Below are 144,179 nucleotides of genomic sequence, written 5' to 3'. Positions count from 1 at the left end.
TCCTGACCGCGGCGCCCATCTCATCCTATGTCCAGGACCCCCGGTGTCTCCGAGATGCCAGAAGAGAAGCACTTTAAGCGTCTGCCCTGCCCTCTTCACTGCTAGCCGCGTCGCCCATCTTATCCAAATCCAGGCCCCAGGTGTCTCTTCGAGATGCCTGAATAGAAGCAGTTTTGAGCGTCTGCCCTGCCCTCTTCACTCCTGACCACGGTGCCAAACTTATCCTAAATCCAGGACAAAATGTGTCTCCTGGGATGCCTCAAGAGAAGCAGTATTGAGTGTCTGCCCTGCCCTCTTCATTCCTGACCGCAGGACCCATCTCTTCCTAAATCCAGGACCCCAGGTTTCTTACGCGATGCCTGAAGAGAAGCAGTTTTAAGCGTCTGCCCTGCCCTCTTCACTCCTTACCCCAGCGCCCATCTCATCCTAAATCGAGAAACCCAGGTGTCTCCCGAGTTGCTTGAAGAGAAGCAGTTTTGAGCGTCAGCCTTGCCCTCTTCACTCCTGACGTCGGCGCCCATTTCATCATAAATCCAGAACCCCAGGTGTCTCCCGAGATGTCTGAAGAGAAGCAGATTAGATGTCTGCCCTCCCCTCTTCATTCCTGACTGCAGCGCCCATTTCATCCTAAATCCAGGACCCCAGGTGTCTCCCGATATGCCTGAAAAGAAGCAGTTTTGAGCGTCTGCCCTGCTCTTTTAACTCCTGACAATGGCGCCAATCTCATCCTAAATCCAGGACCCCATGTGTCTCCCGAGATGCCTGAAGAGAAGCAGTTTTTAGCGTCTGCCCTGCCCTCTTCATTCCTGACAGTGGCGCCCATCTCATGCTAAATCCAGGACCACAGATGTCTCCCGAGATGCCTGAAGATAAGCAGTTTTGAGCGTCTGCCCTGCTCTCTTCATTCCTGACTGCGGCGCCCATTTTATCCTCAATCCAGGACCACAGAGGTCTCCTGAGATTCCTGAAGAGAAGCAGTTTTGAGCATCTGCCCTGCCCTCTTCACTCCTGACCGCGGCGCCCATGTCATCCTAAATCCAGGACACCAGGTATCTCCCGATATGCCTGAAGAGAAATAGTTTTGAGCGTCAGCCCTGCCCTCTTCACTCCTGACCGCGTCGCCCATCTCATCCTAAATCCAGGACCCCAGGCTTCTCCCGAGATGCCTGAAGAGAAGCAGTTTTAAGCGTCTGCTCTGCCCTTTTCACTGCTGGCCGCGTCGCACATCTTATCCAAATCCAGGCCCCAGGTGTCTCCTCAGATGCCTGAAGAGAAGCAGTTTTGAGCCTCTGCCCTACCCTCTTCATTCCTGACTGCGGCGCCCATCTCATCTTAAATCCAGGACCCAGATGTCTCCCGATATGCCTGAAGAGAAGCAGTTTTGAGCGTCTGCCCTGCCCTCTTCACTCCTAACCGCCTCGCCCATCTCATCCTAAATCCAGGACCCCAGGTGTCTCTTTTGACATGCCTGAATAGAAGCAGTTTTGAGCGTCTGCCCTGCCCTCTTCACTCCTGACCGCCTCGCCCATCGCATCCTAAATCCAGGACCCCAGGTGTCTCTTTTGAGATGCCTGAATAGAAGCAGTTTTGAGCGTCTGCCCTGCCCTCTTCACTATTGGCTGCAATGCCCATGTCATCCTATGTCCAGGCCCCAGTTGTCTCCCGAGATGCCTGAAATGAAGCAGTTTTGAGCGTCTACCCTGCCCTCTTCACTCATGACCGCGTTGCCCATCTCATCCTAAATCCAGGACAAAATGTGTATCCTGGGATGCCGGAAGGGAAGGCATTTGAGCGTCTGCCCTGCCCTCTTCACTCCTGACTCCAGCGCCCATCTCATCCTAAATCCGGAAACGCAGGTGTCTCCCGAGTTGCTTGAAGAGAAGCAGTTTTCAGCGTCTGCCCTGGACTCTTCACTCTTGAACGGGTCGCCTATGTCTTCCTAAATCCAGGACACCAAGTGTCTCCTTAGATGCCTGAAGAGTAGCAGTTTGATCGTCTGCCATACTTCACTACTGACCGCAGCACCCATCTCAACCTATATCCAGGACACCAGGTGTCTCCCGATATGCCTGAGGAGAAGCAGTATTGAGCGTCTGCCTTGGCTCTTCGCTCCTAACCATGGCGCCCATCTCATACTAATTCCAGGACCACAGGTTTCTTCCGCGATGCCTGAAGAGTAGCAGTTTTGAGCGTGTGCCCTGCCCTCTTCACTCCTGACCACTGCGCTCATCTCATCCTAAATCCAGGACCCCAGGTGTCTGCCGAAATGTCTGAAGAGAAATATTTTTGAGTGTCGGCCCTGCCCTCTTCACCCCTGACCACGGCGCCCATCTCATCCTACGTCCAGGACCCCAGGTGTCTCCTGAGATGCCTGAACAGAAGCAGTTTTGAGTGTCGGCCCTGCCCTCTACACTCCTGACCGCGGCTCCAATCTCATCCTAAGTCCAAGACCCCAGGTATCTTCCGAGGTCCCTGAAGAGAAGAAGTTTTGAGCGTCTACCCTGCCCTCTTCATTCTTGGCCACGTCGCCCATCCCATCCTATATCCAGTTCCCCAGGTGTCTCCTGAGATGCCTGAAGAGAAGCAGTTTTGTGCGGTTGCCCTGCCCTCTTCACTCCTGAATGCGGTGCCCATCTCATCCTAAATCCAGGACCCTAGGTGTCTCCTGAAATGCATGACGAGAAGCAGTTTTGAGTGTCGGCCCTGCCCTCTTCACTCCTGATCGCGGCGCCCATCTCATCCTAAGTCCAGGACCCCAGGTGTCTCCCGAGATCCCTGAAGAGAAGCAGTTTTGAGCGTCTGCCTTAACTTCTTCACTCCTGACCATGGCGCCCATCTCATCCTGAATCCAGGACCCCTGGTTTCTCCCGGGATGCCTAAAGAGAAGCAGTTTTGAGAATTCTGCCCTACCCTCTACACTCCTGACCGCGGCGACCATCAAATCCTAAATCCAGTACCCCAGGTGTATCCTGGGATTCATGAAGAGAAGCAGTTTTGAGCGGTTGCCCTGACCTCTTCACTTCTGAACGCGGTGCCCATCTCATCCTAAATCTAGGATCCCAGGTGTCTTCCAAGATGCCTGAAGGTAAGCAGTTTTGAGCATCTGCCCTGCCCTCTTCAGTCCTGACCGCGGCGCCCATCTCATCCTAAATCCAGGACTCCTGGTGTCTCGCGACATGCCTGAAGAGAAGCAGTTTTGAGTGTCTGCCCTGCCCTCTTCACTCCTGACCTTGTCGCCCAACTCATCCTTAATCCAGGACCCCAGGCTTCTCCCGAGTTGCCTGAAGAGAGGCAATTTTGGTCGTCTGCCCTGCCCTCTTCACTCCTGACCGCTGGGCCCATCTTATCCAAATCCAGGCTCCAGGTGTCTCCAGGGATGCCTGAAGAGAAGCAGTTTTGAGCGGTTGCCCTACCCTCTTCAATGCTGACAGTGGCACCACACTCATCCTAAATCCAGGACCACAGGTGTCTCCCGAGATGCCTAAAAAGAAGCAGTTTTGAGCGTCAGCCCTGCCCTCTTCACTCCTGACCACGTCGCCCATCTCATCCTAAATCCAGGACCCCAGGTTTCTCCCGAGATGTCTCAAGAGAAGCAGTTTAGATGTCTGCCCTCCCCTCTTCACTCCTGACCGCAGCGCCCATCTCATCCTAAATCCAGGACCCCAGGTGTCTCCCGAGATGCCTGAAGAGAAGCAATTTTAAGCGTCTGCCCTGCCCACTTCACTGCTGGCCGCGTCGCCCATCTTATCCAAATCCAGGTCCCAGGTGTCTCCCGAGATGCCTGAAGAGAAGCAGTTTTGAGCGTCTACCATACTTCACTACTGACCACAGCACCTATCTCATCCTAAATCCAGGACCCCATGTGTCTCCCGAGATGCCTGAAGAGAAGCAGTTTTCAGCGTCTGCCCTGCCCTCTTCAATCCTCACCACGGCGCCCATCTCATCCTAAATCCAGGACCCCAGATGTCTCCCGATATGACTGAAGAGAAGCAGTTTTGAGTGTCTTCCCTGCCCTCTTCACTCCTGACCGCGTCGCCCATCTCATCCTAAGTCCAGAACCCCTGGTGTCTCCCGAGATGCCTGAAGAGAAGCAGTTTAAAGCGTCTGCCCTGCCCACTTCACTCCTGACCGTGACGCCCATCTCATCCTAATTCCAGGACCCAGGGTTTCTCCTGAGATGCCTTAAGAGAAGCAATTTTGACCCTAGGCACTGTCCTCTTCACTCCTGACCACGGCACCCAACTCATCCTAAATCCAGGACCCCAGGTGTGTCCAGAGATGCCTGAAGAGAAGAAGTTTTAAGCGTCTACCCTGCCCACTTCACTGCTGGCCGCGTCGCCCATCTTCTCCAAATCCAGGCCCCAGATGTTTCTTGATATGCCTGAAGAGAAGCAGTTTTGAGCGTCTGCCCTGCCCTCTTCATTTCTGACTGCGGCGCCCATCTCATCCTAAATCCAGGACCCCAGATGTCTCCCGATATGCCTGAAGAGAAGCAGTTTTGAGCATCTGCCCTGCCCTCTTCGCTCCTGACCACGTTTCCCATCTCATCCTAAATCCAGGACAAAATGTGTCTCCTGGGATGCCGGAAGGGAAGCAGTTTTGAGCGTCTGCCCTCCCCTCTTCACTCCTGACTCCAGCGCCCATCTCATTCTAAATCCGGAAACGCAGGTGTCTCCCGAGTTGCTTGAAGAGAAGCAGTTTTCAGCATCTGGCCTGGACTCTTCACTCTTGAACGGGTTGCCTATGTCTTCCTAAATCCAGGACACCAGGTGTCTCCTTAGATGCCTGAAGAGTAGCAGTTTGAGCGTCTGCCATACTTCTCTACTGACCGCAGCACCCATCTCATCCTATATCCAGGACACCAGGTGTCTCCCGATATGCCTGAGGAGAAGCAGTATTGAGCGTCTGCCTTGCCTCTTCGCTCCTAACCATGGCGCCCATCTCATACTAAATCCAGGACCACACGTTTCTTCCGCGATGCCTGAAGAGTAGCAGTTTTGAGCGTGTGCCCTGCCCTCTTCACTCCTGACCACGGCGCTCATCTCATCCTAAATCCAGGACCCCAGGTGTCTGCCGAAATGTCTGAAGAGAAATATTTTTGAGTGTCGGCCCTGCCCTCTTCACCCCTGACCGCGGCGCCCATCTCATCCTACGTCCAGGACCCCAGGTGTCTCCTGAGTTGCCTGAATAGAAGCAGTTTTGAGTGTCGGCCCTGCCCTCTTCACTCCTGACTGTGGCGCCCATCTCATCCTAAGTCCAAGACCCCAGGTATCTCCCGAGATCCCTGAAGAGAAGCAGTTTTGAGCGTCTACCCTGCCCTCTTCATTCCTGGCCACGTCGCCCATCCCATCCTACATCCAGGACCCCAGGTGTCTCCTGGGATGCCTGAAGAGAAGCAGTTTTGAGCGGTTGCCCTGCCCTCTTCACTCCTGACCGCATTGCCCATCTCATCCTAAATCCAGGACAAAAGGTGTATCCTGGGATGCTTGAAGGGAAGCAGTTTTGAGCGTCTGCCCAGCCCTCTTCACTCCTGACTCCAGCGACCATCTCATCCTAAATCCAGAAACGCAGATGTCTCCCAGTTGCTTGAAGAGAAGCAGTTTTGATCGTCTGCCCTGTTCTCTTCACTCTTGAACGGGACGCCCATGTCTTCCTAAATCCAGGACACCAGGTGTCTCCTGAGATGCCTGAAGAGAAGCAGTTTTGACTGTCTACCATACTTCACTACTAACCGCAGCACCCATCTCATCCTAAATCCAGGACACCAGGTGTCTCCCGATATGCCTGAGGAGAAGCAGTATTGAGCATCTGCCTTGCCGCTTTGCTCCTAACCATGGCGCCCATCTCATACTAAATCCAGGACCACAGGTTTCTTCCGCGTTGCCTGAAGAGTAGCAGTTTTGAGCGTGTGCCCTGCCCTCTTCACTCCTGACCACGGCGCTCATCTCATCCTAAATCCAGGACCCCAGGTGTCTGCCGAAATGTCTGAAGAGTAATATTTTTGAGTGTCGGCCCTGCCCTCTTCACCCCTGACCGCGGCGCCCATCTCATCCTACGTCCAGGACCCCAGGTGTCTCCTGAGTTGCCTGAACAGAAGCAGTTTTGAGTGTCGGCCCTGCCCTCTTCACTCCTGACCGCGGCGCCCATCTCATCCTACGTCCAAGACCCCAGGTATCTCCCGAGATCCCTGAAGAGAAGCAGTTTTGAGCGTCTACCCTGCCCTCTTCATTCCTGGCCACGTCGCCCATCCCATCCTACATCCAGGACCCCAGGTGTCTCCTGGGATGCCTGAAGAGAAGCAGTTTTGAGCGGTTGCCCTGCCCTCTTCACTCCTGACCGCATTGCCCATCTCATCCTATATCCAGGACAAAAGGTGTCTCCTGGGATGCCGGAAGGGAAACAGTTTTGAGCGTCTGCCCAGCCCTCTTCACTCCTGACTCCAGCGACCATCTCATCCTAAATCCAGAAACGCAGATGTCTCCCAGTTGCTTGAAGAGAAGCAGTTTTGATCGTCTGCCCTGTTCTCTTCACTCTTGAACGGGACGCCCATGTCTTCCTAAATCCAGGACACCAGGTGTCTCCTGAGATGCCTGAAGAGAAGCAGTTTTGACCGTCTACAATACTTCACTACTAACCGCAGCACCCATCTCATCCTAAATCCAGGACACCAGGTGTCTCCCGATATGCCTGAGGAGAAGCAGTATTGAGCGTCTGCCTTGCCTCTTCACTGCTAAGCATGGCGCCCATCTCATCCTAAATCCAGGACCACAGGTTTCTTCCGCGATGCCTGAAGAGTAGCAGTTTTGAGTGTGTGCCCTGCCCTCTTCACTCCTGACCATGGCGCTCATCTCATCCTAAATCCAGGACCCGAGGTGTCTGCCGAGATGTCTGAAGAGAAGCAGTTTTGAGTGTCGGTCCTGCCCTCTTCACTCTTGACCACGGCGCCCATCTCATCCTAAGTCCAGGATACCAGGTGTCTCCTGAGATGCCTGAAGAGAAGCAGTTTTGAGTGTCGGCCCTGCCCTTTTCACTCCTGACCGCGGCGCCCATCTCAGCCTAAGTGCAGGACCCCGGTATCTCCCGAGATCCCTGAAGAGAAGCAATTTTGAGCGTGTGCCCTAAACTATTCACTGCTGACTGCGGCGCCGATCTCATCCTGAATCCAGGAACACAGGTTTCTCCCGGGATGCCTGAAGAGTAGCAGTTTTGAGCGTCTACCCTGCACTCTTCATTCCTGGCCGCGTCGCTCATCTCATCCTGAATCCAGGACCCGAGGTTTCTCCCGGGATGCCTGAAGAGAAACAGTTTTGAGAATTCTGCCCTGCCCTCTACACTCCTTACCGTGGTGACCATCTAATCCTAAATCCGGGACCCTAGGTGTCTCCCGTGATGCCTGAAGCAAAGCAGTTTTGAGCGTCTACCCTGTCCTTTTCACTCCTGAACGCGGCGCCACTCTCATCCAAAATCCTGGATCCCAGTTGTCTCCCTACATGCCTGAAGAGAACCAGTTTTGAGCGTCTGCCCTGCCCTCTTCACTCCTGACCCCAGCGCCCATCTCATCCTAAATACAGAAACCCAGGTGTCTCCCGAGTTTCTTGAAGAGAAGCAATTTTGAGCGTCTGCCCTGTACTCTTCACTCTTGAACGGGTCGCCCATGTCTTCCTAAATCCAGGACACCTGGTGTCTCCTGAGATGCCTGAAGAGAAGCAGTTTTGAGTGTCTGCCATACTTCACTACTGACCGCAGCATCCATCTCATCCTAAATCCAGGACCCCAGGTGTCTCCCGATATGCCTGAGGAGCAGTTTTGAGCGTCCACCCCGCCCTCTTCACTCCTGACCGCGTTGCCCATCTCATCCTAAATCCAGGACAAAAGGTGTCTCCTGCGATGCCGGAAGGGAAGCAGTTTTGAGCGTCTGCTGTGCCTCTTCACTCCTAAGCATGGCGCCCATCTTATCGTAAATCCAGGACCACAGGTTTCTCCTGCGATGCCTGAAGAGTAGCAGTTTTGAGCATGTGCCCTTCCCTCTTCACTCCTGACCACGGCGCTCATCTCATCCTAAATCCAGGACCCCTGGTGTCTCCTGAGATGCCTGAAGAGAAGCAGTTTAAAGCTTCTGCCCTGCCCACTTCACTCCTGACCGTGGCGCCCATCTCGTCCTAAATCCAGGACCGCAGGTTTCTCCTAAGATGCCTTAAGAGAAAAAGTTTTGACCCTCTGCCTTGCCCTCTTCACTCCTGACCACGGCGCCCAACTCATCCTAAATCCAGTACCCCAGGTGTCTCCCGAGATGCCTGAACAGAAGCAGTTTTTAGCGTCTACCCTACCCTCTTCACTGCTAGACACGTCGCCCATCTTATCCAAATCCAGGCCCCAGGTGTCTCCCGAGATGCCTGAAGAGAAGAATTTTTCGGCGTCTACCCTTCCCTCTTCACTCCTGACCTCGTTGCCCATCTCAACCTAAATCCAGGACAAAAGGTGTCTCTTGGGATGCCGGAAGAGAAGCAGTTTTGAGCGTCTGCCCTGCCCTCTTCACACCTGACTCCAGCGCCCATCTCATCCTAAATCCAGAAACCCAGGTGTCTCCCTAGTTGCTTGAAGAGAAGCAGTTTTGAGCGTCTGCCCTGTACTCTTCACTCTTGAACGGGTCGCCCATGTCTTCCTAAATCCAGGACACCAGTTGTCTCCTGAGATGCCTGAAGAGAAGCAGTTTTGAGTGTCTGCCATACATCACTACTGACCGCAGCACCCATCTTATCCTAAATCCAGGACCCCAGGTGTCTGCCGAGATGCCTGAACAGAAGCAGTTTTGAGTGTCGGCCCTGCCCTCTTCACTCCTGACCGCGGCGCCCATCTCATTCTAAGTCCAGGACCCCAGGTGTCTCCCGAGATCCCTGAAGAGAAGCAATTTTGAGCGTCTGCCCTACCCTCTTCACTGCTGACTGCGGCACCCATCTCATCCTGAATCCAGGAACACAGGTTTCTTCCGGGATGCCTGAAGAGAAGCAGTTTTGAGCGTCTACCCTGCCCTCTTCATTCCTGCCGTCGCCCATCTCATCCTACATCCCGGACCACAGGTGTCTCCTGGGATGCCTGAAGAGAAGGGGTTTTGAGCGGTTGCCCTGCCCTCTTCACTCCTGAACGCGGTGCCCATCTCATCCTAAATCCAGGACCATAGGTGTCTCCTCAGATGCCTGACGAGAAGCAGTTTTGAGTGTCCGCCCTGCCCTCTTCGCTCCTGACCGCGGCGCCAATCTCATCCTAAGTCCAGGACACCAGGTGTCTCCTGAGATGCCTGAAGAGAAGCAGTTTTGAGTGTCGGCCCTGCCCTCTTCACTCCTGACCGCGGCGCCCATCTCATCCTATGTCCAGGACCCCCGGTGTCTCCGAGATGCCAGAAGAGAAGCACTTTAAGCGTCTGCCCTGCCCTCTTCACTGCTAGCCGCGTCGCCCATCTTATCCAAATCCAGGCCCCAGGTGTCTCTTCGAGATGCCTGAATAGAAGCAGTTTTGAGCGTCTGCCCTGCCCTCTTCACTCCTGACCACGGTGCCAAACTTATCCTAAATCCAGGACAAAATGTGTCTCCTGGGATGCCTCAAGAGAAGCAGTATTGAGTGTCTGCCCTGCCCTCTTCATTCCTGACCGCAGGACCCATCTCTTCCTAAATCCAGGACCCCAGGTTTCTTACGCGATGCCTGAAGAGAAGCAGTTTTAAGCGTCTGCCCTGCCCTCTTCACTCCTTACCCCAGCGCCCATCTCATCCTAAATCGAGAAACCCAGGTGTCTCCCGAGTTGCTTGAAGAGAAGCAGTTTTGAGCGTCAGCCTTGCCCTCTTCACTCCTGACGTCGGCGCCCATTTCATCATAAATCCAGAACCCCAGGTGTCTCCCGAGATGTCTGAAGAGAAGCAGATTAGATGTCTGCCCTCCCCTCTTCATTCCTGACTGCAGCGCCCATTTCATCCTAAATCCAGGACCCCAGGTGTCTCCCGATATGCCTGAAAAGAAGCAGTTTTGAGCGTCTGCCCTGCTCTTTTCACTCCTGACAATGGCGCCAATCTCATCCTAAATCCAGGACCCCATGTGTCTCCCGAGATGCCTGAAGAGAAGCAGTTTTTAGCGTCTGCCCTGCCCTCTTCATTCCTGACAGTGGCGCCCATCTCATGCTAAATCCAGGACCACAGATGTCTCCCGAGATGCCTGAAGATAAGCAGTTTTGAGCGTCTGCCCTGCTCTCTTCATTCCTGACTGCGGCGCCCATTTTATCCTCAATCCAGGACCACAGAGGTCTCCTGAGATTCCTGAAGAGAAGCAGTTTTGAGCATCTGCCCTGCCCTCTTCACTCCTGACCGCGGCGCCCATGTCATCCTAAATCCAGGACACCAGGTATCTCCCGATATGCCTGAAGAGAAATAGTTTTGAGCGTCAGCCCTGCCCTCTTCACTCCTGACCGCGTCGCCCATCTCATCCTAAATCCAGGACCCCAGGCTTCTCCCGAGATGCCTGAAGAGAAGCAGTTTTAAGCGTCTGCTCTGCCCTTTTCACTGCTGGCCGCGTCGCACATCTTATCCAAATCCAGGCCCCAGGTGTCTCCTCAGATGCCTGAAGAGAAGCAGTTTTGAGCCTCTGCCCTACCCTCTTCATTCCTGACTGCGGCGCCCATCTCATCTTAAATCCAGGACCCAGATGTCTCCCGATATGCCTGAAGAGAAGCAGTTTTGAGCGTCTGCCCTGCCCTCTTCACTCCTAACCGCCTCGCCCATCTCATCCTAAATCCAGGACCCCAGGTGTCTCTTTTGACATGCCTGAATAGAAGCAGTTTTGAGCGTCTGCCCTGCCCTCTTCACTCCTGACCGCCTCGCCCATCGCATCCTAAATCCAGGACCCCAGGTGTCTCTTTTGAGATGCCTGAATAGAAGCAGTTTTGAGCGTCTGCCCTGCCCTCTTCACTATTGGCTGCAATGCCCATGTCATCCTATGTCCAGGCCCCAGTTGTCTCCCGAGATGCCTGAAATGAAGCAGTTTTGAGCGTCTACCCTGCCCTCTTCACTCATGACCGCGTTGCCCATCTCATCCTAAATCCAGGACAAAATGTGTATCCTGGGATGCCGGAAGGGAAGGCATTTGAGCGTCTGCCCTGCCCTCTTCACTCCTGACTCCAGCGCCCATCTCATCCTAAATCCGGAAACGCAGGTGTCTCCCGAGTTGCTTGAAGAGAAGCAGTTTTCAGCGTCTGCCCTGGACTCTTCACTCTTGAACGGGTCGCCTATGTCTTCCTAAATCCAGGACACCAAGTGTCTCCTTAGATGCCTGAAGAGTAGCAGTTTGATCGTCTGCCATACTTCACTACTGACCGCAGCACCCATCTCAACCTATATCCAGGACACCAGGTGTCTCCCGATATGCCTGAGGAGAAGCAGTATTGAGCGTCTGCCTTGGCTCTTCGCTCCTAACCATGGCGCCCATCTCATACTAATTCCAGGACCACAGGTTTCTTCCGCGATGCCTGAAGAGTAGCAGTTTTGAGCGTGTGCCCTGCCCTCTTCACTCCTGACCACTGCGCTCATCTCATCCTAAATCCAGGACCCCAGGTGTCTGCCGAAATGTCTGAAGAGAAATATTTTTGAGTGTCGGCCCTGCCCTCTTCACCCCTGACCACGGCGCCCATCTCATCCTACGTCCAGGACCCCAGGTGTCTCCTGAGATGCCTGAACAGAAGCAGTTTTGAGTGTCGGCCCTGCCCTCTACACTCCTGACCGCGGCTCCAATCTCATCCTAAGTCCAAGACCCCAGGTATCTTCCGAGGTCCCTGAAGAGAAGAAGTTTTGAGCGTCTACCCTGCCCTCTTCATTCTTGGCCACGTCGCCCATCCCATCCTATATCCAGTTCCCCAGGTGTCTCCTGAGATGCCTGAAGAGAAGCAGTTTTGTGCGGTTGCCCTGCCCTCTTCACTCCTGAATGCGGTGCCCATCTCATCCTAAATCCAGGACCCTAGGTGTCTCCTGAAATGCATGACGAGAAGCAGTTTTGAGTGTCGGCCCTGCCCTCTTCACTCCTGATCGCGGCGCCCATCTCATCCTAAGTCCAGGACCCCAGGTGTCTCCCGAGATCCCTGAAGAGAAGCAGTTTTGAGCGTCTGCCTTAACTTCTTCACTCCTGACCATGGCGCCCATCTCATCCTGAATCCAGGACCCCTGGTTTCTCCCGGGATGCCTAAAGAGAAGCAGTTTTGAGAATTCTGCCCTACCCTCTACACTCCTGACCGCGGCGACCATCAAATCCTAAATCCAGTACCCCAGGTGTATCCTGGGATTCATGAAGAGAAGCAGTTTTGAGCGGTTGCCCTGACCTCTTCACTTCTGAACGCGGTGCCCATCTCATCCTAAATCTAGGATCCCAGGTGTCTTCCAAGATGCCTGAAGGTAAGCAGTTTTGAGCATCTGCCCTGCCCTCTTCAGTCCTGACCGCGGCGCCCATCTCATCCTAAATCCAGGACTCCTGGTGTCTCGCGACATGCCTGAAGAGAAGCAGTTTTGAGTGTCTGCCCTGCCCTCTTCACTCCTGACCTTGTCGCCCAACTCATCCTTAATCCAGGACCCCAGGCTTCTCCCGAGTTGCCTGAAGAGAGGCAATTTTGGTCGTCTGCCCTGCCCTCTTCACTCCTGACCGCTGGGCCCATCTTATCCAAATCCAGGCTCCAGGTGTCTCCAGGGATGCCTGAAGAGAAGCAGTTTTGAGCGGTTGCCCTACCCTCTTCAATGCTGACAGTGGCACCACACTCATCCTAAATCCAGGACCACAGGTGTCTCCCGAGATGCCTAAAAAGAAGCAGTTTTGAGCGTCAGCCCTGCCCTCTTCACTCCTGACCACGTCGCCCATCTCATCCTAAATCCAGGACCCCAGGTTTCTCCCGAGATGTCTCAAGAGAAGCAGTTTAGATGTCTGCCCTCCCCTCTTCACTCCTGACCGCAGCGCCCATCTCATCCTAAATCCAGGACCCCAGGTGTCTCCCGAGATGCCTGAAGAGAAGCAATTTTAAGCGTCTGCCCTGCCCACTTCACTGCTGGCCGCGTCGCCCATCTTATCCAAATCCAGGTCCCAGGTGTCTCCCGAGATGCCTGAAGAGAAGCAGTTTTGAGCGTCTACCATACTTCACTACTGACCACAGCACCTATCTCATCCTAAATCCAGGACCCCATGTGTCTCCCGAGATGCCTGAAGAGAAGCAGTTTTCAGCGTCTGCCCTGCCCTCTTCAATCCTCACCACGGCGCCCATCTCATCCTAAATCCAGGACCCCAGATGTCTCCCGATATGACTGAAGAGAAGCAGTTTTGAGTGTCTTCCCTGCCCTCTTCACTCCTGACCGCGTCGCCCATCTCATCCTAAGTCCAGAACCCCTGGTGTCTCCCGAGATGCCTGAAGAGAAGCAGTTTAAAGCGTCTGCCCTGCCCACTTCACTCCTGACCGTGACGCCCATCTCATCCTAATTCCAGGACCCAGGGTTTCTCCTGAGATGCCTTAAGAGAAGCAATTTTGACCCTAGGCACTGTCCTCTTCACTCCTGACCACGGCACCCAACTCATCCTAAATCCAGGACCCCAGGTGTGTCCAGAGATGCCTGAAGAGAAGAAGTTTTAAGCGTCTACCCTGCCCACTTCACTGCTGGCCGCGTCGCCCATCTTCTCCAAATCCAGGCCCCAGATGTTTCTTGATATGCCTGAAGAGAAGCAGTTTTGAGCGTCTGCCCTGCCCTCTTCATTTCTGACTGCGGCGCCCATCTCATCCTAAATCCAGGACCCCAGATGTCTCCCGATATGCCTGAAGAGAAGCAGTTTTGAGCATCTGCCCTGCCCTCTTCGCTCCTGACCACGTTTCCCATCTCATCCTAAATCCAGGACAAAATGTGTCTCCTGGGATGCCGGAAGGGAAGCAGTTTTGAGCGTCTGCCCTCCCCTCTTCACTCCTGACTCCAGCGCCCATCTCATTCTAAATCCGGAAACGCAGGTGTCTCCCGAGTTGCTTGAAGAGAAGCAGTTTTCAGCATCTGGCCTGGACTCTTCACTCTTGAACGGGTTGCCTATGTCTTCCTAAATCCAGGACACCAGGTGTCTCCTTAGATGCCTGAAGAGTAGCAGTTTGAGCGTCTGCCATACTTCTCTACTGACCGCAGCACCCATCTCATCCTATATCCAGGACACCAGGTGTCTCCCGATATGCCTGAGGAGAAGCAGTATTGAGCGTCTGCCTTGCCTCTTCGCTCCTAACCATGGCGCCCATCTCATACTAAATCCAGGACCACACGTTTCTTCCGCGATGCCTGAAGAGTAGCAGTTTTGAGCGTGTGCCCTGCCCTCTTCACTCCTGACCACGGCGCTCATCTCATCCTAAATCCAGGACCCCAGGTGTCTGCCGAAATGTCTGAAGAGAAATATTTTTGAGTGTCGGCCCTGCCCTCTTCACCCCTGACCGCGGCGCCCATCTCATCCTACGTCCAGGACCCCAGGTGTCTCCTGAGTTGCCTGAATAGAAGCAGTTTTGAGTGTCGGCCCTGCCCTCTTCACTCCTGACTGTGGCGCCCATCTCATCCTAAGTCCAAGACCCCAGGTATCTCCCGAGATCCCTGAAGAGAAGCAGTTTTGAGCGTCTACCCTGCCCTCTTCATTCCTGGCCACGTCGCCCATCCCATCCTACATCCAGGACCCCAGGTGTCTCCTGGGATGCCTGAAGAGAAGCAGTTTTGAGCGGTTGCCCTGCCCTCTTCACTCCTGACCGCATTGCCCATCTCATCCTAAATCCAGGACAAAAGGTGTATCCTGGGATGCTTGAAGGGAAGCAGTTTTGAGCGTCTGCCCAGCCCTCTTCACTCCTGACTCCAGCGACCATCTCATCCTAAATCCAGAAACGCAGATGTCTCCCAGTTGCTTGAAGAGAAGCAGTTTTGATCGTCTGCCCTGTTCTCTTCACTCTTGAACGGGACGCCCATGTCTTCCTAAATCCAGGACACCAGGTGTCTCCTGAGATGCCTGAAGAGAAGCAGTTTTGACTGTCTACCATACTTCACTACTAACCGCAGCACCCATCTCATCCTAAATCCAGGACACCAGGTGTCTCCCGATATGCCTGAGGAGAAGCAGTATTGAGCATCTGCCTTGCCGCTTTGCTCCTAACCATGGCGCCCATCTCATACTAAATCCAGGACCACAGGTTTCTTCCGCGTTGCCTGAAGAGTAGCAGTTTTGAGCGTGTGCCCTGCCCTCTTCACTCCTGACCACGGCGCTCATCTCATCCTAAATCCAGGACCCCAGGTGTCTGCCGAAATGTCTGAAGAGTAATATTTTTGAGTGTCGGCCCTGCCCTCTTCACCCCTGACCGCGGCGCCCATCTCATCCTACGTCCAGGACCCCAGGTGTCTCCTGAGTTGCCTGAACAGAAGCAGTTTTGAGTGTCGGCCCTGCCCTCTTCACTCCTGACCGCGGCGCCCATCTCATCCTACGTCCAAGACCCCAGGTATCTCCCGAGATCCCTGAAGAGAAGCAGTTTTGAGCGTCTACCCTGCCCTCTTCATTCCTGGCCACGTCGCCCATCCCATCCTACATCCAGGACCCCAGGTGTCTCCTGGGATGCCTGAAGAGAAGCAGTTTTGAGCGGTTGCCCTGCCCTCTTCACTCCTGACCGCATTGCCCATCTCATCCTATATCCAGGACAAAAGGTGTCTCCTGGGATGCCGGAAGGGAAACAGTTTTGAGCGTCTGCCCAGCCCTCTTCACTCCTGACTCCAGCGACCATCTCATCCTAAATCCAGAAACGCAGATGTCTCCCAGTTGCTTGAAGAGAAGCAGTTTTGATCGTCTGCCCTGTTCTCTTCACTCTTGAACGGGACGCCCATGTCTTCCTAAATCCAGGACACCAGGTGTCTCCTGAGATGCCTGAAGAGAAGCAGTTTTGACCGTCTACAATACTTCACTACTAACCGCAGCACCCATCTCATCCTAAATCCAGGACACCAGGTGTCTCCCGATATGCCTGAGGAGAAGCAGTATTGAGCGTCTGCCTTGCCTCTTCACTGCTAAGCATGGCGCCCATCTCATCCTAAATCCAGGACCACAGGTTTCTTCCGCGATGCCTGAAGAGTAGCAGTTTTGAGTGTGTGCCCTGCCCTCTTCACTCCTGACCATGGCGCTCATCTCATCCTAAATCCAGGACCCGAGGTGTCTGCCGAGATGTCTGAAGAGAAGCAGTTTTGAGTGTCGGTCCTGCCCTCTTCACTCTTGACCACGGCGCCCATCTCATCCTAAGTCCAGGATACCAGGTGTCTCCTGAGATGCCTGAAGAGAAGCAGTTTTGAGTGTCGGCCCTGCCCTTTTCACTCCTGACCGCGGCGCCCATCTCAGCCTAAGTGCAGGACCCCGGTATCTCCCGAGATCCCTGAAGAGAAGCAATTTTGAGCGTGTGCCCTAAACTATTCACTGCTGACTGCGGCGCCGATCTCATCCTGAATCCAGGAACACAGGTTTCTCCCGGGATGCCTGAAGAGTAGCAGTTTTGAGCGTCTACCCTGCACTCTTCATTCCTGGCCGCGTCGCTCATCTCATCCTGAATCCAGGACCCGAGGTTTCTCCCGGGATGCCTGAAGAGAAACAGTTTTGAGAATTCTGCCCTGCCCTCTACACTCCTTACCGTGGTGACCATCTAATCCTAAATCCGGGACCCTAGGTGTCTCCCGTGATGCCTGAAGCAAAGCAGTTTTGAGCGTCTACCCTGTCCTTTTCACTCCTGAACGCGGCGCCACTCTCATCCAAAATCCTGGATCCCAGTTGTCTCCCTACATGCCTGAAGAGAACCAGTTTTGAGCGTCTGCCCTGCCCTCTTCACTCCTGACCCCAGCGCCCATCTCATCCTAAATACAGAAACCCAGGTGTCTCCCGAGTTTCTTGAAGAGAAGCAATTTTGAGCGTCTGCCCTGTACTCTTCACTCTTGAACGGGTCGCCCATGTCTTCCTAAATCCAGGACACCTGGTGTCTCCTGAGATGCCTGAAGAGAAGCAGTTTTGAGTGTCTGCCATACTTCACTACTGACCGCAGCATCCATCTCATCCTAAATCCAGGACCCCAGGTGTCTCCCGATATGCCTGAGGAGCAGTTTTGAGCGTCCACCCCGCCCTCTTCACTCCTGACCGCGTTGCCCATCTCATCCTAAATCCAGGACAAAAGGTGTCTCCTGCGATGCCGGAAGGGAAGCAGTTTTGAGCGTCTGCTGTGCCTCTTCACTCCTAAGCATGGCGCCCATCTTATCGTAAATCCAGGACCACAGGTTTCTCCTGCGATGCCTGAAGAGTAGCAGTTTTGAGCATGTGCCCTTCCCTCTTCACTCCTGACCACGGCGCTCATCTCATCCTAAATCCAGGACCCCTGGTGTCTCCTGAGATGCCTGAAGAGAAGCAGTTTAAAGCTTCTGCCCTGCCCACTTCACTCCTGACCGTGGCGCCCATCTCGTCCTAAATCCAGGACCGCAGGTTTCTCCTAAGATGCCTTAAGAGAAAAAGTTTTGACCCTCTGCCTTGCCCTCTTCACTCCTGACCACGGCGCCCAACTCATCCTAAATCCAGTACCCCAGGTGTCTCCCGAGATGCCTGAACAGAAGCAGTTTTTAGCGTCTACCCTACCCTCTTCACTGCTAGACACGTCGCCCATCTTATCCAAATCCAGGCCCCAGGTGTCTCCCGAGATGCCTGAAGAGAAGAATTTTTCGGCGTCTACCCTTCCCTCTTCACTCCTGACCTCGTTGCCCATCTCAACCTAAATCCAGGACAAAAGGTGTCTCTTGGGATGCCGGAAGAGAAGCAGTTTTGAGCGTCTGCCCTGCCCTCTTCACACCTGACTCCAGCGCCCATCTCATCCTAAATCCAGAAACCCAGGTGTCTCCCTAGTTGCTTGAAGAGAAGCAGTTTTGAGCGTCTGCCCTGTACTCTTCACTCTTGAACGGGTCGCCCATGTCTTCCTAAATCCAGGACACCAGTTGTCTCCTGAGATGCCTGAAGAGAAGCAGTTTTGAGTGTCTGCCATACATCACTACTGACCGCAGCACCCATCTTATCCTAAATCCAGGACCCCAGGTGTCTGCCGAGATGCCTGAACAGAAGCAGTTTTGAGTGTCGGCCCTGCCCTCTTCACTCCTGACCGCGGCGCCCATCTCATTCTAAGTCCAGGACCCCAGGTGTCTCCCGAGATCCCTGAAGAGAAGCAATTTTGAGCGTCTGCCCTACCCTCTTCACTGCTGACTGCGGCACCCATCTCATCCTGAATCCAGGAACACAGGTTTCTTCCGGGATGCCTGAAGAGAAGCAGTTTTGAGCGTCTACCCTGCCCTCTTCATTCCTGCCGTCGCCCATCTCATCCTACATCCCGGACCACAGGTGTCTCCTGGGATGCCTGAAGAGAAGGGGTTTTGAGCGGTTGCCCTGCCCTCTTCACTCCTGAACGCGGTGCCCATCTCATCCTAAATCCAGGACCATAGGTGTCTCCTCAGATGCCTGACGAGAAGCAGTTTTGAGTGTCCGCCCTGCCCTCTTCACTCCTGACCGCGGCGCCCATCTCATCCTAAGTCCAGGACCACATGTGTTTCCCGAGATCCCTGAAGAGAAGCAGTTATGAGCGTCTGCCCTAACCTCTTCACTCCTGACTGCGGCGCCCATCTCATCTTGAATCCAGGACCCCAGGTTTCTCCTGGGATGCCTGAAGAGAAGCAGTTTTAAGCCTCTGCCCTGCCCTCTTTACTCCTGACGGCGGCGCCCATCTCATCCTAAATCCAGGACCCCAGGTGTCTGTCGAGATGCCTGAAGAGAAGCAGTTTTGAGCGTCTTCCCTGTCCTTTTCACTCCGAAACGTGGCGCCGATCTCATCCAAAATCCAGGATCCCAGTGTCTCCCGAGATGCCTGAAGAGAAGCAGTTTAGATGTCTGCCCTCCCCTCTTCACTCCTGACTGCAGCGCCCATCTCATCCTAAATCCAAGACCCCAGGTGTCTCCCGATATGCCCAAAGAGAAACAGTTTTGAGCGTCTGCCCTGCCCTCTTCACTCCTGACCCCAGCGCCCATCTCATCCTAAATCCAGAAACCCAGGTGTCTCGTGAGTTGCTTGAAGAGAAGCAGTTTTGATCGTCTGCCCTGTACTCTTCACTCTTGAACGGGTCGCCAATGTCTACCTTTATCCAGGACACCAGGTGTCTCCTGAGATGCCTGAAGAGAAGCAGTTTTGAGCGTCTGCCATACTTCACTACTGACCGCAGCACCCATCTCATCCTAAATACAGGACGCCAGGTGTCTCCCGATATGCCTGAGGAGAAGCAATTTTGAGCGTCTGCCCTGCCCTCTTCATTTCTGACCACGTAGCCCATCTCATCCTAAATCCAGGACGCCTGATGTCTCACGAGATGCCTGAAGAGCAGCAGTATTGAGCGTCTGCCGTGCCTCTTGACTCCTGACCATGGCGCCCATCTCATCCTAAATCTAGGACAACAGGTTTCTTTCGCGATGCCTGAACAGCAGCAGTTTTGAGCGTGTGCCCTGCCCTCTTCACTCCTGACCACGGCACCCATCTCATCCTAAATCCAGGAACCCAGGTCTCCCGGGTTGCTTGAAGAGAAGCAGTTTTGAGAATTCTGCCCTGCCCTCTAATCTCCAGACCACGGCGCCATCTCATCCTGAATCCAGGACGCCAGGTGTCTCCCGAGAAGTCTGAAGAGAAGCAGTTTAGATGTCTGCCCTCCCCTCTTCACTCCTGACTGCAGCGCCCATCTCATCCTAAATCCAAGACCCCAGGTGTCTCCCGATATGCCCAAAGAGAAGCAGTTTTGAGCGTGTGCCCTGCCCTCTTCACTCCTGACCATGGCGCCCATCTCATCCTAAATCCAGGACTCCAGGTGTCTCCCGAGATGCCTGCAGAGAAGCAGTTTTGAGCGTCTGCCCTGCCCTCTTCAATCCTCACCACGGCGCCCATCTCATCCTAAATCCAGGACCCCAGATGTCTCCCGATATGCCTGAAGAGAAGCACTTTTTTTTTAATTTTTTATTTATTTATTGAATCACTGTGGGAAAGGTTACAAAGGTTTCAGGTTTATGTCTCAGTCATGCAAATATCAAACACATTTCCCTTTACCAATACTTATTTTTTTACCATGAAGAACCCCAATAAAGCCCCACCCCCCACCCCTCCCCGTCCCTGTGAGGCAGATGAATTCTAGTTAACACTCTATCTGCTTTGATTAGATTCATTGTTTCAATAAAAGATTCACCACTATTATTTAGAGTTTACCCCCCCCCCCAAATCAGACATGCTGAAAAAGCATTGTGAAGTGATTTGCTTTCTACGGCTGGGTTCAAGAATTAAATGTTGGTTTTGGATTTCTGCTCTTTTACCTATTGACCCTGGAAGTATTTCTACTGAAAGTCAGATAGTTAAGAAATTGGTTTCTGTGTTCTGGAGTCCTGGTCGTGCTGGAGAGCCGCTCGCGGGGGGCAACCGGTGGCCTCGGTAGGGCGTGAAGGGCGGAGCGAAACACCCCCCTTCCCATGAGGTTTTAGTCGCCCCCACACTCCCGGCTCATACCTGCTGTCCACAAGGCTCCCATGTGGCCGCCATCTTTCTTTCCAGAGAGGAGAGGGCGAATGGGGCAACACCCTTTCCCCTCCGGCAGACTTGATGGCCTGGATCAATGCATAGTCCGTTCACTTTTCTGCTCCAAGCTGCTGGGTTCTGCATTAAGTCCTTGTGCTTCTGGGGCCGTGGCCGTGCTGGAGAGCCGCTCGCGGGGCGCAACTGGTGACCTCGGTAGGGCGTGAAGGACGGACCAGAACGCCCCCCTTCCCATGAGGTTTCAGTCGCCCCCACACCCCCGGATCATACCTGCTGTCCACAAGGCTCCCATGTGGCCGCCATCTTTCTTTCCAGAGGGAGGAGGGCGGAAGGGAGCAACAACCTTTCCCCTCTGGGCAGAAATGATTGCCTGGATTAATGCATAGTCCTTTCACTTTTCTGCTCCAAGCTGCTGGGTTCTGCATTAGGTCATTGTGCTTCTGGGGCTGTGGCCGTGCTGGAGAGCCGCTCGTGTGGGGCAACTGGTGGCCTCGGTAGGGCGTGAAGGGCGGACCGAAACGCCCCCCTTCCCATGAAGTTTTAGTCGCCCCCACACTCCCGGCTCATACCTGCTGTCCACAAGGCTCCCATGTGGCCGCCATCTTTCTTTCCAGAGAGGAGAGGGCGAATGGGGCAACACCCTTTCCCCTCCGGCAGACTTGATGGCCTGGATCAATGCATAGTCCGTTCACTTTTCTGCTCAAAGCTGCTGGGTTCTGCATTAAGCCCTTGTGCTTCTGGGGCTGTGGCCGTGCTGGAGAGCCACTCGTGGGGGGCAACTGGTGACCTCGGTAGGGCATGAAGGACGGACCGGAACACCCCCTTCCCATGAGTTTTAGTCGCCCCCACACTCCCGGATCATACCTGCTGTCCACAAGGCTCCCATGTGGCCGCCATCTTTCTTTCCAGAGAGGAGAGGGCGAATGGGGCAACACCCTTTCCCCTCCGGCAGACTTGATGGCCTGGATCAATGCATAGTCCGTTCACTTTTCTGCTCCAAGCTGCTGGGTTCTGCATTAAGTCCTTGTGCTTCTGGGGCCGTGGCTGTGCTGGAGAGCCGCTCGTGGGGGGCAACTGGTGACCTCGGTAGGGCGTGAAGGACGGACCAGAACGCCCCCCTTCCCATGAGGTTTTAGTCGCCCCCACACCCCCGGCTCATACCTGCTGTCCACAAGGCCCCCATGTGGCCGCCATCTTTCTTTCCAGAGAGGAGAGGGCGAATGGGGCAACACCCTTTCCCCTCCGGCAGACTTGATGGGCTGGATCAACGCATAGTCCATTAACTTTTCTGCTCCAAGCTGATGGGTTCTACATTAAGTCCTTGTGCTTCTGGGGCCGTGGCCGTGCTGGAGAGCCGCTCGTGAGGGGTGACTGGTGACCTCGGTAGGGCGTGAAGGACGGACTGGAACGCCCCCCTTCCCATGAGGTTTTAGTCGCCCCCACACCCCCGGCTCATACCTGCTGTCCACAAGGCTCCCATGTGGCCGCCATCTTTCTTTCCAGAGGGAGGAGGGCGGAAGGGAGCAACACCCTTTCCCCTCTGGGCAGAAATGATTGCCTGGATTAACGCATAGTCCTTTCACTTTTCTGCTCCAAGCTGCTGGGTTCTGCATTAGGTCATTGTGCTTCTGGGGCTGTGGCCGTGCTGGAGAATCGCTCGTGGGGGGCAACTGGTGACCTCGGTAGGGTGAGAAGGATGGACCGGAACGCCCCCCTTCCCATGAGGTTTTAGTCGCCCCCACACCCCCAGCTCATACCTGCTGTCCACAAGGCTCCCATGCGGCCGCCATCCTTCTTTCCAGAGAAGAGAGGGTGAATGGGGCAACACCCTTTCCCCTCTGGCAGACTTGATGGCCTGGATTAACGAATAGTCCTTTCACTTTTCTGCTCCAAGCTGCCGGGTTCTGCATTAAGTCCTTGTGCTTCTGGGACTGTGGCCGTGCTGGGGAGCCGCTCGTGGGGGGCAACTGGTGACCTTGGTAGGGCGTGAAGGACGGACCAGAACGCCCCTCTTCCCATGAGGTTTTAGTCGCCCCCACACCCCCGGCTCATACCTGCTGTCCACAAGGCTCCCATGTGGCCGCCATCTTTCTTTCCAGAGGGAGGAGGGCGGAAGGGAGCAACACCCTTTCCCCTCTGGGCAGAAATGATTGCCTGGATTAACGCATAGTCCTTTCACTTTTCTGCTCCAAGCTGCTGGGTTCTGCATTAAGCCCTTGTGCTTCTGGGGCTGTGGCCGTGCTGGAGAGCCGCTCGTGGGGGGCAACTGGTGACCTTGGTAGGGCGTGAAGGACGGACCGGAACGCCCCCCTTCCCATGAGGTTTTAGTCGCCCCCACACCCCCGGCTCATACCTGCTGTCCACATGGCTCCCATGCGGCCGCCATCCTTCTTTCCAGAGAAGAGAGGGCGAATGGGGCAACACCCTTTCCCCTCCGGCAGACTTGATGGCCTGGATTAACGCATAGTCCTTTTACTTTTCTGCTCCAAGCTGCCGGGTTCGGCATTAAGTCCTTGTGCTTCTGGGACTGTGGCCGTGCTGGGGAGCCGCTCGTGGGGGGCAACTGTTGACCTCGGTAGGGCGTAAAGGACGGACCGGAATGCCCCCCTTCTCGTGAAGTTTTAGTCGCCCCCCACACCTCCGGCTCATACCTGCTGTCCACAAGGCTCCCATGCGGCCGCCATCCTTCTTTCCAGAGAAGAAAGGGCAAATGGGGCAACACCCTTTCCCCTCTGGGCAGAAATGATAGCCTGGGTTAACTCATCGTTTGTTCACTTTTCTGCTCTAAGCTGCTGGGTTCTGCATTAAGTCCTTGTGTTTCTGGGGCTGTGGCCGTGCTCCAAACTTAACTCTGACTTTCAGGGAGAAAGATTGGGTGGTTTACTTCTCATTGATCACTTTGTATACAGAGAGATGTTGGTTTTGAGAAAAAGTCTTCGTTCCCGCATACTCGAGCTGTGTTTGTAGAGGATTCTGGTCACCAGGGTTCCATCTGGGGGAGGCAGGATGCGGCGCCTACTCCATCTGGAACTTGCCGGTGCTCTCGGCTCTTTTTGGAACCTGTTTTTTCTTTTTTCTTTCCCTCCGGGATCCCGCACCCTCCATGTGTTCCTTCTCTTATTCTGAACGCTTCAAAGATGGCGCTGGGGGGCGGGCTGTGGGCGTGACTTCCGGAATCACTTTTGAGCGTCTTCCCTGCCCTCTTCACTCCTGACCGCGTCGCCCATCTCATCCTAAGTCCAGAACTCCTGGTGTCTCCCGAGATGCCTGAAGAGTAGCAGTTTAAAGCGTCTGCCCTGCCCACTTAGCTCCTGACCGTGGCGCCCATCTCATCCTAAATCCAGGACCCCACGTTTCTCCTGAGATGCTTTAAGAGAAGCAGTTTTGACCCTCTGCCCTGCCCTCTTCACTCCTGACCACGGCGCCCAACTCATCCTAAATCCAGGATCCCAGGTGTCTCCCGAGATGCCTGAAGAGAAGCAGTTTTAAGTGTCTACCCTGCTCTCTTCACTGCTAGCCGCGTCGCCCATCTTATCCAAATCCAGGCCCCAGGTGTCTCCCGAGATGCCTGAAGAGAAGCAGTTTTGAGCATCTACCCTGCCCTCTTCACTCCTGACCGCGTTGCCCATCTCATCCTCAATCCAGGACAAAAGGTGTCTCCTGGGATGCCGGAAGAGAAGCAGTTTTGAGCGTCTGCCCTGCCCTCTTCACTCCTGACTCCAGCGCCCATCTCATCCTAAATCCAGAAACTCAGGTGTCTCCCTACTAGCTTGAAGAGAAGCAGTTTTGAGCGTCTGCCCTGTACTGTTAACTCTTGAACGTGTCACCCATGTCTTCCTAAATCCAGGACACCAGGTGTCTCCTGAGATGACTGAAGAGAAGCAGTTTTGAGCGTCTGTCATACTTCACTACTGACCGCAGTACCCATCTCATCCTAAATCCAGGAACCCAGGTGTCTCCCGATATGCCTGAGGAGAAGCAGTATTGAGCGTCTGCCATGCCTCTTCACTCCTGACCATGGCGCCCATCTCATCCTAAATCCAGGACCACAGTTTTCTTCTGCGATGCCTGAAGAGTAGCAGTTTTGAGCGTGTGCCTTTCCCTCTTCACTCCTGACCACGGCGCCCACCTCATCCTAAATCCAGGACCCCAGGAGTCTGCCGAGATGCCTGAACAGAAGCAGTTTTGAGTGTCGGCCTTGCCCACTTCACTCCTGACAGCGGCGCCCATCTCATTCTGAGTCCAGTACCACAGGTGTCTCCCGAGATCCATGAAGAGAAGCAATTTTGAGAGTATGCCCTACCCTCTTCACTGCTGACTGTGGCGCCCATCTCATCCTGAATCCAGGAACCCAGGTTTCTCCCGGGATGCCTGAAGAGAAGCAGTTTTGAGCGTCTACCCTGCCCTCTTCATTCCTGGCCGCGTCGCCCATCTCATCCTACATCCAGGACCCCAGGTGTCTCCTGTGATGCCTGAAGAGAAGCAGTTTTGAGCGCTTGCCCTGCCCTCTTCACTCCTGAACGCGATGCCCATCTCATCCTAAATCCAGGACCCTAGGTGTCACCTGAGATGCCTGACGAGAAGTAGTTTTGAGCATCTGCCATGCTTCACTACTGACCGCAGCACCCATGTCATCCTAAATCCAGTATCCCAGGTGTCTCCTGATATGCCTGAGGAGAAGCAGTTTTGAGCATCTGCCCTGCCCTCTTCACTCCTGACCACGTAGCCCATCTCATCCTAAATCCAGGACCCCAGATGTCTCCCGAGATGCCTGAAGAGAAGCACTATTGTGCGTCTGCCGTGCCTCTTCACTCCTGTACATGGCGCCCATCTCATCCTAAATCCAGGACCCCAGGTTTCTTCCGCGATGCCTGAAGAGAAGCAGTTTTGAGCGTGTGCCCTGCCCTCTTCACTCCTGACCGCGGCGCCCATCTCATCCTAAGGCCAGGACCCCATGAGTCTCCCGAGATCCCTGAAGAGAAGCAGTTTTGAGCGTCTGCCCTGCCCTCTTCACCCCTGACCACGTAGCCCATCTCATCCTAAATCCAGGACCCCAGATGTCTCCCGAGATGCCTGAAGAGAAGCACTATTGTGCGTCTGCCGTGCCTCTTCACATCTGTACATGGCGCCCATCTCATCCTAAATCCAGGACCCCAGGTTTCTTCCGCGATGCCTGAAGAGAAGCAGTTTTGAGCGTGTGCCCTGCCCTCTTCACTCCTGACCGCGGCGCCCATCTCATCCTAAGGCCAGGACCCCATGAGTCTCCCGAGATCCCTGAAGAGAAGCAGTTTTGAGCGTCTGCCCTAACCTCTTCACTTCTGACTGCGGCGCCCATCTCATCCTGAATCCAGGACCCCAGGTTTCTCCCGGGATGCATGAAGAGAAGCAGTTTTGAGAATTCTGCCCTGCCCTCTACACTCCTGACCGCGGCGACTATCTAATCCTAAATCCAGTACCCTAGGTGTCTCCGGAGATGCCTGAAGAGAAGCAGTTTTGAGCGTCTGCCCCGCCGTCTTCATTCCTGACCGTGGGGAACATCTCGTCCTAAATCCAGGAACCCAGATGTCTCCCGATATGCCTGAAGAGAAGCAGTTTTGAGCGTCGGCCCTGCCCTCTTCACTCCTGACTGCGTCGCACATCTCATCCTAAATCCAGGACCCAGATGTTACCCGATATGCCTGAAGAGAAGCAGTTTTGAGCATCTACCCTGTCCTTTTCACTCCTGAACTTGGCGCCGATCTCATCCAAAATCCAGGATCCCAGGTGTCTCCCGAGATGCCTGAAGAGAAGCAGTTTTGAGCGTCTTCCCTGCCCTCTTCACTCCTGAGCAGGGCACCCCTCGAATCCTAAAACCAGGACCATATGTGTCTCCCGATATGCCTGAAGAGAAGCAGTTTTGAGGCTCTGCCCTGCCCTCTACACTCCTGACCATGGCGTCCATCTCATCCTAAATAAGGGAACCCAGGTGTCTCCCGAGATGCCTGAAGACAAGCAGTTTAGATGTCTGCCCTCCCCTCTTCACTCCTGACTGCAGTGCCCAACTCATCCTAAATTCAGGACCCCAGTTTTCTCCCGATATGCCTGAAGAGAAGCAATTTTGAGCGTCTGCCCTGCCCTCTTCACTCCTGAACACGGCGCCCAACTCGTCCTACATCCAGGACCCCAGGTGTCTCCCGACATGCCTGAAGAGAAGCAGTTTTGAGCGTCTGCCCTACCCTCTTCACTCCTGACTGCGGCGCCCATCTCATCCTAAATCCAGGACCCAGGTTTCTCCCGATATGCCTGACGAGAAGCAATTTTGAGCGTCTGCCCCGCCCTCTTCACTCCTGACCAAGGCGCTCAACTCATCCTACATCCAGGACCCCAGGTGTCTCCAGAGATGCCTGAAGAGAAGCAGTTATGAGCGTCTGCCCTGCCCTCTTTACTCCTTACCACGGCACCCAACTCATCCTAAGTCCAGAATCCCAGTTGTCTCCCGAGATGCCTGAAGGTAAGCAGTTTTGAGCATCTGGCCTGCCCTCTTCACTCCTGACCACGGCGCCCATCTTATCCTAAATCCAGGACTCCTGGTGTCTCCCGAAATGCCTGAAGTGAACCAGTTTTGAGTGTCTGCCCTGCCCCCTTCACTCCTAACCACGGTGCCCATCTCATCCAAAATCCAGGAAAACAAGTGTCTCCCGAGATGCCTGAAGAGAAGCAGTTTTGAGCGTCTACCCTCCCCTCTTCACTCCTGACCGCTGGGTCCATCTCTTCCTAAATCCAGGACCCCATGTGTCTTCCGATATCCCTGAAGAGAAATAGTTTTGAGCATCTGCCCTGCCCTCTTTACTCCTGACCGCGGCGCCCATCTCATCCTAAATCAGGGACCCCAGGTGTCTCCCGAGATGCCTGAAGAGAAGCAGTTTTGAGCGGCTGCCCTGCCCTGTTCTCTCCGGACCGTGGCGCCCATTTCATCCTAAATCCAGGACCCAGATGTTACCCGAAATGCCTGAAAAGAAGCAGTTTTGAGCGTATGCCCTGCCCTCTTCACCCCTGACAACGGCACGCCTCTAATCCTAAATCCAGGATCACAGGTGTCTCCCGAGATGCCTAAAAAGAAGCAGTTTTGACGTCAGCCGTGCCCTCTTCACTCCTGACCATGGCGCCCATTTCATCATAAATCCAGGACCCCAGGTGTCCCCCATAGATGCATGAAGAGAAGCAGTTTAGAGTGTCTGCCCTGCCCTATTCACTCCTGACCATGGCGCCCATCTCATCCTAAATCCAGGACCCCAGGGGTCTCCCGATATGCCTGAAGAGAAGCAGTTTTGAGCGTCTGTCCTGCCCTCTTCAATCCTCACAATGGCGCCCATCTCATCCTAAATCCAGGAACCCAGGTGTCTCCTGAGATGCCTGAAGAGAAGAATTTTTGAGTGTCTTCCCTGCCCTCTTCACTCCTGAGTGTGTCGCCCATCTCATCCTAAATCCAGAATCCCTGGTGTCTCCCGAGACGCCTGAAGAGAAGCAGTTTAAAGCGTCTGCCCTGCCCACTTCGCTCCTGACCGTGGCGCCCATCTCATCCTAAATCCAGGACCCCAGGTTTCTCCTGAGGTGCCTTAAAAGAAGCAGTTTTGACCCTCTGCCCTGACCTCTTCACTCCTGACCACGGCGCCCAACTCATCCTAAATCCAGGACCCCAGGTGTCCCCCATAGATGCATGAAGAGAAGCAGTTTTAAGCGTCTGCCCTGCCATCTTCACTGCTAGCCGCGTCGCCCATCTTATTCAAATCCAGGCCCCCGGTGTCTCCCGAGATGCCTGAAGAGAAGCAGTTATGAGCGTCTGCCCTTCCGTCTTCATTCCTGACCGCGGCGACCATCACGTCCTAAACCCAGGACAACAGATGTCTCACGATATGCCTGAAGAGAAGCACTTTTGAGCGCCGGCCCCAACCTCTTCACTCCTGACCACATCGCCCATCTCATCCTAAATCCAGGACCCCAGGTGTCTGCCGAGATGTCTGAAGAGAATCAGTTTTGAGCCTCTGTTTGCCCTCTTCACTCCTGACCAAGGTGCCCATCTCAACCTAAATCCAGGACACTACATGTCTCCCGATATGCCTGAGGAGAAGCAGTTTTGTGCCTCTGCCCTGCCCTCTTCACTTCTGAACGTGGCGTCCATCACATCCTAAGTCCAGGACACCAGGTGTCTCCTGAGATGTATGAAAGGAAAGCAGTTTTGAGCATCTGGCCTGCCCTCTTCACTCCTGACCACGGCGCCCATCTCTTCCTAAATCCAGGACACCTGGTGTCTCCCGACATGCCTGAAGAGAAGCAGTTTTGAGTGTCTGCCCTGCCCTCTTCACTCCTGACCGCGGCGCCAATCTCATCCTAAGTCCAGGAGACCAGGTGTCTCCTGAGATGCCTGAAGAGAAGCAGTTTTGAGTGTCGGCCCTGCCCTCTTCACTCCTGACCACGGCGCCCATCTCATCCTAAGTCCAGGACCCCAGGTGTCTCCGGAGATGCCAGAAGAGAAGCAGTTTAAGCGTCTGCCCTGCCCTCTTCACTGCTAGCCGCGTCGCCAATCTTATCCAAATCCAGGCCCCAGGTGTCTCTTTCGAGATGCCTGAATAGAAGCAGTTTTGAGCGTCTGCCCTGCCCTCTTCACTCCTGACCACGGCGCCAAACTTATCCTAAATCCAGGACAAAATGTGTCTCCTGGGATGCCTGAAGAGAAGCAGTATTGAGTGTTTGCCCTGCCATCTTCATTCCTGACCGCAGGACCCATCTCTTCCTAAATCCAGGACCCCAGATTTCTTACGCGATGCCTGAAGAGAAGCAGTTTTGAGCGTCTGCCCTGCCCTCTTCACTCCTTACCCCAGCGCCCATCTCATCCTAAATCCAGAAACCCAGGTGTCTCCCGAGTTGCTTGAAGAGAAGCAGTTTTGAGCGTCAGCCTTGCCCTCTTCACTCCTGACGTCGGCGCCCATTTCATCATAAATCCAGAACCCCAGGTGTCTCCCGAGATGTCTGAAGAGAAGCAGTTTAGATGTCTGCCCTCCCCTCTTCATTCCTGACTGCAGCGCCCATCTCATCCTAAATCCAGGACCCCAGGTATCTCCCGATATGCCTGAAGAGAAGCAGTTTTGAGCGTCTGCCCTGCTCTTTTCACTCCTGACAATGGCGCCAATCTCATCCTAAATCCAGGACCCCATGTGTCTCCCGAGATGCCTGAAGAGAAGCAGTTTTTAGCGTCTGCCCTGCCCTCTTCATTCCTGACAGTGGCGCCCATCTCATGCTAAATCCAGGACCACAGATTTCTCCCGAGATGCCTGAAGATAAGGAGTTTTGAGCGTCTGCCCTGCTCTCTTCATTCCTGACTGCGGCGCCCATTTTATCCTCAATCCACGACCACAGAGGTCTCCTGAGATTCCTGAAGAGAAGCAGTTTTGAGCGTCTGCCCTGCCCTCTTCACTCCTCACTGCGGCGCCCATGTCATCCTAAATCTAGGACACCAGGTATCTCCCGATATGCCTGAAGAGAAATAGTTTTGAGCGTCAGCCCTGCCCTCTTCACTCCTGACCGCGTCGCCCATCTCATCCTAAATCCAGGACCCCAGGCTTCTCCCGAGATGCCTGAAGAGAAGCAGTTTTAAGCGTCTGCTCTGCCCTTTTCACTGCTGGCCGCGTCGCACATCTTATCCAAATCCAGGCCCCAGGTGTCTCCTCAGATGCCTGAAGAGAAGCAGTTTTGAGCCTCTGCCCTACCCTCTTCATTCCTGACTGCGGCGCCCATCTCATCTTAAATCCAGGACCCAGATGTCTCCCGATATGCCTGAAGAGAAGCAGTTTTGAGCGTCTGCCCTGCCCTCTTCACTCCTGACCGCCTCGCCCATCTCATCCTAAATCTCTGACCCCAGGTGTCTCCGGAGATGCCTGAAGAGAAGCAGTTTTGAGCGTCTGCCCTGCCCTCTTCACTGCTGGCCGCTTCGCCCATCTCATCATAAGTCCAGGTCCCAGGTGTCTACGGCGATGCCTAAAGAGAAGCAATTTTGAGCCCTCTTCATTCCTGACAGCGGCGCCCATCTCATCCTAAATCCAGGACCACAGATGTCTCCGGAGATGCCTGAAGATAAGCAGTTTTGAGAGTCTGCCCTGCCCTCTTCATTCCTGACTGCGGCGCCCATCTTATCCTAAATGCAGGACCCCAGATGTCTCCTGAGATGCCTGAAGAGAAGCAGTTTTGAGCGTCTGCCCTGCCCTCTTCACTCCTGACCGCGGCACCCATGTCATCCTAAATCCAGGACACCAGGTGTCTCCCGAGATGCGTGAAGATAAGCAATTTTGAGAGTCTGCCCTACCCTCTTCACTCCTGACCGCATCGCCCATCTCATCCTAAATCCAGGACACCAGGTGTCTCCCGATATGCCTGAGGAGAAGCAGTTTTGAGCATCTGCCCTGCCCTCTTCACTCCTGACCAAGGCGCCAATGTCATCCTAAATATAGGACCCCAGTTGTCTCTTGGGATTCCTGAAGAGAAGCAGTTTTGTGCTGTTGCCCTGACCTCTTCACTCCTGACCGCGGCGCCCATCTCATCCTAAATCCAGGACTCCTGGTGTCTCCCGAGATGCCTGAAGAGGAGCAGTTTTGAGTGTCTGCCCTGCCTTCTTCACTCCTGACCGCGTCGCCCATCGCATCCTAAATCCAGGACCCCAGACTTCTCCCGAGATGCCTGTAAAGAGGCAGTTTTGGGCGTCTGCCCTGCCCTCTTCACTCTTGACCACGGTGCCCATCTCATCCAAAATCAGGGACCCCGGGGGTCTCACGAGATGCCTGAAGAGAAGCAGTTTTGTGGGTCTGCCCCGCCCTCTTCACTCCTGACCGTGGCACCCATTTCAATCTAAATCCAGGACTCAGATGTTACCCGAGATGCCTGTAGAGAAGCAATTTTGAGCGTGTGCCCTCCCCTCTTCACTCCTGACCGCTGTGCCCATCTCATCCTAAATCCAGGAGCACAGGTGTCTCCCAACATGCCTGAAGAGAAATAGTTTTGAGCGTCTGCCCTGCCCTCTTCACTGCTGGCCGCTTCGCCCATCTCATCATAAGTCCAGGTCCCAGGTGTCTACGGCGATGCCTAAAGAGAAGCAATTTTGAGCCCTCTTCATTCCTGACAGCGGCGCCCATCTCATCCTAAATCCAGGACCACAGATGTCTCCGGAGATGCCTGAAGATAAGCAGTTTTGAGAGTCTGCCCTGCCCTCTTCATTCCTGACTGCGGCGCCCATCTTATCCTAAATGCAGGACCCCAGATGTCTCCTGAGATGCCTGAAGAGAAGCAGTTTTGAGCGTCTGCCCTGCCCTCTTCACTCCTGACCGCGGCACCCATGTCATCCTAAATCCAGGACACCAGGTGTCTCCCGAGATGCGTGAAGATAAGCAATTTTGAGAGTCTGCCCTACCCTCTTCACTCCTGACCGCATCGCCCATCTCATCCTAAATCCAGGACACCAGGTGTCTCCCGATATGCCTGAGGAGAAGCAGTTTTGAGCATCTGCCCTGCCCTCTTCACTCCTGACCAAGGCGCCAATGTCATCCTAAATATAGGACCCCAGTTGTCTCTTGGGATTCCTGAAGAGAAGCAGTTTTGTGCTGTTGCCCTGACCTCTTCACTCCTGACCGCGGCGCCCATCTCATCCTAAATCCAGGACTCCTGGTGTCTCCCGAGATGCCTGAAGAGGAGCAGTTTTGAGTGTCTGCCCTGCCTTCTTCACTCCTGACCGCGTCGCCCATCGCATCCTAAATCCAGGACCCCAGACTTCTCCCGAGATGCCTGTAAAGAGGCAGTTTTGGGCGTCTGCCCTGCCCTCTTCACTCTTGACCACGGTGCCCATCTCATCCAAAATCAGGGACCCCGGGGGTCTCACGAGATGCCTGAAGAGAAGCAGTTTTGTGGGTCTGCCCCGCCCTCTTCACTCCTGACCGTGGCACCCATTTCAATCTAAATCCAGGACTCAGATGTTACCCGAGATGCCTGTAGAGAAGCAATTTTGAGCGTGTGCCCTCCCCTCTTCACTCCTGACCGCTGTGCCCATCTCATCCTAAATCCAGGAGCACAGGTGTCTCCCAACATGCCTGAAGAGAAATAGTTTTGAGCGTCTGCCCTGCCCTCTTTACTCCTGACCGCGGCGCCCATCTCATCCTAAATCAGGGACCCCAGGTGTCTCACGAGATGCCTGAAGAGAAGCAGTTTTGTGCATCTGCCCCGCCCTCTTCACTCCTGACCGTGGCGCCCATTTCAATCTAAATCCAGGACCCAGATGTTACCCAATATGCCTGAAGAGAAGCAGTTTTGAGTGTCTGCCCTGCCCTCTTCACTCCTGACCACGGCACCCCTCTCATCCTAAATCTAAGACCACAGGTGTCTGCGAGATGCCTAAAAAAAAGCAGTTTTGAGCATCAGCCCTATCCTCTTCACTCCTGACGACGGCACCCATTTCACCATAAATCCAGGACACCAGGTTTCTCCCGAGCTCTCTGAAGAGAAGCAGTTTAGATGTCTGCCCCGCCCTCTTCACTCCTGACCGTGGCGCCCATTTCATCATAAATCCAGGACCCCAGGTGTCCCCCGAGATTTCTGAAGAGAAGCAGTTTAGATGTCTGCCCTCCCCTCTTCACTCCTGACTGCAGCGCCCATCTCATCCTAAATCCAGGACCACAGGTGTCTCCCGATATGCCTAAAGAGAAGCACTTTTGAGCGTCTTCCCTGCCCTCTTCACTCCTGACCGCGTCGCCCATCTCATCCTAAGTCCAGAACCACTGGTGTCTCCCGAGATGCCTGAAGAGAAGCAGTTTAAAGCGACTGCCTGCCCACTTCGCTCCTGACCGTGACGCCCATCTCATCCTAATTACAGGACCCAGGGTTTCTCCTGAGATGCCTTAAGAGAAGCAATTTTGACCCTCGGCCCTGCCCTCTTCACTCCTGACCACGGCACCCAACTCATCCTAAATCCAGGACCCCAGGAGTGTCCAGAGATGCCTGAAGAGAAGCAGTTTTAAGCATCTGCCCTGCCCACTTCACTGCTGGCCGCGTCGCCCATCTCATCCTAAATCCAGGACCCAAGGTATCTCCCTAGATCCCTGAAGAGAAGCAATTTTGTGCGTCTGCCCTACCCTCTTCACTGCTGACTGCGGCGCCCATCTCATCCTGAATCCAGGAACCCAGGTTTCTCCCAGGTTGCCTGAAGAGAAGCAGTTTTGAGTGTCTACCATGCCCTCTTCATTCCTGGCCGCGTTGCCCATCTCATCCTACATCCAGGACCCCAGGTGTCTCCTGGGATGCCTGAAGAGAAGTAGTTTTGAGCGGTTGCCGTGCCCTCATCACTCCTGAACGCGGTGCCAATCTCATCCTAAATCCAGGACCCTATGAGTCTCCTGAGATGCCTGACGAGAAGCAGTTTTGAGCGTCTGCCCTAACATCTTCACTCCTGACTGCGGCGGCCATCTCATCCTGAATTCAGGACCTCAGGTTTCTCCCGGGTTGCCTGAAGAGAAGCAGTTTTGAGAATTCTGCCCTGCCCTCTACACTCCTGACCTCGGCGCCCATCTAATCCTAATCCAGGACCCTAGGGGTCTCCCGCCTCTTCACTCTTGACCATGGCGCCCATCTCATCCTAAGTCCAGTAACCAAGGTTTCTTACGCGATGCCTGAAGAGAAGCATTTTTGAGCGTCTGCCCTGCCCTCTTCATTCATGACCGCAAGGCCCATCTCATCGTAAATCCAGGACCCCAGATGTCTCCCGATATGCCTGAAGAGAAGCATTTTTGAGCGTCTGCCCTGCCCTCTTCATTCCTGACCTCGTCGCCCATCTCATCCTAAATCCATTACCCCAGGTGTCTCCCGATATGCCTGAAGAGAAGCAGTTTTGAGCGTCTGCCCTGCCCTCTTCACTGCTGGCCGCGTCGCCCATGTCATCCGAAGTCCAGGCCCCAGGTGTCCCCCGAGATGCCTGAAGGGATGCAGTTCTGAGCGTCTGCCCTGCCCTCCTCATTCCTGACCGTGGCGCCCATCTCATCCTAAACCCAGGACCCCAGATGTCTCCCAATATGCCTGAGGAGAAGCAGTTTTGAGCGTCTTCCCTGCCCTCTTCACTCCTGACCGTGTCGCCCATCTCATCCTAAGTCCAGGACCCCAGGTGTCTCCCGAGATATCTGAAGAGACGCAGTTTTAAGCGTCTGCCGTGCCCTCTTCACTCCTGACCGCGGCGCCCTCTCATCCTAAATCCAGGACCACAGGTTTCTCCTGAGATGCCTGAAGAAAGCAGTTTTGAGCGTCTGCCCTGCCCTCTTCACTGCTGGCCGCGTCGCCCATCTCATCCTAAGTCCAGGCCCCAGGTGTCTCCCGAGATGCCTGAATAGAGCTGGTTTTGAGCATCTGCCCTACCCTCTTCATTCCTGACCGAGGCACCCATCTCATCCTAAATCCAGGAAGACAGATATCTCCCGAGATGACTGAAGAGAAGCAGTATTGAGCGTCTGACGTGCCTCTTCACTCCTGACCATGGCGCCCATCTCATCCTAAATCCAGGACCCTAGGTGTCTCCTGAGATGCCTGACGAGAAGCAGTTTTGAGCGTGTGCCCTGCCCTCTTCACTCCTAACCACGGCGCCCATCTCATCCTAAATCCAGGACCCCAGGTATCTCCCGAGATCCCTGAAGAGAAGCAATTTTGAGCGTCTACCCTACCCTCTTCACTGTTGACTGCGGCGCCCATCTCATCCTGAATCCAGGAACCCAGGTTTCTCCCAGGTTGCCTGAAGAGAAGCAGTTTTGAGCGTCTACCCTGCCCTCTTCATTCCTGGCCATGTCGCCCATCTCATCCTACATCCAGGACACCAGGTGTCTCCTGTGATGCCTGAAGAGAAGTAGTTTTGAGCGGTTGCCCTGCCCTCTTCACTCCTGAACGCGGTGCCCATCTCATCCTAAATCCAGGAACCTCGGTGTCTCCAGAGATGCCTGACGAGAAGCAGTTTTGAGCGTCTGCCCTAACCTCTTCACTCCTGACTGCGGCGCCCATCTCCTCCTGAATCCAGGACCCCAGTTTTCTCCCGGGATGCCTGAAGAGAAGCAGTATTGAGCGTCTGCCCTGCCCTCTTCATTCCTGACCGTGGGGCCCATCTCATCCTAAATCCAGGACCCCAGGTTTCTTACGCGATGCCTGACGAGAGGCAGTTTGAGCGTCTGCCCTGCCCTCTTCACTTCTGACCACGGCGCCCATCTCATCCTAAATCCAGGACCACAGATGTCTCCCGATATGCCTGAAGAGAAGCAGTTTTGAGCGTTTGCCGTGCCTCTTCACTCGTGAACATGGCGCCCGTCTCATCCTAAGTCCAGGACCCCAGGTGACTCCCGAGATGCCTGAAGAGAAGCAGTTTTAAGCGTCTGACATGCCATCTTCATTACTGACCGCGGCGCCGATCTCATCCAAAATCCAGGCCCAGTTCTCTCCCGAGATGCCTGAATAGAAGCAGTTTTAAGCGTGTGCCCTGCCCTCTTCACTCCTGACCACGGCGCCCAACTCATCCTTAATCCAGGACCACAGGTGTCTCCCGAGATGCCTGAAGAGAAGCAGTTTTGAGCGTCTGCCCTGTCCTCTTCACTGCTGGCCGCGTCGCCAATCTCATCCTAAGTCCAGGCCCCAGGTGTCTCCCGAGATGCCTAAAGAGAACTAGTTTTGAGCGTCTGCCCTACCCTCTTCATTCCTGACCGCGGAGCCCATCTCATCCTAAATCCCGGACCACAGATATCTCCCGAGATGCCTGAATATAAGCAATTTTGAGAGTCTACCCTGCCACTTCACTCCTGACCGCGTCGCCCATCTCATCCTAAATCCAGGACCCCAGGTGTCTCCCGAGATGCCTGAATAGAAGCAGTTTTAAGTGTGGGCCCTGCCCTTTTCACTCCTGACCACGGCGCCCAACTTTTCCTAAATCCAGGACCCCAGGTGTCTCCCGAGATGCCTGAAGAGAAGCAGTTTTGAGCGTCTACCCTGCCCTCTTCATTCCTGACCACGTAGCCCATCTCATCCTAAATCCAGGACGCCAGATGTCTCCCGAGATGCCTGAAGAGAAGCAGTATTGAGCGTCTGCCGTGCCTCTTCACTACTGACCACAGCGCCCATCTCTTCCTAAATACAGGACCACAGGTTTCTTCCATGATGCCTGAAGAGTAGCAGTTTTGAGCGTGTGCCCTGCCCTCTTCACTCCTGACCACGGCGCCCATCTCATCCTAAACCCAGGACCCCAGGTGTCTGCCGAGATGTCTGAAGAGAAGCAGTTTTGAGTGTCGGCCCTGCCTTCTTCACTCCGGACCACGGCGCCCATCTCATCCTAAGTCCAGGACCCCAGGTGTCTCCTGAGATGCATGAAGAAAAGCAGTTTTGAGCGTCTGCCCTACCCTCTTCACTGCTGACTGTGGCGCCCATCTCACCCTGAATCCAGGAACCCAGGTTTCTCCCGGGATGCCTGAAGAGAAGCAATTTTGAGCGTCTACCCTGCCCTCTTCATTCCTGGCTGTGTCGCCCATCTCATCCTACATCCAGTACCCCAGGTGTCTCCTGGGATGCCTGAAGAGAAGCATTTTTGAGCGGTTGCCCTGCCCTCTTCACTCCTGAACGCGGTGCGCATCTCTTCCTAAGTCCAGTACCCTAGGTGTCTCCTGAGATGCCTGACGAGAAGCAATTTTGAGTGTCGGCCCTGCCTACTTCACTCCTGACTGCGGCGCCCATCTCATCCTAAGTCCAGGACCCCATGAGTTTCCCGAGATCCCTGAAGAGAAGCAGTTTTGAGCGTCTGCCCTAACCTCTTCACTCCTGACTGCAGCGGCCATCTCATCCTGAATCCAGGACCCCAGGTTTCTTCCGCGATGCCTGAAGAGAAGCAGTTTTCAGAATTCTGCCCTGCCCTCTACACTCCAGACCGCGGTGCCCATCTAATCCTAAATCCAGGACCACTGGAGTCTCCTGAGATGCCTAAAAAGAAGCAGTTTTGAGCATCAGCCCTGCCCTCTTCACTCTTGATGGCGGCGCCCATTTCATCATAAATCCAGGACCCCAGGTGTCCCCCGAGATTTCTGAAGAGAAGCAGTTTAGATGTCTGCCCTCCCCTCTTCACTCCTGACTGCAGCGCCCATCTCATCCTAAATCCAGGACCACAGGTGTCTCCCGATATGCCTAAAGAGAAGCACTTTTGAGCGTCTTCCCTGCCCTCTTCACTCCTGACCGCGTCGCCCATCTCATCCTAAGTCCAGAACCACTGGTGTCTTCCGAGATGCCTGAAGAGAAGCAGTTTAAAGTGTCTGCCCGGCCTACTTCACTCCTGACTGTGGCGCCGATCTCATCCTAAATCCAGGACCCCAGGTTTCTCATGAGATGCGTTAAGATAACCAGTTTTGACCCTCTGCCCTGCCCTCTTCACTCCTGACCACGGCGCCCAACTCATCCTAAATCCAGGAGCCCAGGAGTCTCCCGAGATGCCTGAAGAGAAGCAGTTTTAAGCGTCCTCCCTGCCATCTTCACTGCTAGCCGCGTTGCCCATCTTATCCAAATCCAGGCTCCAGGTTTCTCCTGAGATGCCTGAAGAGAAGCAGTTTTGAGCGTCTGCCCTGCCCTCTTCATTCCTGACGGCGGCGCCCATCTCATCCTAAATCCAGGACCCCAAATGTCTTCCGATATGCCTGAAGAGAAGCAGTTTTGAGCGTCTACCCTGCCCTCTTCACTCCTGACCGTGTCGCCCATCTCATCCTAAATCCAGGACCCCAGGTGTCTCTTTCGAGATGCCTGAATTGAAGCAGTTTTGGGCATCTGCCCTGCCCTCTTCACACCTGACCACGGCTCCCAACTTATCCTAAATCCAGTACCCCAGGTGTCTCCCGAGATTCCTGAAGAGAAGCAGTTTTGAGCGTCTACCCTGCCCTCTTCAATCCTGACCGCGTTGCTCATCTCATCCTAAATCCAGGACAAAAGTTGTCTCCTGGGATGCTGGAAGAGAAGCAATTTTGAGCGTCTGCCCTGCCCTCTTCACTCCTGACTCCAGCACGCATCTCCTCCTAAATCCAGAAACACAGGTGTCTCCCGAGTTGCTTGAAGAGAAGCAGTTATGTGCGTCTGCCCTGTACTCTTCACTCTTGAACGGGTCGCCCATGTCTTCCTAAATCCAGGACACCAGGTGTCTCCTGAGATGCCTGAAGAGAAGCAGTTTTGAGCGTCTGCCATACTTCACTACTGACCGCAGCACCCATCTCATCCTAAATCCAGGACCCCAGGTGTCTCCCGATATGCCTGAGGAGAAGCAGTATTGAGCGTCTGCATTGCCTCTTCACTCCTGACCATGGCGCCCATCTCATCCTATATCCAGGACCACAGTTTTCTTCCGCGATGCCTGAAGAGTAGCAGTTTTGAGCGTGTCCATTTCCCTCTTAACTCCTGACCACGGCGCACATCTCATCCTAAATTCAGGACCCCAGGTGTCTGCCGATGTGTCTGCAGAGAAGCAGTTTTGAGTGTCGGCCCTGCCCTCTTCACGCCTGACCGCGGCGCCCATCTCATCCTAAGTCCAGGACCCCAGGTGTCTCCTTAGATGCCTGAACAGAAGCAGTTTTGAGTGTCGGCCCTGCCCTCTTCACTCCTGACCGCGGCGCCCATCTCATCCTAAGTCTAGGACCACAGGTGTTTCCCGAGATCCCTGAAGAGAAGAAATTTTGAGCGTCTGCCCTACCCTCTTCACTGCTGACTGCGGCGCCCAACTCATCCTGAATCCAGGAAACCAAGGTTTCTCCCGGGATGCCTGAAGAGAAGCAGTTTTGAGCGTCTACCCTGCACTCTTCATCCCTGGCCGCGTCGCCCATCTCATCCTACATCCAGGACCCCAGGTGTCTCCTGGGATACCTGAAGAGAAGCAGTTTTGAGCGGTTGCCCTGGCCTCTTCACTCCTGAACGCGGTGCCCATCGCATTCTAAATCCAGGACCCTAGGTGTCTCCTGAGATGCCTGACGAGAAGCAGTTTTGTGTGTCGGCCCTGCCCTATTCACTCCTGACCGCGGTACCCTTCTCATCCTAAGTCCAGGACCCCATGAGTCTCCCGAGATCCCTGAAGAGAAGCAGTTTTGAGCGTCTGCCCTAACCTCTTCACTCCTGACTGCGGCGCCCATCTCATCCTGAATCCAGGACACCAGGTTTCTCCCGGGATGCTTGAAGAGAAGCAGTTTTGAGAATTCTGACTTCACTCTACACTACTGACCGCGGCGACCCTCTTATCCTAAATCCAGGACCCTTGGTGTCTCCCGGGATGCCTGAAGAGAAGCAGTTTTGAGCGTCTACCCTGTCCTTTTCACTCCGAAACGCGGCGCAGATCTCATCCAAAATCCAGGATCCCAGGTGTCTCCCGAGATGCCTGAAGAGAAGCTGTTTTGAGCGTCAGCCCTGCCCTCTTCACTCCTGACCACGGCGCCCATCTCATCCTAAATCCAGGACCACATGTGTTTCCCGAGATCCCTGAAGAGAGGCAGTATTGAGCGTCTGCCCTGCCCTCTTCACTTCTGACCACGGCGCCCATCTCATCCAAAATCCAGGATCCCAGGTGTCTCCCAAGATGCCTGAAGAGAAGCAGTTTTGAGCGTCTTCCCTGCCCTCTTCATTCCTGACCGCGGGGCCCATCTCATCCTAAATCCACAACCTCATGTTTCTTACGCGATGCCTGAAGAGAGGCAGTCTTGAGCGTCTGCCCTGCCCTATTCACTCCTGACCCCACCGCCCATCTCATTCTAAATCCAGAAACCCAGGTGTCTCCCGAGTTACTTGAAGAGAAGCAGTTTTGAGCATTTGCCCTGTACTCTTCACTCTTGAACGGGTCGACCATGTCTTCCTAAATCCAGGAAACCAGGTGTCTCCTGAGATGCCTGAAGAGAAGCAGTTTTGAGTTTCTGCCATACTTCACTATTGACTGCAGCACCCATCTCATCCTAAGTCCAGGACCCCAGGTGTCTCCCGAGATATCTGAAGAGACGCAGTTTTAAGCGTCTGCCGTGCCCCCTTCACTCCTGACCGCGTCTCCCATCACATCCTAAGTCCAGGCCCCAGGTGTCTCCCGAGATGCCTGAAGAGAAGCAATATTGAACGTCTGCCGTGCCTCTTCACTCCTGACCATGGCGCCCATCTCATCCTAAATCCAGGACCACAGGTTTCTTCCGCGATTCCTGAAGAGCAGCAGTTTTGAGCATGTGCCCTGCCCTCTTCTCTCCTGACCACGGCGCCCATCTCATCCTAAATCCAGGACCCCTGGTATCTCCCGAGATCCCTGAAGAGAAGCAATTTTGAGCGTCTGCCCTACCCTCTTCACTGCTGACTGCGGCGCCCATCTCATCCTGAATCCTGGAACCCAGGTTTCTCCCAGGTTGCCTGAAGAGAAGCAGTTTTGAGCGTCTACCCTGCCCTCTTCATTCCTGGCCATGTCGCCCATCTCATCCTACATCCAAGACCCCAGGTGTCTCCTGGGATGCCTCAAGAGAAGTAGTTTTGAGCGGTTGCCCTGCCCTCTTCACTCCTGAACGCGGTGCCCATCTCATCCTAAATCCAGGACCCTAGGTGTCTCCTGAGATGCCTGACGAGAAGCAGTTTTGAGCGTCTGCCCTAACCTCTTCACTACTGACTGCGGCGCGCATCTCATCCTGAATCCAGGACCCAAGTTTTCTCCCAGGATGCCTGAAGAGAAGCAGTTTGAGCGTCTGCCCTGCCCTCTTCACTTCTGACCACGGCGCCCATCTCATCCTATATCCAGGACCACAGATGTCTCCCGATATGCCTGAAGAGAAGCAGTTTTGAGCGTCTGCCGTGCCTCTTCACTCCTGACCATGGGGCCCATCTCATCCTAAATCCAGGAATCCAGGTTTCTTACGCGATGCCTGAAGAGAAGCAGTTTTGAGCGTCTACCCTGCCCTCTTCATTCCTGAACACGGGGACCATCTCATCGTAAATCCAGGACCCCAGATGTCTCCCGATATGCCTGAAGAGAAGCAGTTTTGAGCGTCTGCCCTGCCCTCTTCACTCCTGACCGCGTCGCCCATCTCATGCTAAGTCCAGGACCTCATGTGTCTCCCGATATATCTGAAGAGAAGCAGTTTTAAGCTTCTACCGTGTCCTCTTCATTCCTGACCGCGGCGCCCATCTAATCCTAAATCCAGGACCCTAGGTGTCTCCCGAGGTGCCTGAAGATAAGCAGTTTTGAGCGTCTACCCTGTCCTGTTCAATCCTGAACGCGGCGCCGATCTCATCCAAAATCCAAGCCCCAGGTCTCTCCCGAGATGCCTGAATAGAAGCAGTTTTAAGCGTCTGCCCTGCCCTCTTCACTCCTGACCACGGCGCCCAACTCATCCTAAATCCAGGACCCCAGGTGTCTCCCGAGATACCTGAAGAGAAGCAGTTTTGAGCATCTGCCCTGCTCTCTTCACTGCTGGCCGCGTCCCCCATCTCATCCTAAGTCCAGGCCCCAGGTGTCTCCTGAGATGCCTGAGGAGAACTGGTTTTGAGCGTCCGCCCTACCCTCTTCATTCCTGACCGCGGCGCCCATCTCATCCTAAATCCAGGATCACAGATGTCTCCCAAGTTGCCTGAAGATAAGCAATTTTGAGAGTCTGCCCTGCCTCTTCACTCCTGACCCCGTCGCCCATGTCATCCTAAATCCAGGACCCCAGGTGTCTCCCGAGATTCTTGAATAGAAGCAGTGTTAAGCGTCTGCCCTGCCCTTTTCACTCCTGACCACGGCACCCAAATTTTCCTCAATCCAGGACCCCAGGTGTCTCCCGAGATGCCTGAAGAGAAGCAGTTTTGAGCTTCTGCCCTGCCCTCTTTACTGCTGGCCGTGTCGCCAATGTAATCCTAAGTCCAGGCCCCAGGTGTCTCCCGAGATGCTTGACGGGATGCAGTTTTGAGCGTCTGCCCTGCCCTCGTCATTCCTGACCGAGGCGCCCATCTCATCCTAAATCCAGGACTCCAGATGTATCCCGATATGCCTGAAAAGAAACAGTTTTGAGCGTCTGCCCTGCCCTATTCACTCCTGACCGCGTTCCCATCTCATCCTAAATCCAGGACCCCAGGTGTCCCTTTCGAGATGCCTGAATAGAAGCAGTTTTAAACGTCTGCACTGCCCTCTTCACTCATGACCACTGCGCCCAATTTATCCTAAATCCAGGACCCCAGGTGTCTCCAGAGATGCCTGAAGAGAAGCATTTTTGAGCGGTTGCCCTGCCCTCTTCACTCCTGAACGCGGTGCCCATCTCATCCTAAATCCAGGACCCTAGGTGTCTCCTGAGATGCCTGACGAGAAGCACTTTTGAGTGTCGGCCTTGCACTCTTCACTCCTGACCGCGGCGCCCAACGCATCCTAAGTCCAGGACCCCATTAGTCTCCCGAGATCCCTGAAGAGAAGCAGTTTTGTGCGTCTTCCCTAACCTCTTCACTCCTGACTGCAGCGCCCATCTCATCCTGAATCCAGGACCCCAGGTTTCTCCCGGGATGCCTGAAGAGAAGCAGTTTTGAGAATTCTGCCCTGCCCTCTACACTCCTGACCGCGGCGACCATCTAATCCTAAATCCAGGACCCTAGGTGTCTCCCGAGATGCCTGAAGAGAAGCAGTTTTGAGCGTCTACCCTGTCCTTTTCACTCCTGAACGCGGCGCCGATCTCTTCCAAAATCCAGGATCCCAGGTGTCTCCCGAGATGCCTGAAGAGAAGCAGTTTTGAGCGTCTGCCCTGCTCTCTTCATTCCTGACAGCGGGGCCCATCTCATCCTAAATCCAGGACCCCAGGTTTCTTACGCGATTCCTGAAGAGAAGCAGTTTGGAGCGTCTGCCCTGCCCTCTTCACTCCTGACCCCAGCGCCCATCTCATCCTAAATCCAGAAACCCAGGTGTCTCCCGAGTTGCTTGAAGAGAAGCAGTTTTGAGCGTCTGCCCTGTACTCTTCACTCTTGAACGGGTCGCCAATGTCTTCCTTAATCCAGGATACCAGGTGTCTCCTGAGATGCCTGAAGAGACGCAGTTTTGAGCGTCTGCCATATTTCACTACTGACCGCAGCACCCATCTCATCCTAAATCCAGGACCCCAGGTGTCTCACGATATGCTGTAGGAGAAGCAATTTTGTGCGTCTGCCCTGCCCTCTTCACTCCTGACCACGTAGCCCATCTCATCCTAAATCCTGGACGCCAGATGTCTCCCGAGATGCCTGAAGAGAAGCAGTACTGAGCGTCTGCCGTGCCTCTTCACTCCTGACCATGGCGCCCATCTCATCCTAAATCCAGGACCAGAGGTTTCTTCCGCGATGCCTGAAGAGCAGCAGTTTTGAGCGTGTGCCCTGCCCTCTTCACTCCTGACCGCGGCGCCCATCTCATCCTAAGTCCAGGACCCCAGGTGTCTCCTGAGATACCTGAAGAGAAGCAGTTTTGAGTGTCGGCCCTGCCCTCTTCACTCCTGACCGCAGCGCCCATCTCATCCTAAGTCCAGGACCCCAGTTATCCCCGAGATCCCTGAAGAGAAGCAATTTTGAGCGTATGCCCTACCCTCTTCACTGCTGACTGCGGCGCCCTTCTCATCATGAATCCAGGAACCCAGGTTCCTCCCGGGATGCCTGAAGAGAAGCAGTTTTGAGAATTCTGCCCTGGCCTCTAAACTCCTGAGCGCGGCGCCCATCTAATCCTAAATCCAGGACCTTAGGTGTCTCCCGAGATGCCTGAAGAAGAAACAGTTTTGAGAGTCTACAGTGTCCTTTTCACTCCTGAACGCGGCGCCGATCTCATCCAAAACCCAGGATCCCAGTTGTCTCCCGAGATGCCTGAAGAGAAGCAGTTTTGAGCGTCTGCCCTGCCCTCTTCACTGCTGGCCGCGTCGCCCATCTCATCCTAAGTCAAGGCCCCAGTTGTCTCCCGTGATGCCTGAAGAGAACTGCTTTTGAGCGTCTGCCCTGCCCTCTTCATTCCTGACAGCGGCGCCCAACTCATCCTAAATCCAGGACCCCATATGTCTCCCGATATGCCTGAAGAGAAGCAGTTTTGAGCGTCTGCCCTGCCATCATCAGGCCTTACCGCGTCGCCCATCTCATCCTAAATTCAGGACCCCAGGTGTCTCTTTCGAGATGCCTGAATAGAGGCAGTTTTGAGCGTCTGCCCTGCCCTCTTCACTCCTCACCACGGCTCCCAACTTGTCCTAAATCCAGGATCCCAGGTGTCTCCCGAGATTCCTGAAGTGAAGCAGTTTTGAGCGTCTACCCTGCCCTCTTCACTCCTGACCGCGTTGCTGATCTCATCCTAAATCCAGGACAAAAGTTGTCTCCTGGGATGCCAGAAGAGAAGCAATTTTGAGCGTCTACCCTGCCCTCTTCACTCCTGACTCCAGCGTGCATCTCATCCTAAATCCAGAAACCCAGGTGTCTCCCGAGTTGCTTGAAGGGAAGCACTTTTGAGCATCTGCCCTGTACTCTTCACTCTTGAACGGGTCGCCCATGTCTTCCTAAATCCAGAAAACCAGGTGTCTCCTGAGATGCTGAAGAGAAGCAGTTTTGAGTGTCTGCCATACTTCACTACTGACCGCAGCACCCATCTCATCCTAAATCCAGGACCCCAGGTTTCTCCCGATATGCCTGAGGAGAAGCAATTTTGAGCGTCTGCACTGCCCTCTTCACTTTTGACCACGTAGCCCATCTCATCCTAAATCCAGGACACCCGATTTCTCCCGAGATGCCTAAAGAGAAGCAGTATTGAGCGTCTGCCGTGCCTCTTCACCCCTGACCATTGCGCCTATCTCATCCTAAATCCAGGACCACAGGTTTCTTCCGCGATGCCTGAAGAGCAGCAGTTTTGAGCGTGTGTCCTGCCCTCTTCACTCCTGACCACGGCGCCCATCTCATCCTAAATCCAGGACCCCAGGTATGTCCCGAGATCTCTGAAGAGAAGCAATTTTGAGCGTCTGCCCTACCCTCTTCACTGCTGACTGTGGCGCCCATCTCATCCTGAATCCAGGAACGCAGGTGTCTCCCGGGTTGCCTGAAGAGAAGCAGTTTTGAGCGTCTACCCTGCCGTCTTCATTCCTGGCCGTGTCGCCCATCTCATCCTACATCCAGGACCCCAGGTGTCTCCTGGGATGCCTGAAGAGAAGTAGTTGTGAGCGGTTGCCGAGCCCTCTTCACTCCTGAACGAGGTGCCCATCTCATCCTAAATCCAGGACCCTAGGTGTCTCCTGAGATGCCTGACGAGAAGCAGTTTTGAGCGTCTGCCCTAACCTCTTCACTCCTGACTTCGGCGCCCATCTCATCCTGAATCCAGGACCCCAGGTTTCTCCCGGGTTGCCTGAAGAGAAACAGTTTTGAGAATTCTGCCCTGCCCTCTACACTCCTGAGCGCGGCGCCCATCTAATCCTAAATCCAGGACCTTATGTGTCTCCCGAGATGCCTGAAGAAGAAGCAGTTTTGAGAGTCTACAGTGTCCTTTTCACTCCTGAACGTGGCGCCGATCTCAGCCAAAATCCAGGATCCCAGGTGTCTACCGAAATGCCTGAAGAAAAGCAGTTTTGAACGTCAGCCCTGCCCTCTTCACTCCTGACCACGGCGCCCATCTCATCCTAAATCCAGGACCACAGATGTTCGCCCGAGATGCCTGAAGAGGAGCAGTATTGAGCGTCTGCCCTGCCCTCTTCATTCCTGACCGCGGGGATCATCTCATCCTCAATCCAGGACCCCAGGTTTCTTACGCTATGCCTGAAGAGAAACAGTTTTGAGCGTCTGCCCTGCCCTCTTCACTTCTGACCACGGCGCCCATCTCATCCTTAATCCAAGACCACAGATGTCTCCCGAGATGCCTGAAGAGAAGCAGATTTGAGCGTCTGCCGTGCCTCTTTACTCCTGACCATGGCGCCCATCTCATCCTAAATCCAAGAACCCAGGTTTCTTATGCGATGCCTGAAGAGAAGCCGTTTTGAGTGTCTGCCCTGCCCTCTTCATTCCTGACCGCGGCGCCCATCTCATCCTAAATCCAGGACCACAGATGTCTGCCGAGATGCCTGAAGATAAGCAATTTTGCGAGTCTGCCCTACCCTCTTCACTGCTGACTGCAGCGCCCATCTCATCCTAAATCCAGGACCCCAGATGTCTCCCGAGATGCCTGAATAGAAGCAGTTTTAAGCGTGTGCCCTGCCCTCTCCACTCCTGACCACGGCGCCCAACTCATCCTAAACCCAGGACCCCAGGTGTCTCCCGAGATGCCTGAAGAGAAACAGTTTTAAGCGTCTGCCCTGCCCTCTTCACTGCTAGCCGCGTCGCCCATCTTATCCAAATCCAGGCTCCAGGTGTCTCCCGAGATGCCTGAAGAGAAGCAGTTTTGAGCATCTGCCCTGCTCTCTTCATTCCTGACCGCGGCGCCCATCTCATCCTAAATCCAGGACCCCATATGTCTCCCGATATGCCTGAAGAGAAGCAGTTTTGAGCGTCTGCCCTGCCCTCTTCACGTCTGACCGTGTTGCCCATCTCATCCTAAATCCAGGACCCCAGGTGTCTCTTTCGAGATGCCTGAAAAGAAGCAGTTTTGATCGTCTAGCCTGCCCTCTTCTCTCCTGACCACGGCTCCCAACTTATCCTAAATCCAGGACCCCAGGTGTCTCCCGAGATTCCTGAAGAGAAGCAGTTTTGAGCGTCTACCCTGCCCTCTTCACTCCTGACCGCGTTGCTCATCTCATCCTAAATCCAGGACAAAAGTTGTCTCCTGGGATGCCGGAAGAGAAACAATTTTGAGCGTCTGCCCTGCCCTCTTCACTCCTGACTCCAGCGCACTTTTCTTCCTAAATCCAGAAACCCAGGTGTCTCCCGAGTTGCTTGAAGGGAAGCACTTTTGAGCGTCTGCCCTGTACTCTTCACTCTTGAACGGGTCGCCCATGTCTTCCTAAATCCAGGACACCAGGTGTCTCCTGAGATGCCTGAAGAGAAGCAGTTTTGAGCGTCTGCCATACTTCACTACTGACCGCAGCACCCATCTCATCCTAAATCCAGGACCCCAGGTGTCTCCCGATATTCCTGAGAAGCAGTATTGAGCGTCTGCCATGCCTCTTCACTCCTGACCATGGCGCCCATCTCATCCTAAATCCAGGACCACAGGTTTCTTCTGCGATGCCTGAAGAGTAGCAGTTTTGAGCGTGTGCCTTTCCCTCTTCACTCCTGACGATGGCACTCATCTCATCCTAAATCCAGGACCCCAAGTGTCTGCCGAGATGCCTGAACAGAAGCATTTTTGAGTGTCGGCCCCGCCCTCTTCACTCCTGGCCGCGGCGCCATCTCATTCTAAGTCCAGGACCCCAGGTGTCTCCTGAGATCCCTGAAGAGAAGAAATTTTGAGCGTCTGCCCTACCCTCTTTACTGCTGATTGCGGCGCCCATCTCGTCCTGAATCCAGGAACCCAGGTCTCTCCCGGGATGCCTGAAGAGAAGCAGTTTTGAGCGTCTACCCTGCACTCTTCATTCCTGGCTGCATCGCCCATCTCATTCTACATCCAGGACCCCAGGTGTCTCCTGGGATGCCTGAAGAGAAGCATTTTTGAGCGGTTGCCCTGCCCTCTTCATTCCTGAACGCGGTGCCCATCTCATCCTAAATCCAGGACCCCAGGTGTCTGCCGAGACGTCTGAGGAGAAGCAGTTTTGAGTGTCGGCCCTGCACTGTTCACTCCTGACCGCCGCGCCCATCTCATCCTAAGTCCAGCATCCCAGGTATCTCCCGAGATCCCTGAAGAGAAGCAATTTTGAGCGTCTGCCCTACCCTATTCACTGCTGACTGCGGCGTCCATCTCATCCTGAATCCAGGACCCCAAGTTTCTCCCGGGTTGCCTGAAGAGAAGCAGTTTTGAGAATTCTGCCCTGGCCTCTACACTCCTGAGCGCAGCGCCCATCTAATCCTAAATCCAGGACCTTAGGTGTCTCCCGAGATGCCTGAAGAAGAAGCAGTTTTGAGAGTCTACAGTGTCCTTTTCACTCCTGTACGCGGCGCCGATCTCATCCAAAATCCAGATAAGCAATTTTGCGAGTCTGCCCTACCCTCTTCACTGCTGACTGCAACGCCCATCTCACCCTAAATCCAGGACCCCAGGTTTCTCCCGAGATGCCTGAATAGAAGCAGTTTTAAGCGTATGCCCTGACCTCTTCACTCCTGACCACGGCGCCCAACTCATCCTAAACCCAGGACCCAAGGTGTCTGCCGAGATGTCTGAAGAGAAGCAGTTTTGAGTGTCGGCCCTGCCCTCTTCACTCCGGACCACGGCGCCCATCTCATCCTAAGTCCAGGACTCCAGGTGTCTCCTGAGATGCATGAAGAGAAGCAGTTTTGAGCGTCTGCCCTACCCTCTTCACTGCTGACTGCGGCGCCCATCTCATCCTGAATCCAGGAACCCAGTTTTCTCCCGGGATGCCTGAAGAGAAGCAGTTTTGAGCGTCTACCCTGCCCTCTTCATTCCTGGCTGCGTCGCCAATCACATCCTATATCAAGGACCGCATGTGTCTCCAGAGATGCCTGAAGAGAAGCATTTTTGAGTGGCTGCCCTGCCCTCTTCACTCCTGAACGCGGTGCACATCTCTTCCTAAATCCAGGACCCTAGGTGTCTCCTGAGATGCCTGACGAGAAGCAGTTTTGAGTGTCGGCCCTGCCCTCTTCACTCCTGACCACGGCACCCATCTCATCCTAAGTCCAGGACCCCATGAGTCTCCCGAGATCCCTGAAGAGAAGCAGTTTTGAGCGTCTGCCCTAACCTCTTCACTCCTGACTGCGGCGCCCATCTCATCCTGAATCCAGGACGCCAGGTTTCTCCCGGGATGCCTGAAGAGAAGCAGTTTTGAGAATTCTGCCCTGCCCTCTACACTCCAGACCGCGGCGTTCATCTACTCCTAAATCCAGGACCACTGGTGTCTTCTGAGATGCCTAAAAAGAAGCAGTTTTGAGCGTCAGCCCTGCCCTCTTCACTCCTGACGACGGCGCCCATTTCATCATAAATCCAGGACCCCAGGTGTGTCCCGAGATTTCTGAAGAGAAGCAGTTTAGATGTCTGCCCTCCCCTCTTCACTCCTGACTACAGCGCCCATCTCATCCTAAATCTAGGACCCCAAGTGTCTCCCGAGATGCCTGCAGAGAAGCAGTTTTGAGCGTCTGCCCTGCCCACTTCACTTCTGACTTTTGCGCCCATCTCATCCTAAATCCAGGACCCCAGGTATCTCCCGAGATCCCGGAAGGGAAGCAATTTTGAGCGTCTGCTCTACACGTTACACTGCTGACTGTGGCGCCCATCTCATCCTGAATCCAGGAACCCAGGATTCTCCATGGTTGCCTGAAGAGAAGCAGTTTTGAGCGTCTACCCTGCCCTCTTCATTCCTGGCCGCGTCGCCCATCTCATCCTACATCCAGGACCCCAGGTGTCTCCTGGGATGCCTGAAGAGAAGTAGTTGTGAGCGGTTACCGTGCCCTCTATACTCCTGAACGAGGTGCCCATCTCATCCTAAATCCAGGTCCCTAGGTGTCTCCTGAGATGCCTGACGAGAAGCAGTTTTGAGCATCTGCCCTAACCTCTTCACTCCTGACTGCGGCGCCCATCTCATCCTGAATCCAGGACCCCAGTTTTCTCCCGGGATGCCTGAAGAGAAGCAGTTTTGAGAATTCTGCCCTGCCCTCTACACTCCTGACCGCAGCGCCCATCTAATCCTAAATCCAGGACCCTAGGTGTCTCCAGAGATGCCTGAAGAGAAGCAGTTTTGAGCGTCTAACCTGTCCTTTTCACTCCTGAACGCGGTGCTGATCTCATCCAAAATCCAGGATCCCAGGTGTCTCCTGAGATGCCTGAAGAGAAGCAGTATTGAGCGTCTGCCCTAACCTCATCACTCCTGACTGCGGGGCCCATCTCATCCTAAATCCAGGACCCCAGGTGTCTCCCGAGATGCCTGAAGAGAAGCAGTTTTAAGCGTCTGCCCTGCTGTCTTCACTGCTAGCCTTGTCGCCCATCTTATCCAAATCCAGGCTCCAAGTGTCTCCTGAGATGCCTGAAGAGAAGCAGTATTGAGCGTCTCCCCTGCCCTCTTCATTCCTGACCGCGGCGCCCATCTAATCCTAAATCCAGGACCCCAGGTATCTTACGCGATGCCTGAAGAGAAGTAGTTTTGAGCGTCTGCCCTGCCCTATTCACATCTGACCACGGCGCCTATCTCATCCTAAGTCCAGGAACCCAGGTTTCTTACGCGATGCTTGAAGGGAAGCAGTTTTGAACGTCTGCTCTGCCTTCTTCATTCCTGACAGCGGGGCCCATCTCATCATAAATCCAGGAACCCAGATATCTCCAGATATGGCTGAAGAGAAGCGGTTTTGAGCGTCTTCCCTGCCCTCTTCACTCCTGACCACGTCGCCCATCTCATCCTAAATCCAGGACCCCAGGTGTCTCCCGAGATGCCTGAAGAGAAGCAGTTTTGAGCGTCTGCCCTGCCCTCTTCACTGCTGGCCGCGTCGCCCATGTCATCCGAAGTCCAGTCCCCAGGTGTCTCCCGAGATGCGTGAAGGGATGCAGTTCTGAGCGTCTTCCCTGCCCTCTTCAGTCCTGACCCCGTCGCCCATCTCATCCTAAGTCCAGGATCCCAGGTGTCTCCTGTGATATCTGAAGAGAAGCAGTTTTAAGCATCTGCCGTGCCCTCTTCACTCCTGACCACGGCGCCCATCTCATCGTAAACCCAGGACCACAGGTTTCTCCAGAGATGCCTGAAGAGAAGCAGTTTTGACCGTCTGCCATGCCCTCTTCGCTCCTGCCCACGGCGGCCAACTCATCCTAAATCCAGCACCCAGGGTGTCTTCCTAGATGCCTGAAGAGAAGCAGTTTTGAGCGTCTGCCCTGCCCTCTTCACTGCTGGCCGCGTCGCCTATCTCATCCTAAGTCCAGGCCCCAGGTGTCTCCCGAGTTGCCTGAAGAGAACTAGTTTTGAGCGTCTGCCCTGCCCTCTTCATTCCTGACCGCGGCGCCCATCTCATACTAAATCCAGTACCACATATGTCTCCCAAGATGCCTGAAGATAAGCAATTTTGAGAATCTGCCCTGCCTCTTCACTCCTGACCGCGTCGCCCATCTCATCCTAAATCCAGTACCCCAGGTGTCTCCCGATATGCCTGAAGAGAAGCAGTTTTGAGCGTCTGCTCTGCCCTCTTCACTGCTGGCCGCGTCGCCCACGTCATCCTAAGTCCAGGCCACAGGTGTCCCCCGAGATGCCTGAAGAGAAGCAGTATTGAGCGTCTGCCGTGCCTCTTCACTCCTGACCATGGCGTCCATCTCATCCTAAATCCAGGACCCCAGGTTTCTCCCGCGATGCCTGAAGAGAAGCAGTTTTGAGCGTGTGCCCTGCCCTCTTCTCTCCTGACCGCGGCGCCCATCTCATCCTAAGTCCAGGACCAAGTTGTCTCCTGAGCTGCCTGAAGAGAAGCAGTTTTCAGTGTCGTCCCTGCCCTCTTAACTCCTGACCTCGGCGCCCATCACATCCTATGTCCAGGACCCCAGGTGTCTCCCGAGATCCCTGAAGAGAAGCAATTTTGAGCGTCTGCCCTACCCTCTTAACTGCTGACTGCGGCGCCCATCTCATCCTGAATCTAGGACCCCAGGATTCTCCCGGGATGCCAGAAGAGAAGCAGTTTTGAGCGTCTACACTGCCCTCTTCACTCCTGAACACGGCGCCCATCTCATCCTAATTCCAGGACCCAAGCTGTCTCCTGAGTTTTCTGCGGAGAAGCAATTTGGAGCGTCTAACCTGCCCTCCTCACTGCTGGCTGCATCGCCCATCTCATCCTACATCCAGGACCACAATGTCTCCTGGGATGCCTGGAGAGAAGCAGTTTTGAACGGTTGCTCTGACCTCTTCACTTCTGAAGGCGGCGCCCATCTCATCCTAAATCTAGGATACCAGGTGTCTCCCGAGATGCCTGAAGGTAAGCAGTTTTGAGCATCTGCCCTGCCCTCTTCACTCCTGACCGCGGCGCCCATCTCATCCTAAATCCAGGAACCTGGTGTCTCCCGAGATGCCTGAAGAGAAACAGTTTTGAGTGTCTGCCCTGCCCTCTTCACTCCTGACCGCGTCGCCCATCTCATCCTAAATCCAGGACTCCTTGTGTCTCCCGAGATGCCTGAAGAGAAACACTTTTGAGTGTCTGCCCTGCCCTCTTCACTCCTGACCACGTCGCCCATCTCATCCTAAATCCAGGACTCCTGGTGTCTCCCGAGATGCCTGAAGAGGAACAGTTTTGAGTGTCGGCCCTGCCCTCTTCACTCCTGACCGCGGCGCCCATCTCATCCTAACTCCAGGACCCCAGGTATCTCTCGAGATTCCTTAAGAGAAGCAGTTTTAAGCGTCTGCCCTGCCCTTTTCACTCCTGACCACGGCGACCAACTTATCCTAAATCCAGAACCACAGGTGTCTACCGAGATGCCTGAAGAGAAGCAGTTTTGAGCGTCTACCATGCCCTCTTCACTCCTGACCGCGTTGCCCATCTCATCCTAAATCCAGGACATAAGGTATCTCCTGGGATGCCTGAAGAGAAGCAGTTTGGAGCCTCTGCCCTGCCCTCTTCACACCTGACCCCAGCGCCCATCTCATCCTAAATCCAGAAACACTGGTGTCTCCCGAGTTGCTTGAAGATAAGCAGTTTTGAGCGTCTGCCCTGTACTCTTCACTCTTGAACGGATCGCCCATGTCTTCCTAAATCCAGGACACCAGGTGTCTCCTGAGATGCCTGACGAGAAGCAGTTGTGAGTGTCGGCCCTGCCCTCTTCACTTCTGATTGGGGCGCCCATCTCATCCTAAGTCCAGGACCCCAGGAGTCTCCCAAGATCACTGAAGAGAAGCAGTTTTGAGCATCTGCCCTACCCTCTTCACTCCTGACTGCGGCGCCCATCTCATTCTGAATCCACAACACCAGGTTTCTCCGGGGATGCCTGAAGAGACGCAGTTTTGAGCGTCTGCCCAGCCCTCTTCACTCCTGACCGCGGCGCCCGTCTAATCCTAAATCCAGGACTGTAGGTGTCTCTCGAGATGCCTGAAGAGAAGCAGTTTTGAGCGTCTACCCTGCCCTTTTCACTCCTGAACACGGCGCCGATCTCATCCAAAATCCAGGATCCCAGGTGTCTCCCGAGATGCCTGAAGAGAAGCAGTTTTTAGCGTCTGCCCTGACCTCTTCACTCCTGACCAGGGCGCCCATCTCATCCTAAATCCAGGACCCAAGATGTCTCCCAAGATGCTTGAAGAGAAGCAGTTTTGAGAGTCTGCCGTGCCCTCTTCACTGCTGACCGCGGCACCCATTTCATCCTAAATCCAGTACACCAGATGTCTACCGAGATGCCTGAAGAGAAGCAGTATTGAGCGTCTGTCGTGCCTCTTCACTCCTGAGCATGGCGCCCATCTCATCCTATATCCAGGACCCCAAGTTTCTTCTGTGATGCCTGAAGAGAAGCAGTTTTGAGCGTCTGCCCTGCCCTCTTCACTCCTGACCGCGTTACCCATCTCATCCTAAGTCCAGGCCCCAGGTGTCTCCCGAGATGCCTGAAGAGAAGCAGATTTGAGCGTCTCCCCTGCCCTCTTCATTCCTGACCGCGGCGCTCATCTCATCCTAAATCCAGTACTCTATGTGTCTCCTGAGATTCCTGCAGAGAAGCAGTTTTGAGTGTCGTCCCTGCCCTCTTCACTCCGGACCGCGTCGCCCATCTCATCCTAAGTCCAGGACCCCAGGAGTCTCCCGAGATCCCTGACGAGAAGCTGTTTTGAGCGTCTCCTCTACCCTCTTCACTCCTGACTGCGGCGCCCATCTCATCCTAAATCCAGGACCCCAGGTTTCTCCTGGGATGCCTGAAGAGAAGCAGTTTTGAGCGTCTGCTCTGCCCTCTTCACTCCTGAATGCGGCGCCCATCTAATCCTAAATCCAGGACCATAGGTGTCTCCCTGGATCCCTATAAAGAAACAGTTTTGTGCCTCTACCCTGCCCTTTTCACTCCTGAACGCAGCGCCGATCTCATCCAAAATCCAGGATCCCAGGTGTCTCCCGAGATGCCTGAAGAGAAACAGTTTTTAGTGTCAGCCCTGCCCTCTTCACTCCTGACCACGGCGCCCATCTCATCCTAAATCCAGGACCCCATATGTCACCTGAGTTGCCTGAAGAGGAGCAGTTTTGAGCGTCTGCCCTGCCCTCTCCACTCTTGACCGCGGCGCCCATGTCATCCTAAATCCAGGACCCCAGATGTCTCCCGAGATGCCTGAAGAGAAGCAGTATTGATTGTCTGCCGTGCCTGTTCACTCCTGACCATGGCGCCCATCTCATCCTAAATACAGGACCCCAGGTTTCTTCCGCGATGCCTGAAGAGAAGCACTTTTGAGCGTCTGCCCTGCCCTCTTCATTCCTGACCGCGGGGCCCATCTCATCCTAAGTCCAGGACCCCAGATGTCTCCTGATATGCCTGAAGAGAAGCAGTTTTGAGCGTCTTCCCTGCCCTCTTCACTCCCTACCGCGTCACCCATCTCATCCTAAGTCCAGGACACCAGGTGTCTCCCGAGATGCCTGAAGAGAAGCAGTTTTAAGCGTCTGCCCTGCCCTCTTCACTCCTGACCGCGGCGTCCATCTCATCCTAAATCCTGGACCACAGGTTTCTCCTGAGATGCCTGAAGAGAAGCAGTTTTGACCGTGTGCCCTGCTCTCTTCACTCCTGACCACGGCGCCCAACTCATCCTAAATCCAGGACCCTAGGTTTCTTCCGCGATGCCTGAAGAGAAGCAGTTTTGAGCGTCTGCCCTGCCGTCTTCATTCCTGACCGCTGGGCCATCTCATCCTAAATCCAGGACCCCAGATGTCTCCCGATATGCCTGAAGAGAAGCAGTTTTTAGCGTCTTCCCTGCCCTCCTCACTCCTGACCGCGTCGCCCATCTCATCCTAAGTCCAGGACCCCAGGTTTCTCCCGAGATGCCTGAAGAGAAGCAGTTTTAAGCGTCTTCGCTGCCCTCTTCACTCCTTACCGCGGCGCCCATCTCATCCTAAATCCAGGACCACAGGTTTCTCCTGAGATGCCTGAAGAGAAGCAGTTATGACCGTCTGCCCTGCTCTCTTCACTCCTGACCGCGGCGCCCATCTCATCCTAAATTCAGGACCCTAGGTATCTCCTGAGATGCCTGACGAGAAGCAATTTTGAGTGTCGGCCCTGCCCTCTTCACTCCTGATCGCGGCTCCCATCTCATCCTAAGTCCACGAACCCTGATGTCTCCTGAGATGCCTGGAGAGAAGCAGTTTTGAGTGTTGGCCCTGCCCTCTTCAATCCTGAACGCGGCGCCCATCTCATCCTGAATCCAGGACCCCAGGTTTCTCCCGGGATGCCTGAAGAGAAGCAGTTTTGAGCGTCTGCCCTGCACTCTTAACTCCTGACCACGTCGTCCATATCATCCTAAATTCAGGACTCCAGGTGTCTCCTGGGATGTCTGAAGAGAAGCGGTTTTGAGCAACTGCCCTGCCCTCTTTACTCCTAACCGCGGCGCCCATCTCATCCAAAATCCAGGATCCCAGGTGTCTCCCGAGATGCGTGAAGAGAAGCAGTTTTGAGCGTCTGCCCTGCCCTCCTCATTCCTGTCTGCGCCGCCCATCTCATCCTAAATCCAGAACCCCAGGTGTCTCCAGATATGCTGGAAGAGAAGCAGGTTGAGCGTCTGCCCTGCCCTCTTCACTCCTGACCACGGTGCCCATCTCATTCTAAATCGAGGACCCCAGGTGTCTCCTGGTATGCCTGAAGAGAAGCAGTTTTGAGCGTCTGCCCTGCCCTCTTCACTCCTAACCGCGGCGCCCATCTCATCCTAAATCCAGGACCCCAGGTGTCTCCTGAGATGCCTGAAGAGAAGCAGTTTTGAGCATCTGCCCTGCCCTCTTCACTCCTGAGCGCGGCACCCATCTCATCCCAAACCCAGCGTTTCGTAGAGTCGTGGCCTCCTCAAAAGTGGGCGGTGGGGCCTCAAAAGTGGGCGTGGCTTAATTTCCGGCCGCAGGTTTTTTTCCCATACTAAGGAACCTAGTCCCCAAATAATCTAGTCCCCAACCTACTCAGCAATATGAAGAAACAAAGAAAATCCCCAACGCAAGCGGAGAACAACGAAAATACTCTAGAACATTCCCTCAATACAGCTCACCTAAGGGAACTCTCTGACATAGAATTCAGATACGAAGTCATAAAGATGTTCAATCAACTAAATGAAACAGTCAGACACACAGTCAGTAACACCACAGAAGAAATAGACAAATTACGAGAAGAAATGAGAGCAGAAATGTCACGATTAAAAGATTCCATAGACGAAATGAGAAACTCAGTTTCTTCTCTTAAAAATAGAATGACCACAGCTGAAGAGAGAATCAGTGAGCTGTAAGATCAGCTGCAACAAGCCAACACGCAACAACAAACAGTGGCAAGGGACCTCAAAATGGCTCTACAGAGAATCAGAGTCCTAGCAGATGATTCCAAGAGGAACAATATTAGAATCATGGGACTACCTGAAGCTCAGGGAAACAATTCCAACGAAAAAAACACCGTCAAACAAATCATTGCTGAAAACTTCCCAGAACTGCACAATGCAGCCATTCAGGTTCAAGTAGCCTGAAGGGTGCCAGCTAAAAGAGACCCCAACAAAAACACTCCAAGACATATCATAGTTAGAATGATCGATACTGCCGATAGGGACACAATACTGCAAGTAGCAAGAGCAAAGAAGGAAATCACATACAAAGGAGCATCCCTTAGATTCACAGCAGACCTATCAGACGAAACACTACAAGCCCGAAGACAGTGGCGAGATATAGTCAAAAAACTCACTGAAATGAATGCTTCACCATGAATACTCTATGTGGCTAAACTCTCACTCAAAATCGAAGGAACGGTACACTATTTTATAGATAAACAGCAGCTCAGGAACTTCATAGACTCAAAACCAAACCTAAAGCAAGGTCTAAAGGGGGTACTATAAGAAAGACAAAGCCTACAACCACAACACACACGCACAGAAAGATGACACAAAACCCCATAATCAATCTCTCTCTCAACGTCAATGGTCTAAATTCACCAGTTAAGAGACACAGAGTGGCAAAATGGATACAGAGACAGAACCCAACATTCTGCTAACTACAAGAAACTCATCTCAACAGCCAGAGCAAACACAGACTCAAAGTCAAAGGATGGAAAACAATCCTGCAAGCAGACAACTCCCTCAAAAAAGCTGGGGTGGCCATACTAGTATCCGACAACATTAATTTCACCTTGAAAAAGATTAGAAGGGACAGTGAAGGCTGTTTTCTCTTCATCAAGGGATACATACAACATGAAGAAATCACACTCTTAAATGTATACGCACCTAATTAGGGAACAGCTAAATATTTAAAACAACTGCTAACAGATTTTAAGGAGGACATCACTACCAACACAATAGTACTTGGAGACTTCAACATCGCCTTATCACTTCTGGATAGATCAACAAGAACAAAACCCAGCAAGGAATTATTGGCTTTGAAAGAAGTAATAGAAGAGAAAGGGCTTATGGACTTATACAGGGCTTTACACACCAAAAAGAAAGAATACACATTCTTCTCCAGCGCACACGGAACATTTTCCAAAATAGACCATGTGCTAGGACACAAAACATACCTCAACAGAATCAGGAAGATAGAAATAGTATCAGCCATCTTTTCAGACCATGATGCACTGAGGATAGAAGTGAATCACACAAAGACACGGAGAACCAAATCAAACACCTGGAAATTAAACAACTCGATGCTGAACAATGAGTGGGTCAGGAATGAAGTCAAGGATGAAATCAAAAGATACCTGGAAACAAATGAGAATGAAGACACAAACTACCAGAACTTACGGGATGCAGCGAAAGCTGTATTAAGGGGAAAATTTATAGCTCTGCAAGCATATCTTAAGTCGATAGAAACGATGCACATAAGCAGTTTGACCTCACAGCTCAAGACCTTAGAAAAGGATCAACAGAAAGAGCCTAAATCGGACAGAAGGAAAGAGATCATAAAAATTAGGGCAGAAATCAATGACATGGAAAACAAAGAAACAATCCGAAAGATCAATGAAACCAAGAGCTGATTCTTTGAGAAAATAAATAAGATTGATAAACCACTAGCAACACTCACAAAGAAACAGAGAGAAAGAACCCTAATAAATCGAATCAGAAATAAGAATGGGGATGTCACAACAGTAACTAAAGAAATCCAAGAGATCATCAGAGACTACTTTGAAAGTCTGTATGCCACGAAACACGAGAACCTGGAAGAAATGGATAAATTCCTGGATTCCTACCATCTCCCAAAGCTGAATCAAGAAGATATAGAGTACCTGAATAGACCTATTCACATCAAGGAAATTGAAACTGTAATCAAAAGTCTTCCCAAAAACAAAAGCCCAGACCGAGACGGATTTACTAGCGAATTTTTCCAAACATTTAAAGAGGACCTATTACCAGATCTTCTCAAGCTTTTCCAGGAAATTGAAAAAACAGAAACTCTCCCAAACAGCTTCTATGAAGCCCATATCTCCCTAATATCAAAAGGAAACAGAGACACCACAAGAAAAGAAAACTACAGGCCAATATCCCTGATGAACACGGATGCGAAGATTCTCAACAAAATACTAGCCAATACAATACAACAACTCATCAAAAAGATCATACATCATGACCAAGTGGGATTCATCCCAGGGATGCAAGGATGGTTCAACATTCAGAAATCAATCAACATAATCCATCATATCAACAAAAGAAAAGATAAAAATCATATGATCATATCAATAGACGCAGAGAAAGCATTTGACAAGATCCAGCACCCATTCATGATGAAAACCCTTGCCAAAATGGGGATAGAGGGAACTTTCCTCAATATAGTTAAAGCCATCTACCACAAACCTACAGCAAACATCATCCTCAATGGGTAAAAACTGAGACCCTTCCCCCTAAGGTCAGGGATGAGACAAGGATGCCCACTCTCTCCACTACTGTTCAATATAGTACTGGAAGTACTTGCAATAACGATTAGGCAAGGAAAAGATAATTAAGGGCATCAAGATAGGTAAAGAGAAATTAAGCTCTCACTATTCGCAGATGACATGATACTATACTTAGAGAACCCTAAAACTTCTACCAAGAAACTCCTAGAAACAATAGGCTTGTATAGTAAAGTGGCAGGCTATAAAATCAATACCCAAAAATCCATGGCATTCCTATACGCAAATAGTGAAAGAGAAGAAAGTGACATCAAGAAAACAATCCCATTCACAATTGTGCCCCAGAAAATCAAGTATCTAGGAATCACCTTAACTAAGGAAGTAAAGGACCCGTACAAAGAAAACTACAAAACGCTACTTGAGGAAATAAAAGAGGACACGAGGAAATTGGAAAAATATCCCCTGTTCATGGATGGGGAGAATCAACATCATCAAAATGGCAATGCTTCCCAAAGCACTGTACAAATTCAATGCAATCCCTATAAGGATACCCATGACATTCTTCAAAGAAATGGAGCAAACACTCCTCAAATTTATATGGAACAATAAGCCCCCACGAATAGCTAAAGCAATTATTGGGAAAAAGAAAATGGGAGGAATCAACCTCCCTAACTTCAAACTCTACTACAAGGCAGTAATAATTAAAACAGCATGGTACTGGAACAAAAGCAGAGCTGCAGACCAATGGAACAGAGTTTAATATACTGACATTTCCTCCCAAACATATAATCATCTAATCTTTGATAAGGGGGCAAGAAAAGTGAAATGGAGGAGGGAAAGCCTCTTTAATAAACTGTGCTGGCAAAATTGGATGGCTACATGCAAAAAAGTGGGCTCAGATCTCTGCCTAACACCATGCACAAAAGTAGCATCAAAATGGATTTATGACCTCAACATCAGACCAGAATCCATAATGTTTATTGAAGACAAAGTCGGCAAAACTCTCAATGATATTGAAGCTAATGGTATCTTCAAAGATGTCACACCACTGGCCGAGCAAGTGAAAACAGAGATAGACAAATGGGACTATCTTAAACTAAGAAGCTTCTGCACCTCAAAAGAAACAGTGACCAAAATACAAAGACAGCCTACAGAATAGGAAAGGATATTCACCAAATACACATCCGACAATGGGTTGATATCAAGGATATACAAGGTACTGGTTAAATTCCACAAGAAGAAATCACCCAACCCCATCAAAAAATGGGGTGAGGAAATGAATAGAAACTTTCACAAAGAAGAAATTCGACTGGCAAAAAGGCACATGAGAAAATGCTCTACATCACTAATCATCAGAGAGATGCAGATCAAAACCACAATGAGATATCATTTCATACCACAGAGACTGGCCCACATCCACAAAAACAAAAGCAACAAATGCTGGCGCGGATGTGGCGAGAAAGGGACCCTCCTTCACTGCTGGTGGGAATGCCGGCTGGTCCAACCCTTTTGGAAAACAGTATGGACGACTCTCAAAAAATTAGAATTTGATCTGCCATTTGACCCAGCTATAGCACTCCTGGGAATATATCCCAGAGAGGCAAAATGTATAGTTGAAGTGACATCTGCAATTGTTTGTTCATTGCAGCACTCTTTACAATAGCCAGAATCTGGAAAAAACCTGAGTGCCCAAGAGCAGATGACTGGTTAAAGAAACTTTGGTACATTTACACAATGGAGTACTATGTAGCTGTTAGAAAAGATGAAGTTATGAAATTTACATACAAGTGTTACTACATGGAAAGTATCATGTTATGCGAAATGAGTCAGAAAGAGCGGGATAGACACAGAAAGATTGCATTCATCTGGGGAACATAAAGCAACAAAAAGGGAGACTAACACCCAGGAATGGCTGAGATTAGTACCAGGAATTTTGCTCCATGAATGGAAGGCCAGCCACACGTTCTAGGTGAAAAGGAAGCTCAGATAGAGAAGAGAGCACTAAATGAAGGGTGTTGTGAGGACCCTCGCAGGGTGGGAGAAGCATGCTAAAAGTAGTCTATAGACCAAACATGATTGCCACTCAATGTCTCTCTTGCAAAACACAGTACCCAAAAGAGAGAGAGAGCAAGGGGGAATACTCTGCCACAGAGGCAGGATGGAACGGGAGGGGATGGGGGTGGGGGGGATGTTGGGACCCGTGGTGATGGATGACGAACACTGGTGGAGGGATGGGCACTTGATCATTGTATAATTGAAACCCAAGCACAAAATTTGTAAGCCTATAATTGTACTTCATGTTGTTTCACTAATAAAAAAAAGAAAAAAAACATGATGAACGACCTGGCACCTGAGATACACAGGAGGAAAGAGCAGTGTGGAGAGTTTCAAGAGTGTTGATGACATAGCTAAGAGGACAAAGAATCTTTGGTTCTGGGCACATCTCTGACTCCACCATTCTTCGTGCACTAACATACGTCTCAGAGGCTTGGGCCCTACAAAAACAGGACAAGAACACTATTTGGATCACCCAAAGAAGAATCTAAAGAACTATGCTTGGAGTATCATGCTTCTCTCAAGTGAGAGAAGGAATCTTGTGTTCCAACTCCCATCAACAATTGAAGATTAGGGATGTCCCCTCATTTGCCAAGGTGTCGAAAATCAGATGGGCCGGACATGTAATGCAATTTGGAGATGACCGCTAAACTAGAGCCATTACTGACTGGATTCCACAGGACGTCAATAAACACCTGGTAGCCCACCATGAGATTGTGGACTTCTTTGTTAAGACCCTGGATAAACGGTTTGAGGCTCTTGGTGTTCCTGGAGCTAGCAGACGCCATTGGGCTACATTAGCATGTGACAGAGACAAATGGAGACATTACTGGTGCCCGCTCAAGCAAACTGATGAACAATGGGATGACAAGTGATTACAAGTCCTTTTTGTATGGACACAGAAGACAGTTAATGCTACACTTTTGTAACTTGGTAGTTAATTGACTCCGAATAATATTCACTTCTGGGCATCTGTTCTCTTGACTTAAGTCCCAGTTGTCCTTACTTCCTAGCACCCCCAAAACAGGGTCCTGAAGAGGAACTGGTTGGACCCACAGCAAGCTGTTAGCTACTCTGTCGTCAAAATGGGCCTGGACAAGGAGCCATAATACATAACTAAAAGTTAAGAGACATGGACAAATTCTGTCATCATCCAAAAAGTAATATCCAGATTAGGGCCCTGATAGTGTTAGGAAAGCTTAATCTGGAATGAGCACTGTAATCTGAGATCTATAGAGAGATGTCCCCAGAAGACCCACTCTACAAGCCGCTCTCAATTTCTCTCTTAACTATGTCCATACAAAATAACTAATATTAAGAAGTAGAATTAAGATGTTAATTGAGGTGTAATTAAGGTATTGGACTAAGGAGAGGAGAAACACCCCTAGGTTGTATTTCCCTCCCTTGAACCTGATCAGCAATCAGGAAGGGCTTTTGCTATGTGGATCGTGCTACCCAAGGGGAGTACTATCTACCCCCAGTGCAGGGAGTTGGAGAGAGACTAGAAAGAGACAAAGGCAGCAAGATGGAGTGCAGAGAGACTTGCAAGGGAGAAGAATGTAGAGAGAGAATGCAGGAGCAGGTGCATGGAGAACTAAGAGATGCAGCTATGAGAGGAAGCATGGAGAGATGAGCAGGAGAAACAGGAGGAGATGGGAATGAGGATCAGTTTGAGACTAGATGACTTAATGAGATTGGAACAGACCTGTGAGGATATTGAAATAAATGATAACTGATCACCAAGCAGTCTGATGGCCCTTGTTTCCTCCTTCATCCACCCTGGCAATGACCATCCCAGGTGGGAGAGCAGCCTGAGTCCACCGAATGGGGCTGGTGAGAGGGAAAATTGCCGGGGCTTTTTTTAGTCGCCCGGAGATTACACAATTCAGGATACAAATGTGGCCTTCTTTTTCTTATTGTTTTCCTTCACCCATTTCAGGAAGCTGTCTTGACCCTAAGAGTGCTGATATGCTCAATATGATCAATAATTCTCTTGGAGATAATCTTGCCCTTTACTTGCTTAAGACAATGCTAACTGTACTCTGGATAACATCGTGGACCCTTCCATTTCTACGAAGGTAACATTTGTGGGGCATTGCTTTTTGGACAGCGCCCATTTACTCTATGTCTGTGATATCACTTTTCTTGTAGATTGCGTGTGTGTGGCGAAAGGAGCAACTGTATGCTATCTAAAAGGTCTTGAGAGCATGTAATGGGTGCCCTTCCTCTTTCTGTATATGTTGGTCATCTTTGCAATTTACTGGAAGAGGCAGTTCTGACTGAATGAAAGGAGGCATGGCTATCTCCTTTTCCTTTCTTTACATTTCCTTTCCCTTCCTTTCCTTTCTTTTCTTTTTTTCTTTTCTTTTGTTTCCAGATTTTATTTTATTAAACCAACACAAGTTACACAGTTATGCATAGTGGATTTTTGGTATACAATATTCCCTCCACCAATACTGCCACCAGTGTCAATTTCCCTTCACCAGTGTACTCAGATTCCTTCTCCTACACCATTAACCCCACCCTAGGCCATCCTTTCAAATTGATGGACACCTTTTAAACTTTATTATTAAAGTTTGGGTTTTGCAATTAAAGACTATGTTCTCTGGATATTTAATCTACCATTACTTAACACCACTGATTTACATGAATCCCCTCATATCCAAATATGTGTTTCACCTATTGAGCTATTTCTCTAGCTCACACACTCTAATTTTGTATTCAATATTTTTGATTAATTTACACCAAGAAAAAAGTTATTTATAAGGAAATATTTAAAACAAAATAAATTAAAATTTGAAGATCATAAGTCCACATTTAAAATCTGTTCAAGGTGTGCTGGCTGGTCTTCTCCACCCAGGTCAGTTTACTCGCCAGTACTCGAACCCATGACTTGGCTTTCTCCGTGCAAGCGTCCCAGGTGTCCTATAGGACCCTGAGACAAAATCAGCCCTGAGCCTCTTCCTCTTTGTCCCCGACGCTGTGCCGGTCTTCTTCCCCTCCCAGCTAGTACCCCCCCCCCCCACAAACACCAGTTTCCCATGGGGGCGTGGGCTCTACAGAAGTGGGCATGAATTCTGAAGAAGTGGGAGTCGCCTAATTCCGGGCTGGCCAAAGCTGATGCGATTGCAGGTAGTTTACTCTACCAAGAAATCTAGTGGACTCTGGGACCATGCGGGATGGGAACTGAGGCACACTGCCTGGAAACAAAGCTGAACCGCTCCAGGCATAATCTCCTCATTCAAACAGGTATCGGCCAGGTATCCAGCACCAGGCACCCTTTCCGGGCATGCACAGCTAAGTTGATCTCTGAGAACAGCCGGTTTTCACCCTGGGACTGCGAGTGATGGGAACTGAGGCACACCGCGTGGAAACAAAGCTGAACTGCTCCGGGCATTTTCTCCTCATTCAAACAGGTACCAAACAGGCACCAGGTGCCCAGCGCCAGGCACCCTTTCTGGAACCTCAGCCACTAATGCGGCCGTGAGCTATTCTCCCACTACATATCCCATAGGAACCATAAGTTACCCTCTTAGATGGAATCTTCTCTAGATTAGCTCAACCACTAGAAACACATTAGCCAATAATTCATAAAGCCATCGCAATTCTGCATCTCAAGCAGAAGAGTATGAGTGAACGTGAAGATCTAAAAAACAGTGGTCACAATGGTAAAGCAACAAAAAAGCCCACCAAACTTTCTTATTGAAGAGGCTAGCCCAGAAGACAGCAAAGTACTGCAGTGTTAGACATCCTCTCTGAAAAGGAATTTAGAAGGGAGTTACTTTAGATGCTTAGTGAGCTAAAAGAAACAACGGAAATCAATGCCAATAAAAGACGAGGAGTTAAAGGTAGAAATGAGGAAAATGCAAACGGAAATGTCAGACCTGAAAAACCTGGTAGGTGAATTGAAAAACTCAATGGAAGTCCTCAGCAGCAGAGTAACAGTTGCTGAGAACAGAATCAGTGAGCTCGAAGATGAAGTCCAGAGGCTCTTTAGAAAAGAGCAGAAAATGGAAAAGAGACTCACAATTCGGAAACAGATGGCAAGAGAAGATCGTGATGAAGCCAAGAGAGGTAACATAAGAAATATTGGAGTCCCAGAGGGACAGGAAGAAAACCCTGATGAAGGGGAAACTGTCAAAGACATCATTGCTACAAAGTTTTCAGAGCTGAAGAAAACATGTGACCACATTCAGGAGACCCAAAGGGTCCCAGTTAGAAGAAATCAGAATAAAAACACCCCAAGACACATCCTGATCAAAATTACCAAAACCTTAGATAGAGAAAAAATTCTTAAAGTAGCAAAATCAAAGAAAGAAATTTTCTACAAAGGAGAATGCTTAAGATTCACAGCTGATTTGTCTGATGAAATCCTCATGGCCTGGAAACAGTGGTGGGGTATAGTGAAAAAACTCAATGAAATAAATGTCTCACAAAAATTACTTTACCCAGTGAGACTCTCATTCATAACGGAAGGAACTACACGCAGTTTCACAGAAAAACAACAGCTCAGGAACTTCATAGACTCAAAACCATGGTTACAAGAACAACCAAATGGGCTACTGTAAGACAAGAGTGGCCCCTCAAATACACCAAATTTCAACAGAAAAAAGGGTCAAAACCCCATAACAATAATCTCTCTCAACGTCATTGGGTTAAAGGCTCCAATAAAAAGACACAGAGTGGCAGGATGGATTAGAAAATTGAACCCAACTTTCTGCTGCCAGCAAAAAACACATCTCAATAGTCAAAGCAAACACAGGCTCAGAGTCAAAGGCTGGAAAACAATCCTACAGGCAAACAGCTCCTATAAAAAAGCTGGGACAGCCATCCTAGTAACAGACCACATCGATTTCAGAGTGAAGAAGGTCACAAGGGACAGTGAAGGCCATTTCTTACTGATCAAAGGTTCTGAACAACAGGAAGAAGTTACAATACTAATTGTATATGCACCTAATGAGGGACCAGCAAACTACTTAAAACAACTACTCGTAGATTTGGAGAAAGACATCAATAGCAACACAATACTAGTGGGAGACTTCAACACCGCTTTATCCCCTCTTGATAGATCAACCAGGCTCAAGCTTAGCAAGGACATATTTTACCTGAGTGAAACAATGGAAGAAAGGGACTTAGTAGACATATTCAGGACACTTCATCCTCAAAAAGCTGAATACACATTCTTCTCAAGCATGAATGGAACACTCTCGAAAATAGACCACATGCTGAGCACAAAACATACCTCCGTAAAACTAATAATATAAATAATATATCAAAAATCTTTTATACCATACTGCGCTGACATTAGAAGTAAAGTACAGACAAAAAAGAAAACTAAATCAAACACCTGGAAATTAAACAGTGAGCTATTGGACAAGTAGCTAAGAAAGGAAATCAAAGAGAAAATCGAAAGATTTCTAGAAACGAATGAATGAGGACACAAGTTACTAAGACTTATGGGACACAGCAAATGCTGTATTAAGAGGAAAGTTTATAGTTCTACAAGCATTCCTCAGGAAGGAAGAGCGAGCTCACATAAGGAACCTAACCTCACAGCTTAAGAGGTTGGAAAAGTACCAACAAAAGCAGCACAACCCGAACAGGAGAAAGGAAATAATAAAACTCAGAGCAGAGATTATGAGATAGAAACCCAAAAAACAATCTGAAAGATCAATGAAATCAAGAGCTGGTTCTTCGAGAAAATTAACAAGATCGATAAGCCTCTAGAAAAACTCACAAAGAAAGGGAGAGAGAAAACCCTAATAAACCAAAAAAGAAATGAAAAGAGGGTTATTACAACAGAAACTACAGAAATTCAAAGGATCCTCGGGGAGTAATTTGAGAAGCTTTATGCCATGGAACATAAAAGCCTTGAGGAAATGGATAAACTCCTAGAGTCCTACAGATTCCCAAGACTGACCCAAGAAGACCTGGAATACCTGAACAGACCTATCACCATCAAGGAAATTGAAATGGTAATAAAAAGTCTCCCCAAGCACAAAAGTCCCGGCCCGGATGGATTCACTAGTGAATTCTTCCAAATCTTTAAAAAGGACATACTCCCAATCCTCTTTAAGCTTTTCCATGAAATTTAAATATCAAAAACACTTCTGAACAGTTTCTATGAAGTAATTATCACCCTGATGCAAAAAGAAGACAGAGATACCACAAGGAAAGAGAATTACAGGCCGATATCCATGAAGAACACAGATACAAAGATCCTCAACAAACTATTGGCAAATTGAATCCAACGACTCATCAAAAAGATCATACATCATGACCAAGTAGGATTCATCCCAGGGATGCAAGGATGGTTTAACGTTCCGAAATCAATCAACATAATCCATCATATCAACAAACAAAAGAGAAAAAGCTTACGATCATCTCCATAGATGCAGAGAAAGCATTTGAGAAGATTCAGCACCCATTTATGATGAAAACCCTCGCCAAAAATGGGAATAGAGGGGACTTTCTTCAATATCATTAAAGCCAACTACCACTAGCCTAGAGCAAGCATCATCCTCAATGGGGAAAACTGAGAGCCTTCCCACTAAGATCAGGGATGAGACAAGGATGTCCACTCTCTCCACTGCTGTTCAATATAGTACTGTAAGTACTTGCAGTAGCGATTAGGCAAGAAAGATATTAAGAGCATTCAGGTAGGAAAGGAAGAAATCAAGCTCTCACTATTCACAGATGATATGATACTATACTTAGAGAACCCTATAACCTCCACCAAGAAAGACCTAGAAACAATAGACTTGTAATAGTAAAGTTGAAGGCTGTAAAATCAATACCCAAAAGTCTATGGCTTTCCTATACGCAAACAGTGGGAAAGAAAAATTGACATGAAAAAAACAATCCAATTCACAATTGTGCCCCTGAAAATCAAGTACCCAGGAATCAGCTTAACTAAGGAACTAAAGGACCTGTACAAAGAAAACTACTAAACACTACTTCAGGAAATAAAACAGGACACGAGAAAATGGAACAATATCCCCTGTTCATATATGGGAAGAATTAACATTGTCAAAATGACAATACTTCCCAAAGCATTGTACAAGTTCAATGAGATCCCTTATAAGGATAGCCATGATATTCTTCAAAGCAATGGAGCAACCAATCCTGAAATTCATATGGAACAATAAGCCCCCACGTATAGCTAAAGCAATTCTTGTTAAAATAAAAATGGGTGGAATCAACCTCCCTAAATTCAAACTCTACTACAAAGCAGTAATAATTAAAACAGCATGGTACTGGAACAAAAGCAGCTGTGCAGACGAATGGTACAGGGTTGAATATACTGACAATTCCCCTCAATCATATGATCATCTAAACTTTGATAAAGGAGAAAAAAATGTGAAGTGGAGTAAGGAAAGCCTGTTTAACAAATTGTGCTGGCAAAACTGGATGGCTACATGCAAAAAATGGCCTCAGATCTCTGCCTAACACCATGTACAAAAGTAAGATCAAAATGGATTACAGACCTCAACATCAGACCGGAATCCATATGGTACATTGAAGACAAGATTGGCAAAACTCTCCATGACATTGAAGCTAATGGTATCTTCAAAGATGTCACTCCACTGGCCAAATAAGTGAAAATAGAGATAGACAAATGGGACTATCTTAAACTGGAAGCTTCTGAACCTCAAAAGAAACAGGGACCAAAGTACAAAGGAAGTCTACAGAATAGGAAAGGATATTTGCTGAATACACATCTGACAAGGGGTTGATATCAAGGATATACAAAGTACTGGTTGAACTCCACAAGAAGAAAACATCCAACCCCATCAAAAAATGGGGAAATGAAATGAACAGAAACTTTCTCAAAGAAGAAATCCGAATGGCAAAAAGGCACATGAGAAAATGCTCTACATCATTAGTTATCAGTGAGATGCTGATCAAAACCACAATAAGTTACCATCACACAACTCAGAGACTGGCCCACATCCAAAAGAATAAAAGCAACTGGTGCTGGCGCAGATGTGGCTAGAAAGGGACCCTCCTCCACTGCTGGTGGGAATGTCAAATGGTTTAGCCCTTTTGTAAATCAGTATGGACTATTCTCAAAAAAATAAAAATTGATCTCCCATTTGACTCAGCAGTACCACTCCTGGTAATATATCCCAGAGAGGCAAAAAAGTATAGTCCAAATGACATCTGCACTTGGTTGTTCATTGCAGCATTATTTATAAGAGCCAGAATCTGGAAAAAACCTGAGTGCCAGAGAACAGATGACTGGTTAAAGAAACTTTGGTGCATCTACACAATGGAGTACTATGTAGCAGTAAGAAAAGATGAAGTTATGAAATTTACATACAAGTGGTACTTCATGGAAAGTATCATGCTAAGTGAAATGAGTCAGAAAGAGAGAGACAGACATAAAAAGATTGCATTCATCTGTGGGACATAAAGTAACAATATAGTAGATTAACACCAAAAAATAACTGAGATAATTACCAGGAGGATTACTCCATGACTTAGAGGCCAGCTGGGCATGATAGGGGAAATGGCAGCTCAAATAGAGATGAAAGCACCAAATGAAGGGTGTTTGGATGATACTCCTAGAATGGGAGATGCTTGCTCATAGTAGACTATAGACTGAACATGATTGCCACTTTTTTGCAGACCACAACACCCAAAAGGAGAGAGAGAACGAAAGGGAATGCCCTGCCACAGAGGCAGGGTGGGATGGGGGTCATGGGGGTTGGAGAGATACTGGGATCCATGGTGTTGGAAAATGGGCACTGATGGAGGGATGTGCGTTTGATCACTGTATAATTGAAACCAAAGTCAAAAATTTGTAAGTCTACAACTGTACCTCATGGTTTTTCACTACTAAAAATTAAAAAAAAAGGAAATCTAGTGGAACATCTCAGTTTCTATACCTACACACATACATGAAGAAACAACGCAAATCCCCACCATGTGGGGATGAAGATGAGAGTCCAGGAGCCTCAGTAGGTGCTACTCACCTAAAGGATCTCTGAGAAAGAAGTCAGATATGAAGTCAGTAATAAGTTCAATGAAATCAATGAAACAGCCTGAGAGATATCCAGTAACATGACAGAAACAATCAAGAAATTACGGGAAGAAATGAGAGCAGAAATATCATGAATAAAAGATTCAACAGCTGGTTTTTTCCCCTGATCTGCGCGGGAAGGGAACTGAGCCCCACAGTTCGGCAACAAAGTTGAAGGGGACCCCTCTCCTCATTCCAATCAGGTACACAGGGACACTTTCCCGGAGGGGAAAGGGTGTTGACCCACTCGCCCGCTCCTCTCTGGAAAGAAAGATGGCGGCCGCACCGGAGCCTTGTGGACAGCAGGTTTGAGTCGCGGGTGGGGGCGGCAGGGACCTCATGGGAAGGGAGGCGTAATGGACCGTCCTTCACACCCGACTGAGGTCGCCAGCTGCCCCCCACGAGCGGCTCTCCGGCATGGCCACGGCCACGGAGGGACAAGGACTTAGCACAGAGAGCCACCCGCTTCGAGCAGAAAAGCAAATGGACTATGTGTTAAACTGCGCCAGCATGCCTGCCCAGAGGGGAAAGGGTGTTGACCCACTGAACCGCTCCTCTCTGGAAAGAAAGATGGTGGCCGCACCAGAGCCTTGTGGACAGCAGGTTTGAGCCGCGGGTGGGGGTGGCAGGGACCTCATGGGAAGGGGGGCATAATGGGCCGTCCTTCACGCCCGACCGAGGCAGGGTGAGATGGGAGGAATGGGGGGTGGGAGGGATATTATCCATGGTGGTGGAAAATGGGCACTGGTAGAGGGATGTGCATTTGATCATTGTATAATAGAAACCCAAGCACAAAAAATTGTAAATCTACAACTGTACCTCATGGTGTTTCACTAAAAATAAAAAAAAAGATTCTGTAGTAAGTAAGTAAGTAAAGGCCCTCCCGTTGATCGTCGATTTGCTCGAGCGGGCCCAGTAACGTCTTCATTGGAGACTTTGTTGTTACTGTGTCTGGCATATCGAATACTCTCAGTAGCTTGCCGGGCTCTCCGAGAGGGGCGGAGGAATCGAACTCGGGTTGGCCATGTTGGCTGCGTGCAAGGCAAATGCCCTACCCGCTGTGCTATCGCTCCAGCCCTAAAAATCTCAGTCTGTGCCCTCAAACAGTCTGTGACCACAGCTGAAGACAGAATCAGTGATCTGGAAAATCAGCCGCAGGGAACAACAAAGAAAGGCAAGAAACCTCAAAATAGCTCTAGAGTGAATCAGAGTCCTAGGATATAATTCCAAGCGGAATAACATTAGAATCATTGGAATACCAGAAGGTCAGGGAAAAATCCCAATGAAAAAGAAACTGTTAAACAAATCATTGCTGAAAAATTCCCAGAGCTGGACAACGCAACCATTCAGATTCAAGGAGTCGGAAGGGTGCCAGCAAAAAGAGACACTAACAAAAACACTATAAGGCACATCATAGTTAGAATGATCGATGCTGTGGATAGAGACACAATACTGTTAGCAGCAGATCAAAGAAGGAAATCACATACAAAGGAACACCCATTAGAATCAGAGGAGACCTATCAGAGGAAAACCTTCAAGGCCAAAGGCAATGGTGGGATATAGTAAAAAAAAAACTCACGGAAATGAATGCTTCATCAAGAATGCTCTATTCAGTCAAACTCTCACTCAAAATCGAAGGAATGGTACACTGTTTTCTAGATAAACAGCAGCTCAGGAACTTTATAGACTCAAAACAAAATCTAAAAGAAAGGATAAAGAAGCTACTAAAATACAAGACAAACCCTACAAACCCAACAGAACCTTACAGAAAGATGACACAAAACCCGATAACAATAATCTCTCTCAATGTCAATGGTCTAAATTCACCAATTAAGAGACACAGAGGGGGCAAAATAGATTTAGAAACAGAGTGCAACATTCTGCTGCCTAAAAGAAACTCATCTGAACATTCAGAGCAAACACAGAATCAAAGTTAAAGAACGGAAAACAATCCTGCAAGCAAACAGCTCCCTCTAAAAAGCTGGGGTGGACACACTAGTATACAACAACATAAATTTCAGATTGACAAAGATTAGTAGGGAGAGCAAAGTCTATTTTCTATTCCTTAAGGGATATGTACAACAGGAAGAAATCACACTCATATATCTATACGTACCTAATGCGGGAACAACTAAATATTTAAAACAACTGCTAATAGATTTTAAGGAAGATATTGCTAGCAAAACAATAGTAGCCGGAGACTTCAACATCGCCTTATCACCTCTGGATGGATAAACAAGAACAAAACTGAGCAATGAAACAGTGGCTTTGAAGGAAGAAATAGAAGAGAAAGGGCTTATAGACCTATACAGGGCTTTACACCTCAAAAAGAAAGAATATACATTCTTCTCCAGTACACAAGGGGCATTGCCCAAAATAGACCATGTACTAGGACACAAAAATCCTCAAGAAACAAGAAGATATAAATCGAATCAACAATCTTTTCAGAGCACCATGCATGAGAATAGACACGGAGATCACACACAGACACGGAGAACCAAATCAAATACCTGGAAATTAAAAAACTCAATGTTTAACAAAGAGTGGGTCAGAAAGGAAGTCAAGGACGAAATCAAAAGATACCTTGAAACACATGAGAATGAAGACTCGGGCTACCAGAACCTAAGGGATGCAGCTAAAGCTGTGTTAAGGGGGAAAATTTATAGCTCTGCTATCATTTCTCAGGAAGGAAGAAAGGGCCCACATAAACAACTTGACTTCACAGCTCAAGAACTTAGAAAAGTATCAACAAGACAAGATAAAATCAGGCAGAAGGAAAGATATCATAAAATTTAGAGCAGAAAACAATGACATGGAAACCAAATAAAAAATCCGAAAGATCATAGAAATAAAGAGCTGGTTTTTTGAGAAAATAAATGTCATAGATAAACAACTAGCAAGACTAACAAAGAAAGAGAGAGAGAGAGACAGCCCTAATAAACCAAATCAGAAATTAGGGGATATTACAACAGAAACCAAAGAAATTCAAAAGATCCTCAGAGACTACTTTGAATGTCTATATGCCATGAAACAAGAGAACCTAGAAGAAATGAATAAATTCCTGGATTCCTATAATCTCCCAAGGCTGAAACAAGAAGATCTAGAGTACCTGAGTAAACTTATTCACACAAAGAAATTGAAACTGCAATGGAAAATCTTCACAAAAACAAAACCCAAGGTCCAGATGGATTCACCAGTGAATTTTTCCAGACATATAAAGATGGCCTATTGCCAGTTCTTCTCAAGCTTTTCCAGGAAATTGAATAAACAGAAATAAACAGAAACTCTCCCAAAAAATCTGTTCAAGCAATTAACATTTGCAAAAAAGGTCAATTTTATTTTTTGGTATTTTAATTTTTTAATAAAGTTTAGATGTGATAGATCCAACGTCCTGATGGATCTATCACATATTCCAGAACGGCAATAGAGTACATTATCCATGACTTCCACTCAAATCTCTTCGAGATCAATGTCCACCTGCCGACATACCAAATTCCACAGGATGGATATGTCGTTCCCATGTTCTCCCTTCCGAAATCCGACACGCCATTTCATCAGTAAAGAAAAAACAGCACCTGGCCCAGACAAGGTCAGACCTAAACACCTGAAGAACCTGCCATCAGTACTCATCAATACACTGGCTCGGCTCTTCACGTGCTACCTGCCTGAATGCAAGGTTCCATCCCAGTGGAAAACCAGCAGGACTGTACAACTGTTCAAGCAGGGAGACATCCATGACATTGGCAGCTATCGCCTGATATGCCTATTGTCTGTCATCTACAAGTTGTTCACTCAAGTCATCCTGAATAGGATTGGCAGAACACTAGATGAAGGACAACCATGCGAGCAAGCCGGGTTCCACTAAGGATTCAGCACCATCGACCATATTCACACAATTACCAAGCTCATTGAGGTTTCTCTGGAGTTCAAGATGTCGCTCTGTCTAACGTTCATTGATTTAATGAAAGCCTTTGATTCTGTTGAGACGGAAGTGATCACTGAAGCCCCAGCCAATCAAGGCATTCAAACTCAATACATCAGGATCCACCTTGAGCTGTATTACAGATTCACTACCAGGATCTCACCATTCTACAAAGAAGTGATCATAGATGTCAAGAGAGGGGTTCGCCAGGGTGATACCATTTCACCGAAACTCTTCAATACCACCCTTGAGAACATCATGTGACGAGTGGAATGGGAAGGAATGAGAGTGAAGATAGATGGTCGGCAACTACACCACCTCCGCTTTGCTGATGACATTGTTTTAATAACACCAAACATTAGCCAAGCAGCACAAATGCTGGCCAACTTCAACCGTGAGTGTGGAAAGGTCGGACTGCAGCTGAATCTTACGAAGACAATGTTTATGAGAAACAGCCTCATTCCTGATGCCCCATTCACTCAACAGAACGACCATCTCCGATTGCAAGAGCTATGTGTACCTAGGTTGAGAAGTCAATATGACAAATGACCTGGCACCCGAGCTGCGCAGGAGGAAGAGAGCGGCTTGGAACGCCTTCAAGAGCGTCGAAAAAATAGCTAAGAGGATGAAGAACCTCCAGATCCAGGCACATCTCTTTGTCCACTGTTCTTCCTGCATTAACATACGCCTCAGGGACCTGGGCCCTACACAAACTGTATGAAAACGCTACTCGGGTCTCCCAAAGAGGAATTGAAAGAGTTATGCTTGGATTATCATGTTTCACTCAAATAAGAGAAAGAATCCGGAGTTCTGACCTCCGTCGATGATCAAGAATCTGGGACGCTGTCTCGTTTGTCAAGGTGTCAAAAATCAGATGGGCTGGTCACGTAATGAGATTTAGAGATAACTGCTGGACTAGAGCTGTTACTGACTGGATTCCCAGGAATGTCAAAAGAACGCGTGTTCTCCCACCTACCAGGTGGTCAGACTTCTTCATCAAGATCATGAACGATAGGTTTGAGACTCTTTGTGTTCCTAGAATGAACAGATGCCATTGGGCTACACTAGCACATAAGAGGGACAAATGGAGACATTACTGGCACATGCTCGAGCAAATCGATGATTGATAGAAAGTCGAGTGATCAAGTGATTAAAGCTTAAAAATTTTGTTTTGTTTCTTTGTAGTTTCCTTTTCCTTTTTTTAAATTTTCATTAGTAAAACACCATGAGGTACAGTTGTAGACATACAAATATTTGTGATTGATTGAGTTTCAATTATACAATGATCAAGTACCCACCTTCCACCAGTGCCAATTTTACACCAACAATGATCCAGTACCCCTCCCAACCCTCATGTCACCCATCCCACCCTGCCTCTGTGGCAGGGCATTCTGTTTTGTTCTCTCTGTCCTTTTGGTGCTGTGTTTTGCAAAAGAGTCATTGAGTGGCAATATTGTTCCATCTATAGACCACTTTCAGTAAGCATCTCCCATCCGGGGAGGATACTTCCAACACCTTTTACTTGGTGCTACCTTCTCTATCTGAGCTGCCTTTTCCCCTAGCATATGTGGCTGGCCTCCAAGGCATGGAGTGAAACTCCTGGTACTTATCTTGGCTACTCTTGGGTGTTAGTCTTCTAATTTGTTACTTTATTTTCCCCAGATAAATGCAATTATTCTATGTCTGTCCCGATCTTTCTGACTCATTTCATATAGAATGATAATTTCCATATAGTAACACTTATATGTAAATTTCATGACTTCATCTTTTCTAACAGCTACATAATACTCCATTGTGTGGATACACCAAAGTTTCTTTAACCAGTCATCTATTCTCAGGGACTCAGGTTTTTTCGAGATTCTGGCTAATATAAACAGTGTTGCAATAAACAAACAAGTGCAGATGTCACTTCGACTATACCTTTTTACATTTCTGGGATATATTCCTAATAGTGGTAGAACTGTGTCCAATGGCATTTTAATTTCTAATTTTTATTTATTTATTTATTAATTTTATTATTGAAACACCATGAGGTACAGTAATAGACTTACAAATTTTTGTGCTTGGGTTTCAGTTATACAATTACCAAGTATCCATCTCTCATCCAGTGCCCATCCTCCACCACCACGGGTCCCAGCATCCCTCCCACCCCCCATTTCCCCATCCCATCCTGCCTCTGTGGCAGGGCATTCCCCCTTGCTCTCTCTCTCTTCTTTTGGGTTCTGTGTTTTGCAAGAGAGGCATTGGGTGGCAATCATGTTTGGCCTATAGTCTACTTTCAGCATGCTTCTCCCACCCTGGGAGGATCCTCCCAACACCCTTTATTTGGTGCTCTCTTCTCTATATGAGCTTCCTTTTCTTCTAGCACATGTGACTTGCCTCCATGTCATGGAGCAAAATTCCTGGTACTAATCTCAGCCACTCTTGGGTGTTAGTCACCCATTTTGTTGCTTTATGTTCCCCAAATGAATGCAATCTTTCTATGTCTATCCCGCTCTTTCTGACTCATTTTGCTTAACATGATACTTTCCATGTAGTACTACTTGTATGTAAATTCAATGACTTCCTCTTTTCTAACAGCTACATAGTACTCCATTGTGTAGATGTACCAAAGTTTCTTTAACCAGTTATCTGTTCTCTGGCACTCAGGTTTTGTCCAGATTCTGGCTATTGTAAAGCAAGCTGCAATGAACAAACAGCTGCAGATGTCACTTTGTTTCCTTATCAAAGATTAGATGATCACATGTTTCAGGGAGATATCAGTATATTTAACCCTGTTCCATTGGTCTGCAGTTCTGGCTTTGTTCCATTACCATGCTGTTTTAATTATTACTGCTTTGTAGTAGAGTTTAAAGTCAGGGAGGTTGATTCCTCCCATTATCTTTTTCCAAGAAAAATAATTGCTTTAGCTATTCTTGGGGGCTTATTGTTCCATATGAATTTCAGGAGTGTTTGCTCCATTTCATTGAAGAATGTCATGGGTATCATTATAGGGATCGCATTGAATTTGTAGAGCGCTCTGGAAATATTGCTATTTTGACAATGTTAATTCTTCCGATCTATAAGCATGGGATAACTTTCCATTTCTTCATGTCCTCTTTTATTTCCAGAAATAGTAGTTTGTAGTTTTCTTTGTACAGGTCTTTTAATTGTTTTTTGGGTTTCCATCTCATTAAACTCTGCTCTGAGTTTTATTATTTCCTTTCTCCTGTTCAGAATGGAATACATTTTTTGGTCATTCAAAGCTCTTAAACTGTGAGGTTAGGTTACTTATGTGGGCTAGCGCTTCCTTCCTGAGGAATGCTTGTAGAGTTATAAACTTTCCTCTTAACACAGCTTTTGCTGTGTCCCATAAGTTTTAGTAACTCGTGTCCTCCTTTTCATTCGTTTCCAGGAATTTTTTTATGTCCTCTTTGATTTTCTTTCTAAGCTGCTCGTTGTCCAATAGTGAATTGTTTAATTTCCAGGTGTTTGATTTAGTTTTGTTTGTGTGTGGTTTACCTCTAATTTCATCGCATCATGGTCTGAGAAGATTGTTGATACAATTTCTATCTTCTTAATTTTATGGGGGTATGTTTTGTGTCTCAGCATGTGGTCTATCTTGGAGAATGTTCCATGCATCCTTGAGAAGAATGTGTTTTCAGCTTTTTGAGGATGAAGTGTCCTGTATATGTCTACGAAGTCATTTATTCCATTGTTTCCCTCTGATGAAGTATGTCCTTGCTAAGCTTGAGTCTGATTGATCTATAAAGAGGTGATAAAGCGGTGTTGAAGTCTCCCACTAGTGTTATGTTGCTATCATGTCTTTCTCCAAGTCTATGAGTAGTTGTTTTAAGCACTCTGCCGGGTTATTGTTGGTTGCATATACATTTAGAATTGTAAGTTCTTCCTCTTGTACATATCAGTTGACAATACAAATGGCCTTCACTGTCTCTTGTGATCTTCGTCAGTCTGAAATCAATATGGTCTGATACTAGCATGGCTACTCCAGATTTTTTATGGGAGCTATTTCCAGCCTTTGACTCTTAGCCTGTATTTGTTTTGACTATTGAGATGTGTTTCTTGCAGGCAACAAAATGTTGGATTCTATTTTCTAATCCATCCTACTACTCTGTGTCTTTTAATTGGTACATTTAGCCCATTGACATTGAGAGAGATTATTGTCATGGGGTTTTGTCACATTTTTCTGTTGAGGGGCCCCTCTTGTATTAAAGTTGCCCATTTAGTTGTTCTTGTAACCATGGGTTTGAGTCTATGAATTTCCTGAGCTGTTGTTTTTCTGTGAAACTGTGTGTTGACCCTTTTGTTAATAATGAGAGTCTCGCTGGGTAAAGTATTTTTGGCGAGGCATTTATTTCATCGAGTTTTTTTCACTCTATCCCACCACTGTTTTCAGGACATAAGCGTTTCATTAGACAAGTCAGCTGTGAATCTTAAGAAATCCCCTTTGTAGGAAATTTCTTTCTTTAATCTTGCTGCTTTCAAAATTTTTTCTCTATCTAAGGTTTTGGTCATTTTGATCCGATGTGTCTTGAGGTATTTTTATTCTGATTTCTTCTAGTTGGTGCCCTTTGGACCTCCTGAATGTGGTCGCATGTTTTCTTCAGTCTGGAAATGTCGTGGCAATGATGTATTTGACAGTGTCTTCTTCATCAGGGTTTTCTTCCTAGCTCTCTCAGACTCCAATAATTCTTATTGGAGTTTTTAACTGTTTTTAACTGTTTTTAACCCTTGGTCTCCGGGAGGTGTGAATTGAGGCACACCACACGAAAGCAAAACTAAACTGTTCCAGACACACTCTCGTCATTCATCCAGGTACCCCTCCGGCGGCAGGGCCCCTTTCCGGTACCATGGCCACTAATGCGGCCACAAGTTATTCTCCTTTTATTTTTATTTTTAAAAACAGTCATTCTCAGGGGGATCTAGTAAGCTGCCCATCCCCAAGAATGGGCCCTGTGCCAGGCAGGTACCTGGTTTAATGAGGAGCAAATTTTAAAGGCCCATCAATACATCATATTTTCTAAGTTATAACTCTAAATCTAACAATAGCAAATATTAGCTTACAGTCAATAATGTACATTGATTCTTTCATTCATTAATTTTGTTGTGTCTCAGTTTTTTACTCAGGTGAATTTCTTTTATTAATGTAACTTATTTATTGCGCTATGATTGAATTGGATTATATCCTATATAAAAGTAAAGATAGCAATTTTACTATTCTGAAAGAATTTCTAAATAGTAGAATTTTTTACTTTTAGAGAATTTCATTTTTTAAAAGATTTTTAAATTTAATCACCCTTACAATGCTGTTCATGATTTGGTTTCAGACATTGTCCCAGTTTTCTTCCCATAACCCCCACCACACTCCCAGCCTGCTTCTGTTTTTTTTTTGTTGTTGTTGTTGTTCTCACTCTCTGTCTTTATCTCTCTCTCACTCTCACTTACGGCATTGTGATTTGCAATACAGATACTGAAAGGTTATCAAGTACATCCCTTTACCTAGGTTTGACACTTAGTTCTTGTCCAACATGATAATTTCCAGCTATTATTGTCATACTGTGTAAAATCTTATCATGCCGAAGGTTGTGTGTTCACGAGCTCGCTGGATGGCACTGTCTCACCGCCTGCGTTCGGTGCTCTTGAGCAGCTGTGTGTGGCCTGGATCGGAACAGCTGTTGGCCAAGGGCAGACGGAAGAAGAAACGGGGGCCAGGCCGGTCTATATCAATAGTACTTTATTCCAATCCTCTTCACTCCTGTCTTTCTCTGCCTCCTTCTCTCCTGGGCCCCAATCTTGGAACCTCACTCCTTCTGGCTCTGATTCTGGATTTCTGGAGCCCGAGCTCTCTCGCTTCTGACTCCCTTCTCTGAGCTTACGTCTTAGTTTATATAGCAGTCACATAAGGCGGTGACATAAAGGTGGGTTGAATACTGACGAATCAACAAAGAGAGGTAAGACCACTCCTCCAGGATATTAACTCAAGGATAAAATCTCATCTACAGAGATTACTTCAGATTACTAGGAGATCCGCTCAAGGGTGGGATCCCAACAAGGGTGTGTTCTTCCCTCAGTTAGTAATCTACTTAAATAGTTGTAATAAATCTACTTCTAATATTTCTAGTAATGTCATTCTGTATGAGCACAGTAAGAGATATAAATTTAGTTTGGTTCTTCCTGAGAACATCTCACTATACATTCCACAGTCCTCAGGCCAGGTTAATCTTCCTAGCTCCAGCAGGGTCCTATTCTCATCGGTACTTACTTTTGGATCATGACAGCATTTGTCCATGATCATGCCCTCAACTTATAGTTGAGTATCGTGGCTCTTTGGCCTGGCCCATTTCGATGCCAGGGTAGCTCACTGCTTGCGCTGGGTCCATTCAGTCCCTCGTCGGGACCCTGCCTTTGGGGTGCTAGGAACTAAGGGCAACTGAGTCAAGAAATCAGATGTCCAGGAATAAATATTATTCGGAGTCAATCAACTCCCAAGTTACAAAGCATAATATTAACTGTCTTCCTGTGTCCACACAGAAAGGACATTGCTTACAAGTTCAGTGTCTTTAGATGGGTGTGACCTGACAAACCTAAGCTACCTGAGGAAGGACAAAAGAGTGTTATCCTACAATACTGGTCACTTCTCAATCTTTCCTACCCTCTGCCCCTTACACACTTGTGGTGATTCTCAGAGGATTTATTAATAAGAAATTGGAGCTCTTGTGAAAAGAGTTAAAAGTGCATATCAAATATCAATTTACAGTTATGTATTTTAGAGTTCACAGAGAAGCACCAACATCAAGCATGCATCACATCACACCAGAGATCCCTCTCTTCTAAGAAGCAGCAATACCTAACAGCAGCAGTCCACTCCATATCTTACTTCCTCTCTACTTTCTCATTAACAGCAGAATCCTACCTTTTATCACATCTCCTTCAGATAACCAGAAGATCCCTGCTTATGTAGGTTTCCTCTGTTCTCCTCTAATGTACTTGAGGGGTGTGTGTGTAGCAACCAATTGGATAACCCATAAGTAAACTGCTCAGCTTCTGAATGATCCATGCCCCAACTGTGATTGTCTCCCACAAAAGAAAGCCAATTATTCTACCTGACTGTAAGCCAGCTTAATCATTAATTAGCATGGTTTGTTTCTGTAACTTTCTTTGCTGATCACAACTCCTGTAGACCTTCTTACCCATTGTATCCATTGTTTGTCTAGACTGTAATTTTAGCCTGTAAAAAAATCATCCCTGACTGTCCTCTAGGTTTGGAGTTCTTTGGGATGTTAGTCTATTCATGGTTGCCAGTATCTGTAATAAAGATTCCTGACTGAAAAAAACAAAACAAAAATTCTTCCTGAGTTGACCGCTCAGTGTGGTGCTCATCTGTTTCTTGTGAAACTCCCTCACAATATTTGGATATCTCAGTGAAATGAGTACTGTTGTCACTTTCACATGTTCTGTGAGGTGGGCTGCCTGAGATGGTAAAGTCTCCAGAGGAGAGGTGCACTCTGAGACATTTCAGAACCCTGGGTCTTGACAGGTCTGACTGTATAGCAGTTGACACCTGGTGTGTAAATTTCTTTTGGGGGGGAGGGGGATGGTTGTGTCACACCAGATTATGCTGAGGGGTTACTCCCCTCTCCTCAGTAGGAAATTACTCCTGGCTGTGCTTGGGGGAACCATATGGGATTTTAAGATTGAACTTGGGTTGGCCCACGTGTAAGGCAAACAACTTACCATTGTACTGTTGCTTCGGCTCCCTTAAAACCATTTTTTGAAGTCAAGCACTAGCAGTGTAGAGGTGAGTCTTCTATTCTGTGTTCTGACAAAGGTCAATCCATTGGTACTGCTGTGGAAGAAGATCCAACTGTACCAGACATTCCCAACAGGCTCTCCAAAGCTGACATTAGCAGAGAGTTCTGTCTATGTATTGTACCAGTGCCAGTGACTGAAGCTTGCTTCAGCAAAAAGTGAAATGTTTTAGCATCTGTAGGAAAGTGTGTGACCTTGAAATTTGATGGATCACATTTTATCTTAAATATTCATAAACTGGTAATTAAGGAATCCTTGCTATAAATTTCTTATTGGCAATATGAATAAAAATGGTCAAGAAATGGCACAAAATAACTAAGATATTAAAGTATGTTAACAACTGAGAGTCTCTTGAGTTTTAAAGCCTGAACTGTTTAAAAAATTTACCATAGACTTAAGGATAAAGGTAAAATGGCTAATCTACAAATTGAGATAAGCAATATATATAAAACTGTTGCAGAGTTTTACCTTACAGGTTTAAACTGATTCTAATTGGAAAATTAAGCTCTTTATACTTATATCAAAGACTGAATTTTTTCCATTTTATTGAATCACCGTGAGATAGTTACAAACTTTCATGTTTGGGCTACAATCACACAATGATCACAGCACCTATCTCTCCACCAGTGCACATTCCCTCCCACCAATAACCCCGGTATACCCCTCCCTTTATCACCCTCCCTCTGCCTCTATGACAGACATGATTCCCCATAATCTCACTCTACTTTTGGGAATTATAGTTTGCAATACAGACCCTGAGAAGTTATCATGTTTGGTCCTTTATCTACTTTCTGCACACATCTCTCATTCCGACAAATTCCTCCACCCATCTTTTTCTAAGTGATCCCTTCTCTATTCCAGCTGCCTTCTCCCCTTTACTCATGAAGCAGGCTTCCAGCTATGGAGCAATCTATCTGTCCCATGTATCTACTATCCTTAGGTGTCAGCCTCCTGTTATGTTGTTTTATACTCCACAAAGGAGTGCAGTCCTTCTATGTCTGTCCCTCTCTTTCTGACTCATTTTACTTAGCATGATACTCTCCATGTCTATCCATTTATAAGCAAAGTTCATGACGTCATCTCTCCTGACAGCTGCATAGTATTCCGTTGTGTAGATGTACAAAAGTTTCTTTAACCAGTCATCTGTTCTAGGGCACTTGGGTTGTTTCCAGATTTTGGCTATTGTGAACAGTACCTCAATGAACATATAGGTACAGATGTAATTTCTACTGTGCTTTTTTTGCATCTTCGGTATATATTCCCAGAAATGGTATTGCACCGTCCTATGGAAGCTCAATTTCTAGTTTATGAAGGACTGTCCATATTGTTTTCCAGAAAGATTGGACTAGTGGGCATTCCCACCAACAGTGAAAGAGTGTTCCTTTTTCCCCACATCCATGTCAGCAGTGGTTGTTTTTGTTCTTTTGAATCTGTGCCAGTCTCTATAGTGTGAGATGATATCTCATTGTTGTTTTGATTTGCATCTCCCTGATGATTAGCGATGTGGAGCATTTTTTCATGTGCCTTTTGGCTATTTGTATTTCTTTTTTGAGGAAACTCCTGTTCATTTATTCTCCCCATTTTATGGAGTTGGAAGTTTTTTTCTTGTACAATTCTACTAGTGTCTTGTATATCCTGGATATTAATCCCTTATCAGATGGGTATTGGGTAAATATTCTTTTCCATTCTGTGGGCTCTTTCTGTATTTTGGTCAGAGTTTCTTTTGAAGTGCAGAAGCTTCTTAGTTTGATGTAGTCCCATTTGTTTATGTTTGCTTCTACTTGCATGGTCAGTGCTGTTTCATCCTTAAATATGTTTTTAGCCTCAATGTCGTGGAGAATTCTGCCTACATTTTCCTCTATGTACCTTATGGATTCATGTCTAATATTGAGGTCTTTAATCCACTTTGATCTGACTTTTGTGCCTGGCTTTAGACAGAGATCAGAGTTCACTTTTTTGCAGGAATCCTGTTTTCTCAGCATCACTTGTTGAAGAGGCTTTCCTTGTTCCACTTCACATATCTTGCTCCTTTGTTATTAAATGATCGTATATTTGGCAGTCTGTGACAGAATACCAAATCTGTTCCATTAGTCTGTAGGTCTGTATCTAGACCAGTACCATGTTGTCTTAATCACTACTGCTTTGTAATACAGTTTGAAGTTGGGGAGGGTGTCCCAAACTCAATATCATGGAAAGCTCTGCCTACATTTTTCTCTATGTACCTTATGGATTCATGTCTGATATTAAAGGTTAAAGACTGTAATTTAACCTTTACATATCACAAATGATTTATGTTTGAAATGAAATTTCAAACTTTTATTCTGCATGAAATTATTATAAAGCTTGCCTAGAGATACTTGTAATCATAGTAAGTCAGGTAAACTTGATTGAGAAGCAACAAAGTAAACTAAAGTACTAAAACATTTGAGAAAATATTCTATCTCTGATATTTTGGTAATCTCAATTTATAAAAGTACTATGTCAATAATGGGTCATTTCAAATAAAAAGTAAATTATGGGTTATTAAAAATTAATGAAGTTATTTCTAAGACCTGAATAAGTTTCTCTTCAGGAGGATTTGCACTTGAAGGCATCCCTTGTGTTTCCATTTGAAATCTGGTTCTGTACTGATGAATTTATGTTCAGAATTTAGTTATGATTTGATTTTTGTCAGTTTGTACATGTGTTTGAGATTTGGATTTTGTTATTGTTGAAATATGCTCTTTTTGATTCACTGAGAAGGCTTGACCCATGCTATTAAGATATAAGAAGACATGGCTCCTAAAACAGTTTTCTAGTTGGCTATTTATCTCACAATTAGAACTATGTTATAAAATAACTGGCAAATGGAGTATTTCCAAAATTTTATATTATTCCACAGCACCATAACACTGGCTCCTTGCAGAAGTTTTCTCCTGAATGAATGAAAGTGGGAGTGACAATACTTCTGACCTCAGAACAAAAATGTGAAGGAAAATTAGAAACTGTCACTCTCCTGCATATGCACTAATGCCTTTTCCTACAGCATTACCCCCCAGCATATCCCAGTGCTGCTTTGCCATCCCTCTCACTGACCGCATCGCTATCCCTGCAGCTGGAAAGACAGCTGTATCCCTCCTCAGGTGAGGTGAGATATGGGAATAATGAAGAATAACTTACACTAGTTACCGTTTTTATATCAGCAAGCTGATATTTTAAGGGTTAAAATTTCTAACTGCTTTATGAATAAAATTTGAGCATCAGGAAAACTAAATTATACTGCTGGTAAAAAGAAATCTAAGATTTAAAAAAATTGTAGAAGAATTTTGTCTCAAGTGAGGATTGGTCTTTAATAAAAGGAAAAAAAATATAAGACTGCAGTAAACTTGGAATTATTTAAAATTTTGGCCTATTCCCTTGATTGTGCTTTCAAAAGTTTCTTGTAAGATACAAACTTAAATCTTAAATCGTATATAAGATTATTTGAGCCATGTACTGGAAATGGAGTTTAAACTAATTTTAAAATACTAATGGCAGATATTCATTCTTAGTTTTTAGAGTTCAGTAGGAGTGAAGAAATGCATAAAGAATGAAGAAAATATATGTGATTGGAAAGGTGTATTGTTGGTTCAGGAAGGATAAGTCACTTGAGTTTCAAAGAGAAGACAGCACTGTATCACTGTCTTCCCATTGTTCATCGATTAGCTCAAGTGGGCACCAGTAATGTCTCCATTGCGAGACTTGTTACTGTTTTTGGCGTATTGAATATGCCACATGTAGCTTGTCAGGCTCTGCGGTGCAGATGGGATACTCTTCGTAGCTTGCCGGTCTCTTCGGGAGGGACGGAGGAATCGAACCCAGGTTGGCTTCATGCAAGGAAAACGCCCTACCCTCTGTGATATCATTCCAATCCAAATAGATGATAGGAAAATAAAATAATTTTCTGACAGGTGGAATAAAGTTGAAGTAACTTAGTAAGTTAAGAAGGTATGTGTATGTGTGAAAAGTGGTATAATAAAAGAGGATTGAACCTTTAAAAGGGGAAATGGGGAAATTCTACATGAGTAAAGTAATTTCATTAAATGATTGTTTGCAGAAAGTTGAAGAAGGTAGTGTAGACATTGTCTGTGCCAGGATAGCTTTGTGGACTTATATTAACATAGTCTTGATTTCAAAGAAGCTTAATCACATTTTTCATTTTGAATTTTGTACTTATTTTGACAATTGTACACCAGTCTCTCTAAAAGTTACATGAAACTTTTGTGAAATTTGCAAGGTTTGTGAAAAACTGAACTGCAAAGAATTGTTGCCAAATAGAGTTTCTGCTTGAGCGTGAAAAAACTACTGAAGATAAGTTCAATTTTAAACAACTTGGTTTGAGATTACATCATACATTTGTTGGATGCTTAAGTGGTTCAAGAGACTTTGGGTTTTAAGCCACTACCTGAAACAATGTGAGGACTGCATTGTAATAAAAGTGAACTATTTGCTTTTCTTACTCCTAAGCCTTTTGTATGTGTTTGTTCCTGGCAATATCTTTTTTTTTCAGACACAGGAAGACAGACAAATGTCTTTATAATCAATAACTTGAGAGTTAATTAACTTCAAAATTCTAGTGTTGCAATGGATTATTATGGTAAATAATCTTAAAATCCTTGGTGTTCAACATATTAATATAAGCTTCAGTTACCCTGAGACTGACATTATTTCTTAGCACCTCCAAATTTGTATATGCTCCATGGGCCTAGATGGATCTGGAACTGGTAGATGCTACTCTGGCTTTGGCAAAAGAAGACCAAAGGGTCCACTAAATAGCTGTCATGGGACAGATTCTATCTCAAAGATTCAAGCAATTAAAGAGAGAGGAAGGGCTAGAAAAAGCTAAAACAATTAGGCTAAACACTGTAGTTTGGAGAATCGAAGAGATGTCCCTAAGAAAAGTCACTCTACTCTAACCTTTTTCTCCTGAGCCCACGAATGTTATAGATAAAAGAAACCTGTATATTTCTTATTTTGTTTATACAAGATGACTGACAATTTATCAGAAATAAATTGAACCCATCACTATGATTGTTAAGTGGATAATGTAAAAGTGAAAAGAAATAAATCACGTTTCAGCTACTTGTCTTTCTGTAGAAATGAGATCCAACATCTACATAAGTGAAGAGGTATACTTTATTAAGCTTGATTTAAAGGTAATCCCCGTGGATAATTCGCATAGAGCTTGGCTTGATGATAGCAACCATTGTGATAGGAAAGTTGCTATATAAAATTGTTTCACATTTCAGTTTATCCCTAAATCTAAGTTCCAATATTGGACCCGCAGTTATATCTTAGATCTCCAAATGGATAGGAAAAGCTTTTTAATCTTAATTGGAAGTTACATTGTGCATACAGTCCCAGATTTCAGATCAGGTTGAACAAATAAATTGAACTCTGAAGGAGAAAACTAAATTCATCTTTGAGACTGGACCAAATCTCCTAATTCTAGCTTTACTCATATTAAAGAGCAGTGAAATTGAGCCTACCTCTATCTCTGTTAAGAACTTGGTCACCCCATGCTAGGTGGGTTTTACTCCTATAAGATAATGTTTAGAAGGTTTTCCCCATTAGGTCCATACTGAGGTAGTAGTTGAAATTTACAATGTTTTTTTCAGTTATATTTATACAAAACCTTTAGGCTACTCAGCAAAATAATCCATGAATAGGTCCAGGAGATTCTTAATTTTCTTTGTTCCAATTCCATTCAGCCTTTCCAACCAGGGGACAGTGTTTGGGAAAACAATGGACTTACTCCTGCTTGAAATGGAACTTACACTGTCATCCTGAACACCTCCACATCTGTGAAGGTGAAAGGGTCACAGTCTGGCTTCACCAAACTTGACTTAAAATAACAGATATGAGATGGAAGGCCCAAAGCCACCTCTGGTCTTTTTAAAACTTGCCTTTCTGTGCAGCAGTGAATATAGAAGTGCAGATATAATTCAACTATATATTTTTGCCTTTCCAGGATATATTCTCAGGAGCAATGTTGCTGGGTCAAATGGAAGCTCAATTTCTAATTTTTTGAGAATCATCCATACTGTTTTCCAAAAGGGCTGAACCAGTTGACATTCCCACAGGCAGTGAAAGAAGAGTCCCTTTCTAGCCACATCTGTGCCAACACAGATTTGTTCTTTTGGATGTGGGCTAGTCTCTGTGGTGTGAGATGATATCTTATTATTGTTTTGATCTGCATCTCCCTGATGATTAATGATATAGAGCATTTTCTCATGTTCCTTTATGCCATTACAATTTCTTCTTTGAGAAAATTTCTGTTCATTTCATCGACCCATTTTTTGATGGGGATGGATGTTTCCTTCTTGTGGAGTTTGATCCCTGAACCTCTTCCTGTTCATCACCAACAATGTGCCCAGTCTTCTTTCTCCCTCAGGTTGTTCCCCCCACACACACACACCAGGTAACCATAGGGGGAATGACCTCTTCAGAAGTGGGCGTACCCTCTATAGAAGTGGGTGGGGCCTCCGTAGAAGTGGGCATGGCACCATCGGAAGTGGGCCTGGCCACTGTAGAAGTGGGCATGACCTAATTTTGTGGCACAGGTAGTTTACAACTACCGAGCAATCTCGTGTAACATCTCAGTCTCCATACCTCCACAGGAACATGAAGAAACAATGCAAATCCCCACCATGAAAGAAGGACAATGAAACTAGTCCAGAAGCCTCAGTAGGTGCTACTCACCTAAGAGACCTCTCTGAGAAAGAATTCAGATATGAAGTAATGAAGATGTTCAATGAACTCAATGAGACAGTGAGACAGATATCCAGTAAATTAAAGGAGGACATGAGAAAAACAATAGAGAAAATACAGGAAAAAAGAGAGAGGAAATTAGAAAGCTATGCACAGAACTGTCACGAATAAAAGATTCTGTAGACGAAACAAAAAACTCAGTCTGTGTCCTCAACAGTAGAACCGACAAGCTGAAGACAGAAACAGTGAGCTGGAAGATCATCTGCCTGAAGATGACAGGCAACAACAAACAATGGCAAAAGACCGCAAAATAGCTCTGGGACGAATCAGAGTCCTAGGAGATAATTACAACATTAGAATCATTGGAGTACCAGAAGGTCAGGGAAGCAATCCCATTAAAAAGCCATGGTTAAACAAATAATTGCTGAAAAGTTCCCACAGGTGGACAATGCAGCCATTCAGATTCAAGGAGCTTGAAGCGTACCAACTAAAAGAAACCCTAACAGAAACACTCAAAGGCATATCATAGTTAGAATGATCGATGCTGTGGCTAGAGACACAATACTGTGAGCAGCAGATCAAATAAGGAAATCACATACAACGGAGCACTCCCTAGATTCACAGCAAACCTATCAGAGGAAACCCTCCAAGCCCGAAATCAAGGGTGATATATAGCGAAAAAACTCACTGAAATTAATGCTTCATCAAGAATATTCTATCCGGTAAAACTGTCACTCAAAATCAAAGGAACAGTACACTATTTTGTGGATAAACAGCAGCTCAGGAACTTCATGTACTCAAAACCAAACATAAAAGAAGGGCTAAAGGGGTTACTATAAGACAAGACGAACCCTACAAGCAAAACAAACCCTTACACTGAAAGAAGACACAAAACCCCACAACAATAATCTCAAAGTCAATGGTCTAAATTCACCAATTAAGAAACTCAGAGTCGAAAAATGGATTCAGAGACAGATCTCAACCTTCTGCTGCCTACAAGAACTCATCTTAACAGTCAGAGCAAACAAAGACTCAAAGTTAAATGATGGAAAACAGTCCTTCAAGCAAACTGCTCCCTCATAAATGCTGGGGTGGCCATACTAGTATCCGACAACATAAATTTAGATTGAAAAAGATTGGAAGGGAAAGCAAAGGACATTTTTATATTTACCAAGGGATACATAAACCAGGAAGAAATCACACTCTTAAATGCATACACACCTAATGAGGGAACAGCTAAATATTTAAAACAATAGCTAACAGATTTTAAGGAGAACATTGATAGCAACGCAATAGTAGCCAGAGACAACAACATCGACTTATCACCTCTGGATAGATCAACAAGAACAAAACTCATCAAGAAAACATTGGCTTTGTAGGAAGAAATAGAAGAGAGAGGACTTACAGACCTATACGGGGCTTTACACTCAAAGAGAAAGAATACACATTCTTCTTTAGAGCACACAACATTTTCCAAAATAGACCATGCTCTAGGCCATAAAACATACCTCAATAGAATCAGGAAGACAGAAATAGTATCAATAATCTTTTCAGACCACGTTGCACTAAAGATAGAATTGAATCAAACACAGACACGGAGAACCAAATCAAACACCTGGAAATTAAACAATTCAGTGTTCAACGAGAGCTCAGGAAGGAAGTCAAGGAAGAAATCAAAAGACACCTGGAAACAAATAAGAATGAAAACTCGAGCTACCAAAACATATGGGATGCAGATAAAGCTGTCTTAAGGGGGAAATTTAGAACTCTGCAAGCATTTCTCAGGAAGGAAGAAAGGGTCCACATAAACAACTTGACTTTACAGCTCAATATCTTAGGAAAGGACCAGCAAAAGGACCCTAAACCAGGCAGAGGGAAAGAGATCATAAAACTTAAAGCATAAATAAATGACATGGAATCCCAAAAAACAATGGGAAAGATCAATGAAACCCAGAGCTAGTTCTTTGAGAAAATAAGCAAGATAGTTAAACCACTAGAAAGATTGACAAAGAAAGAGAGACAGACAACCCTAATAAACCGAATAAGAAGTGAGAAGGGGGATATCACAACAGAAACCAAAGAAATTCAAAAGATCCTCAGAGACTACTTTGAAAGTCAGTATGCCACAAAACAAGAGAAATTAAAAGAAATGGAACAATGCCTAGATTCCTATAATCTCCAAGGTTGAATCAAGAAGACCTCGAGTATCTGTGTAGACCTATTAACACAAGAAAATTGAAACTGTGATCAAAAGTCTTCCCAAAAACAAAAGCCCAGGTCCAGAAAATTCGCTAGCAAATTTTCCAAACATTTAAAGATGGCCTATTGCCAGTTCTTCTCAAGCTTTTCCAGGAAATTGAAGAAACAGAAACTCTCCCAAACTGTTTCTATGAATCCCATATCTCTCTAATACCAAAAGGAAGCAAAGACACCATGAGAAAAGAAAACTACACATGGATATCCCTAATGAACACGGATGTGAAGATTCTTAACAAAATACTAGCAAATAAAATTCAACAACTCATCAAAAAGATGATACACCATGACCAAGTGGCATTCATCACAGGAATGCACCGATGGTTTAACATTCGTAAATCAATCAAGATAATCCATCAAATCAACAAAAGAAAAGATAAAAACCATATGATCATATCAATAGATGAATAAAAAGCATTTGACAAGATCCAGCACCCGTTTATGATGAAAACCATTACCAAAATGGGTACAGAAAGGAGTTTTCTCACTATAGTTAAATCCATCTAGCACAAGCCTATGGCAATCATCCATATGGGGAAAAGCTGAGAGCCTACCCTCTAAGATCAGGGATCAGAAAAGGATGCCTACATTCTCCAGTGCTGTTCAATATAGTACTGGAAGTACTTGCAATAGCACTTAGGCAAGAAAGAGATATTAAGGGCATTCAGGTAGGAATGGAAGAAATCAAAATCAACCTCTCCTATTCACAAATGATATGATACTATACTTAGAGAATTCTATAACATCTACCAAAAAGGTTCTAGAAACAATAGACTTGTATAGTAAAGTTGCAGGGTATAAAATCAATACTCAAAAATCCATGGCTTTCCTATACGCAAATAGTGAGAGAGAAGAAAGTGACACGAAAAAAAAAAATCCCATTCACAATTGCGACCCAGAAAACCAAGTAAAAAGGAATCAGCTTAATTAAGGAAGTAAAGGAACTGTACAAAAAAAAACTACAAAATGCTACTTCAGGAAATAAAAGAGGACATGAGAAAATGGAAAGATATCCCCTGCTACTGGATAGGGACAATTAACATTGTCAAAATGGCAATACTCCTCAAAGCATTGTACAAATTCAATTTGATCCCTATAACGATACCTATGACATTCTTCAGTGAAATGGAGCAAACACTCCTGAAATTCATATGGAACAATAACCCCCCAAGAATAACTGAAGCAATTTATGGGGAAAAAAAGAGTGGTAGGAATCAATCTCCCTAACTTAAAACTCTGTTACTAAGCACTAATAATTAAAACAGCATGAAGTAGACTATAGACCAAACATGATTGTCACTCATTGACTCTTTTGCAAACCATAACACCCAATAGGAGAGAGAGAGAACAAAAGGGAATGCCTTGCCACAGAGGCAGGGTGGGATGGGGGGCATGAGGGGTGGGAGGGATACTGGGATCCGTGGTGGTGGGTAATGGGCACTGGTGGAGGGCTGAGTATTTGATCATTGCATAATTGAAACCCAAGCACAAAAATTTGTAAGTCTACAACTGTACCTCATGGTGTCTCACTAATATAAATAAATAAATAAATAAATAAATAAATAAAAACTAAAAAACAGCATGGGAGTGGAACACTGGCAGAGCTGCAGACCAACGGAACAGGATTGAAATACTGACATCTCCCCAAAAACATATGATCTTTGGGGATCACTAGTCTTTGATAAGGGAGCAAGAAATGTGAAGTGGAACAAGAAAGCCTCTTTAACAAATTGTGCTGGAAAACTGGATGACTACATGAAAAAATAACGGGCTCAGATCTCTGCCTAACACCATGTACAAAAATAAGATCAAAATGGATTAAAGACCTCAATATCAGACGGGAATCCATACGGTACATTGAAGACAAGTTTGGCAAAACCCTCCACAATATTAGAACTAATGGTATCTTCAAAGATGACAGGCTACTGGTCAAGCAAATGAAAACAGAGATAGACAAATGGGACTATCTAAACTAAGAAGCTTCTGCACCTCAAAAGAAACAGTGACCAAAATACAAAGACAGTCTACAGAATGGGAAAGGATATTTGCCCAATACACATCTAACAAGGAGTTGATATCAAGAATATACAAAGTACTGTTTGAACTCCACTGAAGAAAACATCCAACCCCATCAAAAATGGGCGACAAAATGAACAGAAACTTTCTCAAAGAAGAAATTGGAATGGCAAAAAGGCACATGATAAAATGCTCTACATCATTAATCATCAGGGAGATACAGATCAAAACAACAATGAGATATCTCACACCATAGACGCTGGCCCACAACCAAAAGAACAAAAACAACCGGTGTTGGCGCGGATATGGTGAGAAAGAGACCCTCTTTCACTGTCTGTGGGAATGCCGACTGGTTCAGCCCTTTGGAAAACAGTATGGACGATTCTCCAAAAATTAGAATTGAGCCCCCATTTGACCCAGCAATACCGCTCTTGGGAATATATCCAGGCGAAGTAAAAAAGTACAGTCGAAATGACATCTGCACTTCTATGTTCATTCCTGCACTGTTCACAATAGTTAGAATCTGGAAAAAACCTGAGTGCTCGAGAACAGATGACTGGTTAAAGAAACTTTGGTACATCTACACCTTGGAGTACTATGCAGCTGTTAGAAAATATTAAGTCATGAAATTTACATACAAGTGGTACCAAATGGAAAGTATCATGCTAAGCGAAATCAGTCAGAAAGAGCCGGACAGATATAGAAAGATTGCATTCATCTGGGGAATATAAAGTAACAAAATAGAAGACTAAGAATAGCCGAATAGGTACCAGGATTGCACTCCATGGCTTGGAGGCCAACTGCACATGCTAGGGGAAAAGGCAGCTCAGATAGAGAAAGCAGCACCAAGTAATGGGTGTTGGGAGGATCCTACCAGAATGGGAGATGTATGCTGAAAGTGGACTATAGACCGAATATGCCCACTCAATGCATCTTTTGCAAACCACAGCACCCAAAGAAGTGAGAGAACAAAAGGGAATGCCCTGCCACAGAGCTGGTGGGATGGTGGGATTGGGGGTGGGAGGGATACTGGTATCACTGGTGGAGGAGAATGGGCACTGGTGGAGGGATGGATACTGAAACCCAAGAACAAGAAATTGTAAGTCTACAAATGTACTTCATAATATTTCACTAATAAAAATTTAAAAAAACTAAAACAAAGACAAAAAACAATCTCAGTATCATCAACTGTGATTAGGTAGTAATACTTTTGTCTTTTCTTGTATATGGAGCATGACTTGTAATTTTAGATTCTACTGACTTCTGTAGGTGCCACAGTATGTATGTGCGTTCGCAGACAGATACACACACGTACAAGCACACGGAAAAGAAATATTAGGGGTTTCTTCTGATGCGTATCTTGAAAATCTCATATGGCAGACCGATAAAACATTTAGACAGGAGCAAAACAGAAGTTTTTAAATAAAGAAATAGTGAAGAATTCAGGGGGAGACTTGCACAGTATAGGTTTAAGGAATCTTTTATCTGTTAGGTGTCCCACCCTACATTCAAAGTGCTTTGGGGGAAGCGCTGTTAGATAAAGCATGCTACTTTTGTTACAGACCAGTAAACTAGGATCCAGTTGTAAGAATGATTAGGTGTGAGTAACTATGGTTGACAATCATAGATACAAAAAGTTTGAATAGAGGGGAGTGCATGGTTCAGATTGTGCAGGACACTTTGAGCTTGCATAATTAATTGGTTAAAATTATTGTTTTCAGAACATGAACCGGAGGAAACAGACCAGGAAATTAGCTCTTTGGAAATTAAATCGGATAGCTTCACCAGGGTTAGTGCAGATATGACTCAGGGCTGTTTTGTCCTGGAGTAAGAGGACATAAGCAGGCAGGCAGTAATACAATGGAAGTGAAGCATGGAGTATCAGATTAATTTAGTCAATCACTATAAATCTCACCCATGAGATAGGAAGTCAATATAAATAGACAGTGGTGTGGCTGGTGGGTGGAGGGTCACAACTGACAAAAAGAAATCTACAACTCTTCTCTCTTAGTCTCTTGCCTTGACTTACACATTCCCTCTTTATTTGAACTTGCCCAGATAGACTGCAGGATCCCGTAGGGCTCCTCTGTGGGACATGTGGCTAAGTAGAGGCAGACCTCATTGGCCCAGATAGGGGCTGAATACAGGCAGTATTCAGACACCCAGAAAAGTTCAGATTTAGGCAGGACTCGAATGCACAGGCATTCTTAAATTGATATTGTCCCATTTATAAAACAACAACAGCATATTCCATTTGATTGGCCAATGGCATTGTATCATTTGAGATACTTCTAGTTTCAATGTTATGAAGTGTTCTACCTGTGTTTTTCTTATCATAGCCTATGAATTCAGGTTTAATTCTGTACTGCCTTTTTATCTCTTGTCCTCAGAGACTTTGCTTGGATTCTGATATGGTGGGTTCTGATATAGAACAAAGAAAGAACAGTACTAATTTTTGGATGGAATTTTATTTCTTTAAATTTATGTTCATCCAAAACCGACTCCAAAGCGATGAGATTTTTGATAAAAAATTCTCTTAGAGGGTTTAGATTTTAACTTGTAATTTACACTTTATATGATTCTTTCTTTTCTTGGAATCTAGTTATTTCTTAAGTTGTATAAATTCTTCTGGAGACTATCTATGAAACAGGTAGATGGAACTTGAATAGTATGTTTGGTTTAAATATTGTTTTTTAAATATAATACTCAATTTCAGTAAAATATTAAAACTATTGATGGAACTTCAAGGATGCATAATATGGCTTCTACTTGCCTAGACGCAGAACCATTTAGTGGGTATGGTTTCATATAAATTAGCTTTAATAGTTTCACATATATTGGTTTTTATGTGAAAAATTCTGGACAAATTTTGGTGAGAAAATAGTGTAATTAGTTTGCTCCTATTATTATAACAAATTACCACACCTTAAATGCTTTATGCATCATATGTTTATTATTTCACAATTGAGATGGTTAAAATTCTGACATCAAGGTAACATCAGGGCCAATTTTAGAGTTTTGTATCACAAACATGTTAGGAAATGACAGCAGACATTCTCACTTATTAATAAGAGAACATTTGAAGTTGTCAACTATGGCACCATTACAGGATAAAAAGTGAAGGCAGGGATGACTAAAGAAACAGAATAAGTTAAAATATCCCAGTGGAAAATGGTAAAGTGGTGGGAATAATAAACTCCTTCAGTATAGAGTTCTAGATTTCTCGTTTACCCAACTATTCAACAGTGACATATTTTGCTTTTAATCCCTAAATCAAGAAAAACCATAGAGTAATGCCCGAACCCGCGGGACTACTCAATGTGGGTACACGGGAGAGGGTGCACGAGTGGGGAAAAGAGAGAGACAGAAGAATGGGAGAAAGACAAGACTCTGATCAAGCTCCAAATTTATTTCTGCCAAGCTAGCATTTTATAATTGATTACATGAAGAAGTGGGCAAAATGGGGAATTAACAAAGCATGCAGATTTTCAGTGAATCAGGGTGTGAGCCCTAACAGCAGGCTCATGGCAGTTATCTCGAGCAAAGCTCAGAAACTTACACAAGGTATTTTAGCATTTTTCCAAGAAGAAATTAGTTCGTAAATCACATGTCAGGCTGTACTGATATTTTGGCTCCCAGCACCTCCTCCCTTTTTATTTTTAAAATAGGCCATTAAGTATCTTATAGAGAGCCTTAATTTTTATTTTTAAAATAGGCAATTAAGTATCGGCAGTATAGAGGGCCTGTTCTTGCAGCTCCAGGGATAGCTTAACCCGTATCACAGAAGTCAAGCTCTCCTTCATGGAAAGAAGTGCAGTAACCAGCGGGGGAAGTAGGGGCCTATCCCTCAGTCACTATTAAGGATCCTTTTAGTCAGGAGAGGAATATTTTTAAGATCCAACCTCTATGCAGATAGGCGTGCTTCTACGAGTTCAGGACGGCCTTTGAAGGCTCTTTGTCCGCGGATATCACCTGGGTCCGGCCCCCAGAGGTCCCCATAGCATCATCACAACTGCCCTGAGATCAGCTGCCCGAGTTTGGGTGCAAGGAGCCAGTAGCTGCACAAGGAGCGGTTGTACAGGTCCATTCAGGCACCTCTAGCCCTTGATCAGCAAGATCCGATTGATGATAATGAATTTGGATGGCTTTTGATGCCAGGAAGTCAATCTGTCTTTTTATAAAAGCCATAACTCTATTAAACAAAAACGGAGCCAGGGATATTACAATCAGGATACCAAAAATGGGACCAAGCAGGAGAAGCACACAAGGTAATATTCCTCCCATCCCCCACCGCCCTTGGAAGGCATCAGTGGGTCGTCTCCACTTCTCGAGGTCTTCTTGGAGCTGTCTTATTCGATCTTGGACCACGCTGCTCTGGTTAAGGTAGGAGCAGCATTCTTTTTGCAAAAAAAAAAAAAAATACAAAGACCGCCCTGTTCGTCAGTCCACCCTGTTCGTCAGTAAGGAGGTCCAAACCTCATCGATTCTGCAATACAACTTGGGCAAGAGAATTTAATTGCTCTTGAATAGTCAAAATTATTTGGGATACCTCTTGGATGTCCTCTATCAGCTGATTTTGTAAAGAATCATGTAAGAAGACAGCAGTGCTGATGCCCACTGTGTCTGTGGTAATCCCAGTTTTCACTCCCAGGCCCAGAAAAAAAAGGGATGAAGGCAAGAGACTGGGGTGTACGAGTATGTTCTTTCAGAAATATTTGGATGGGTTCGGATGCTGGGAGTATACTAAGGTGTGGGAAAGCAAAGACAATGGTGCAAATTCCAGTCCAATTTCCATATAGAAAGGGGCGAATACCTGTGTCACAAAGAAACAATGTATTATATGAAGGGCAATACTTAACGGCAGCATCCATTACTGGGGGTTCCAGGAATTTTTTACAATCAAGGGAAAGTCTCCAAGTAGGAATATCAGTTAAATTACTTATTAAAGCAAGTAAGATTCTCTAGAACTGGAGACAGTAAATGATGGAGAAAATAATACAAAGGTCTATTATCATGACAGGGCTTAACTACTTCAGAGAAATTAAGGATTTCATTAATCAGCAAACTGGACGCATCTAGGGGGATCTCATAGGAGGGGCACAACCAGCACCCTTGAGCGTACCCAACCTGAGTAGCATTAAGCAATTGATAGCAGTTTTTCAACAATTCAAGTAACAGGGCAAAGGTCCAAGTATATACTGGGTTAGTTGTTGTACAATAGCTTGTATAGCCTGGGATGCATGAGCAACTATTCACGAACAATCTCTGCAGGTGAAGGGGTGGGTGCCTGAACCCAGACCTTCTGAACCATAATTAAACCCATGGGGTCAGTCCCTCTTCCATTCACTCTGATCCCAGCGTAGGTCTTGGAGTTCCAACGGGAATTGGAGGGATCATAGATTCTATATTTTACTGGATTACATTGGCCCAACTGACAGTTCTTAGGAGGGGAAAGAAGTGTCAAAACACTCTCCATAGAGCTAGTATGATCATGAGGACAAGACCAATTTGGACAAAATCCATGCTGGGCTTGCGAAGAGGATGATGACTGCTGATATTCCCAGCAAATATATTTCTGGTCAGTGGAATAAGTTTTCTCCCAAGAGCCACAGGAGTCAGCACCCCTTGTAGGATGGCAGGCATCAAAGTACAAATCTACATGGTTATCTGCTGAAGGATCATATCGGGATTTATTGAGAAGCAAGGGTGGGTCAAACCCAAAAACAAGAATCTGAAATTCCCAGTGCTCGTCTTCTTGTTTACTGTTGATTGTCTGTGTCAGTGCCATTAGGAAGGGAAGCATAATTTTCATGTCCATCTTTGGGAAAAGAAAGGAAGCTATTCTCAGGGATTTGAATCTCCCTGGATTCTTTGGTGTTAGGAGGTATATTCACAGGCTTACTCAAACATTCAGGGAGCCAGGGAGCTGCGCTGTCAAAATTACAAGCTGACCCTTGTCCCCAGATAAGCACGGGGTCCGGGCCTTTCCATTGAAAGGTAATAGAGTCTTTCCACATGGAATGGTCATGATTATTTTGAGTAAATGGGTGCCAGAGGTGGTCTGCTGCCGAACGTCCTTGTAAATCCAAGGTTAAAAAATTTAGAACAAAAAGGGCATGACTCAAAAGGAGCATCCAAGGTTGGGTAAATAGTTTCTATTTTCAGTTTTTGAAGGGAGGCCTTCAAGGTTTGGTGAGCATGATCCACTATGCCTTGACCTTGTGGGTTGTACGGGATGCCCATTATGTGTTCTATTTGGAACTGATGACAGAAGGTCTGGAAATTCTTACCTACATAACCTGGGCAATTGTCAGTTTTAATTATCCTGGGCTTCCCCATAAGGGCAAGGCAGGTTAAGACATGGGCGATAACATTCTTGGAAGCCTCCCCAGATTGTAATGAGGCATGAATAAAGCCGCTGTAAGTATCAATAGTAACATGAATATGTTTAAGTTTCCCAAATTGATGGTAGTGAATGACATCCATTTGCCAAGTATCATTAGGTACCAATCCTCTGGGGTTAACAGTCAGATGTGAGGGCAACAGAGTAACACATCCAGGATAATTTTTAACTATCTGCTGGGCTTACTCCCAGGTGAGTTTATAAAGAATCCTAAGAGTATTGGCATTCAAATGATGAAGGGCATGAGCCTGCTGAGCTTGGGTAACTGAGCCAATGAGAACCGGGAAGGTCAACTGAGTGGTGGCATCAGCTGAGGCATTCCCTGCAGCTAAAGGTCCAGGAAGATCAGAGTGAGTACAAAGATGACTTACATAAAATGGTTGGCATAAACTTAGCCACCAATATTGGATAAGAAGTCAGGACTTTTGTTGGAGTGGAAGCAAGGTGTACCCAAAAAATCAGGGCCCCTTGCCAAAACACCCCAGTGGGTGCATGAGAGGTGGCACATAAAACAAACAGAAGGGGCTTTTTATAGGAGACAAGGGAAACATTTTGGTCCTGAATGGCTTAATTGACCAGCTGCAAGGCAGCCAGGGCAGGGGGCATAAGCTTCCTATTGAAAGTGGGCTCAGGGTCTCCTTTAAGGATGTCATAGAGGGGCTTAAGATCCCTGGTGGTCAAACATAAATAAGGGCAAATCCAGTTTATGTCCCCCAGCAATTTCTGGAAATCATTAAGTTTCTTCAAGTGAGCAGTCTGAAGTTGCATTTTTTTGTGTGAAAATTTTGAAACCTCTTAATTCAAAACCCAAATAAAAGTACGGGTTTTTAGCTGAATTTTATCAGGAGCAACCTGAAGACCGGATTCAGAACTAAGTCCTTGCAGCATTCAAGGAGATGGGAGCCATCAGGAGCTGCCAAGAGTATATCATCCATATATTGGAGGATATAAATAGTATGCCAATGGCGCATAGTTTTGGCACAAGGTGGGACTATTTGTCATTCCTTGTGGTAGGACTTTCCACTGAAATCTAGGCATGGGGCCTGCAAAGTTTACAGCTGGTAAGATGAATGCAAAGTGCTCCTTACCCAAGGGGTTAAGGGGTATGGTAAGAAAAAAATCCTTCAAATCTATAACAATTTTAATGGGCCCTGCAGTAATGGCCACAGGAGAAGGTAGGCCAGGCTGCAAGGTGCCCATGGGTATCATAGTTTTATTAATTTCTCTAAGATCTTGAAGCAGTATCCATTTACCACTCTTTTTCTTGATAACAAAAATGGGTGTATTCCAGGGAGAGGTAGAGGGTTCAATTTAACCTGCAGCAAGCCGTTCCTGCACTAGAGCAGTGGCAGCTGCAAGCTTCCCCCGTGGTAAAGGCCATTTGTCAACTCACACAGCGTCATTATATTTCTATTTGATTTTATCTACGTGGGGTACAAGCATGGCAGTGGCCATTAGGAAAAAATTTTGCACCCAATCCTGCACAGTCTGGGAGGGAGCCGACACAGGCTCCTATATTCCTTGGGACGTTTTCCCCAAGCCTTGGCCAGGCAAATATTCTTGCTTCAGCATGAGCTGGAACACTACTTCATTAGGACTGCACATGATTATTTTCATTTGAGAAAGAATATCCCAGTCCCATAGATTGACAGGCAGTCCTGGGTCTATATAGGGTTGTACCGTGCCAGAATTGCCATCCTCATCTGTCTACTAAATCAGGCAGGATCTTTGTAAAGTGTTGGTTGTTTGTCCTATGCCTTTGAGATTAGTGGAGGATGCAGCAAGATGCCAAGACTTGGGCCAATCCTTTTGAGAAATGACAGTCGTATTGGCACTGATATCAAGTAGCCCCTCAAAGGAACGACCATCCAGAGCAAGAGGGGCCTGTCTTGGGAGACTTTTTGAATCCAGAAGGCCTTGGAGGATTTGGGAGATAGGATCAGGGCAGAGGGCATATGAGTATCTTTAATTTGATTTTGTGAAAGACATCGGGGTATTTCTATATTTCTAATTTGATTTTGCTGACTAGGAAGAAACAAAAGCTGTGCCAAGGGTGTGCCCTTAGGGATGACCACAGGGCTGGCAAGGGAAGAAGCTAAGATCCAAATTTCCCTTGTAAATGTACAATCCACAGCCCCAGGAATAATATGTAAACCTAGCTGTAAAATCTTATCACACCAAAGGTTGTGTGTTCACGGGCTCACTGGTTGGCTCTTTCTCACCGTCTGCGTTCGGTGCTCTTGAGCCCTGTGTGTGCTTGGATCAGGAGGACTGTTCTTTCTTGAGCCCCTCTCGCTCTGACTCCTCCCTGAGTTTACAGTCTTAGTTTATATAGCAATCACATAAGGCGGTGACATAAAGGTGGGTTGAATATTGACAAATCAACAAAGAGAGGTAAGACCACTCCTCCAGGAGATTAAGGGTAAAATCTCATCTAAAGAGATTACTCCGGATTACTAGGAGATCTGCTCAAGGGTGGTAGCCCAAGGGTGTGTTCTTCCCTCAGTTAGTAATCTACTTAAATAGTTGTAATAAATCTACTTCTAATATTTCTAGCAATGTCATTCTGTATGAGCACAGTAAGAGATATAAACTTGGTTTGGTTCTTCCTGAGAACATCTCACTCTACATTCCGCAGTCCTCAGGCCAGGTTAATCTTCCTAGCTCCAGCAGGGTCCTAGTCTCGTCGTTACTTACTTTCGGATCATGACAGCATTTTCCATGATCATGCCCTCAACTTATAGTTGAGTATCGTGGCACTTTGGCCAGGCCCATTTCAATGCCAGGGTAGCTCACTGCTTGCGCTGGGTCCATTCAGTCCCTCGTCAGGACCCTGCTTTTGGGGTGCTAGGAACTAAGGGCAACTGAGTCAAGAAATCAGATGTCCAGGAGTAAATATTATTTGGAGTCAATGAACTCCCAAGTTACAAAGCATAATATTAACTGTCTTCCTGTGTCCACACAGAAAGGACATTGCTTACAATACAAGTTCAGTGTTCTTTGATGGGTGTGACCTGACAAACCTAAGCTACTTGAGGAAGGACAAAAGAGTGTTATCCTACACCTAGCAAAGGCGTATCAGTTTTACCAAAAAGTAGGCCAAAACACCCAGCCAGGAGAGGCCCGCACTCCCCTGTGGACAATACTTGAGTGCCTGCTTCAGGGGTTAATATTGTGCTGGTGGGGGAACAGAGGTCCAATCCTGGGCAACCTGGGGATTCCCAGAGCAATTCAACAATGCTGCAGAGGAGGGGGTTAAAGTCTGCAAGGAGGGCTGCATTAGAGGAACAAATGGCTGAGGAGCAAACCTGAGAGCCCCGGCAGTTTGCTTCTGAGTAGGGGCCGGGGGATGGCTCCAGGGGGACTTTTCCTGGAGTGGAGGGGGGATTGTTATGAATATCAGTTTTTGAATGGCATTCAGAGGCCCAATGGTTTCCTCGTTTGCAACGTGGGCAGGGAGTGTTAGGAGAGGGACGCCCTGTAGTGCAATCCATGCAAAATGATCTGGTTGCCCGCATTTGAAGCAGGTTTTTTCTCTAGGGGTGACATATTCCTTTAAGGCAGCTTGATGGCCATCTAAATGACATGAGAAAAGCCAATCCCTGAGCATAACTGAATGTAATCTGAGAGGTCCGCACCAACATCTTGGGGCCGGATGACTGTCTGGCATGCAGGATTAGCATTCTCAAAAGTCACATGTTTGACAAAAGCACTTTCTTTTTCTCCACTGCCAACCAAGCGCTCATTTGGGTCAGTTAGGCAGCTGATGAAACTGCTATAGGGTTCATCTGCACTCTGCCTCAGCTTTGCAAGAGAAGTGGTCGCAGACCCCTTAGAGGTGAGGAGTTTCCATGCCTTGAGATCAGCACACTGAATTTGGGCAAGGATACCAGGGGGAAATTGAGCCTGGCGATCTTTAGTGTCATATGGACTGCGGCCCAAGAGTTTATCTTTAGTCCAGTTTTTAGAGGCTACATTATCCAGATTTCATTGGGCTGTTTCCCTGCAATTCTCAATGAATTCAGTCCTCCACAGGACATAGCCGCCTCTGGACAAGGTGGCCCGCACCAAAAAGTACCAATCAGTAGGTGTCAGCTAGCGGTCACTAAGATTATCAAGGACTGCCAGAGTAAAGGGAGCTATGAGTCCATACTGGGTTACCACCACTTTCAGTTCTTCAAGGTTTTTAATGCTAAGGTGGTGATACTTTTGGCCAGGGACCTCGTTTGCGTTGGATTGGTCTGGGTGATCAGAAGTTTACTCATCATCAGAGCCTGAGTTTGCTGAACCACCATCCCCATGGGGGTCTGGCTCCTGAGCTCCATGGTCAAGTTCCTCGGGGACAGGATAAGATCTTGGGGCAATGTCACCCTCCGAGGAGGTCTTACTACTGGTGACAGGGAAGGCAATGACAGGAGGTTTAGGCTTTTTGGGGTGCTTTGATTGGGCTTCATTAGGAAGGGAAAGTTCCACTAATTCTTCATCTAATGCAAAGAGCTCCTTAATCAAGCGGACATGCTCCTATTTCTATTGGAGAAGAGCCCAAAGAGCGGCCATCTCTGTACACAAATGACTTTTAGCCCTCTGAAGATTAGCAATCTCATGGTTAAAATCAAGAATCATTGGAACAAAAAAGGGGAAGTTTTGGGTAAAGGAGAGGGAGCAGAAGGTCAAATCTGAGCAAAATCAGTATAGGGAGGCAAGGGGGAAGGCAGCTCAACTTTTTGAAGGGTATTATCGTCATGATAATGGGTGGCCTCATCTTCTAAGGATGCAAGGTTTGCAGGTGAAAAATCATCAGGAGGAACAGTAAGGGAGGGATAAAGGGACTTAAATTGAGGAGAATCTTTAGGCTAATCATTACCAGAGGGGGATTCATTTGAATTTGAATGGGTTTTGGCCTGACCATTCACAAGTGCTTTACCTGCAGCAGGGGGGCCATCCAGTATAGAAATGACAATAGAACCACAAGCTGAGGAGGGTCAGGAGAATCCCAGTAAAAGTTCTCTGCCCTGTGGAACAATGTCCTGTGCTTCAGAGGAACGATTATAAATTTTAAGGATGTCATTAATGAAGTTCCAGTAGAATAAGGCTTGAACAGGGACCTTTTTAGGTCTAAAGATGCCATAATAATCCTTCAAACAGTCGCATACACTCCCCCAGCGTTTCTCATCAATAGTACCTTCTTGTGGGAGCCAGAGGCAAGCCTCAGTAATATAGGTAAAAAAATTCTACAAATACTTTTTCTTTACCCTAATTCCTCGTGTTTTCAAGGAGTCTTTAAGTCCTTTAAGAAATAAGTCCTGTTTACTCAATGTCTGCCACATGTTAATAAAGAAGGAAACAAAAGATGTGGTTATCAATGATCTCACAATAATCAGGGGCCAGTGGAGTGATTGAGACAAGTGCCTAACAGATGCACAGTTTTTTCTTCCACGGGGATACAAATTTATCTGGGATTTGCGGCTGTGATCCCCTTATCCTGTCACTGGAGTCTTAGGCTGTGACCCCCTTATCCTGTCACTGGTGTCTTCTAGCGGGGGTGCCCTAGTGGCTTTTAAATGCCTGACCCATGCCCGCTGGGGAGAGATCTTGTTTCAGGGAAAAATAACACTCAACCAGACAAACAGAAACATAAATCAAGTAAACGATGAGAAAAAGTATATAAAAGGAACTTCAAAAGAATGCACACAAACAAAAGAAACAGACTTAAGGTAGGCCATAAGTTAGTATCTCAGTGTGTCGACCACCTTGTCTGATAGGCCAAGGTTGAAAATAATCACCTCTTACCTGTCCTAAGTCCCTGACTTCCTGTGAGATTGGCCACTTTCCAGCTGTGCTCATCGCAGGGGTCCCTCATGCCTGACATTGGGAGCCACCTGCCCAGTCCCGCGGGACTAGTGTGTTAGGGCACGACTCTGGATCGCCGATGGCAAGCAAGGACCACGAGGAATGCAATCAGCAAGCAGGTAGTTTATTGATCTGGCTAGCAAGGGTCAAGCCATCAGGCAAGACCCCAAACTTCTTCAAAGGGGATCTTATATAGGCCTTCACTGACCGTTATAGCAAAGCCCGCACATTTCATAACCAATAGATTTGCAACAACATATACTTTCTTAACCAATCCATTTAAAAGTACATCACTCCTTAGCCTATAGATTCAAAGATCAGCATTTAAGTACATAGGCATTGTGGCTAGTAGGCATCTGGTAACTCTGGTAATTTGGTTATCTTCTTTGTTCCCTTTGAATCTCAGCTCATGGCTCCTGCTGTCCTGTGGAGCCAGATAAGAAAAGTTCCTAACAGAGGTAACAGATAAGGAAGGGTCAACAAATGGTTTCCGAATTTACATCCCAGCAAGGAAGAGTCAACAAATGGTTTCAGAATTTACATCTCAATAAAGAAGGACTTCACAGCTAAAGCTCTACTAGGGAGGGGACAGGAAAGGGAGAGTTACTAATTAGTAGAGTTTTAATTCTGGAATCTTCCTCAGGGTCCCAAGGGACCTTACATAGTCAACTTGGGTAACCAGGAGAGGGTGTGCAAGTGGAGAAAAAAAGAGAGAGACAGAAGAATGGGAACAAGACAAGACTGATGAAGCTCCAAATTTATTTCTGCCAAGCTAGCTTTTTATAATTGATTACATGAGGAAGTGGGCAAAATGGGGAATTGACAAAGCATGCAGATTTTCAGTGAATCAGGGTGTGAGCCCTAACAGCAGGCTCATGGCAGTTATCTCGGGCAAAGCTCAGAAACTTACACAAGGTATTTTAGCATTTTTCCAAAAAGAAATTAGTTCCTAAATTGCATGTCAGGCTGTACTGGCAGACATGCAATTATGGCTCCAGGCAGAGTAAGATTTTTTATAAGTGGCAAAAATTACACAAAAAAGTTGCTTTAAGAGTCTATGTTTATTTTTCATATAAATTAATTCTGGTATTTGACAATAGATTAGTTCTTCACAGTATTGAAATACCAAGTTCGTTCTAATTATTTTACTAGCCATGACTCGTTGAATGCTTGGTAAATATCTTTGAGTCACTTAATCACTTAATCACTTAACTTCCGGTTAGTCATCGATTTGCTCGAGCGGGCGCCAGTAACGTGTCCATTTGTCCCTGTCGCGTGCTAGTGTAGCCCAATGGCATCTGTTCACTCTGGGAACATGAAGAGCCTCAAACCGATCGTTCATGATCTTGACGAAGAAGTCTGACCATCTGGCAGGTGGGCGGCCACGCGGTCTTTTGACATCCTGTGGAATCCAGTCCGTAACAGCTCTAGTCCAGCAGTCGTCTTTAAATCTCATTACGTGACCAGCCCAGCTGATTTTCGACACCTTGGCAAATGAGACAGCGTCCCTGATTCTTGATCGTCGACGGATGTCAGAACTCCGGATTCTTTCTCTCATTTGAGTGAAACGTGATATTCCAAGCATACCTCTTTCTATTCTTCTTTGGGAGACCTGAATAGCGTTCTCATCTTGTTTGTGTAGGGCCCAGGTCACTGAGGCATATGTTAATGCAAGAAGAACAGTGGAATCAAAGAGATGTGCCCGGAGCCGGAGGTTCTTCATCCTTTTAGCTATTTCTTAGACGTTCTTGAAGGCATTCCAAGCCGCTCTCTTCCTCCTGCGCAGCTCAGGCGCCAGGTCATTTGTCATGTTGACCTCTCGACCTAGGTACACATGGCTGTTGCATTCGGAGACGGTCGTTCCGTTGAGAGCGAATGGGGCGTCAGGAACGAGGCTGTTTCTCATTACATTGTCTATGGATGCACTAGCATCAGATGCATCCATCTTTGAGTAATAGCTATAAAAACATTTTAGGCATCATAAAATGTTGACAAGAAAATGTGGTATACATTTAAGTATACATATACCACTAAGGGTACAGAATATTTTGGTGTACAGTACACTAGGCATTATTATATGCAGTGGAACTGTGGAGGGATAATTAAGAAGATTTTTGAAGTTTATTATAGAGTAACAGAAATATATCACCAGAATCACAGGAAACAATTGCATAAGGACCAATATTCAGACTTTAATTTCCAAACCAGTAAAAGAAATAAAAAATACAATAGTGAATTTCTAACAGGGGAAGATCTCTATGTGATTATCGTTGGGAAAGATATATGTGATTATCACTGGTGTCCAAAGGAAACATTCTAACAAATAGTTAGGCATAGGAATTATAGTGTAACTCAGTTTTTTTTTTATCACCTGGAGAGATGACTAGTGTATGTGAATCAGATGACCAAAGCCTGCAAAAGAGTTTTAGGATCCCAGAAAACTTTTGTGGAGAAAAGGTGAAAATGTGTGATCCATCTGCCATGTTATAAAAAGATATACCCCTAGTCTCATAATTCAAGAATATTCCTACATATTGAAGTTTTTCTCTTAACGTTAAAGGGGCTTCAGGGGAGGTGATTGCCCAGTATTCCCCTTCATAGAATCTGATGACCCAGAAACCATTCTGTGGTGACATTGTGACCCTCCCCTTCCTTGTTACATTATACTTACAAATTCCCAGGTCCCATGAACATGCGTTTCCCAGCTCCACCTCCCAGTACCATCTCCCTGAGGTAATATCTGGCTGACCAAGCACACAGGGTAGAGAATCAAATCTCTCTTCAGAAATTGCTGAATTTTCACTCCTTTCTTACCCAGTTACTTCTTTGTCATTCTTAGAGAGTCGGAGGTTAGGATGGGCTGTAGCTGCATCCAGGGTCATATTTACTGCAAAGATAAGTGCACCATCATATTTTTGGAAAAGGTCACTGGTCAGATATACAAAAGAAGGCCCCCATTTATCAAAAGTAAACCAGCAAAGTTATATCCAATTTGCCTCCTCCCATATAAGATTATCCTACAAAAGCATCTACAATCTTTCCTAGATCATCGTACACTCACCTGACTGGAACTCTTCTTTTCTCCAATCTAAAAAAAATTACCATAAGGACTCACTATATAAAAGACAAAGCTGTATATCTGAAAATAAGATGATAAGTATTTTCCTAGGATTAATTAAAAGATAAATAATGAGAGTATGGTAAGCAGGGCATTTGCTTTGCACATGACTGACCGAAGTTTAGTCCTTGGCATCCCATATGGCCTTCCGAATAAGGATTATGCCAGGAGTTACCCATGAGTGCAGATCCAAGAGTATGCCCTGAATACTTATGAGTGTGACTCCAAAGTAAAAATAAATAGAAACAAAATATCTATTCTTTAATATATTTGAGAATTACTTAGCAATCTGCTAAAATTTATCTGACTTCAAAACCTAGCCTAACCCTAAGCTTTTATCATCAAACATTTCTGAAGATTATATATAACAAAGCTGCTAAAATTATTTGGTCAAACTAAATTTTATGTTAAAATATTGGATATTGGCATTCTTTGATTTTTGGCATATAAATCTGATAGCTGTGGTACTCATATAATGAATTTTTGGGGTAGGATTTTCTTCAACAAACTTCATGTTGCTACTCACCAGCATTCAAAGGTGCATCTATCCAGACTGACTGCAAAATAATAAAATAAAAAATGTTTACTTGGTTTCTTTTTATATTTTCTCTCATTATCTTTAATACTTCATGTTATCTTTGCTCTATTTCTGCTTCTGAATCATTTGGAACCCCTCTTTCTAGATTCTGTTACTTTATATTATTTTTTCAGCTAATAAAAATAATTAAGTGGTTAAGCTGTTTGCTTCACATGCACCCAGTAGTAGCCAATAAATAACACGTGATGTGGCTCAACACTCCCCAATAGATTAAGTCACTGCCACTGTGTTCACGTTGTTCATCTATTTGCTCAAGCGGACCCAGTAAAGTCTCCATTGTGACAATTGTTACCGTGTTTGGCATATTGAATACATTATGGGTAGCTTGCCAGGCTTTGCTGTTAGGGCGAGATACTCTCGGTAGCTTGCCAGGCTCTCTGAGCGGAGCGGAGGAATCGAACTCGGGTGGGCCATGTTGGCCGCTTGCAAGGCAAACACCCTACCGCTGTGCTATCGCTCCAGCCCAATAAATTAAGTATAAAACAGAAATATAAACTCAATAATATAAGGTAGAGAGAGAAAGTAAGCATAGAAAGGAAGATTATGACAATGAAGATTAAGGAAGAAAGATGGTGAGGCCAACTCATTGTGGTTGACAATTTAGAAAAGATATAATAAAATTTTGCTCGAGCGGGCCCAGTAACGTCTCCATTGGAGACTTTGTTGTTACTGTGTTTGGCATATCGAATACTCTCGGTAGCTTGCTGGGCTCTCCGAGAGGGGTGGAGGAATCGAACTCGGGTCGGCCATGTTGGCCGCTTGTAAGGCGAACGCCCTACCCACTGTGCTGTCCTAAATTAATAGAGATGATGCTACAAATACTTATTTCTCAACCATATCTGTGTTTTGGTTTTAATTCTATATGTTTGTACCATCAAAGAATTACCCATAAGTGGGGTTATGGTGCCGCAAGTAGGTCAATCTGTACCTGTGAGATGAGTGCATCAGCAGCCTGATGACAATGTCAGACTTTCAGATACCCCAAATTTGCTGCTGTACCTTTGGCCAGACCCCAAAAACTTGGGGCAAAGTTTACCAAGAAAGTAAATGGCCAAAAGTTAGATATGTGCGACACACACCCACAAACCACCTCAGGCTCAACTATATAATTGGAGGCATGGCCTCTCTGGTTCCTGATCAAACTGCTTAATAGCCATGATCCCAGAGACTCAGAAACGAATCTGGTAACCCAAAGGCTTTTGGCAGAAATACATCCTGTCTCTGCAGTAGGTTACTGGTGCTGGGCCACTCCAGGTGGGAATAGGTTTCGTGCCTTGGCCTGTTCCCCCCGGCGGCCTGGTGACCACTATTCTCCAGAGGTCACTGGACAGTCAGGTGTGGGCCTGCAGTGACGAGACACACAGGGCCTCACCACATGGGGGTGGAGCTGACTTTTTCTCCCCATCCCAACAAGACCCGGAGTCGCAGCCTACAAATGAACTCTCTGGCTACTGATCAAACTGATTAATAACCATGATACCAGAGACTCAGAAACAAATCTTGAAACCCAGCAGTTTTTGGCAGAAATGCATCTGGACTGCATACAAGGTGGCTGCCGGCTCAGAGCTTATTGGAAAGCCAGGTATGAGTGGGGGGTGAAGGGTCTGCAGTCTCATGGGAAGGAGGGTGGTACCAGCTCGTCCTTCATACCCTACAGTATAACCCCTTTATCTTATTAACCTTAGAATTACATTTTAGTAATCAACTGGAAAATGAAATATAATACTTGTACAGAACAGTAAGAAATTAAAACAAACAATTAAAGCATTTATAAGAAACAAAAAAAGACATGAGGAAAAAGTTATCAATCTCATGCTGAACTGCTTCTAAAAAGAAACAAATGAAAAAAATCAGTTAAATCTCAAGGAAAACCAGTATTCAAATAAATGAGTTGGAAATTGCTAGTATACAAATTGGTAGAATAGCATGCATAATTAGAAAACAGAAATAAAAATTGATACAGGCATGCTTTTATATTATAATAGTAAAAGGCATTTTTCAGTTGGTTTAATAGTGAAGATTTTACATAAAAAATATGAATAAGAATTTATTTCCTAGATATTTTGTTTTTATATACTATTAAGGATGTAGATAATTCAAGTATTAAGGTCTGTGCTAAAGAATAATAATAATTTCATAATGGTGAGTGGTTTACTGAAATTGATTTTTGTTTTTGATAAATACAGCCAATTCAAGTAAAACATTTGCATAAAAATGATAAAAATATGCATATTCATTGAAAAAGTTGGTTTTTTTTTAAGACATAACTATTACCATCATATCTACCATCAAACGATATATGGACTTAAACAAGGACACTCAATACATAGAATGATGGCACTTTTGTTATTTTAGAAATATAACACATAAATAAAAGCACATCTGTGTGCTGGATTTAAGAGATCAGCTTGATTTCTTGCACTTGGTTTCTTGGTTTTGTGGCAAGAATTCTTGCACTTGTAGGATGTACATAGCCCGTGAAAAATGTTGCCAAGAAAAGAATGTCTGTTACTGAGGGGATAGACAGGCAATGATTTATTTGAAGAGGGAACACATCACTCAGCAGGTGGGCTTTTAAAGTAAAGCAAGGTCATGTAGATCCTTGAATGGTATGCATCATTGTGTTTTTTTTCAAGAGGTGAGAAAAGGGATCAGATCATATAAGTGAATCTTTTATTTTTCTTTTGTGGATCACACTCAGTGTTGCTCAGGGGATACTCATGGCTCAGGGATTTCTCCTGGCGATAATTGGGGAACCATATGGGATGCCAGGGATTGAACCTGGGTCGGCCAGGTGCAAGTATATGTCCTACCCACAATTGCTAAATACAGTCAATTCAAGTAAAACATTTGCATAAAAATGATAAAAATATGCATATTCATTGAAAAAGTTGTTTTTTTTTAAGACACAACTATCAATTGTGCAATTGCTCTGGCCCCTGATCACTGAGACTTATCAGATATCCTAATCTCTCCACAGGGCTCTGGACAGGATAAACTTGCACGTGCAGGTGAGAGACATTGGATTTATTCATTAATTTTTTCAGAGAAGGAGCTAGTTCTTTAATTTTTATTCAATCCCCTTGTGATACACATGTACAAAGTTATTCATAACCAGAATTAAGTCATACAATATTAAAAGACCAAGGGCCCCACCAATGTACTTTTTGCATTACAAATATCAAGGCTGATAAGAAAAGAAACACATGATATTCAAATAAAAAAAGATGTGCATGGAAACTATCATGCTGAATGAAGTGAATAAGAATGAGAAAAAAAGAAACATTAAATGATTTCTTTGTCTTTGGTTTTAGGACTTTTACAACTGTAGAATATAAATATGTTACCACTTAGAATATATATTATATAAAATCAAATGACACAACAGCAGGATTGCTATAATACGATAAAAAAAGATTTCTCTTTAAAACATCAAAGACAAAAGGGCTATGAATATTATACAGCATTCATGTCAAACTGTGCAAATATAAAAATATATAACCAGAGTTTGATTGCAGTTTTTTGAAATATAAAGCAAAGGGATTGGAATGTGGTGGAATAGAAGAAAAATCACGTTCTCTTCAAGAAATGAAAGAGGTGAATAAGATCTACATTATCTTGAAAAAATTAAAAATTTTGACCTAACATAGATATCATATTTTGACAGGAAATTTTGCTCTTAAAACTGAAATTCGAGACACATTTCATATGGAGCAGTAAGCCCCCACGAATAGCTAAAGAAATTCTTGGGAAAAAGAAAATGGGAGAATCAGCCTCCCTAACTTCACAATCTACTACAAAGCAGTAATAATTAAAACAGCATGGTACTGAAACAAAGGCAGAGCTGAAGACCAGTGGGACAGGGTTGAATACACTGACATCTCCCCTCAATCATATGATCATCTAATCTTTGAGAAAGGTGCAAGAAATGTGAAGTGGTGTAAGAAAAGCGTCTTTAACAAATTGTGCTGGCAATACTGGAAGGCTATATGCAAAAAAAAAAATGGACTCAGAACTCTGCCTAACCCCATGTACAAAGGAAAGATCAAAAGGGATTAAAGACCTCAACATCAGACCGGAAAACATAAGGTACATTGAAGATAAATTTAGCAAAACCCTCCATGCCATTGAAGCTAATGGTATCTTCAAAGATGTCATCCCACTGGCCGAGCAAGTGAAAATGGAGAAAGATAAATGGGACTATCTTAAACTAAGAAGCTTCTTCACCTCAAAAGTAACAGTTACCAAAATGCAAAGACAGTCTACAGAATGGGAAAGATATTCGCTGAATAAACGTCTGACAAGGGGTTGATATCAAGAATATACAAAGTACTGGCTGAACTCCACAAGAAAAAACACCCAACCCCCCCAAAAAATGGAGCGATGAAATGAACAGAAACTTTCTCAAAGAAGAAATCTGAATGACAAAAAAGCACATAAGAAAATGCTCTACATCATTAATCATCAGGGAGATGTAGATCAAAACCACAATGAGATACCATCTCACACCTCAGAGACTGGCCCACATCCAAAAGAACAAAAGCAACCGTTGCTGGCGCGGAAGTGGCGAGAAAGGGACACTCCTTCACTGTTGGTGGGAATGCCGACTGGTTCAGCACTTTCAGAAAACAGTATTGACGATTCTAAAAAAATTAGAAAGTGAGCTCCCATTTGACCCAGCAATACCACTCCTGGGAATATATCCCAGAGAGGCAAAAATGTATAGTCGAAGTGACATCTGCAATTGTTTGTTCATTGCAACACTCTTTACAATAGCCAGAATCTGGAAAAAACCTGAATGCCCAAGAACAGATGACTGATTAAAGAAACTTTGGTACATCTACACAATGGAGTACTATGTAGCAGTAAGAAAAGATGAAGTCATGAAATTTACAGACAAGTGGTACTACATGGAAAGTATCATGCTAAGAGAAATAAATCAGAGAGAGAGGGATAGACATAAAAAGATTGCATTCATCTGGGGACATAAAGTAACAAAATAGGAGATTAATACCCAAGAATAGCCGAGATCAGTACAAAGAGGATTACTCCATAGCTTAGAGGCCAGCCAGGCATTCTAGGAGAAAGGGCAGCTCAGATAGAGATGGGAGCACCAAATAAAGGGTGTTTGAAGGAGACTCCTAGGATGGGAGATGCATGTTGAAAGTAGACTATGGACTGAACATGATTGCCACTCAATGCCTCTTTACAGACCACAACACCCAAAAGGAGAGAGAAAACAAAAGAGAATACCCTGCCCTAGAGGCAGGGTGGGATGGGGGGATGGGGATGGAAGGGATATTGGGATACATGGTGGTGGAAGGTGGCACTGGTGGAGGGATGGGTATTTGATCATTGTTTAATTGAAACCCAAGCACAAAAATTTGTAAGTCTAAAACTGTACCTCGTGGTGTTTTACTAATAACAATATTAGAAAAAATGAATATCAACATTTTCTTTTGCTCATCCTTCTAACTCATTTTTTTACTACCATCAAGTCTTCATATAGCCAATAGAATATTTACAGACATATATCCTTATCCATGAATGGAGAAAAGTGCCTGAATGTCACATGTAGACATTCTGAATTTGATATGAGTGATGAACTGCGGGAGAGAGAAGACGAAAAACCCTCAACAAGTGAAAGTAGATTTCAAATGGTAGTGAAAGAAGATTTCAAATAGTTGAAATGTGCAAATACTGAAATCACGCGGAGTGGATGCAAAGGCAAGGTGTTGCTGGGTGGATTTCAAAGTTATCAAGCAAATTAGAAAAATGGAAATGTACCGTATTTTTTTTGAAGTTCATCTGAAAGAAAAGAGCACATCGATTAGCATTTTTATAGAATAAATTAAAATATTTTAAAAACGGAGCCATTTCTAGACAGTAGAAAACTTTCTTTTTTTCAGTAGGAGATTGATTCTCTTTGTGTCTCTCTCTCTGTCTCTCTCTTTCTTTTTCTCCACCCTCTGTCTCTGTGTCTCTGTCTTTATCTCTTTGCTTAATGTTCTGTCAGAGCACAGAAGAATAGTCACTCAGGCAGTCAAATTCTAGTACTCATGAGTCTTAATATCTCCAAAACTCAGAATGGATCATGAAGAGCATTCAGAGAGTAGATGGCGGTTGTGAATTCCTTCTCCCTAGCACAAAGTGTACACAGAATTGCATTCCATGAGAGTGTTTCGAAGCCTTCCAAAGTAGCTGAGAAACATAGTATGGAGCATGACCAATTTGCACTAGTGTGAGTGTGTGTCTGGGTGGCTGGGTGCTTGCGTGTGTGTGTGTGTGTGTGTGTGTGCGCGCACACACTTGCGTGCCTGCATGGGAGCGTGTCATTTGAGGTTGTGGCCTGTACAAATTTTGCAAGCAATGAGCTGCAGGATGCCCGTGAAAGTTCTCCTAAACACAATCCCAATCCACGCTTGTGTCAGAGGCTGTCATGCACACTCCCAAAAGGGAGAAGCCTGCATTCCCATGAGTGGGTCACAAGGTGGATAGGACAAAAAGGAAGGTCAGGAGAGCTCAGGTCCTTATCACTGTTTGAAGTGGACTTGGATGCAGCGTGACCAGAATTGCATGTGCTAGAGGGCATTGAAAGTGGATGGCAGAGTGTTAAGAGGATTACCAGGGAAGCAAAGCCACAGAGGATGCTCATGCATCTGTCCCATCCCCTTTTGCTGCATTCTTCTGTCTTTGGGTCAAAGGATATAGACGAACACTTTCTCTAGTGGAAGCAGCAGGGTGCAGCAGAAAATGGACAATCATGGGCAAATTTTTCTGTGCGTCACATTGAATACCACAGATGAATATCTCAAATTAGAGATTTCTGAGGACCCCTTGTGGGCAAGGAAATTGGGCTGCTCCATTCTAGCTCCCTGCTCCAAAAGTTGGGATGAAATGTGACCACATGCTCATGGCACTCAGGCACATTGTGCAATGCACAGCATTAGGGACACCAATTCTGTCAGGCTCCACACAGCTGACACACAGAACAATACGAATGTGTGAGAAGCACAGCATGTAAACTCTACGAAAATTCCTCACATCAGGGTATCCATGTACCCCCAGATGCATCTTTGCAATGACTTGAGGCAAGCTTATATTCCCGCTGACAGTTCACTGGATTGGTATGGAAACATATAGCTTCATGCCAGCCCTCAAATCATGGGGAGACATTAACGAAGACTCAGCTCTTAGCAGAACAGGGGCAGATTGATTCTTTGGAAATGTAAGGCATCAATAAAGGCACACCCATGGGCTGTGCCTATAGCTCCTATCATCAGAAAGTTTCTTGCATTTGTAGGAAGTACATTTACAGTCCCTGTGAAGCATTGCAAGACAATCGAGTTCTGATGCTGAGGAGCCAGGCAAGCCGTGGATTATGTGAAGAGGTGAATTCACTTGGCAGTTGTGTTTGTTAAGTAAAGAAAAGACATGCTAAAGCATGAGTACCCCTGGCAAGAACTTCACAGTCTATCTACCTCAGAGGTAGAGGGAATGGATCACAGTTGATCACCGAGTCTTGTCAGATATCTCATATGTTCTCTCAAGGGTCTGGATAGAATAATCTATTTTGGACAAAGAGTCATCATTGATTTTGTGTGCTATCTTAAGAGCCTCTCAATTTTATCATGGAGCGTTTAGCCTAGCAGCTCGAGCATAGCTTTTTCCGAAGCATGGCATGGTGGGGGTGAGGGGTTGTATCGGGCCATGAGGATCGGTCTGGAGGCGATGAAGGCAATTCAGTAAATAGACAAAGATACTTAAGCTTTAAGAACCATTAATGCCAGGGCATGCCATGAGAAAATAAACTAGAGGCATCTTACCGTATCTCAATTGCAGTGTTTCTGAAAGGTAAAAACAACAGGGCGGGACTGGAGCAATAGCACAGCCGGTAGGGCGTTTGCCTTGCACGCGGCTGACCTGAGTTCGATTCCCAGCATCCCATATGGTCCCCTGAGCGCAGCCAGAAGTAATTCCTGAGTGCAGAGCCAGGAATAACCCCTGTGCGTTGCCGGGTGTGACCCAAAAACCCAAAAAGCAAAAAAAAAAAAAAAAAAAAAAAAAAAGAACAGGGCATGATGAGTGGGTTAGGAGTTTAACAAGATCAATGTTCTCTTCAAGTAATGAAATGTTTTCACCTTACATAGAAATCGTACTTTGACAAGAAATTTTGCTCTTACAGTTGAATATCAAAATTTTGTTTTTCTCTCCCTCCTCTGTCAGATTTGCTCGAACCATCAAGTCTATATATAGCCAATAGAACATTTATACAGATCCAACCTCGTGCATGGATCGACAGAACTGCAGATAAAGCAATGTAGTGGTCAGTGTTATCTGCAATTGTGTCTATTTCTTAAAACATTCTCATGCATTGTGTTCTATTGCTTCATCTTTCATTTCTTGTTTGTATTCTGCCTTTATCCATTCCCCATGATTATCATTTGGTGACTCAGACTAAAAAGGAGATGTGTGCAGGACAGGTTATTGATCGGAGGATGAATATGTACCGTGGTTGCATTTTGTGTGCCCTAGGTAAGTTGCAATGCTGCAAAATGTTTCCGATTGTACTGTATAGGAGAGAATGGGCAAAGCATTTTTCTAAGACAGGGACTTTGGGATGTTTGACAGCATCTGTTCCCATACGTTGGGGAAGAGCTTCCGGCAAAGAAGTGTGTCTGCAGGCCTCAGAGCTCCTTGCCTTAGTCATTCAAATCACAGTATGAAAAGAAAACTGATGGTAGCCCTTAGTCAAGCAATGTGTCATTTAAGGGATGACAAGGAGTCCCAGGGACAACTAGTGAGAAAGATGTTATTCAGCGACCTGTGGATGTTCCTAGGCCATTGAAGTAGCACATAGATTATCTCTTGTAGAGATAAGTCCTCTCATTCAGGAAATCCTTTTGAAAGAGAACATGATTGTCAGGCATTTGAGATTTCTGCCTGAAAGCCAGCTTTTGGCATACATGCATGTGAGGCCCATATGTGAGGTAGGCAACATGGAGCACCTGGCAGTGGACTGGCTGCCTTCCACCTTCAACTGCTTTTGGATCCTGAGGAAAGTGCCAATATGGAAGATGAAGACACACTTAATTTCATATGAGTAAAGAATTGCAGGAGAAAGGAGTAGGAAAAAACTCAACACTGAAATCAACAAAAGAAGATTTCAACTCTTTGAAATGTGAAAATACTGAAATTGCCAAATGAGGACGCAAATGCAAGGCGTTGTTGGACTGATGAACTTTTCTCAAGCGACTCTAAAACTTTGAAATGTACCGTATTCTCATTGAAGCTGAGCTGCACGGAAAGAAGACATCGATCAACATTCCTACTGAATGAACCAAAAAGCTTAAAACCTGAAGCAATTCTAGACAGTAGAACATTTTCATTTTCAGAAGACTTGTGACTCTCTGTCTCCATCTGTAAGTCTCTCTCCCTCTCTCTTCCTCTTTTTTGGGGGGGTTTACTGTTGTGTAGAACACAGAGGAATTTTCATCCGGCACTCGCAGTTTAGAGATCATGACTCACCAGTGTTTTGAAAATTCAGGAAGGATAATGTAGAAGATTGAGAGAATAGATGGCAGTTGTCAATTCTTTCAACTGAGCATAGTATACAATGAATGGCGTTTCAGCAGAGTGTTTCAAAGTCTTTCATTGGAGCAGAGAAACACAGTACAGAGCAGGAACACTTTGCATGATTGTGTTTGTGTGTGTGTCTGTGGGTGTGTCTGTGACTGTGTGAGTGTCTGTGTGTGCTTGTGCATGTATTTGTGTGTGTGTGTGTGTGTGTAAAAGCGTGCACCCGCACGTGATATTTAGGTGCTGTGGCCTGTGAGAATTTTGCAAGCAATGATCACTGCAGGAAGAGCCGTAATGGACTCCAAAGCACAATCGCAAAGTCCCCCTCTGACACAGGCTCTAGCACATACTCCAGAGAGGGAAAAGCCTCGTTACCATGAGTTGGTCAGGCAGTAGGTAGGACAATAATTACACTCTTAGTAATAAAGGTATTGCGAAGCATTCTTCTAAGACATGGACTTTGTAATATTAGAGAACATCCATTCCAGTATGTTGGGGGAAGTGTTTCACTAAGGTTTAGGTAGGCCTCAAGGTTCCTTGAGTAGATTTCCACTGGAGTCATGGAATGAAACGAACATTGATGGCAGCCCACAGTCAAGAATTGGTTTATTTAAGATATGATTACGAATTAATTCTATTGGAGACTTGTTTGACACATGTAATTCAGCAAACTGTGTATATTTTTAGACCCTCCGGTGCTCACAGAATATCTCTTGAAGAGATACGTGCTCTTCAGGTAATCCTTGCAAATGAGAGCATGTTTGCCAGGCACTCTAGATTTTCTGCCTGCACACAAGCTTTTGGCATACATGCATGTGGGTCCCATGTAAGTAAGCAGCATGGAGAACCGGCTTGCCTTCTTCCTAAGCTCACCTGCTTTTGAAACCCGAGGAAAGTACCTGGATATCACAGGAAGACACTCTGAGTTTGATATGAGACATGAATTGCGGCGATAGAAGTCAGAAAAGTCTCAACCAGTGAAAGCAGTAGAAGAAGATTTCAAATGGTTGAAATGCGCAGATACTGAAATCACGTAGAGTGGGTGTAACGGCAAGGGGTTGCTGGGCGATTTCAAAGTTATCAAGCAAATTAGAAAAATGGAAATGTATCGTATTTTTCTTGAAGTTCATCTGAAAGAAAAGAGCACACCGATTAGTATTCTTATGGAATAAATTAAAATATTTAAAAAAACTGAGCCATTTCTAGACAGTAGAGAACTTTCTTTTTCAGTAGGAGATTGATTCTCTTTGTGTGTCTCTCTCTGGCTCTCTCTCTTTCTCTCTTTCTCCACCCTCTGTCTCTGTGTCTCTGTCTTTATCTCTTTCCTTAATGTTCTGTCTGAGCACAGAAGAATAGTCACTCAGGAAACCAAAGCCTAGTACTCATGATTTTTAATATCTCCAAAACTCAGAACGGATCATGAAGAGCATTCAGAGAGTAGATGGTGGTTGTGAATTCCTTCTCCCTAGCACAGAGTGTACACAGAATTGCATTCCATGAGAGTGTTTCGAAGCCTTCCATAGTAGCTGAGAAACATAGTATGGGGCATGACCAATTTGCACTAGTGTGAGTGTGTGTCTGAGTGGCTGGGTGCTTGTGTGTGTGTGTGCATGCCTGCATGCATGCATGTCATTTGAAGGTTTCTTGCATTTGTAGCAAGCACATTTCTTGGCCTGTGAGAAAAACTCAGTGGAATGTCTCAGCAGCAGAGTAATAGCTGCTGAGGACAGAATCAGTGAGCTCCAAGATGAAGTGCAGAGACTCTCCAGAAAAGAGCAGAAAATGGAAAAGAGACTCTCAATTCAGGAATAGATATCGAGAGATTGGAATGAAGTCAAGAGAAGTAACATAAGAATTATTGGTATCCCAGAGGGACTGGAAGAAAATCCTTATGAAAAATAAACCATCAAAGAAATCATTGATACAACATTCTCAGAGCTGAAGAAAACATGCAACCATGTTCAGGAGGCCTAAGGGATACTATCTGGAAGAAATTTAAATGAAAATACGCCAAGAGTCATCTTGATCGAAACCTTAGAAAGAGACAAAATTCTGATAGTAGGAAGACCAAGGAAAGAAATTGCCTATAAAGGAGCATCCTTCAGATTCACAGCTGACTTCTCTGATGAAATGCTTACTACCTGAAAACAGTGGTGGGATATAGTGAAAATACTCAAAGAAATAAATACCTCACCAAGAATACTTTACCAAGCTAGACTTTCATTCATATTAGAAGGAACAACACACAGTTTCAAAGACAAACAACAGCTAAGGAACTTCATAGACTCAAAACTATGTTTAAAATAACAACTAAATGGGCTACTTTAAGACAAGACCGGCCCCTCAAATACACCAAAATTCAGTAGAAAGTTGGGACGAAACCCCATAACAATAACTTCTCTCACTGTCAATGGATTAAACGCACAATTAAAAGACACAGAGTGGCAGGACAGATCAGAAAATGTAACTCTTCATTCTGCTGCCTGTAAGAAACACATCTCAACAGTCAGCAAATACAGACTCAAAGTCAAAGGATGGAAAACAATCCTACAGGCAAACAACTCCCATAAAAAAGATGAAGTATCCATCCTGGTATCAGAACACATTGATTTCAGACTGAAGGTCACAAGAGAGACCGAAGGCCATTTCTTATTGATCAAGGGATCTGTACAACAGGACGAACTTACAATATTAAATGTGCATGCACCTAACGAGGGAACAGCAAACTACTTAAAACAACTACTCATAGAATCAAAGAAAGACATCGACAGCAACACAATAGTAGTGGGAGACTTTGACACCACTTTATCACCTCTCGATAGATCAAACAGACTTAAGCTTAGGAAGGACATACATCATATGAATGAAGAAATGGAAGAAAAAGGCTTAGTAGATAGATACGGGGAACTTTTATCCTCAAAAACTAAATACACAGTCTTCTCAATTGTGCTTGGAACATTCTCCAAAATAGACCACATGCGAGACACAAAGCATACCTCCATAAAATTAAGAAGATAGAGATTGTATCAACGATCTTCTCAGACCATGATTCGCTGAAATTAGAAGTAAATCACACACACACAAACAGAAAACTAAATCAAACTCCTGGGAATTAAACAGCTCATTATTGAGCAACGAGTGGCATATAAAGGAAACCAAAGAGGAAATCAAAAGATTCCTGGAAACAAATGAAAATGAGGACACGATTTACCAAAACTGACGGGACATGGCAGAAGCTGTGTTAAGAGGAAAGTTTATAGCTCAGCAAGCATTCCTGAGGAAGGAAGAGCGAGGCCTCATAAGTAACCTAACCTCACTGTTAGGATATATGGATTTAACTGGGTGTCAATAGACCAATATGTAGATAATGAAGGTGTTCTGTATATGTGCACAGTGTAATGCTGTACAAGGAATGTTGAAAGCAAGGAATTCAGTGCAGCTTGGTTGGAACTGAAGGTATTATATTAAGTAAAATAAGTTAGAAGAAACTTCACACTTCACCTCTCCTATATTAATGGGCCCATGCTCCTGAACCTCTGTTTATTGGCCCACACTTCCAGGTGAGATTAATCTCTAGATGAGATCACTGTCCCGAATTGCAAAGCAATTCAGATTATTTTCATTTCAGGTAAGTTCTCCAAATTTCACACACCTCACAGCACTGGAGGAGCATGTTTATCCCAATAAGAAAGATGCTTAGAAGCCCGCCATGCTTAATAATCACTTAATCACTTAACTTCTGGTTAGTCCTCGATTTGCTTGAGCAGGTGCCAGTAACGTCTCCATTTGTCCCTGTCGCGTGCTAGTGTAGCCCAATGGCATCTGTTCGCTCCGGGAACATGAAGAGCCTCAAACCGATCATTCATGATCTTGACGAAGAAGTCTGACCATCTGGTAGGTGGGCGGCCACACGGTCTTTTGACATCCCGTGGAATCCAGTCGGTAACAGCTCTAGTCCAGCGGTCGTCTTTAAGTCTCATTACATGACCAGCCCATCTGATTTTCGACACCTTGGCAAATGAGACAGCGTCCCTGATTCTTGACCGTCGACGGATGTCAAAACTCCGGATTCTTTCTCTCATTTGAGTTAAACGTGATATTCTAAGCATAGCTCTTTCTATTCTTCTTTGGGACAGCTGAATAGCGTTCTCATCTTGTTTGCGTAGGGCCCAGGTCTCTGAGGCATATGTTAATGCAGGAAGAACAGTGGAATCAAAGAGATGTGCCCGGAGCCAGAGGTTCTTCGTCCTTTTAGCTATTTCTTTTTTTTTCCCTTTATTTTATTTTTTTTAAGTTGTAGATTTACAATTTTTTGTGCTTTGGTTTCAGTTATACAATGATCAGATACCTATCCCTCCACCAGTGCCCATTTTCCACCACCATGGATAATATCCCTCCCTCCCTCATCCCCCCAACCCCCCTGTCTCTGTGGCAGGGCAATCCCCTGTGTTCTCTCTCTCCTTTTGGATGTTGTGGTCTGCAAAAGAGGCATTGAGTGGCAAACATGTTCAGTCTATAGTCTACTTTCGACATGCATATCCCCTCCTGGGAGGATCCTCCAAACATCCTTTATTTGGTGCTCCCTTCTCTATCTGAACTGCCCTTTCCTCTAGGATACCCGGCTGGCCTCTAAGTTATGGAGTAATCCTCCTGGTGCTGATCTCAGCTGTTCTTGGGTATTAATCTCATACTTTGTTACTTTATATCCCCCAGATGAATGCAATCTTTCTATGTCTATCCCTCTCTTTCTGACTCATTTCGCTTAGCATGATACTTTCCATATTGTACCACTTGTATGTAAATTTCATGACTTCATCTTTTCTAACAGCTACATAGTACTCCATTGTATAGATGTACCAAAGTTTCTTTAACCAATCATCTGTCCTTGGTCATTCAGGTTTCTTCCAGTTTCTGGCTATTGTAAAGAGTGCTGCAATGAACAAACAAGTGCAGATGTCACTTCGACTATACATTTTTGCCTCTCTGGGATATATTCCCAGGAGTGGTATTGCTGGGTCAAATGGGAGCTCAATTTCTAATTTTTTGAGAATCGTCCATACTGTTTTCCAGAAGGGCTGAACCAGTGGACATTCCCACCAACAGTGAAGGAGTGTCCCTTTCTCGCCACATCCACGCCAGCATCGGTTGCTTTTGTTCTTTTGAATGTGGGCCAGTCTCTGAGGTGTGAGATGGTATCTCATTGTGGTTTTGATCTGCATCTCCCTGATGATTAATGATGTAGAGCATTTTCTCATGTGCTTTTTTGCCATTCGGATTTCTTCTTTGAGAAAGTTTCTGTTCATTTCATTGCCCCATTTTTGGATGGGGTTGGATGTTTTCTTCTTGTGGAGTTTAACCAGTATTTTGTATATCCTGGATATCAACCCCTTGTCAGATGTGTATTCGGTGAATATCCTTTCCCATTCTGTAGACTGTCTTTGTATTTTGGTCACTGTTTCTTTGGAGGTGCAGAAGCTTCTTCGTTTAAGATAGTCCCATTTATCTATCTCTGTTTTCAATTGCTTGGCCAGTGGCGTGGCATCTTTGAAGATACCATTAGCTTCAATGTCATGGATGGTTTTCCCAACTTTATCTTCAATGTACCTTATGGTTTCTGGTCTGATGTTGAGGTCTTTAATCCATTTTGATCTTACTTTTGTACATGGTGTTAGGCAGAGTTCTGAGCCTATTTTTTTGCATGTAGCCGTCCAGTGATGCCAACACAATTTATTAAAGAGGCTTTCCTTACTCCACTTCACATTACTTGCACCTTTATCAAAGATTAGATGAGCATATGATTGAGGGGAGATGTCAGTGTATTCAACCCTGTTCCATTGGTCTGCAGTTCTGCCTTTGTTCCAGTACCATGCTGTTTTAATTATTACTGCTTTGTAGTACAGTTTGAAGTTCGGGAGGTTGATTCCTTCCATTTTCTTTTTCCCAAGAATTGCTTTAGCTATTCGTGGGGGCTTATTGTTCCATATAAATTTCAGGAGTGTTTGCTCCATTTCTTTGAAGAATGTCATGGGTATCCTTATAGGGATTGCATTGAATTTATACAATGTTTTCGGTAGTATTGCCATTTTGACAATGTTAAGTCTCCCGACCCATGAGCAGGGGATATCTTTCCATTTCCTCATGTCCTCTTTTATTTCCTGAAGTAGCGTTTTGTAGTTTTCTTTGTACAGGTCCTTTACTTCCTTAGTTAAGCTGATTCCTAGGTACTTGATTTTCTGGGGCACAATTGTGAACAGGATTGTTTTTTTCATGTTGCTTTCTTCTCTCTCACTGTTTGCGTATAGGAAAGCCATGGACTTTTGGGTATTGATTTTATAGCCTGCAACTTTACTATATGAGTCTATTGTTTCTAGGAGTTGTTTGGTGGAGGTTATTGGGTTCTCTAAGTATAGTAACATATCATCCTCGAATAGTGAGAGCTTGATTTCTTCCTTTCCTAACTGAATGCCCTTAATATCTTTTTCCTGCCTAATCGCTATTGCAAGTACTTCCAGTACTATATTGAACAGCAGTGGAGGGAGTGGGCATCCCTGTCTCGTCCCTGATCTTAGAGGGAAGGCTCTCAGTTTTTCCCCATTGAGGATGATGCTTGCTGTAGGCTTGTGGTAGATGGCTTTAATTATGTTGAGGAAGGTCCCCTCTATACCCATTTTGGCTAGGGTTTTCATCATAAAGGGGTGCTGGATCTTATCAAATGCTTTCTCTGCATCTATTGATTTGATCATATGCTTTTTATATTTTCTTTTGTTGATATGGTGGATTATGTTGATTGATTTCCGAATGTTAAACCATCCTTGCATCCCTGGGATGAATCCTACTTGGTCATGGTGTATGATCTTTTTGATGAGTAGTTGGATTCTATATGCCAGTAGTTTGTTGAGGATCTTTGCATCTGTGTTCATCAGGGATATCGGCCTGTAATTCTCTTTCTTTGTGGTATCTCTGTCTGCTTTTGGAATCAGTGTGATATTTGCTTCGTAGAAACTGTTCGTAAGTGTTTTTGATATTTCAATTTCGTGGAAAAGCTTAAAGAGCATCGGGAGTAAGTCCTCTTTAAAGATTTGGAAGAATTCACTAGTGAATCCATCCGGGCCAGGACGTTTGTGCTTGGGGAGACTTTTTATTACCATTTCAATTTCCTTGATGGTGATAGGTCTGTTCAGGTATTCCAGGTCTTCTTGGTTCAGCCTTGGGAGTCTGTAGGAGTCTAGGAATTTATCCATTTCCTCGAGGTTTTGATGTTCCGTGGCATAAAGCTTCTCAAAGTACTCCCTGAGGATTCTCTGAATTTCTGTGGTTTCTGTTGTAATGACCCACTTTTCATTTCTGATTCGGTTTATTAGGGTTTTCTCTCTCCCTTTCTTTGTGAGTTTTGCTAAAGGCTTATCGATCTTGTTAATTTTCTCAAAGAACCAGCTTTTGGTTTCATTGATCTTTCGGATTGTTTTTTGGGTTTCCATCTCATTAATCTCTGCTCTGAGTTTTATTATTTCCTTTCTCCTGTTCGGATTGTGCTCCTTTTTTTGGTCCTTCTCCAAGCTCTTAAGCTGTGAGGTTAGGTTACTTATGTGTGCTCGCTCCTCCTTTTGAGGAATGCTTGTAGAGCTATAAACTTTCCTCTTAACACAGCCTTTGCTGTGTCCCATAAGTTTTGGTAACTCGTGTTCTCATTTTCATTCGTTTCTAGGAATCTTTTGATTTCCTCTTTGATTTCCTGTCTAATCCACTCGTTGTTCAATAGTGCACTGTTTAATTCCCAGGTGTTTGATTTAGTTTTCTGTTTTTGTGTGTGATTTACTTCTAATTTCAGCGCATTATGGTCTGAGAAGATTGTTGATACAATCTCTACCTTCTTAATTTTATGGAGGCATGTTTTGTGGCTCAGCATGTGGTCTATCTTGGAGAATATTCCTTGTACGCTTGAGAAGAATGTGTATTCAGCTTTTTGTGGATGAAGTGTCCTGTATATATCTACTAAGTCCCTTTCTTCCATTGTTTCCCTCAAATGAAGTATGTCCTTGCTAAGCTTGAGTCTGGTTGATCTATCAAGAGGTGACAAAGCAGTGTTGGAGTCTCCCACTAGTATTGTGTTGCTATTGATGTCTTTTTCCAAATCTATGAGTGGTTGTTTTAAGTACTTTGCTGGTCTCTCATTAGGTGCATATACATTTATTATTGTAAGTTCTTCCTGTTTTACAGATCCTTTGATCACTAAGAAATGGCCTTCACTGTCTCTTATGACCTTCCTCACTCTGAAATCGATGTGGTCTGATATAAGGATGGCTACCCCAGCTTTTTTATGGGAGCTGTTTGCCTGTAGAATTGTTTTCCAGCCTTTGACTCTGAGTCTGTGTTTGCTTTGACTATTGAGATGCGTTTCTTGCAGGCAGCAGAATGTTGGGTTCAATTTTCGAATCCATCCGGCCACTCTATGTCTTTTAATTGGTGCGTTTAGCCCATTTACATTGAGAGAGATTATTGTTATGGGATTTTGTCCCATTGTTCTGTAAAATTTGGTGTATTTGAGGGGCCTTTCTTGCCTTAAAGTAGCCCATTTAGTTGTTCTTGTAACCATGGTTTTGAGTCTATGAAGTTCCTGAGCTGTTGTTTGTCTGTGAAACTGTGTGTTGTTCCTTCTATTATGAATGAGAGTCTTGCTGGGAAAAGTATTTTTGGGGAGGCATTTATTTCATTGAGTTTTTTTTACTATGTCCCACCACTGTTTTCGGGCCATGAGGGTTTCATCAGAAAAATCAGCTGTGAATTTTAAGGATGCTCCTTTTTAAGAGATTTCTTTCTTCGATCTTGCTGCTTTCAGAATTTTGTCTCTGTCTAAGGTTTTGGTCATTTTGATCAGAATGTGTCTTGGGGTATTTTTATTCGGATTTCTTCTAGCTGGTACCACCTTTCGGGCCTTCTCAATGTGGTCACAAGTTTTCTTCAGCTCTGGAAACGTTGTAGCAATGATTTCTTTGACAGTTTCTTCTTCATCGAGGTTTTCTTCCTGTACCTCTGGGACTCCAACAATTCTTATGTTACCCCTCTTGTCTTCATCCCGATCTTCTCTTGCCATCTGTTCCCGAATTGTGAGTCTCTTTTCCATTTTCTGCTCTTTTCTGGAGACTCTCTGAACTTCATCTTCGAGCTCACTGATTCTGTTCTCAGCCGCTCTTACTCTGCTGCTGAGGCCTTCCACTGAGCTTTTCAATTGGCCTACGAGATTTTTCCGGTCTGACATTTCTGATTGCATTTTCCTCATAACTGCCTTCAGATCCTCTTGTCTTCTATTGGCATTGCTTCCATTGTTTCTTTTAATTCCCTAAGCATCCTAAGTATCTCCCTTCTGAATTCCTTGTCAGAGATGTTGTCTAACACTACAGTACTGTTGGTGTCATCTGGGCTAGACTCTTCAATATGAAAGTTTGGTGGGCTTTTGCGTTGCTTTACCATTGTGAGAGGTGTGGTTTAGTCTTTCACGTTCACTGTTACTATTGTGCTTGATATGCAGTGTGAGTTAAGATAGGCTTATGAGTTATTGGCTACTGTGTTTCTAGTGGCTGAGCTAAACAAGAGAAGTTTCCATCTAAGAAGGTAGCTTATGGTTCCTATGGCATATGTAGTGGGAAAGTATTTCGCGGCCGCATTAGCGGCCGCGGCGCCGGAAAGGGTCCCTGACACTGGCAAGGAGTTGGGAACGTCTCCTGTTTGGAATTGGAGCCATTCAGCTTTGTTGCCCAGAGCTGGGCCTCTGTGCCCGTCCCACGCAGATCAGGGGTTGAAAACCAGCTTTCTAGGGGCTGGTTCTAGCTGCGCGTGCCCAGAGAGGGACCCAGGCCCTTGGGGGCGGGCTGTACCTGTTGGAATACGAGCCGTTCAGCTTTGTTGCCCAGAGCTGGGCCTCTGTGCCCGTCCCACGCAGATCAGGGGTTGAAAACAGGCTTTCTAGGGGCTGGTTCTAGCTGCGCGTGCCCAGAGAGGGACCCAGGCCCTTGTGGGCGGGCTGTACCTGTTGGAATACGAGCCGTTCAGCTTTGTTGCCCAGAGCTGGGCCTCTGTGCCCGTCCCACGCAGATCAGGGGTTGAAAACAGGCTTTCTAGGGGCTGGTTCTAGCTGCGCGTGCCCAGAGAGGGACCCAGGCCCTTGTGGGCGGGCTGTACCTGTTGGAATTGGAGCCTTTCAGCTTTTTTGCCCAGAGCTGGGCCTCTGTGCCCGTCACACGCAGATCAGGGGTTGAAAACCGGCTTTCTAGGGGCTGTTTCTAGCTGCACGTGCCCAGAGAGGGACCCAGGCCCTTGGGGGGGGGCTGTACCTGTTGGAATTGGAGCCTTTCAGCTTTGTTGCCCAGAGCTGGGCCTCTGTGCCCGTCCCACGCAGATCAGGGGTTGAAAACCGGCTTTCTAGGGGCTGTTTCTAGCTGCGCGTGCCCAGAGAGGGACCCAGGCCCTTGGGGGCGGGCTGTACCTTTTAGCTATTTCTTCGATGTTCTTGAAGGCGTTCCAAGCCACTCTCTTCCACCTGTGCAGCTCGGGTGCCAGGTCATTTTTCATGTTGACCTCTCGACCTAGGTACACATAGCTGTTGCATTCAGAGATGGTCGTTCCGTTGAGAGCGAATGGGGCATCAGGAATGAGGCTGTTTCTCACAAACATTGTCTTCGTAAGATTCAGCTGTAGTCCTACCTTTCTACACTCACAGTCAAAGTCAGCCAGCATTTGTGCCGCTTGGCTGATGTTTGGTGTTATTAAAACAATGTCATCAGCAAAGCGGAGGTGGTGTAGTTGACGATCATCTATCTTCACTCCCATTCCTTCCCATTCCAGTCGTCGCATGATGTTTTGGAGGGTGGCACTGAAGAGTTTCGGTGAAATGGTATTATCCTGACGCACCACTCTCTTGTCATCAACGATCACTTCTTTGTAGAATGGTGAGATCCTGGTAGTGAATCCGCAATACAGCTCACGTAGGATCCTGATGTATTGGGCTTGTATGCCCTGATTGGCTAGGGCTTCAATGATCGCTTCCATCTCAACAGAATCAAAGGCCTTCCTTAAATCAATGAACGTTAAACAGAGCAGCATCTTGAAATCCCGAGAAACCTCAATGAGCTTGGTTATCATATGGATATGGTCGATGGTGCTGAATCCTTTGTGGAACCCGGTTTGCTCACATGGTTGTCCTTCATCTAGTGTTCTGCCAATCCTATTTTGGATGACTCGAGTGATCAACTTGTAGATGACAGACAATAGGCAGATCGGGCGATAGTTGCCGTTGTCATGGATGTCTCCCTTCTTGAACAATAGTACGGTCCTGCTGGTTTTCAATTGGGACGGAACCTTGCATTCAGACAGGTAGCGAGTGAAGTTCCGAGCCAGTGTATTGATGAGTACTGACGCAGGTTCTTCAGGTGTTCAGGTCTGACCTTGTCTGTTCCGGATGCTGTTTGTTTCTTTACCGACGAAATGGTGTGTCGGATTTCGGAAGGGAGAACGTTGGGAATGACATATCCATCCTGTGGAATTTGGTATGTCGGCAAGTGGACATGGCTATCGAAGAGATTTGAGTAGAAGTTATGGATAATCTTCTCCATTGCCGTTCTGGAGGATGTGATGGGTCCATCAGGACGTCGGAGGGCAGTCATCTTGGTCTTGTAGTTGGCGAAGGACAGGCGGGCGTTACAAATACTTTTCCCGGCTTCTGCTGCATCTACCAGTACTTCTGCTCTTCTCTCTTTGAGGTCTTCCTTGATCGCATCTCTGCACTGCTTTGCGAGCTCGGACGTTAGCTTGTGGTTGCCTGAGGCATGCGCCAAACCATGCTGGCGAATTAGCTCAAGAGTTTTCGAAGATAGGCGATTTTTTTGTGGGTATCTCTCTCTTGGCGTTCCTTGCACATTCATGGAGGTGCTGAACCAGTCGATCGTATTCCTCGTCAATGTTGTCAACAATGGCATCTTCCCATGTTGCCGCAATAGTACCAAAGAGTTCCCAGTTGGTGGTCATTCTGGGAGTTCTCTTTTTGAACTTTTCAGCCCTTTCTCCCCGCTCTGTGAAGTAGAATTTTGCACGAAGGAGACGGTGGTTCGATCCCATTCGAAATTTTGGGACAACAGCGACATCGGTCAGGCAAAACCGTCAATTGAATATGATGTGGTCTATTTCGTTGTGGAATCGTCCACTGGGAGACTCCCATGTCCATCGTTTAGATTCTGCCTTCTGGAACTGTGAGTTACCATGAATGGTCTTGGTCGACATGATGAACTCAGATAATAAACAAAAACAATAATGCAGAGGGTTCAATCCATACAAAACCAACTTAGATGCATGAATAAGTCATTAACCCTACCAGTTTCGCCCCCAAAATTAAAAAGAATAAAAGAAAGAAAGAACAACATAGAAGAGAAAATAAAAGAAAATATGGTTTACTTTTTCCCTTTTCTGTCCTTCCGAAAAGAAAAGATAACCAATTAGGAATAGATTTAATCACAATAACAAAAAAATCAATATATTAATTGTTAAATATATCACAATTTATTTTTATCAAAATTAATTCAAAGATTTGACACTATAGGTTGATGATTTTATAAATAAAATATTACAAATTATAAAAAGCAAATCTATTCTACCTTCCTTGTCATTCATGTCATAATTTTTGCACAAAATGCACTTAGAAATTATTCTAACAAATTACAGTCAGAAGACTAAGTCAATGAAATATGAGCAATATGTACTTTTCTTTTTTACTATTCCTTTTCCAATATGTTGTTCATCGATTTGCTCAAGTGGGCCTAGTAACGTCTCTATCGTGAGACTTGTTGTTACTGTGTTTGGCATATTGAATACCTCTGGACACCACTTATTTAAACTTTTAGATATCAAGGAGCATGTGTGGCTGCAAAATCAGCCACATGACCTTCTGTACTATTCATAAAACGCAAAATAAAATAAGTTATTTAGCATCGGTCTGTGGGGCAGGCTTTGGTGGTGATGAGAAAATTCGAAATAAAAGTGAGCGAAGGTGCAATGGTGGTGGGATTTATGTTGAAATATTGAATGTGATCAATTACTGTGAACAACTTTATAAAAATAAAATTTAAAAAATGTAAAAACAGAGGATTGCACATTTTGACACTAAGGTAAATTGTTTTAGGACGAAAAATAATATGTATGACCCCCCCCATTAAATGACAAATAAAGATGAGATGGTGATAAAAGTTCCCAGCTTGATCTCTCTTCCAACCAATTCATATTTTTCAAACGTGGGCTTAAAATACTTTGCAGGAGAGTAAAGAAACCTTGTGCACTTTGGATCCTGCTCTTTAAGATTAATAAAAAAGATTAAGAACAGAATTTAATGGCTTTGTACTTATAACAGACATCAGAAACAAGCTAATCAAACTTCAGAAGTGCTAGTTAATACATTATTCTCCTAAACTAGATTTTAGGCAACTTATTAAAAATTGTGACCTCTAGTCACATAGAAAATAGAATGTCCAGTTACATTATCTCACATGCTATGAGCTTATGATAATTTATGGTATGGTCTTACGTATAGTCAAATTGCTAACTACAACTCATGTAATGGGGAAAAAAGCTCAAATAAAGGAAAATTAAGCCAAATGTAACATCAAAGATTACTATAAAAATTCAACAAAAATATCAATATTTTGCCATTTAAACTAGAATTTTATTTGGTAAATTGATCAGCAAAGAGGATTTGGCTTCAATCTACTGGAATGGTGGGAGTTTGATTATCCTACCATTAACTTTCATGGATACCCCCCAAAAAGTTCCAAGATGATAAAAATTTCATAATAATAAACTGAATATCAATGGTCAAGACCCAGACACTCTGAAACTCAGCTCCTGGAAGTGCGCGGCGGCATTTGCGGCCGCGAGACATCTTATTATCTCATTCTTGCTTTGGACAACCTGGCAGGATCCCAAACGTAACCTGCCCACATGGCAGAGTCTGGCAAACTTCCCATGGCATACCCAATATGCCATATACCAGTAACAATGATGGGTCTCATTCTCCTAATCTTGAAAGCGCCTTGAATATGGCACTTTTTAAAATCTCGGGGCTAGGAGGAAGGAGACATTACTGGTGCCTGCTCGAGGCAATTGACGAACAACAGGATGATCGTGATCGTGAAACTGAATATGATGTTAGTTCACTTTTATAATACTTTAGATTCTGTGCTTCCTTTGCTTAAAACACGGAGTTCATAGTCTATCTTTATAGCATCATATCATCACCTAGTTCAAGGGCAGAACAAGAACTATCATGACATACTGCCTCACAGGTATAACTTAATCTCTCAAATTTGTTTTCAATTACATAATTAAATCATGGTTCAAAGTAAGGAATGCTCATTTGTCCCTTTTATGTTCAAAGAACAAGGTCTTTGATAAACAGTTTATTTTAGTATTGCAAGTTAATAATGCTGGCACCATGTACATCAGCGTGAAAAAACAAACCTATATGCTGTAGAGATCATATAGGAGTTACAGTGCTTGCTTTATACTTGGATGACTCCTGCTTTATCAACAGCTCTGTCTATGGTCTCCCAAGAGCCACCATGACTGGTCACTGAAGACAAGCCAGAAACAAACCATGAACACTACTGGGGGTGTCCCCCAAACCAAAATTTAAAAAAATAATAAAGCAAAAATCTAGTAAATACATTCAGAAAAAAATATCAGTAGGTTTATTACTTTTATGATTTTAGTTAATTTAGTCAAAAATCATATATTTTCAAAATAATTTCTAAATAATGGTTTATAGATAATTTTCTAAAGTTTGCTGATTTATATGCATTAATTACTTCCCATAATTTTTATTTTTACTGATATCAATTATGTTCTCTCTCTGTCATTCTCTTTCTTTCATACCTTGTCAGAATATTGGTGACCTTTGAACATGTATTGACCTATGAATATAGCTTTAGGCAATGTTTTAAAAAGTTATGCAAGTGTTCTTTATTCCTCATATAAAAATTATCATGGTAATAAATGTTATAACCGATGAGTTAGTAAAGATGAATTAGTTAATCTTTGTATTTACTTCATAGCCTTGAGAGAGAAAACACATAATTTTTATTTCAGGGAGAATAATTTTTCATTTATTATTTATCAAAGCACCATAATTTACAAAGTTATTCATAGTTTGATTTTAAACATACAATGATGCAGCACTGATTCTACGACCGGTGTCAACTTTCCTCCATCTATGTTTCTAGGTACCCTACCATACCCCAAATCCTCGAGCTTGCTCTTTTGATATGCACCATTTTATTTTATCTTATTTTTATCTATTTTGGTTTTTGGGTCACATCCAGAAATGCTAAGGAGTTACTCCTGGCTCTGTACTCAGGAATTACTCCTGGCAGTGCTGGGGAGACCACATGTGCAAGACAAACACCTTACCCACTGTACTATCATCTGTTCCCATGACAAGCACCATTTTAAAATTGTTAAAATCCAGATCCCGGACGAGAACAGTGCAGTTTCTGCCCCCGCGCCTGGGTGTTCCTTCCCGGAGCCCCTTGGAGGGGAGCGAGTTGAGCTTTCCTCCCCGCCCCGACCAGGGCTCCGGCAGCCGAAGACCTCCAGGACCAGCCACCACCATGCTGAAACAACTCTCCGCACACATGAAGGTACTGGCAGAGGGACAAAGCCACGCGGTTCCGGGGCCGAGACCTCCAGGCCTACTCGAATTGGAGTCGAGCATCTTCCACCCAGATCCTCCAAATTCCAGTAGGCGGGGGTCACACCCACCACCTGGCCCCCTGGCGCCGTGTAATCCAATCAGCGGCCAAGACTCAGAGACTATAAAATCCAGGTCCAGGACGAGTACAGTGCAGTCTCTGCCCCCGCGCCTGGGTGTTCCTTCCCAGAGCCCCTTGGAGGGGAGCGGGTTGAGCTTTCCTCCCTGCCCCGACCAGGGCTCCGGCAGCCGAAGACCTTCAGGACAGGCAAACAACATGCTGAGACCACTCTCCGCACACATGAAGGTACTGGCAGAGGGACAAATCCACGCGGGTTCCGGGGCCGAGACCTCCAAGCCTACTCGAATTGGAGTCGAGCATCTTCCACCCAGATCCTCCAAATTCCTATAGGCGGGGGTCACACCCACCACCTCGCCCCCTGGCGCCATGTAATCCCATCAGCAGCCAAGACTCAGAGACTATAAAATCCAGATCCCGGACGAGAACAGTGCAGTCTCTGCTCCCGCGCCTGTGTGTTCCTTCCCAGAGCCCCTTGGAGGGGAGTGGGTTGAGCTTTCCTCCCCGCCCCGACCAGGGCTCCGGCAGCCGAAGACCTCCAGGACCAGCCACCACCATGCTGAGACCACTCTCCGCACACATGAAGGTACTGGCAGAGGGACAAAGCCACGCGGGTTTCGGGGCCGAGACCTCCAAGCCTACTCGAATTGGAGTCGAGCATCTTCCACCCATATCCTCCAAATTCCAGTAGGCGGGGGTAACACCCACCACCTGGCCCCCTGGCGCCGTGTAATCCCATCAGCGGCCAAGACTCAGAGACTATAAAATCCAGGTCCAGGACGAGAACAGTGCAGTCTCTGCCCCCGCGACTGGGTGTTCCTTCCCAGAGCCCATTGGAGGGGAGCGGGTTGAGCTTTCCTCCCCGCCCCGACCAGGGCTCCGGCAGCCGAAGACCTCCAGGACCAGCCACCACCATGCTGAGACCACTCTCCGCACACATGAAGGTACTGGCAGAGGGACAAAGCCACGCGGGTTCCGGGGCCGAGACCTCCAAGTCTACTCGAATTGGAGTCGAGCATCTTCCACCCAGATCCTCCAAATTCCAGTAGGCGGGGGTAACACCCACCACCTGGCCCCCTGGCGCCGTGTAATCCCATCAGCGGCCAAGACTCAGAGAATATAAAATCCAGGTCCAGGATGAGAACAGTGCAGTCTCTGCCCCCGCGACTGGGTGTTCCTTCCCAGAGCCCATTGGAGGGGAGCGGGTTGAGCTTTCCTCCCCGCCCCGACCAGGGCTCCGGCAGCGGAAGACCTCCAGGACCAGCCACCACCATGCTGAGACCACTCTCCGCACACATGAAGGTACTGGCAGAGGGACAAAGCCACGCGGGTTCCGGGGCCGAGACCTCCAAGTCTACTCGAATTGGAGTCGAGCATCTTCCACCCAGATCCTCCAAATTCCAGTAGGCGGGGGTCACACCCACCACCTGGCCCCCTGGCGCCGTGTAATCCCATCAGCGGCAAAGACTCAGAGACTATAAAATCCAGATCCCGGACGAGAACAGTGCAGTCTCTGCCCCCGCGCCTGGGTGTTCCTTCCCAGAGCCCCTTGGGGGGAGCGAGTTGAGCTTTCCTCCCCACCCCGACCAGGGCTCCGGCAGCCGAAGACCTCCAGGAACAGCCACCACCATGCTGAGACCACTCTCCGCACACATGAAGTTACTGGCAGAGGGACAAAGCAACGCGGGTTTCGGGGCGGAGACCTCCAAGCCTACTCGAATTGGAGTCGAGCATCTTCCACCCAGATCCTCCAAATTCCAGTAGGCGGGGGTAACACCCACCACCTGGCCCCCTGGCGCCGTGTAATCCCATCAGCGGCCAAGACTCAGAGACTATAAAATCCAGGTCCAGGACGAGAACAGTGCAGTCTCTGCCCCCGCGACTGTGTGTTCCTTTCCAGAGCCAATTGGAGTGGAGCGGGTTGAGTTTTCCTCCCCGCCCCGACCAGGGCTCCGGCAGCCGAAGACCTCCTGGACCAGCCACCACCATGCTGAGACCACTCTCCGCACACATGAAGGTACTGGCAGAGGGACAAAGCCACGCGGGTTTCGGGGCGGAGACCTCCAAGTCTACTCGAATTGGAGTCGAGCATCTTCCACCCAGATCCTCCAAATTCCAGTAGGCGGGGGTCACACCCACCACCTGGCCTCCTGGCGCCGTGTAATCCCATCAACGGCCCAGACACAGAGACTATAAAATCCAGATCCCGAACGACAACAGTGAAGTCTCTGCCCCCGCGCCTGGGTGTTCCTTCCCGGAGCCCCTTGGAGGGGAGCGGGTTGAGCTTTCCTCCCCGCCCCGATCAGGGCTCCAGCAGCTGAAGACCTCCAGGACCAGCCACCACCATGCTGAGACCACTCTCCGCACACATGAAGGTACTGGCAGAGGGACAAAGCCACGCGGGTTCCGGGGCCGAGACCTCCAAGCCTACTCGAATTGGAGTTGAGCAACTTCCACCCAGATCCTCCAAATTCCAGTAGGCGGGGGTCACACCCACCACCTGGCCCCCTGGCGCCGTGTAATCCCATCAGCGGCCAAGACACAGAGACTATAAAATCCAGATCCCGGACAAGAACAGTGCAGTCTCTGCCCCCGCGCCTGGGTGTTCCTTCCCGGAGCCCCTTGGAGGGGAGCGGGCTGAGCTTTCCTCCCCGCCCCGACCAGGGCTCCAGCAGCCGAAGACCTCCAGGACCAGCCACCACCATGCTGAGACCACTCTCCGCACACATGAAGGTACTGGCAGAGGGACAAAGCCACGCGGGTTCCGGGGCCGAGACTTCCAAGCCTACTCGAATTGGAGTCGAGCATCTTCCACCCAGATCCTCCAAATTCCTATAGGCGGGGGTCACACCCACCACCTCGCCCCCTGGCACCGTGTAATCCCATCAGCGGCCAAGACTCAGAGACTATAAAATCCAGATCCCGGACGAGAACAGTGCAGTCTCTGCCCCCGCGCCTGGGTGTTCCTTCCCAGAGCCCCTTGGGGGGAGCGAGTTGAGCTTTCCTCCCCACCCCGACCAGGGCTCCGGCAGCCGAAGACCTCCAGGAACAGCCACCACCATGCTGAGACCACTCTCCGCACACATGAAGTTACTGGCAGAGGGACAAAGCCACGCGGGTTTCGGGGCGGAGACCTCCAAGCCTACTCGAATTGGAGTCGAGCATCTTCCACCCAGATCCTCCAAATTCCAGTAGGCGGGGGTAACACCCACCACCTGGCCCCCTGGCGCCGTGTAATCCCATCAGCGGCCAAGACTCAGAGACTATAAAATCCAGGTCCAGGACGAGAACAGTGCAGTCTCTGCCTCCGCGACTGTGTGTTCCTTTCCAGAGCCAATTGGAGGGGAGCGGGTTGAGCTTTCCTCCCCGCCCCGACCAGGGCTCCGGCAGCCGAAGACCTCCTGGACCAGCCACCACCATGCTGAGACCACTCTCCGCACACATGAAGGTACTGGCAGAGGGACAAAGCCACGCGGGTTCCGGGGCCGAGACCTCCAAGTCTACTCGAATTGGAGTCGAGCATCTTCCACCCAGATCCTCCAAATTCCAGTAGGCGGGGGTCACACCCACCACCTGGCCTCCTGGCGCCGTGTAATCCCATCAACGGCCCAGACACAGAGACTATAAAATCCAGATCCCGGATGACAACAGTGCAGTCTCTGCCCCCGCGCCTGGGTGTTCCTTCCCGGAGCCCCTTGGAGGGGAGCGGGTTGAGCTTTCCTCCCCGCCCCGACCAGGGCTCCAGCAGCCGAAGACCTCCAGGACCAGCCACCACCATGCTGAGACCACTCTCCGCACACATGAAGGTACTGGCAGAGGGACAAAGCCACGCGGGTTCCGGGGCCGAGACCTCCAAGCCTACTCGAATTGGAGTTGAGCAACTTCCACCCAGATCCTCCAAATTCCAGTAGGCGGGGGTCACACCCACCACCTGGCCCCCTGGCGCCGTGTAATCCCATCAGCGGCCAAGACACAGAGACTATAAAATCCAGATCCCGGACAAGAACAGTGCAGTCTCTGCCCCCGCGCCTGGGTGTTCCTTCCCGGAGCCCCTTGGAGGGGAGCGGGCTGAGCTTTCCTCCCCGCCCCGACCAGGGCTCCAGCAGCCGAAGACCTCCAGGACCAGCCACCACCATGCTGAGACCACTCTCCGCACACATGAAGGTACTGGCAGAGGGACAAAGCCACGCGGGTTCCGGGGCCGAGACTTCCAAGCCTACTCGAATTGGAGTCGAGCATCTTCCACCCAGATCCTCCAAATTCCTATAGGCGGGGGTCACACCCACCACCTCGCCCCCTGGCACCGTGTAATCCCATCAGCGGCCAAGACTCAGAGACTATAAAATCCAGATCCCGGACGAGAACAGTGCAGTCTCTGCCCCCGCGCCTGGGTGTTCCTTCCCAGAGCCCCTTGGGGGGAGCGAGTTGAGCTTTCCTCCCCACCCCGACCAGGGCTCCGGCAGCCGAAGACCTCCAGGAACAGCCACCACCATGCTGAGACCACTCTCCGCACACATGAAGTTACTGGCAGAGGGACAAAGCCACGCGGGTTTCGGGGCGGAGACCTCCAAGCCTACTCGAATTGGAGTCGAGCATCTTCCACCCAGATCCTCCAAATTCCAGTAGGCGGGGGTAACACCCACCACCTGGCCCCCTGGCGCCGTGTAATCCCATCAGCGGCCAAGACTCAGAGACTATAAAATCCAGGTCCAGGACGAGAACAGTGCAGTCTCTGCCTCCGCGACTGTGTGTTCCTTTCCAGAGCCAATTGGAGGGGAGCGGGTTGAGCTTTCCTCCCCGCCCCGACCAGGGCTCCGGCAGCCGAAGACCTCCTGGACCAGCCACCACCATGCTGAGACCACTCTCCGCACACATGAAGGTACTGGCAGAGGGACAAAGCCACGCGGGTTCCGGGGCCGAGACCTCCAAGTCTACTCGAATTGGAGTCGAGCATCTTCCACCCAGATCCTCCAAATTCCAGTAGGCGGGGGTCACACCCACCACCTGGCCTCCTGGCGCCGTGTAATCCCATCAACGGCCCAGACACAGAGACTATAAAATCCAGATCCCGGATGACAACAGTGCAGTCTCTGCCCCCGCGCCTGGGTGTTCCTTCCCGGAGCCCCTTGGAGGGGAGCGGGTTGAGCTTTCCTCCCCGCCCCGACCAGGGCTCCAGCAGCCGAAGACCTCCTGGACCAGCCACCACCATGCTGAGACCACTCTCCGCACACATGAAGGTACTGGCAGAGGGACAAAGCCACGCGGGTTCCGGGGCCGAGACCTCCAAGCCTACTCGAATTGGAGTTGAGCAACTTCCACCCAGATCCTCCAAATTCCAGTAGGCGGGGGTCACACCCACCACCTGGCCCCCTGGCGCCGTGTAATCCCATCAGCGGCCAAGACACAGAGACTATAAAATCCAGATCCCGGACAAGAACAGTGCAGTCTCTGCCCCCGCGCCTGGGTGTTCCTTCCCGGAGCCCCTTGGAGGGGAGCGGGCTGAGCTTTCCTCCCCGCCCCGACCAGGGCTCCAGCAGCCGAAGACCTCCAGGACCAGCCACCAACATGCTGAGACCACTCTAAGCACACATGAAGGTACTGGCAGAGGGACAAAGCCACGCGGGTTCCGGGGCCGAGACTTCCAAGCCTACTCGAATTGGAGTCGAGCATCTTCCACCCAGATCCTCCAAATTCCTATAGGCGGGGGTCACACCCACCACCTCGCCCCCTGGCACCGTGTAATCCCATCAGCGGCCAAGACTCAGAGACTATAAAATCCAGATCCCGGACGAGAACAGTGCAGTCTCTGCCCCCGCGCCTGGGTGTTCCTTCCCAGAGCCCCTTGGGGGGAGCGAGTTGAGCTTTCCTCCCCACCCCGACCAGGGCTCCGGCAGCCGAAGACCTCCAGGAACAGCCACCACCATGCTGAGACCACTCTCCGCACACATGAAGTTACTGGCAGAGGGACAAAGCCACGCGGGTTTCGGGGCGGAGACCTCCAAGCCTACTCGAATTGGAGTCGAGCATCTTCCACCCAGATCCTCCAAATTCCAGTAGGCGGGGGTAACACCCACCACCTGGCCCCCTGGCGCCGTGTAATCCCATCAGCGGCCAAGACTCAGAGACTATAAAATCCAGGTCCAGGACGAGAACAGTGCAGTCTCTGCCCCCGCGACTGTGTGTTCCTTTCCAGAACCAATTGGAGGGGAGCGAGTTGAGCTTTCCTCCCCGCCCCGACCAGGGCTCCGGCAGCCGAAGACCTCCTGGACCAGCCACCACCATGCTGAGACCACTCTCCGCACACATGAAGGTACTGGCAGAGGGACAAAGCCACGCGGGTTCCGGGGCCGAGACCTCCAAGTCTACTCGAATTGGAGTCGAGCATCTTCCACCCAGATCCTCCAAATTCCAGTAGGCGGGGGTCACACCCACCACCTGGCCTCCTGGCGCCGTGTAATCCCATCAACGGCCCAGACACAGAGACTATAAAATCCAGATCCCGGACGACAACAGTGCAGTCTCTGCCCCCGCGCCTGGGTGTTCCTTCCCGGAGCCCCTTGGAGGGGAGCGGGTTGAGCTTTCCTCCCCGCCCCGACCAGGGCTCCAGCAGCTGAAGACCTCCAGGACCAGCCACCACCATGCTGAGACCACTCTCCGCACACATGAAGGTACTGGCAGAGGGACAAAGCCACGCGGGTTCCGGGGCCGAGACCTCCAAGCCTACTCGAATTGGAGTTGAGCAACTTCCACCCAGATCCTCCAAATTCCAGTAGGCGGGGGTCACACCCACCACCTGGCCCCCTGGCGCCGTGTAATCCCATCAGAGGCCAAGACACAGAGACTATAAAATCCAGATCCCGGACAAGAACAGTGCAGTCTCTGCCCCCGCGCCTGGGTGTTCCTTCCCGGAGCCCCTTGGAGGGGAGCGGGCTGAGCTTTCCTCCCCGCCCCGACCAGGGCTCCAGCAGCCGAAGACCTCCAGGACCAGCCACCACCATGCTGAGACCACTCTAAGCACACATGAAGGTACTGGCAGAGGGACAAAGCCACGCGGGTTCCGGGGCCGAGACTTCCAAGCCTACTCGAATTGGAGTCGAGCATCTTCCACCCAGATCCTCCAAATTCCTATAGGCGGGGGTCACACCCACCACCTCGCCCCCTGGCACCGTGTAATCCCATCAGCGGCCAAGACTCAGAGACTATAAAATCCAGATCCCGGACGAGAACAGTGCAGTCTCTGGTCCCGCGCCTGGGTGTTCCTACCCAGAGCCCCTTGGAGGGGAGCGGGTTGAGTTTTCCTCCCCGCCCCGACCAGGGCTCCGGCAGCCGAAGACCTCCAGGACCAGCCACCACCATGCTGAGACCACTCTCCGCACACATGAAGGTACTTGCAGAGGGACAAAGCCACAAGGGTTTCGGAGCGGAGACCTCCAAGCCTACTCGAATTGGAGTCGAGCATCTTCCACCCAGATCCTCCAAATTTCAGTAGGCGGGGGTAACACCCACCACCTGGCCCCCTGGCGCCGTGTAATCCCATCAGCGGCCAAGACTCAGAGACTATAAAATCCAGGTCCAGGACGAGAACAGTGCAGTCTCTGCCCCCGCGACTGGGTGTTCCTTCCCAGAGCCCATTGGAGGGGAGCGGGTTGAGCGTTCCTCCCCGTCCCGACCAGGGCTCCGGCAGCCGAAGACCTCCAGGACGAGCCACCACCATGCTGAGACCACTCTCCGCACACATGAAGGTACTGGCAGAGGGACAAAGCCACGCGGGTTCCGGGGCCGAGACCTCCAAGTCTACTCGAATTGGAGTCGAGCATCTTCCACCCAGATCCTCCAAATTCCAGTAGGCGGGGGTCACACCCACCACCTGGCCCCCTGGCGCCGTGTAATCCCATCAGCGGCAAAGACTCAGAGACTATAAAATCCAGATCCCGGACGAGAACAGTGCAGTCTCTGCCCCCGCGCCTGGGTGTTCCTTCCCAGAGCCCCTTGCGGGGAGCGAGTTGCGCTTTCCTCCCCACCCCGACCAGGGCTCCGGCAGCCGAAGACCTACAGGAACAGCCACCACCATGCTGAGACCACTCTCCGCACACATGAAGTTACTGGCAGAGGGACAAAGCCACACGGGTTTCGGGGCGGAGACCTCCAAGCCTACTCGAATTGGAGTCGAGCATCTTCCACCCAGATCCTCCAAATTCCAGTAGGCGGGGGTAACACCCACCACCTGGCCCCCTGGCGCCGTGTAATCCCATCAGCGGCCAAGACTCAGAGACTATAAAATCCAGGTCCAGGACGAGAACAGTGCAGTCTCTGCCCCCGCGACTGGGTGTTCCTTTCCACAGCCAATTGGAGGGGAGCGGGTTGAGCTTTCCTCCCCGCCCCGACCAGGGCTCCGGCAGCCGAAGACCTCCTGGACCAGCCACCACCATGCTGAGACCACTCTCCGCACACATGAAGGTACTGGCAGAGGGACAAAGCCACGCGGGTTCCGGGGCCTAGACCTCCAAGTCTACTCGAATTGGAGTCGAGCATCTTCCACCCAGATCCTCCAAATTCCAGTAGGCGGGGGTCACACCCACCACCTGGCCTCCTGGCGCCGTGTAATCCCATCAACGGCCCAGACACAGAGACTATAAAATCCAGATCCCGGACGAGAACAGTGCAGTCTCTGCCCCCGCGCCTGGGTGTTCCTTCCCGGAGCCCCTTGGAGGGGAGCGGGTTGAGCTTTCCTCCCCGCCCCGACCAGGGCTCCAGCAGCCGAAGACCTCCAGGACCAGCCACCACCATGCTGAGACCACTCTCCGCACACATGAAGGTACTGGCAGAGGGACAAAGCCACGCGGGTTCCAGGGCCGAGACCTCCAAGCCTACTCGAATTGGAGTTGAGCAACTTCCACCCAGATCCTCCAAATTCCAGTAGGCGGGGGTCACACCCACCACCTGGCCCCCTGGCGCCGTGTAATCCCATCAGCGGCCAAGACACAGAGACTATAAAATCCAGATCCCGGACAAGAACAGTGCAGTCTCTGGCCCCGCGACTGGGTGTTCCTTCACGGAGCCCCTTGGAGGGGAGCGCGTTGAGCTTTCCTCCCCGCCCCGACCAGGGCTCCGGCAGCCGAAGACCTCCAGGACCAGCCACCACCATGCTGAGACCACTCTCCGCACACATGAAGGTACTGGCAGAGGGACAAAGCCACGCGGGTTCCGGGGCCGAGACCTCCAAGCCTACTCGAATTGGAGTCGAGCAACTTCCACCCACATCCTCCAAATTCCAGTAGGCGGGGGTCACACCTACCACTTGGCCCCCTGGCGCCGTGTAATCTAATCAGCGGCCAAGACTCAGAGACTGTAAAATCCAGATC

This window comes from Sorex fumeus, unplaced genomic scaffold, assembly GCF_029834395.1.
Source record: "Sorex fumeus unplaced genomic scaffold, SorFum_2.1 ptg000063l, whole genome shotgun sequence".
Classification (NCBI taxonomy): Eukaryota; Metazoa; Chordata; class Mammalia; order Eulipotyphla; family Soricidae; genus Sorex; species Sorex fumeus.
The sequence above is the reverse complement of the archived record's forward strand: the minus strand, read 5'-3'. Positions refer to the sequence as shown.